Here is a 144179-nt window from a genome sequence, read left to right on the forward strand (position 1 = left end):
ATCTCAGTCAAGAATAGATTTGGGATGAAGTTTGGAGTGAAGGACAGAGATAGATGGACTTCGATGAAAAACAACAATAAACCTGCATGACTTTGGGAGACAATGTCGCCAAAGACAAGGACGCCAAAGATGGCGTCATACACCACTCAAATCAAGATGAGTCTGTTGAAGTGTTCAAAGTGGAATAGCTCAGTATTAACTGGATCCAGACCAATCCATGTCTGGTCTGTTGGTGAGAAGTCCAATTCTCACCTGTGGAAAGCTATCGTAGTGAGCCCCTGTCATCTTAAAATCATCTTAACGATGGCATAGGGATTGTAAGGTCAAGCTCTATTACTACACAAGGTGTTCGTATTCAGTCAACACCAGCGCTGCTATTCATTCACAGTTAGTCTCTCCATAACACATAATCAAAATGGACTGATTGATGTTAACCAATTCAATGTTTCTCACGATGCTGCACCACCTCTCCCATCCCCAGACTCCCACCTCCACTGCAGGATTTTATGGTCGCTCTCTTCTTACCTTTCTCTTCATTTTCTCAAGGTCAGAAGCGCGACGGGTCGTTGGCCAGACATGAGAGTAACTTAATGATGTTGGAATGACATTTAGCCACGGAGAGGCTGTATTTAGCTGCATCTGATCTGACTTGATCCAAAGAGAACCACCATAGTCACTCATATTTGCTGCAGAATGAATTGCAGGGTACAACTATTAATGAAAGAGAAAAAAACATGCACTTCCCACTTAAGAGTATCATGTAGTAGCCTTATTTCTATTACAGCATGTTGGTTGACTGTCATTCATATTCCATTCACCCAGTTCAATGTAACATCGATTGGTTTAGGCTACCACATGATATTCAAATTTTCCCTATGCCCATCGTGAGTTTGCTACAACTTAGCCTATGAATGAAAGTTTACAACGTAGGAGCACACAGATTTCAGATGACTGACAGTGACATATGGACAGACAGCAACACATTCAATATCGCCTTGCACACTCTTGCCTGGATCTAGCTTATCTAGGGTGTAATCATTAGTCCAACAGTTGCAAATTAGAGTTTATATTGGACAAAATCAGGTATTTATATCCCTCTTTCATTTGCTTCCGTTTAAGAAATGTTTTTCAACAGAATCGGCGGAATGAATACACCCTGATCACACAAACACAGTTTACTTTCATAGCAGCCATGTTGTATTCCTTCTCACCTCTATGGACTCTCCTCCTCTCACCTTTTCCCTACGTTTGTGAACTTCAGTGAACAACACATCAACTGTATGTGACCAGGCGGAAAAGAAATCCAAGCCAAACCTTGTCATAACCGCTACACACAGCCTACATTGTTGTAGCCATATTAGCTAAAGTAATGTCCTAGTCAACATAGCGAATAGAACTAATGCGATAGTAAACCCGCTACAATCATGCAGTAATGTTACAGGGTATAGTCAGTAAGCAGTTACACCGGTGGGCCACAGTGGCAATAAATTAATAAAACCAAAAGCTTACCTTCACATGGAAAAGAGTTCCAGTGCTGTGTTGGATTGTCATAGCCAGTTAGCTAACGTAGCAGCCCTCTGTTTGAGCCAGGTGTTTGAATATCTAAACTAACCAGCTGCATTTGCCTCTTAAGTAAGTGAAACTGAAAGTGAAAGAAAATGACAATCTCTCTCTCTCTCTTTCTGCAAGAGCTCTTATAGGTTGGAGGACGTCCTCCAGACATTGCCATAATTACTGTGTAAGTCAATGGAAGGGGGTGAGAAACAAGAGCCTCCTAAGTTTTGTATTGAAGTCATTGTACCAGGAGGAGGACGGAAGCCAGCTGTTCTCCGGTTACACCATGGTGCTACCCTATAAAGTGCTGTTGAGGCTACTGTAGACCTTCATTTTAGTAAATTATTTGGTGATGTGAATATATTTAGTATAGTATCTAAAAATGATAATCTTTCAATGTTTTTTTATTTTTTATTTTTATGAAATTCACTGAGGAGAATGGTCCTCCCCTTCCTTCTCTGAGGAGCCTCCACTGCAGTATATGCCGTTAAAAATGATATGTAATCATACGATATAGCACATTTCAAGCCTAGCCTTGTGTATCTGTAAACATTTTCTCCTTCCTGGGTGTGTGTTTGGGTTCTAACCAACACCTTCCATCCCAAGGCCGATACACATCACTATAAACGCTACACACCACAGTGGGGGAAGAATCAATAGTGTGTTTTGGGGCCACCCAGGAATGACAGACACATTTCAATCGTCCAAGCAGAATCGTTGGTAGAAGAAGAGGTCTGATAGAAATGTTTTCCAAAACCTCTTACTGCTCTCAATCTCCACGGAGGCTCCAGTGAGCAGGAGGAGAAAATGCTTGTTTACCCGGCGAACAGACTGAGGCCCTGATTGCCATCCCAACGGTAATGGACAAGGATGAGGCAGATCAATAGCCATCTGCACCAATTTCTCAAGTAATAACATTCAATAGGAAAATCCATTTACTTTTACTTATCGTGACTTTATTTCATTTGATCATATAGGTGGCCCATCCCAGCTAGTAGCGGTTAGACTATGTGGACAGTTATGGTTGAAGACCAATAGTTACTGTGTTACCATTGGCCTTAAGCCTGCTTGATAATGCTGGGAAAATTGGAGGTGTTCAGAGCAAATAGGTGGAAGGGGTAAGAAATAGTGTTGAGGAGAGTGAGGTGTTTGTGTACAGTTGTATATTGGAATTGTTTGCAAGTTGCTGGGTCTATCCCTCTGCTGCCTAGTATTTCAACCTCACCATTTCAAATTGACCTTGAAGGTTGGTCATTGATATCACCACAGCTCTTTTGGTTCTTGTGTGTGTGTCTGTTCCCGGTGGCTCAAAACAGGAAGTTTAATAACAGTTTGTGTGTTTGGCTGAACTTGCCTTTGGACTCGGTTCAAAAATCCTCTTGCTCAGTATCCCAGGTGGACCACTCTGGTACCATGAAATGTCTTCATTTTCTCTCAGTACGGTTTATTTTGCAGTTGTGAACTGCACTTATGGAACATTTTCCTGTTTACTCACTTAAATTACGAATCTTGCTTCAATTCTTCCCATCTCCCTTTTATTGTATTCTGTCTCAGATTTGTCTTTCATCCCTGTCTCTCTTTAGCTCACCCTTTTCCCTGTTATTTCCTGATGTAAAGAAACAGTATATTGGCCTGTTGCTGTCCATGCTAGTGCCTGTTCCGTGTCTACCAAATTAAACACTGCTTCTGGCTGCCCTCTGGATAACCCTGCTACTAACTCCACTGAATCCGTGGCAAAGCTCCTGGGAATAATATCTCTATTTTGGCTCCTATATTGTTTTCCTTTTCGGATGATGTTATTACATACTGTAATATCCCTGACAAAGATCATTCACTGTCAGAGAGATGCGTTGTATTATACATTTCAGACATTAAATTGTGTATTAGAGTCTCTTATTAACGTTCTCATTTGGTTTTTGAGATTTACCTCACTGTATCATTATCTGTGAACTGTATTTTTTGTACCACGATTTTCTGTTTTGATGCTACTATCCCCAAAATCCCAGCAACTACTAAAAAGACATGTAAGCACGTATGCAAGCACAAACACACACGTACAGAACAAAAAAATTGTTACAAAGTGTAGTGGACAGGTTGTAAAAGTAACATTCAAATTGACGCCCCAACTTATTATACTGTAAATCCTGCCTCAGCGCACCATTGACTTACCTTCTAAACCTTTCATTTAGAACAGTGGTCCTTTGCACTTCAGTGGAATTAGTTTACTTCTTCTCTGTATTTCGCTCTGACTTGGTTGTCTCTTGGAGGTATGATATGCCACCAATATAGCAGCGTACCCTAAGCCTGCATTAGAACACAGTTTTCCTAAATATAAAATATGTATTACACACTAAGGTGTTATCAGATATAAAATAGACATACACCATGGTAGGCATAAAGTCATATGGATTTTAGGTGGACCTCAGTTTCAAGTTTCACAAACCAATCAAGCATGTAAGGTGGTCAATCACTGTACCACGAAAGGTGAGCATTTTGACAATGATGTGTCATATGGACATCAAATTAGCATTGTCAACATGTCTACTCAGTGAAATTACAGATCTTTAATGTAAACTAGCTTGCCATCTCAGGTCAACCATATGATAATACTATTGAATATATGATACTATGATATCATTCACCCAAGCCAGAATTACATCCGCACCATGTACATTGGCAGCACCTGCCTGGAATGATGCCAATCACATTTCTAGCTCACCCAGGGCACAAGAGGAATCCCATCTGTAGTTTTAGGGGATTGAGGGGGCACACATTGCCCACAATATTAAATCCAAATTGGGTGGGCACTGAACACTGCTGGACAACTGAATGAGCACGATGATACAATTGGATTAGATGGCCACACACCATACTATCTATCTACAGTACACTGATATTGACCTTATGAAATGGCCCATATTAAAACTACTGGTCCATTCCTGTAACATTTCTCAATTTCCTTACATCCTTTCACTGAATGTGTGCCTGTGTGTGCATAAAGAGGTTGACCGATTAATCGGAATGGCCGATTGATTGGGGCCGATTTCAAGTTTTCCTAACAATCGGAAATCTGTATTTTTGGACACCAATTATTTAATCGATGCGGTGCGTATCGTTGCTCCAATGTGTACCTAACCATAAACATCAATGCCTTTCTTAAAATCAATACACAGAAGTATATATTTTTAAACCTACATATATAGCTAAAAGAAATTCAGGTTAGCAGGCAATATTAACCAGGTGAAATTGTGTCACTTCTCTTGCGTTCATTGCACGCAGAGTCAGTGTATATGCAACAGTTTGGGTCGCCTAATTTGCCAGAATTTTACATAATTATGACATAACATTGAAGGTTGTGCAATATAACAGGAATATTTAGACTTATGGATGCCACCCGTTAGATAAAACACGTAATGGTTACGTATTTCATTGAAAGAATAAACGTCTTGTTATCGAGATGATAGTTTCCGGATTCTACCATATTAATGACCTAAGGCTCATATTTCTGTGTGTTATCATGTTATAACCGTCTATGATTTGGTAGAACAGTCTGACTGAGTGATGGTAGGCAGCAGCAGGCTCGTAAGCATTCATTCAAAAAGCACTTTTGTGCGTTTGCCAGCAACTGTTTATGATTTCAAGCCTATCAACTCCCGAGATTAGCCTCGTGTAACCAATGCGAAATGGCTAGCTAGTTAGCAGGGTGCACGCTAATAGCATTTCAAACGTCACTCGCTCTGAGACTTGGAGTGGTTGTTCCCCTTGCCCTGCAAGGGCCGCGGCTTTTGTGGAGCGATGGGTAATGCTGCTTCGAGGGTGGCTGTTGTCGTTGTGTTCCTGTTTCGAGCCCAGGTAGGGGCGAGGAGAGGGACGGAAGCTATACTGTTACACTGGCAATACTAAAGTGCCTATAAGAACATCCAATAGTCAAAGGTTAATGAAATACAAATGGTATAGAAAGAAATAGTCCTATAATTCCTATAATAACTACAACCTAAAACGTATTACCTGGGAATATTGAAGACTCATGTTAAAAGGAACCACCAGCTTTCATATGTTCTCATGTTCTGAGCAAGGAACTGAAACGTTAGCTTTCTTACATGGCACATATTGCACTTTTACTCTCTTCACCAACACTTTTTTTTTGCATGATTTAAACCAAATTGAACATTTCATTATTTATTTGAGGCTAAATTGATTTTATTGATGTATTATATTAAGTTAAAATATGTGTTCATTCAGTATTGTTGTAATTGTCATTATTACAAAAAAAAAAAACGTCAGATTAATCGGTATCGGCTTTTTTGGTCCTCCAATAATCGGTATCGGTATCGGCATTGAAAAAATCATAATCGGTCGACCTCTAGTGTGCGTACGTGCATTCATGTGTGTGTCTCTTCCTCATATAAAGCTGGTCCTACGATGCCTATGTGAGTTCACCCTTAACTCTCTTATAACTTCCCTCCAGTGCAGCCCCAGACAGCTGCAGCCCTGCAACCCTCCACCAGAACCCATGGGATAGAGCTCCTCCATAAATCCTCCATTGCATCAGTAAGATGTACGTTTTCTCTCCTCCCTCTCTCCATCTCTCTGGTTCTCTCACACATCTTTTCAACAATCCTCTATTTATCTCCTGATGGCCCCTGGGAGGTTCCCTGTGCATCTGTATACTACAGTAAGTGGGTATAGATGGGGAAGGGTGGGCTGGGGTGGACCAGGGAGTGATGTAGACGCCAAGGTGACCTCTACAGGGAGGGGGGTCTTCTCCAGTGTAATGGACTTACGCCATTCTAAACTGTGTATTGCAGAGAGAATGTTTTCTCACATGCCATGGTTAAGAGAACAGGTTTACTAGTACTATAATGGTACTAGTAATGGGGAGATGCATGGCACCCAGTGCTACTTGAGACAACACATTTCAGGAGGAATTTCAATTCATGAAAATACAACATAGTGCAACCTAACTACATGAGATTGGGTGTAGGAAAATTATGTTAGGGAGAAATGGAAAACACAATCATTTCCTATTATTTCTGGATACTTTGCAATTTTTATATAAAAAACTATTGACTGAGTCTGAAAGAGAAGTAGCCATATATTTCATATTTCCTTACTATTGACCCCACAATCCTTTCCATATTTTTTTGTATCAGGGGAATTCACCACTTGTTTTGCTCCATACGTTGTGTGTCTCACAGAAAGTATTCATACCCCCTCACATTTAGTTGTTTTACAGCCTGAATGACAAATTGATTAAAAAAAACATTCACCCATCTGCACACAATAACCCATAACGACAAAGTGAAAACCTGTTTTTAGAAACGTTTGCACATTTTGGGGAAATTAAATACAGACATATCTCATTTACGTGATCACACCCCTGAGTCATTACATGTTCGAATCACCTTTGGTGGCGATTACAGCTGTGAGTCATTCTGGGTAAAGTCTCTAAGCACTTTACACATCTGTATTGTACATTATTTGACGATTATTCTTTAAGAAGTTCTTCTAGCTCTGTCAAGTTGATTGTTGATCGTTGCTCGTCAGCCCTTTTCAAGTCTTGCCATAGTGTTTCATGCCAATTTAAGTCAAAATTGTAACTAGATCACTCAGGAACATTTCACTGTCATCTTGGTAAACAACTCCAGTGTAGATTTGGCCTTGTGTTTTAAGTTATGATCCTGCAGAAAAGTGAATTCATTTCCCAATCTTCTATTGGTAAGCAGACTGAACCAGGTTTTCCTCTAGGATTTTGCCTGTGCTCATACTGTAGCTAGCTGTATTTAATTTATTTGTATCCTAAAAAACTCCCTAGTGCTAGTCGATAACATGAATCAGCTACCACCATGCTTGAAAATAGGTATTCAGTAATGTGATGCATTGGATTTGCCCCAAACATAACACTTTGTATTGAGGTCAAAAAGCTCCTTTCTTTGCCACACAAGATGCATGCTTTGGAATATTTTTATTCTGTACAGGCTTCCTTCTTTTCACACTATCATTTAGGTTAGTATTGTGGAGTAATTACAATGTTGTTGATCCATTCTCAGTTTTCTCTTATCACAACCATTACACTCTGTAACTGTTTTAAAATCACCATTGGCCTCACAGTGAAATCCCTGAGCAGTTTCCTTCCTATCTGGCAACTGAGTTAGGAAGGAGTTGGCCATTTGTATCTTTGTAGTGACTGGGTGTATTGATACACCATCCAAAGCCTAATTCATAACTTTATGTTGCTCAAAGGGATATGCTTTGAGCATAGGGACTATACAGATAATTGTAGGTGTGGGACACAGAGGTAGGGTAGTCATTCAAAAATCATGTTAACCACGATTATTACACACAGAGTCCACGCCACTTATAATATGACTTGTTAAGCACATTTTTACTCCTGAACTTATTTAGGCTTGCCATAATAAAGGGTTTGAATACTTATTGACTCAAGACATTTCAGCTTAATTTTATTGATTAATTTCTAAAATGTTCTACAAACAAAATTCCACTTTGACATTATGGGGTATTTTGTGTAGATCATTTGAATCTATCTGTAAGACAACAAAATGTAGAAAAAGTAAAGGGAATGTGAATACTTTCTGAAAGCACGGTATATCTAAGTATGGGATCAGAGTCAGAAAACGTAGATATTTACTGGAAGAATTTAGTGTGTTCTGTAACCTCATGTCAAACTTTTATTTGTAAAAATGGAAAGGAAATTATTGTTTTAATCCTTGTTAATAAATGCTGTGATGCAAAAAATAATATAGAGGAAAGAAAAGTGCGGGAAAATTAAATAGTTGTTTTAATATACTTTTAATGTCTGTGTTGAAAATATTGTTAAATAATTTTCAATATAAAAGCTAAAATAATTGAAAGATGCAAACGAAATATATTTCAGAAATATAGTCTTAACGGTGTGTGTGTGTGTGTGTGTGTGTGTGTGTGTGTGTGTGTGTGTGTGTGTGTGTGTGTGTGTGTGTGTGTGTGTGTGTGTGTGTGTGTGTGTGTGTGTCTAATTTTCCAATAATTGGCGCACAAACATCAAACCTTCATGTCTGGCTCTGAATGTCTCTCATTACAGTGTAGGGGGGGCAGATAAAAAATGGAGGGAGGAACAATTAGCATGTCTGAAATGTGGGGCTAGTGAGCTAGCCATTGCAGAGCGAATGCTATGTCAACGCAGAGAGCCCAATCTGAAGAGGCTCACACAATCTGCTCCACACTTTAATTACCTCGCAATGAACCAACTTAAAAAAACATCTTGAACTTTCATATATATTGATCTTAATTATTTCAGCCCTGGAGAACAAACTCTGAAGTGGAAACAGAAGAGTAGTTCTATTTTTTTCTACTGACTGGGATTTTGCTCAATTGGTAGGAAGGTGTTCTGAAAAAGAGGAGTGGAAAAATAGCCTGAGGCGCCTAGCAGAGGATTTGACCTGTTCCGGAGAGAAAGGAAAGAAAGTGTTTTTTCCCACACTAGCCTGGCCCTGGTTTAAGGTCAGGAAATATATCGGTACCCCTGTATGTGTGTGTGTGTGTGTTTGCCCTCCCCTGGATGGTATATAGGTGCCTGAGGTGCCAAACTATTTGTAGATTGTGCTGACCTGCCTCAGCCACTCTCAGCTTATCCAAAATAAAATAAATAATAATACAAGTTTAATCTTTTATATACTTTCTCGGGTTCCTCCGCGTCATCTTCATCTACTTTCAGCGTTATGGCATCACAGCCAGTCACACGATGGTATGTAGACTCCTTGATGATGTATTAAGTTAGGTAAATAATGCTTAGGTCATAGGTGAAAGTTCACCAGTATGAAAAATTCAATGGCCCCTCAAGTTTTGCATGGAAGCCTCCATATAGGCCTTACATCTGCTAGTGTAGATTATATTTTACAATTGTTTTATTAAACAAAGTATTGTATATAAACTAAAATAAAAATGCAGCATAGCATGTTTCTGCTTTTATGTCTTAAACAATATGTTCTGTTTACATTTGCAGTGTAGTGTCAACATGAACACCAGTCATTTTCAACCCAGCACCATCTGAAACCCTTATCATTTTTCTACCTCTTGTGAAATGTCATACGTCAGGCGTCACTTCAATGAAATACACTGAGTTGTCTAGCAACCATGTCCACAATAAATGTGTCTTGCTAGGACACAGCCATACACAGGCGTGAGAACCAGAACAACATCCCAGGCTTTACCACCGAGTAAAAAGACCATATTTCCACACGATGGGAATCGCTGACAGCCTTTTTATTTCTCTGTGCCGTATTTTCATAGTGCAGTTCTGCCCGATGGTGGTTATGATAATTTGATCTGTGAAGACAGAGATTTGAACTGCTGACAGGAAGATGCAAATCCCTCAGTAAGTCCTATGCTATATAGCCCCCAGCTGCATGTGCAGTTTAATATCTACGGGAATGATTCAAATGAAAAGGTGAAACCACCATTGTAGTAATAATAAGGAGGAACGTGCAATAGGGGTTGGTGAGAGAGGGTAATATTTAGTCATGTTAGCCTGACATTTAATGTAAACAGATGTTCCTGAACGCTAACTTGAAGAAAATGGCTAAATTCATTTACATCTTCTTTTTTTTCCACCTCAGAATGTCCTGCAGAACATGGAAATAAATGAGCCGGGGATGATATTCTCGCAGATTGGTAATTCAGTATCAGTTTGCTGGCCTGGGTTTGAATTTATAAGGTCAGTCAGTCAAGATATAATATCCATAACATACAGCACATGTCTCTTAATAATGCATTATAAAGAAGCTGAAAATGATTTTGAGTTGGCATTACAAAACGTTCAGATTCAGAGTATTATTCTGCCACTATTCATTATATTTAAACAATTTTCCATATGATACATTCATGCCTGCTTTTGGATTATCGTCTTAAATTAAATGGCTCTAAAATCTGAGCTCCATTTGCCAAACCTTAGCTGGTACTAGGTACTGGCCCAAAACATAGGTCTACCACAGTGGCCAGGACATTCCATGAGTTCCTGTGGAAACTTTGCTGACCAATCAAATCCAAAGGGAATGACATCACAAGGGGCAAAGCATCCAAAAATGGCTGTCATTGGCCCACATAGACACCATGATGCATGTGTCCTCAATCACTTATGTCGGTCTAACTTGACCACTGTGTTGATGTTTTTAAGAAATGTGCTGTATTTTTTTGCATCCTTTCTAAATGTATTTAGCTGCCATTGGTATTTAGGCCTACAGGTGTAACTGTCTCTCTGTGACCACCTATGCATGACAGTGGGAAGAATAATAACCAATCAGCTCATTCTGAATTAAGAGTAAATGTAAGTATCCCTGAATTACACTTGATTCAATTGTGCTGTGTTGTAATGTGAGTTTTACAGGTTTTTCTGGCTGTAAAAATGTCACTGAATGTTCTGGTTCTGGTGTATTAATACACTTTTATAAGAGGGCATGGCCTTATAAATGCTAACAGTGATCTGGATAGTGATCTGGGAAGTGCCAGGGAGGTGGCTGCCATCTAGTCATTACTGGTCATATGAGAAAGGTCAGGACTCAGGATGCCTCCATCTCTAGCGGAGAAATTAACTTTTACCATGAAATGAACCCTCCTTGGGAATATCTGGCATGAGCTTTGACAGTAAAAATGACTGAAGCAGTACTAGGGTAAAGGCACAAGTGTTTATTTAGTTCTAACTTGTGGTCAAGAGATATCCATTTAAATTCCATGGAAGTCCATACTCATTGCTTGTAATGTCATCAACCATATAACCAACCATGACGGATTGAGGTTTATTTTTTGAGGGACTGTAAGCTAATCATGGAACCTACTCAAAGGTGATCTAACATTGCAAAATTCATACCACTGATCATTTCTTTGTTCAACATCCAACACTGTACATGTTGAAAGTCTACCAAAACTCTAATTCTTTGAAGGCCTCTGTTTTTGAAAGACACCTCTGCTGAGTCAATAACACTGGTTGGTTAACAGAGCTCAAAGAAACAAAATAGATCAATAGTGTCTGAAGAACTCAGGTAAACTATCTAATGGAAACCAAATTGGTTGTCTAGTTTATTGTACAGAACGGGGAGAGGAGGCATAGAGAATGAAGGGCATTGGCCAAGGGCAGGGGTCAGAGTATTTTCAATCATAGGGAATGGTGTCTGATTTAAAATTAGAGTCTATCAGCCATGAACTAGAGACAGACAGACAGACAGGCCAACTCTGGCCAGCTAGGGAAATACTCAGGTATGGCTTTCATTCTAAAAAGCTCACAAGTTACCTAGTTATTATCAGTTAAGGTGAACTAAAATATCCATATTGTGCTGCCTCTCCATTGAAGCTGTGAAAGAGACAGGGGTGTACAGTCCTACATTTGTCATGATCGCTGTCGTCATGGAAATGACCGGACCAAGGTGCAGCATGGTGAGCGTACATTTATTTTATTTGATAAATGTCACCAACAAAACACAGAACAAGGAAACGACCGTGATGCTTACTTAGGCTATACTGCCAATAACAAAGACAACTACCCACAAATACAAAAGGACAAAAGGCTGCCTAAGTATGATCCCCAATCAGAGACAACGATAGACAGCTGTCCCTGATTGAGAACCATAACGGCCAAAACATAGAAACAAAGAACATAGAGTTTCCCACCCGAGTCACACCCTGACCAACCAAACATAGTGAATAAAAAGATCTCTACGGTGTGACAAGGGCGTGACAACATTAACATACCTGGACATTCTTGGAGACAAAATCGTTCAACTTACTGGCTTAATGCTACAGTTCACTCGCACCATATACATTAGAATCATGCAGAAATATCCTGCAGTATCTGCTAGCTAAATCCTTTAATAGAAAGGGAGGTTGGCTGAGATCCATTGAACGATCTCAATTCAACTGGCTTGCAATTCTACTGTCGAGCGACAGAGACACTAGCTTTGTGAACTGTACTATCCACGTTAACTGAAAGATTAGAGACATGGAAAGTATTATGTTGGCTTCACTGTGGACCAAGTACCATCACAGGTACGAAAAATGTAATGAGGCAAGTATGTCCCTCTGTAACCCAAAGAAATGACCGTGTGGAAAGGTAGAGCTAAAATAAGCCCGTAGTGGAGTAGAGCAACTCTTGCATGGAGTGATTAAAACGGTTCTGTCACGTTCTGACCTTTATTCCTTTGTTTTGTCTTTATTTAGTATGATCAGGGCATGAGTTGGGGTGGGCAGTCTGTTAGTATTTCTATATTTTCTATTTCTGTGTTTGGCCTGATATGGTTCTCAATCAGAGGCAGCTGTCTATCGTTGTCCCTGATTGAGAACCATATTTAGGTAGCCTGTTTACCTTTGTGTTTTGTGGGTGTTTATTTTCAGTCTGTGTTTCTGCACCAGATAGAACTGTTTCGGTTGTTGTTTTGTATTTTTGAAGTGTTCAGTTGTTTATTAAAAAGATGAACACTAACCACGCTGCGCTTTGGTCCTCTCCTTCTTCCACTCAAGACAACCGTTACAGGTTATTTATTCAATGAACACAAAACATTTACTTGCAGGCCTCATTTTTATATTTTATTTTATCTTTATTTAACTAGGCGAGTCAGTTAAGAACCAATTCTTATTTTCAATGACGGCCTAGGAACAGTGGGCTAACTGCCAGTGGGTTAACATTTAAATGTCCAATTATTTCTGAAACCCCCCCAAAAGAGTATTGAAAGCATAGTGCCATGGATAGGGGAACATCAATGGGTCAATTGGGTATAGCAACCCAGGCACATGCGCAGACAGGAGTCAACCTGTGCCCAGCACCTGCCCCTTTGCCCTCTCACCTGCCCCGTTGCCATCCTTCCTGCGCCATTGTCATCCCAACTGCCCTGTTGCCCTCCCACCTGCCCCGTTGCCCTCCCAACTTCCCTGTTGTCATCCTTCCTCCCCCATTGCCATCCCAACTGCCCTGTTGCTCTCCCACCTGCCCCGTTGCTCTCCTACCTGCCCCGTTGCCATCCCAGTCACCAAGTGGTGGGACCGGTCGAATGTGTGTAGCTAGCTACCTAGTTTAAATATGAACAGTACTGCCACAGCAGCACAACATTTGATTAACACTTGATAACACTTGATTTACATCATCAAAATTCGGTCTGGTTGGCTGATAAGAGGAGCAGAGAGAGGCAAAAAGACAGAGGAGCGGCTGCATCAACGACCCTCACTCCGACCCAACTCCATCCCTTCTTCAGTCAGCAGCAGCGACACAGGTAGTCTCGACTCTATCTAACCACCATATACTAAAATATCTACACAAGCCACTAGCCAGCCAGCCAGTCATTTAGCTTTAGTTTGAAGATTATATTATGAAGATTATTTAAGAGCATTTAGGATGAATCCAAAATAAATCAAGCTAGCTAGCGAGCAGATTTTCAACAATCATCAACATGAATGATCAGCTGATAGCCCACCCTCTTTTCCAGATGTCAATCACGTCTTTAGGAGGCACTGTAACTCATTTGCTTACAATTTGTGATAATGAGTGTGTTGTTGCAGAAATAAATAGTCCACAAAATATATATTGTTTTGCTACAGAGGCAGTTGGCATGTTTTGAAGATTGAGATTGAATAATGAAAGTGGCAATTTTTTAGCTGGGGGTGGGGTTGCAGGGGGTTGGGTGAGGGGTCAGTTTGAGCACCTGCCGTCTGAAAGTTCTGTGCACGGCCCTGCAGTTGCAATACCCCAGCTCAACTCCAACAGTTTCAAATAGGCTACTAAAATCATTCCAATCCTGATTAAAAAGCAAATCAGGATTAACAAGCTGGCTTTTAGGAACATGCGTACGGCTCAGAGCTGACAGGCAGGCTATTTGACCAGCTTTCTGAGAGCACTGACTGAGATGTGGCTGAGAGTGCATCCATGCAACTGCAGAGAACAGCGCAACGTTTCTCTCAAAACAGTGCAGAGGCAAAGATGGCTGTAGTCGATGGCATGGCTAGGTACACTATATATACAAAAGTGTGTGGACACCACTTCAAATGAATGGATTTGGCTTTTTCAGCCACACCCGTTGCTGACAGCTGTATGAAATCAAGCACACAGCCATGCAATCTCCACAGACAAACATTGGCAGTAGAATGGCCTTACTGAAGAGCTCAGGGACTTTCAACGTGGCACCGTTATGGAATGCCACCTTTCCAACAAGTTAGTTCTTCACGTTTCTGCCCTGCTAGAGTTGCCCCAGTCAACTGTAAGTGGTGTTATTGTAAAGTGGAAACATCTAAGAGCAACAACGGCTCAGCCATGAAGTGGTAGGCCCCACAAGCTCACAGATTGGGACCGCCGAGTGCTGAAGTGCGTAGAGTGTAAAAATGTTCTGTTCTCGGTTTCAACACTCACTACCGAGTTCCAAACTGCCTCTGGAAGCAATGTCAGCACAAGTTCTGTTCGTCGGGAACTTCACAAAATGCCACACACAAGCCTAAGATCACCATGCGCAATGCCAAGCGTCGGCTGGAGTGGTGTAAGTGGAAACACATTCTGGAGTGATGAATTTCGGTTTGGCAGATGCCAGGAGAACGCTACCTGCCCCAAAGCATACTGCCATATGTAAAGTTTGATGGTGGTGGAATAATGGTCTGGGGCTGTTTTTCATGGTTTGGGCTAGGCCACTTAGTTCCAGTGAAGGGAAATCTTAACGCTACAGCATTAACGCTACATTCTAGATGATTCTGTGATACCAACTTAGTGGCAACAGTTTGGGGAAGGCACTTTCCTGTTTCAGCATGACAATGACCCAATGCACAAAGCGAGGTCCATACAGAAATGGTTTGCCATATTAATGCCCATGATTTTGGAAAGAGATGTTCAACGAGCAGGTGTCCACATACTTTTGGTCATGTGGTTTAACTGCTGTTTGACTTGACATGAAACTAAACTAGAGTTTTAATCCCATTGCTGAGCTAGTGGGTAGCAGCTATTTGCTGTACGACATGTTTGTAGACTGTTAAATCCCCTAACGACTGATGTGAATGAAGCTACAGCAGCCAATGTGATAATGGCTGGAGTCAATTTTGCTTGATTTGCTGTTCTCCAAATAGCATTTGAATGTTTTTTTAATTGTGTAGAAATGCGGTAACCCCCCCCCCATCACTTTGCCATTCACAAAGTTTAGCTGAAATTACACCCCAGGGATAGGGCCATGGTTTCAATAGCGAAATCTCTGCCTTTGCAGCATGCTGGGCGAGCTAAATCAAGTGCAACAAAAATAATCTCCGGACTATACTCTATTAGTCTAGTAGAGTGTCTTTTGTGAAGCATTATCCAACACAATAATGCTTGTGCAGCCGTCAGTCATCCTTTCCTCCACCTCTACATCAGTCAGTCATTGGCTGTTATTGTCTGTTGGCCACAGTCACACACGGGTGTACCCACAACTCTTTTGTCATCATTTCATCAGCAACCAGAGGCTGTGTTGCTGCTTACCCACTAAACATTAGCAGAGTCAATAAAAAATTCCGCCATGGCCCCTTTCCCCAGTGCAAACACGGAGAAATACAGTATGTAAACACTACCATGCTACGCCACTGATGCCAGAACCCGGGAAGAAAAACTAGAGCTATCTTCGACCGACCGTACAGTATCAATAACTGAGACGTCCAGTGGAGAAACCACACTGTTCATTAGGTGTGTAGCCTCTGGCAGATATGAAGGTCGGCTGTCCTTTTCCGCTCTCCTCTCTGCCGAGCGTCACCGGTAACTGCTAAATGTCAATGTGAAATATCAACTAATCTCAACTGAGTTCCCCGCGTACGGTTGGCCCGCTCATGGAGTCAGCGGTGCAGGAGTCTTATGATGACCACGACTGTCTTAACACGTGCCTATCTAGGAGGAGCGCGCATCAACCAAGTACACATCTGGAGGACGCCTTCAGGTGTCTACTGTTGTCTTCGAGTGCCTTCAGGTGTCTTCGGAAAAATAAGTATTGAGAAATATAGTCAAAGCAAGCTATCTATACTTTTGTGACGTCTGTTGAGGGTCTTTAATACCTAAATCGTGCCCAATGTGAAAATGCAATTCCTCTTTTTTTTTACATTTAGGCTACTCCCATATTACAGTTTACTTCTGGATTCACAATTTTGATATATTTACGTATATATGTCCAACCGTAAGGGTTACATATGATCGAGAATCTGCCCTAGTCGGACTTTAAGTTCATATAGGCTTGGACATATATAGCCTATATGAACTTAAAGTCAGACTAGGGCAGATTCTCGATCATATGTAACCCTTACGGTCCCTCCCACCAGTCCTATTCACCCTGCTGGGTGTCAAAGAAATGTGACACAGGTTAATCAATGCAGCACCCACAGGTAATGGGTGTTGACTAACAACTCCCAGGCAGTTTTGAACTAGTGTTATGCTTGCAATTACAAGCTTCTGCAATTACATCCTTTGGGGAGCTATTGTATGTTTCAAAGTAAAGCTGCCTTGCAAAAGACCCCATGTGTTGCAAGGGGCAAGGAATTCACTTAGAAAAACAACAGCTTTTCCTGACATAATTCTTCTTTATTTGGGGCAATTCTCATACTCTGTGACCTGTTGTTTATGAAATGACTTTCTCCTGTCTGGCTAAGTTAAGATTTCCCTACAGCAAAATATGGCTTTTTATATTTATTTTTGTGTACAGTATGGGTGGCAGGTAGCCTTGTGGTTAAGAGTGATGGGACAAAAACTGAAAGGTCGCTGGTTCGAGTCCCCAAGCCTACTAGGTGAGAAGTCTTTCAATATTTCTTTGAGCAAGGCACTTAGCCCTAATTGATCCTGTATGTCACTCTGGATAAGTTGACTAAAATGTAAAACTAGTGAATGTTCCCAACTGTTTAATGGGTTTATTGAAAGAGCAATACCAATAATTGATAGTTATAATATAACTGTAGTAACACAGCTGTATTAGTGAGTGATATTGCAGTGATATTCGATCCCCAGAGGAGGCAGTAAGAAACTCAGAAGTAAGGCTATAAAGAGCCTAATGACTGCTGAGGGGAGTTATCTGGTTACCGGTCTGCTGCCCCCACACTGTGACTGGGAGAATAATCTAGTGGGCGCACTGCACTCTGGGGCCTCCTTGACCGCAAAAATACCTTCTGCTTCACTAAAGACAAAACTCAGTGGACAATCCAGGATCGTTGCAGTTGGGAAATAGAAAAAGACTTACAGTAGATCAAGCTGTTAGTAGATGTTAGCGGAGAGATGAGTCTTGTTTCAACATTTTACCAAACAGGTCACAATTTCTGTGTGAATTTTCCGTGATGATAGACGTCCTTTGTAAGACTGAACATTGGTGCTGCATTTCAGAGGTTGTGTAAACTGACAGATGAAACTATCCTCCGGTATTGCACTTGTATAAGTCAGTTGCTGTCATCATTCATGGAGAGCTGCTTTTCTTCGGTCAGCTGTATACTTGATAGTAGGGAGGCCCAGGGAGAGATATGAGACGCTTCTCAACTAGCTTCAGTTGCAGGTCATGCAATGTTTTTCCAAATGATAAAAAGGTCACGGTGAAACTCCCAGTGACGCTGTAAGGTTTCAATATGCAATTTTAAAGAGGGTTGGATGTACATGCTTTCGTGACTAACAAGGTCACAAATGGAAGCCAGGGAAAAATAAGTTGATTTCATTCTTACAGTACTTTGTCTCTGTAAGGTAATGATTTTACAGTATCTAATCTATTTCATCGCAGTGAACAAATCCAGTTTATATATCTTAGATTGCTGTTAAGTTAAGAGGTACATTATGTGTGAAAAGTAAGTATTAAGAATGCCGTAAATGCAAGCACATCAGACATTTTTAAATTGGAACTGCACCCTCTCACAAACAACTTATCCTCGTTGTGAATTTCTCAGAAGGGCTGAATTATCACAGCAGTTGCAAATCCATTGTCTGGAAGGTGAGGCAAAATAGACAATATTTATTTCCTCCACCAAAACATAAATTAAAGTATTTCAGGGGCATATTCACCAAAGGAAAGCTTTGATTTGTCCAGGCCGTCACTTATACTGATCACTGCAGACAAGAGCTAAGAAATAAGGCAAATATTTAACCTCGACTTGAACTTTCACTGAATATCCAACCCCGAATGGAATTATCTTCAAGAGGTCTAAAATTGAATGAAAAAAGTCCTTTGTGTGCCCGATGATACAGAAAAAGTAAACATTATTTCAGTTTATCAGTTCAGAATCTTGATTTGAGTTTGATCTTATCCCAAATGTAATTTGGAGGCACTTAATCGAATTTGAAACACAGGAAACACCCTATATAGGCAATGATGATCAGTGAACCACAAGTATGATATTCTATGAAATTCAACAACACTATTGTGGAAATAACATTCCTCTTTCTTTAATCTTTTTCTGAGGACTGATGTTTGCGTTGACTTTGTTGCATAGGCTAGATCCAGACAGAACACTGTCTACTCCACTGCACAACACAAACACAAACCCAGACGTGACAGCTGTCAATCAAACGGTTCCCCCAGCTGGCTCCTCCTGTCAGCCGTCACTCTCGCCACACTCTCCCAAGGTTCCGCTGGGCTCGGGCATCTCTCCCCTTGTTTTCGCACAAACAGATCCTATTCCTCCGCAAACAGGCCGATGCCGTCGCTTTTGATAACAATGTAATAATTCAAAACAATTGATTCAGCTCTTTGATGAGCACACTTTTATGGGTCATGAAGACTACCCTCCAACCGACATCTGTTTGATTTGAACTACTTGAACTTTATCCTCCTCTGGATGATTTACCGAGCCAGATCGGTCCAGCCTGTTAAAGTCTTACTAAAATAAGGGTAACAGGGGCAGGATGACATGAATGCAGTGCCAAACCTTTCCAATTCAACATTTTACTAAAGCTATGGGAATAGTGTTCTGATATCTTAGGAAAGTAGGTTAGAGGTGTTGGCATCGTCATAAAAATGAATGATGTTACAATGTCTAGTCCTGATTTATAAGATGAGGACTAGATGTTTAGATGTTTGAATGTAACTTAAACATTTTACACAAATGTCCTGTTGATATGCATGAGTTCTGCAAAAGTTAATTTTTTTTAAAGCAATTTTTCTCAATTTAGGATTTGACCCATTAATTAATGGAAACAGTGAAGTAATATATATATAGTAATACGTGCATTATGTGCCTCATTATCCTTTGTTCAACTTAACATATCTTCAATCACAGAACATCGTAACAGTATGCTCTGTATATCTCCACCCTACTAGGGGAATGATTCAACCAGTGTCTAGTTTCCCTCACAGACAATTTGCTTGGACAGAGACATAAGGCGTTTTTACTTGGACAGAAATTAAAGTCTAATATTTCTTAGTTTCTCCCTTCCTTTTCCTTGGCTTGCTTTATTTCTCCAAATTATTAGGGCGCTGGGGACTTCGTCTGTTTCTGCTGCTGCCCTGCTCGTAGTTGGAGCTGTTTGCTAAAGCCATGGTAAGGCCCCTGAGATTCACCATCTCCTAGATGCCTATAACTCATCCCTAGCCCTGTCTCTGAAGGGAGCTTTTCCCTCAATCCCAGGCCTGAAATATCCTTTCAAAGGCCGCAGACTGGAGACAGTATGTAGGTGTTTTAGATAAGGTAGGAATTGCATTAAGGGATTTTCCGTTTGAAAGTTGGGTTTGGAGTTTTTTCCTTTCTTCCTCAGAGGCTTGAGAAGGACACTGGAAAAGGATGAGAAAAGAAGTGGAGGTACAACAACGCTAAGAACGGTGGCTTAGGTTTGTGGTCAGTTCACAGCTCATAAAGGAAAGAAAAGAGTATGTAGTGGATGTGAGTCATGCAGAAGGGCAATATGCAGTTGGAATAGAGCAGAGTTGTGTTCAGGAAGAATACTACTGAGTTATTGGACCACAGAGATATGAACAAAATATTCCAAGAACATTGATCTCTTCATATCCATAATTACAAGGAACTCGATTGAGACTGAATGTGGGAGAAAAAGTTGCCTAGAGAATTATGGATTTCAGAGCATGGAGTCCTTGATGCCAAATGTGAAAGCGTTCAATTAAAATCTCCAACCCTCAACCTCAGAACGAGCGATTTGTTTATTAGAGCTGAGAACTGGCCAACAGAGACTCTTTTTAAAAAAAGACAGTGGCGTGTGAAAGCGAAAGTCATTTTAAACAGTGAGCCTGTTAAGGCCTCAGTATGCCGGTATGGGCGTAGCATTTCCAGACCCTTTTCTACTCCATGCTCTCTGTTTTATAAGAGCTTACTGTCCGCAGTGGCGTTTACTTTAAAACGTTATAATTAAGCGGTCCCCGTTTTTTTGCGAGGCTGATCGTGTTTACTTTTGCCAGCTTAACAAGCATAGGACCCGCTTCGACACACAGTCACACTGACTCCCCGCTCCACATCGTATTAGCAGTTCAGTTTGTGGGCTCAGGTTACAGTGAGATTAGCCCTCTGGCATTCCCTTCGGTGCCGCGCCGTAGCGCACTTTCACCCAAAGGGCTCGACCACTCATTTTCCCTATGAAATCCCACCCCCCCTTTGATATAACCCCTTATTTTCCTTAGTAACCCTTCCTGCTAGAAACAGGAGCAGTGAACTCATACATGACATAATATATAAGAACATTTGTATTTTATGTGAGTTAATGCTCAAATAAAACATACTTTTGGGTGATAAACTACATTTTTCTTCACAACACTGTACCGGCATTCACATTGGCTGACTTGCTATACTGTAAAAAACGTAGGCTAACCCTGAAGTTTTATTTGACAAATTATGAGTGAAAGATACTAATTTCTTATGGCATCCCCTCCAATGAATCTTTGAACATGTTTGTCTGGGGGATGTTTGGATGACTCTAACTTGAAAGATGAAGGATATTTCAAATGCAATAAGAACAATATTAGCATTTGCACCAACAAAATGCTGGAGAACACAGCACCACTTATAACCATTAGAATAGTTACATGCTGTCTAAATTGGAACAACATTGACATTTTAGTAGATGCTCTTATCCAGAGCGACTTAAGGTACTGAGTACATACATTTTCATACTGGTCCCCCATGGGAATCGAACCCACAACCCTGGCATTGCAAACGCCATGCTCTACCATCTGAACCACATGGGAACCTAAATCAAAATTATAATGATTAATGAAAAAAAGTAATACAAGAGAAGGTAACAGTATTGCATAGTATTGCGAGCTAATACTCTTTTAAAATGTGAGATGAAAACAGTGTGTACCGAAGTGCTAACTGGTACCTGCCTATGATTTAAAGTCTCCTTAGTGGCGCAGCGGTCTAAGGCACTGCATCTCAGTGCTAGAGGCGTCACTACAGACCCTGGTTTCATCCTGGGCTATATCACAACCAGCCGGCATCATTGTAAATAAGAATGTGTTCTAAAACTAACTTGCCTAGTTAAATAAAGGTTAAATAAATAAAAATAACTACATGGTAATTGAAAAAGCCTATTCTGGCCTATATGCAACATTGAGTCAGACCATACATGGTTGTTGATAAAGCACCATGTCATTTATTTTAAACTTTTATTAAAGAGTATCAAGGAATGTTCTTTGTATGAGGTCAGCTTAGCAATTACAGAGTGAATCAATGACACACTAAAAACAAATGGTTCTATGTAGTGCCAAATAAGGGTTATTTGGCTTGTAACCATAGCAGATCACTTTTTGGTGCTATATAAAACTTTTTTGTGAAGGTTCTATAAAGAACCCTTACCTAAGGTTCTATAAAGAACGATTGAAAAATATGTTCTTTATAGCACCAAAACAGGTTTCTGCTATGGTTGTAACCCTTTGCAGATAATTTTGAAGAACCATACAGGTTTGTTTTATTCTGTTAAGCCATTTTATAGTGTAAACATTCCAATAGGTGTTATTGTTGTGTTAATTGACAAGTTGAATCAGGTGTGCTAGCTCTGGAACAGCTGGGGGTCCCTGAGGAGAGAGTTGAGAGCCACTGACTTATTCAACCATTCTCAATTGACACAAGGCCATATGCTATGGTCACTGGCCCTAGACATATATAACATGTACAGTAATGTCAACAGATTAGATCAACTGGAATGATACTCTCACTCACAGTTGCACAAAAAAAGCAGTGAACAAACCACGCCCCAAAATATTGTAACAACCCAAATTCCTTATACCAGACGACACAATTTAGATTTTATTGCCGGATATCCAGGGGCACACTCCAGTACTCAGACATAATTTACAAACAAAGCATTTGTGTTTAGTGAGTCTGCCAGATCAGAGCCAATAGGGATGACCAGGGATGTTCTCTCCATGATGTGTGAATTGGACCATTTTCCTGTCAACATGTAATGAGTACTTTTGCGTGTTAGTTAAAATGTATGGCGTAAAAAGTACATTGTTTTCTTTAGGAATGTAGTGGAAAAAAATGAAAAGTTGGCAAAAATATAAATAGTAAAGTACAGATACCCAAAAAATGACTTAAGTAGTACTTTAAAGTATTTTTACTTAAGTACTTTACACCACTGATTACAGGCAAGGCTGTCTTCAAGGGAGGGTTCCCTACCAGTCACTGACTAGCACCCACAGAAGAGCAGAACCCAGCATTCTGAAATGGAATACCGGAAAAAGGAGCAAGACAAGGGGAAAGTTGTTCTAAACAGTCTGGCAAGAAGTTAACTGGGAGGAAGGAGATTCTTCAAGTCAAATCAGATGACAATTGGATAGCTAACAGAAGCATAACTTGTGATTGGACAAGAGCCTTGTCAGATATTCTGTCATGTGAGTATCAGGACCGTTAGGATGAGTCGGAAGATATAGCCAGCAGCGGTAATAAAAATAAAGTTCAAGTCGACACCCCGTCTGTCTACAGAATATCTTCTCTCAACTCCAAGTTTGCTAACTAGAACAATTCATCCAACTTTTCCAAGGTAAAAGAGGATTTCCTATTTCTCTGCATGTACCTGGTGTATACATTTGTACTATAGATCAGCAGGGAGTTTTGTACAGCCTAGGCAGAGATTAAGGCAAATTCTGATAAGGACTCAGAGTTGACTCTGCGCATTAAGGAGGATTAATGTTTAGCTGTGTGTGGCAGGGGCCTTCTCAGCATCGGTGTTGAGGCAGTGTTGCAGACCCCGCATTAATCCTAAATTAGTATAAAAGATCAGCTGTGGCAACCGAGGCAAGCCTTCTTAGGACTTAAGCTGGTAATCAAAACTCACTTTGGGACAATGAGGCACTGGGAAGGCCCTGATTTGAAGGAGGGAGAGGGGGTATTGAGGAGGAAGAATTGGGCTGGGGTGGTGGTGGTAGGGGATGGGGGTGTAACGAAGGCCTCTTGAAATAATGGAGGGGTAGGTGCCATCCACAGTGGTTTTGAACCCTCCTCTAGTGGTGTTGATGTTGGTTCGGGTTAACACAGTGCTGAACAGTGGTTGGAGTTGTCCATTAAACACCGTTGTTAGGTTAGAGCCTTGGTTCTCAGCATTTGCATCTAAGAGTGTAGTCTAACATATGCTTAATGCAATTATAATTTTTATGATTAACCCTTCACTGTGCATTTAATTGTTTTAAACTTGGATGATATAAAACAATAGGTGACAATGTGACCTGCATGCACACAAGATGCACACAATATCCAGGATGTCTATTTAGATTTGATTTGATTTTGAATTTATTTGGATCTCTTTTAGTCCCCATTTGGACTAATCTTCCAATAATCCAGGATAGAGGATAGTAGATATAGAGGATGTCTATATTCAGGATTTCTATATTAAGGATGTCTATTTCCAGGATGTGTAAATACAGGATATATATACAGTTGAAGTCGGAAGTTTACATACACTTAGGTTGGAGGCATTAAAACTAGTTTTTCAACAACTCCACAAATTTCTTGTTACCAAACTATAGTTTTGGCAAGTCGGTTAGGACATCTACTTTGTGCACGACACAAGTCATTTTTCCAACAATTGTTTACAGACAGATTATTTCACTTATAATTCACTGTACCACAATTCCAGTGAGTCAGAAGTTTACATACACTAGGTTGACTGTGCCTTAAACAGCTTGGAAAATTACAGAAAATGATGTCATGGCTTTAGAAGCTTCTGATAGGCTAACTGATATCATTTGAGTCAATTGGAGGTGTACCCGTGGATGTATTTCAAGGCCTACCTTCAAACTCAGTGCCTCTTTGCATGACATTATGGGAAAATCCAAATAAATTAACCAAGACTTCAGAAAAAAATATTGTAGACCTCCACAAGCCTGGTTCTGTCTATATACAGGATGTGTATATACAGGATGTGTATATACAGTACAGTAGAACTTTGTGCACACATTAAAACTTAAAGGAGAGGCTTTTCCCAAATCACTCCCCGCATGGTGATTGGGATATTTACGGGAGATTTCTCTGCACTGCAGGACCATCTTTAAATGCTGGCTTTGATACCAACATACAACTGTGTCAAACATCCACTGTATAACAGCAGTAAACATCTGTTATTGTCACGCCCTGGTCGAAGTATTTTGTATTTATCTTCATGTATTGGGTCAGGCCAGGGTGTGGCATGGGGTTTTTGTATTGTGGTGTGTTTGTCTTGGGGTTTTGGTGTTGGTATTGGGATTGTAGCTTAGTGGGGTATCTAGCAAAGTCTATGGCTGTCTGGAGTGGTTCTCAATCAGAGGCAGGTGTTTATCGTTGTCTCTGATTGGGAACCATATTTAGGCAGCCATATTCTTTGAGTTTGTCGTGGGTGATTGTCCTTAGTGTCTTTGTTCCTGTCGCTGTGTTAGTTGACACAAGTATAGGCTATTTCGGTTTTCGTTTCGTTATTTACGTTCTTTGTTTTGTAGTGTTTGTGTTTATTCGTGTTTACGTTGTTCATTAAACATGGATCGCAATCTACACGCTGCATTTTGGTTCGACTCTCCTTCACACCTAGAAAACCGTTACAGTTATATAACATCACCAGTAAACATCCGCTATATAACATCAGCAGTAAACATCAGCTGTATAACATCAGCAGTAAACATCAGCTGTATAACATCAGCAGTAAACATCAGCTGTAACGGCGTTCTTCGTTTGTCGAAAGAGAGTCGGACCGAAATGCAGCGTGGTTGTTACTCATGTTCTTTAATGAATGAATCGCAATACATGAAATAACTTATACAAATACAAAACAACAAACGGAACGTGAAAACTAATTACAGCCTATCTGGTGAACACTACACAGAGACAGGAACAATCACCCACGAAATACACAGTGAACCCCGGCTACCTAAATACGGTTCCCAATCAGAGACAACGAGAATCACCTGACTCTGATTGAGAACCGCCTCAGGCAGCCAAGCCTATGCAACACCCCTACTCAGCCGCAATCCCAATAACTACAAAACCCCAATACGAAATACCACAAAATAAACCCATATCACACCCTGGCCTGACCAAATATATAACGAAACACAAAACACTATGACCAAGGCGTGACATCAGCAGTATAACATCAGCAGTAAACATCAGCTGTTTAACATTAGCAGTAAACATTTGCTTTATAACATCAGCTGTATGACATCAGCAGTATAACATCAGCTGTATAACATCAGCAGTAAACATCAGCAGTATAACATCAGCAGTAAACATCAGCTGTTTAACATTAGCAGTAAATATTTGCTTTATAACATCAGCTGTATGACATCAGCAGTATAACATCAGCTGTATAACATCAGCTGTATAACATCAGCTGTATAACATCAGCTGCATAATATCAGCTGTATAATGTTAGCTGTATAACATCAGCAGTATAACATCAGCTGTATAACATCAGCAGTATAACATCAGCTGTATAACATCAGCTGTATAACATCAGTTGTATAACATCAGCTGTATAACATCAGCAGTATAACATCAGCTGTATAACATCAGCTGTAAACATCCACAGTAAACATCCGCTGTATAACATTAACAGTAAACATCAGCAGTAAACATCAGCAGTAAACATTTTCTGTATAACATCAGCTATATAACATCAGCAGTAAACATCAGCAGTAAACATCAGCAGTAAACAGCAGTAAACAGCAGTAAACAACAGCAGTAAACAGCAGTAAACAGCAGTAAACAACAGCAGTAAACAGCAGTAAACAACAGCAGTAAACAGCAGTAATCAACAGCAGTAAACAGCAGTAAACAGCAGTAAACAACAGCAGTAAACAGCAGTAAACAGCAGTAAACAACAGCAGTAAACAGCAGTAAACATCAGCAGTAAACAGCAGTAAACATCAGCAGTAAACAGCAGTAAACATCAGCAGTAAACATCACCTGTAAACATCAGCTGTTTAACATGAGCAGTAAACATTTGCTGTATAACATCAGCTGTATAAAATCAGCAGTAAACATTTGCTGTATAACATCAGCAGTATAACATCAGCTGTATAACATAAGCAGTAAACATCAGCTGTATAACATCAGCAGTAAACATCAGCAGTAAACAGCAGTAAACATCAGCTGTAAACAGCAGTAAAAATCAGCAGTAAACATCAGCAGTTTAACATTAGCAGTAAACATCAGCAGTAAACAGCAGTAAACATCAGCAGTAAACATCAGCAGTAAACATCAGCTGTTTAACATTAGCAGTAAACATCAGCAGTAAACAGCAGTAAACATCAGCAGTAAACATCAGCTGTTTAACATTAGCAGTAAACATCAGCAGTAAACAGCAGTAAACATCAGCAGTAAACATCAGCAGTAAACATCAGCTGTTTAACATTAGCAGTAAACATCAGCAGTAAACATCAGCAGTAAACATCAGCACATCAGCTGTTTAACATTAGTAAACATCAGCTGTAAACATCAGCAGTAAACAGCAGTAAACATCAGCAGTAAACATCAGCAGTAAACAGCAGTAAACATCAGCAGTAAACAGCAGTAAACATCAGCAGTAAACAGCAGTAAACATCAGCAGTAAACATCAGCAGTAAACAGCAGTAAACATCAGCAGTAAACATCAGCAGTAAACATCAGCTGTTTAACATTAGCAGTAAACATCAGCAGTAAACAGCAGTAAACATCAGCAGTAAACATCAGCAGTAAACATCAGCTGTTTAACATTAGCAGTAAACATCAGCAGTAAACAGCAGTAAACATCAGCAGTAAACATCAGCTGTATAACATCAGCAGTAAACATCAGCAGTAAACAGCAGTAAACATCAGCAGTAAACAGCAGTAAACATCAGCAGTAAACATCAGCAGTAAACATCAGCAGTAAACAGCAGTAAACATCAGCAGTAAACATCAGCAGTAAACAGCAGTAAACATCAGCTGTTTAACATTAGCAGTAAACATCAGCAGTAAACAGCAGTAAACATCAGCAGTAAACATTTGCTGTATAACATCAGCTGTATAAAATCAGCAGTATTACATCAGCTGTATAACATCAGCAGTATAACATCAGCTGTATAACATCAGCAGTATAACATCAGCTGTATAACATCAGCCATAAGCATTGCCCTGCCAAACTGGTTCTGGATAGTGATACCGAAGTTCAGACACCACTCTATTCTTTTGGGACATAAAACTGAGGAAATGTATAAACTTAAAACAGAAGCTGTATATGATGAACACTTGCAAATTTCTCAATGTGTAAATTGTTGTTTAAACTGCCCCCACATGCGATGTGATGTAAGAAATTAAAACTACTGTTAATAAATGGCTACATTTATTAACAACGTACAGTAGATATGTTACATCTTATAAGCTGTACACTAATAAGGAAAAATATTAAATTGAAGTCATTGAAGATTTATGCTGTGCGCAATACAAAAGTGGAGACATATACACGTGAAAATAGTTCCGAACTACATGAACAAGTTCTTCAATTATTTATTTCTAGAGATTTTTTAGTGCTGTAGAAAACTACAGTGGCCTTGAAAAAGAAATCATCTCCTCAATCAGCTCCTTTTGGCTTGAGCCAAGTGGCAGCAGCCTTTTAACTGAGCACTAACTTTCCAAAGAGCTTTTCCATGTCCACAGCATTCACAAAGTATGCGAACAACAGACCAAATACAAATGAAAGGGGACAACACGCAGAAAAAACAACAACACAGCCAGCCAACCATTTAGGGCATTTGTACCGCACTGTGGCAAAACCCAATCTCTTCAAGTGCCAGCAGGGTACCAGCCTAACCAAGCAGAGGCACCCCTCACCACCCCCCTCGCTCAACCACCCACTGCTCCAGCTAAGATTAGACAAATTAAACATCATTATTCACGTCACTCCCACAGCTGGCCTTTTAAGTGGTTTTATGTTAACTATCATAATGGTTTGCTTTGAAAGCCCCAGTCTTCTCCCTAATTTATAATATGAAAAAGTACTTTTGGCCCAGTCTCGGTGGGATTTTTTCATCTCTCGCACTGCAGTGGAAAAATAGTGGGGTTTGGGGCCTGTTTGGTTAAAAGTCAGACAGACAGAACTGAAGCCAGCTCAATTGAAATTCTGCCAATCTACCATGTAGTATTTTATCAATTATGAAACATTGTTGAGTGTAGAGAGCAGTCTTTTGATGCTGTCTTATTTGGGCAGGATAGTACAGTATGTGTGGAAGGTCGTCTAACTCTCACATCTCTCCATACGTTTCTAATGTAGGCTCCTGTGGGGGGAAAAAAGCCTGGTCGTTTTATCCGTTTTTTTCCCAGCGACCTGAAAATGGATGTGGTATTGGCAGGAGGCCAGTGGACTTAGCAAGGCCGGTGATGGATAACATAGTTTCAAACCCATCATCACCCAGAAACATGTGCAATGTGTCTGCAGTGTGATGACCCCCACCCAGGCTGAGTTTGGTCTAGACACGGACACAGGAAGTGACAGTTTGTCAACTTCCTGTTCTCTGCCCCATATCTGAAAAACATAATGATATGACTGCTAACAGGCTCTGACGCATGCTCAGAGTGCTACTGTGGAATACTTAAAAGCTAATGATCAAAATAGACATCCAAATATCTCCCAGGCTGCTTCACAGCTTTGGTGGTAACATTCTTAACCAGTTATATAAGAGTTAATAACATTACCTGTCAGATCATTCAGTAGTGATTAAAAGTCGTTTCTGTTTGTTTCTGAATCGTTTGACTATTTAAAACAATTAAACAATTTTCAATGTAGGATGGTGATAGTCCATGGCTAGAATGTCATCTTGATTAGGTTAGGGGAGAACTAACCTGACAAAATCCTGATATCCTAACTGACAGTATCACTTTATGGGCCATGAAAATTCAAAACGTGCCAACTATAAAAGCAAATTCCACTTCACTGCATCTGCTCAGAACATTATTTTCTTTGATGAGTCGCGAGTATCAACATCAAGTCTAGCAGCAGGGAGCGTGTAACTTTCCAAGAAGAAGAAAAAAGACTTTCACAGCAGGTTAGGATTCTGTGTCTCTACATATAGAGCTACTCAAGCCTTGGTGAAACATGATATGTAACTCTGTGAGCTCCGGGTTTTAGATCCTGTATTAAAAACCATTGACAATCTTTTTTTTCTCCTTCTACTTCACTCAGCATTCCACGTTAGCACTCAGCGTCATATTTCAAACTCTTGGAAATTAGGAGGAGCTCGCCGACACTTTCAGAGGAGTTAAAATGACACATATATGTTTTATTGATTATAAACACCTGGGATGGCAATGATACTATGCCGGGTTAGTTATCACTGGAAAATGAAAGACAAAAGACTGTGGAGTCAAATCAGTGTCTGTGTGTGTTTTGAGGCTCTGTGGGGCGCTGCTTCTCATCCCACAACACAGCACTGATTTATGCGTGACACATCTTAGTAAGTGGAGTCAGCACATAAGAAAAGTGTAGCTGGAACCGCACTCTCTTTCACATTCATATGTTTCACATTTCTACTCCCTCTCTCTCTCTCTCTGGAGAGGATGACATTTCATTTCTTACTGCAAGTCATCTCATAAAGGACTAATTCAATTTAGACCAAAGCCTGTCCATAATACTTACTCCATTTATTTTTCTTCATTTGGACTTCATCTCGTGCATAAGTGAGAGAAAATGTGGTACATATTCAAATGTTTTCTCTTGGCAACAGTCAACGTATTTTGACACAGCAGTTGTTAAAGGATGCGCCAGTAAGACAGAATATGTTGAATTTATCCTTAGCTCCCCTAATTGCATTCATTGGTATCATAATCCATCCAGAAGACATTGACTTTTCAGCATCAAAGTGAGCCTTGGCAGGTTTAGCGGTGCACATCTTTCTTTGGTTAGACCAGACAGCTCACTGAATGAACCTTATGATTTATGCTGGTGGTGGTGATGGGGGGGTTATTGAGTAAGACTATGGGTAGCGTCAGCGGGCCTTACCACTGGGTTGCATTGCCTTTTAGCCTACTCATTCCACCTATGCCTTTTTTTTCTCAACTGTGCCCTCACTGTAATTTGGTGGTGGGGGGTTTGGACTGCCATGTGTAAGATAAACGGATCAAGGGGGTATAATTGCAGTATTTGAAAATTGCATTAATAATAAATGAACGAGAGCATTCATTAATGGTTAGAAATCCATTACCCAGTCATATGACCAGGTCAGACTCATGTGTCTGGGGTCACGCTACAGCTGAGGGTATTCAATTGCTTATTGAAAATGCCTTTTCTGATAGGTATCCCTGTTATAGTTTGATTTGATGGCAAAAATCTGTGTTTAGGACAGTTGTGGATATGAAAAGCATCTATATCGCATCCTAGTGTCAATTGTTCATCTGCACAGGTGTGAAGTTTGTTTATAGTAAAACACCATAACAGTAAATCACTAAATTAAAGTATTTTATAGAGAAAACGGATTGATATGCTTTGTCATAGTTTTTCATGGTACTGTAGGCCTAATTTTTAAAACAGTTCAAATTATAATGTCCAAGACTAATTAAGTAGATGACCACTCAACAAAAACATGTGATTTAATTGAAGAATAACAAGTAGCACTCTGCTTTGGAAGGCCCATCAGCCCATTGTCCTCATCCACCAGAATAGCAGTTTACTATATTTAAGTGTTGGGGTCAAGAATGATCCCCTGTGGGATTACAGTGGCACCCATCATACCAGTCGACAGTATCAAACATCCAGCCTTCTCTGTTGCCATCAGAGACACTTGCCCACACTGACACTGCACCCTGCACCCGCCACCACTGACAGCTAACGAAAGGTAACCCACCTCCGCTTGTTTCCGATAACTAATCTGATCTAATCTGGGGTCTTTCAGGGTGTTAGGGGTTCTGTAAAGTGACATGGGACCAACATTCTAATAATGTGAGGACAAAGGCTGGGGTTGGAAGACTAGGTCTACTGTACACCAAACAGAGTCGATGTTACAATAGACGTAGATCCTCATACCTTATCGCTAACTCTGCCATCTGGTGCCATATTTTCATTGCGTGAAAATAGTGGCATAGTGTAAGTGGTGGACAGGGTTTTACACCATCAACAACAAAAAGTTGAAAGGAAAACTCAAATGAATCAAGTCATGTAAATTCAACGGAAAGTTCCCAATATGTGACTGACTTATTGTAAATGTGTAGGCCTTGTCTGCTAGTCCTGTGACATAACTGCTGGTAACACCATGTACCGAGCTGTGAAGAACACCCATAAGATGGCTAGTAGGATTGTAGCAAGGTTAAGGACGGAGGTTTGACTGCACCAGCAGTTTAAGGGGCTCGGGGGGAGTTGCTCTTTAACAGTCCGGCACTCAATGTTCCTGCGCTGCATTTTCATCCATTAACACATCCACCGTGTAGGTTTTCTATTTGGGAAGTGTAATGGGAGGCAGATGAGTGTCTGACATGGATCCCCTTGCAGTAAAGAGGCCCCAGTAGGAGGAGAAATTTGTTCAAGTAAAATCACCCCGACAGGGGGGAAACTCTTAGGTCAGAAACCCCAAAGTTGAGGCAAGCAGAGCCCGATGGGTTTCTGATGAAAACAGTGTGATCTATCATCGCCACAGTGCCCCTATACGTTAAGGGACGAGACACCCTGTTCGCTTCCTCTTGATCAAGGTTAAGCGGAGCCAAGTGGGTTGCGCATGGCATCATTGGTTAAATAGAGGCAGGAATGATTTGAAATGTTTTTTTGTGTGTGTATGTACATAGGCCTATATACAGCAACTGATCACAATGTCGAGGAGAGATATTTTTATGTCTAAGAGTGGTTTACTTGTTGCTAATGCTACATCTGAGATAGCATCTATATGCTGACGAAAATCATTTTTCATAGATCATTGCTACGTTTCTGTCCACTAATATCACTGTATACTTTGGCCATGAGCACAGTCTATTGTAAGTTTGGTATTCATTCTGTGATTAAATAAATTCTCTCAAATAAACCCCTTTTAGCGTATAGCTTCCCAATCTGTCGTCCTACTGGCCCTAGAAGTAGCCTATGAAGCTAGCTAGTTCCCAGTACTCAGGGACCTAGACAGTCTGGGATATATTACCACGGGAGCTACAGAGTCGCTCTGAGAAGAATGCCGGCGGTTTAAAACAAATGTTATTGTTTGTCACAGGAAACCGATGTGATTACTGTTTTCTCTCACACACTCACGTTGAGCACCGCGCCGTATTTGTGCATGTGGTTTGCATTCTCAACCAGCACCTTATAGTCTTCATCTTTATTAAGTCACACCTAGGATAGGTTCAACAAAGCACCACACTGTTTAAACAAAGTATTTGACAATCTCTAGAAGGAAATCTGTCTGTTCACTTCAAACAATAGATTGGGTTTCCTTAACATGGCAGCAGTTCAAAAGGGGGATCAACAGGAGGAAAGACACTATACGGGACAGGAGGAAAGACAGGAGGAAAAGACAGGAGGAGGGCAAGAGGACAAGAGGGGAGGAAAGACGGGAGGAATAGACAGGAGAAAAAGACAGGAGGAAAAGACAGGAGAAAAACGTTGAGTGGTGCCGTCGACGTCTGTGTTGTCGCGACTTGTCAGCAAAAGTGAGGACTCACGTATTGAGGGGTGAAAAGGGGGAGTTATTGTGTCTCTTTATGATGCGGTTGTAATGGGGAGTTAGCTGTGCTCGCTATTGTAAAGGTGAGCTGTTGAGAGTGCACTACTCTCTGTGTGTGTGTGTGTGTGTGTGTGTGTGTGTGTGTGTGTGTGTGTGTGTGTGTGTGTGTGTGTGTGTGTGTGTGTGTGTGTGTGTGTGTGTGTGTGTGTGTGTGTGTGTGTGTGTGTGTGTGTGTGTGTGTGTGTGTGTGTGTGTGTGTGATTTCCTACATTATAAGGACCCCAAAGTCACTTTTTCAGGTCCAGATTTTATTAAAATTCTATTGTAAGCTTAAGGGTTAGATATAGGGTTTTGGGGTTAAGGTTAGGGATAGGGATAGATTTAGAGCTAGGGTTTATGTTAGGTTTAGGGTTAGGGTTATGTTTTGGGTTAAGTTTACGGTTAGGTTTGGGGTTTTGGGGGTTAACATTAGGGTTAGGTTAGGTTAAAGTGGAACTGACGGCAATTTGGCAACATGAAATCTTATTAAAATCATCTGTTCATATACACCCCCAGGAGAATATGACACTTTAAAAAAAAGTATATATATGGTCAGTTTCACGTTTTCATAAATTCTTAGAACGTTTCGGGATTACATATACTAAAGCATTTGTAAAAATTCTCTCTCTCTATATATATATATATATATATATATATATATATATATATATATATATATATATATATATATATAGAGCGGGAAAGCAGCCGTGCGTTTGGACAATTAATAGACACTTAATTAAATAAAACCTAATAAAAACATCTGTCTCGTCCAAAACCGAAGTCTATGCAGACCGATGTGCCATAGCCAATCAGAGTTACAGTAGGCCTTTATACAAACAAGCCATTTGGCCTGCCAACATTCACTTTGAACTTGACTGTGTGTTTACAGGAAGTTGCAACATTCGCCAAAAGTGACAAAATATTCCTGAACGGATTTCTGCAAATATGTAAATACTACAGGAGTCCTTTAACATTTGGGAACTTTACAGTCCTATCGATCAGACAACCATGAAAGGGTAGGCTCTCTCTCCCTCAGTGATGCACAACAACAAGATCAAAAACTAACGCTAGCCAGAGCAAGAGATGAGCTAATATTTAACGAAGGAACATTACATAAAACCTCTCAAACCTTTTCAGCCAGTTGCCCATCAAGATTGCACTGATAAACAATGGGGAACTGAAGCCTACTTGTCCTTCTGCAGCTTGCCTGCCAATGCATTAATTCTTGTCCCAACCAAGCACCCAGTTAACTGCTAAAGTTGGCTAGCTAGCTACTTCCAGACACAAATGAGAGCACACCTTACTCTGACCATTTTACTCCCAGTAGCAGAGTTGGTTAGGCTGTTTACTTGTTATCTAGAGTGGTCGTGACTAACTATTACCTTTTTTGACTATGTTTACTGACACTGTCATATCGAGTGAGTGTTGCAAATGTATCAGTTATTCTGCCCCCAGGCACACTCAGATGAGAGCGCTCTGAAATCCGAGTAGACATCCTAACTGGATAACAGTCATTCAAGTTCTTGCTAGCACCTGCATCTCTAGCTGTGTATAGCCACTGAAAAACGATGTGAGGGGGAAAAGTCAGTCACTCACCCAGTCCTGCAATGACATGACATCCTCCCAGCAGCTACCTATCTAGCGAACAGTAGCCTCCTTGTTTTTTGCTTTAGTGTACGTCATGGAATGTTGAGTCAAACAGAACCTATTTTTAAGACCTCTTATAAAGCTGGTGTTGTAGCATCAACGGGGAATTTGATATTTTTGATTGATATTATTATTGTCTGTTTGTTTCATATCCGCAAAGTTGTTAAAACGCTGTCAGTTCCACTTTAAGGGTTAGTATTAGAGTTAGGGAAACCAGCGTTTTTAATGGTCAAACATTTTTACACTCCTTAAAGTCCTGCCATTTCAGGAAAACAAAGTGTGTGTTTGTGTGTGTGTGTGTGTTTGTGTGTGTGTGTCAGTGTGTTAAATTGTGCCAATTATTTACCAAAAAATATGAGGCCTACTAAATTAATTGCAATCTCTCTCTCTTTCGCTCTCTTTCTCTCCACCCGGCATGAGAAACTGAGGTCCCGGTCACCCGGCATATCAAAACTGAGAAACTGAGGTCCCAGTCACCCGGCATGAGAAACTGAGGTCCCAGTCACCCGGCATGACAAAGCTGAGAAACCGAGGTCCCAGTCACTCGGCATGAGAAACTGAGGTCCCAGTCACCCGGCATGTCAAAGCTGAGAAACTGAGGTCCCAGTCACCCGGGCATGACAAAGCTGAGAAACTGAGGTCCCAGTCACCCGGGCATGACAAAGCTGAGAAACTGAGGTCCCAGTCACTCGGCATGAGAAACTGAGGTCCCAGTCACCCGGCATGCCAAAGCTGACAAACTGAGGTCCCAGTCACCCGGCATGACAAGGCGGAGAAACTGAGGTCCCAGTCACTCGGCATGAGAAACTGAGGTCCCAGTCACCCGGCATATCAAAGCTGAGAAACTGAGGTCCCAGTCACCCGGCATGTCAAAGCTGACAAACTGAGGTCCCAGTCACCCGGGCATGACAAAGCTGAGAAACTGAGGTCCCAGTCACTCGGCATGAGAAACTGAGGTCCCAGTCACCCGGCATGACAAAGCTGAGAAACCGAGGTCCCAGTCACTCGGCATGAGAAACTGAGGTCCCAGTCACCCGGCATGACAAAGCTGAGAAACCGAGGTCCCAGTCACTCGGCATGAGAAACTGAGGTCCCAGTCACCCGGGCATGACAAAGCTGAGAAACTGAGGTCCCAGTCACCCGGGCATGACAAAGCTGAGAAACTGAGGTCCCAGTCACCTGGCATGACAAGGCTGAGAAACTGAGGTCCCAGTCACTCGGCATGAGAAACTGAGGTCCCAGTCACCCGGCATGCCAAAGCTGACAAACTGAGGTCCCAGTCACCCGGCATGACAAGGCTGAGAAACTGAGGTCCCAGTCACTCGGCATGAGAAACTGAGGTCCCAGTCACCCGGCATATCAAAGCTGAGAAACTGAGGTCCCAGTCACCCGGCATGTCAAAGCTGAGAAACTGAGGTCCCAGTCACCCGGGCATGACAAAGCTGAGAAACTGAGGTCCCAGTCACTCGGCATGAGAAACTGAGGTCCCAGTCACCCGGCATGACAAAGCTGAGAAACCGAGGTCCCAGTTACCCGGCATGACAAAGTTGAGAAACTGAGGTCCCAGTCACTCGGCATGACAAAGCTGAGAAACTGAGGTCCCAGTCACCCGGCATGTCAAAGCTTAGAAGTCAGACTGTTTGTTTTGCCTCGTATGTCAACACGGTCTCTGTTCTCCTAGAGAGGCTTTTATCTTCAGCAGCTTTCCAACATGCACTGTGTGTGTGTGTGTGTGTGTGTGTGTGTGTGTGTGTGTGTGTGTGTGTGTGTGTGTGTGTGTGTGTGTGTGTGTGTGTGTGTGTGTGTGTGTGTGTGTGTGTGTGTGTGTGTGTGTGTGTGTGTGTATGTGTGTGTGTGTGTGTGTTTGTGTCTTTGTACCACCCACCGATCACCTCAGTCTCAAGACACCACAGCCAATCAACCTCCTCAATCTAACTCGATATGCAAATGTTGTGACAGGAGCTAATTAGAGAATTGATCTGGTTTGAAAGTTTTAATTCCAAAAATAGGTTTTCAGAGTCCTCCCTCCCAGTAAAGGTTCTCATGTGAAGCTGTGGCTTTTTCCAGAGGGAACTTGAACGTGCTTGGTGGTAAACATTTGTTTATGTTTTCCTCAGGCTGGCACATCATTTCAAAGGGAAGCATGTCACAAAACAGACCCTCGTATCTCCTTCACATTGAAAACACATTGAGGTGCTCGCTGTTATAATGTCAAACCAACCGACAGGCATGCTTGTTGATGCTGTCAAGTATTTATTTTTTCTGTGCCAGGCGTAAAAAGATTGAAATGAGTATGAGAAACAGTTAGGGTAATTGAACCATTTAATCAGCAACCCAATGGTTGGATTAGTCAAACTTGGATTCACACTCTGAAGCCCCCCGACATGCAGGGCTGTGTTGGTCAAGTGCTTTGGCGGAATGGTGTGTGCGTGTGTGTGCATGCGTGTGCGTGCGTGTGCGTGTGATGTGGAAGCCTTAATCCGTTGGAATGATCTCTACTATATAGAGATGTAAAGTGAGTGTGTGTGGTGTGTGTATTCACTTGGCCGCCTGTATGGTGTTTAGAGAAGGCCATAAAGCACATGACTGGGCACTATTCTGTAACTTTATTTTCCACTGTGTTAAGCCACAGCACATGGTTAACAAGGCCTCCTGTTTTAATTGCTCCCACCGCACAGCTCAGACACACTACTTGAGCGATGACAACCAATGTCATTGGCAGGACCACCAAGTTAAAGCTAGTATATGCCTGCACCGGGGAATAGAACGTCATTTTTCATTTTAATACTCAGTTCAATATTCGAAGTGCTCCGCTCTGCCATATTTTGATTGAATTTAGAAAAATTAATAAATCTTCTGACATTTCATTTATGTTTCATCACATTGATACAATCAGGAGAAATGTGTCCTCTCCCCCCTTTTGAAGGCGTTGCTGTCGAGTTTAACAGCTTTTAAATTAAATTAGGATTCTTATGAAGTCCCATTTCCACTAGATGACATTTACCAGAGTCCTAAAAAGTCTGGTTGACAAGGTTTTCATTAAATACTAGGCAAGCCATTTGCTGCTTGAAAAGGAGAAAAATTCTACTAAAATCATTGGTCTTTTTTATTGCTTTCCCTGCATGGCCTTTACCCAACAAACAAGAGACTGCAAATCCACATGTAAGTAGCCATCACCTCAAACCTTAAGTCCTTGCAATATGTTAAAATAACAATTCCTTATGTTTGAGAGTCATTAACTAAAGGACACACACACCTTTATAACAACTAAATCAAACATGACACTGAATGATATTTGGTCAGCGTCGATTACATTTGATCCGGTAAGGGTGCTCGAGTACAGCTGAGATCCGTTATTCCGTTAATACGTACGAAACCTTTTCTTTCATTGCCTTTATGTCGAACATTCAGGTGTGTGTGAATGCAGAATCTAAGTGTTGTGTGTATGTAAATTCTATGGGTCAGAGATTAGATCACACCTATTACAATGCCAGTGGAGGGTGGACATGCAGTAGGACAGCAGTACCATAGTGTCATCTCAGACAGCCCTGACAGCACAGTGCTGTTCGGAATGGTCCTGGTCAGCCTAAGACGGAGATGGAAGCAGAGATGGCCTTATCTGGGCTTTAATTTCTCTCCCGAGGTGAGCTGTGAGAAGATCAGTGACACTAAACCCCAGGAATTACCCTAGATATTGCCCCCCTGTGCTCTGCAAATGAAATCCGGCCGCCGGGTAGGAAGAACATCATGGTTAACGCTCCAAAAATCTGTTTTTGTGCTAGACCACAGCTGGCGTGATAGGGAGGGAGACGGACGGAGGGGGGAGGAAGAAAGAGAGAGGAGGAGGAAGGGAGTAGGGGAGGTGGGGACCGGAAAAGTCAGGGAGAATAGGAGAGAGTGAGAGCCTGTTGACGGACAGATGGTTCAGCCTCTCGCAGGTCCAGACTCGAGAAGAGTTCTTGCAGGAAGTCCCTGGGTTTTGTGCGTGCCCTTCCTCTAGCGGAGTGAGTTTATATTGAATAAAGGTGGTGGTGAAACCAGAACCATGGCCCACCTGTCTAGGGGGGTCTGAGAGGGCCATGGGGTGTGTGTGTGTGTGTGTGTGTGTGTGTGTGTGTGTGTGTGTGTGTGTGTGTGTGTGTGTGTGTGTGTGTGTGTGTGTGTGTGTGTGTGTGTGTGTGTGTGTGTGTGTGTGTGTGTGTGTGTGTACAGAATGTCCATGTATGTGTGTATGGTGGGGCGGGAGGGGAGCACTGTGATCATAACCTTCAGAGTCCTGAGCCCCACCAGCTGTCTGTCCCATATGCTGCCCTGTGAATGTCTAAACAGAGTCTACAGCCAAGGAGCTGCAACCTCTCTTACAGAGTCTACAGCCAAGGAGCTGGGACCTCTCTTACAGAGTCTACAGCCAAGGAGCTGGGACCTCTCTTACAGAGTCTACAGCCAAGGAGCTGGGACATCTCTTATAGAGTCTACAGCCAAGGAGCTGGGACCTCTATTACAGAATCTACAGCCAAGGAGCTGGGACATCTCTTATAGAGTCTCCTGCCAAGGAGCTGGGACCTCTCTTACAGAGTCTACAGCCAAGGAGCTGGGACCTCTCTTACAGAGTCTACAGCCAAGGAGCTGGGACCTCTCTTATAGAGTCTACAGCCAAGGACCTGGGAGCTCTCTTACAGTCTACACTCACACACACAGTTTCACTTGCTGACAATACTCTCTCTCACACACACACACACACACACACACACACACACACACACACACACACACACACACACACACACACACACACACACACACACACACACACTATCCCTACAAACATGCAGACACCCACTCACACACACAAAGACCCCTGGGGACCATTATTAATAAGTCCTGATCAACATGCTGTACTCTTTAGAAGCCCATTGCCTCTATTCTCCAGAAATAGAAGGTGCACATCCAGTTCGAAGACGGAGAGGACTTAAAGCTTCTAAATAAAAGGATGGATGTTCACCCATTGCCAAATCTACTTGTACTCTGTTCCAAGAAGGAAAATGTGCTAATCTCCAGTCAAGTCCAGAATAGCAGGTAGTTAGCAAGGAGATCTAAAGATAGATGGGACGGGAACAGATTCCACTTGAGATGGAACTTTGGTCTAACTATATGCTGGCTTCTTGAGCAGCGAGAATAATGACAATTTTTGTATGGTTATTTGGTTAACATATAGGGTGGTATATGATAAACCTGTACCATTTGGCAGTAGTTCAATGGGACGTAAAATGTGGTGCTATGGAAATGTTTTGAAATGTAATGGAAAAACTGTGGTGGCCAGTTTGTTAAAGGATTCCTCAAGGAGCCTCAACTGGAATGAATAGAATTCGACATATCAAAAAATGAAAATAAATCTTGACGCTGTGGTTTCTTAGCATTCCATACACCAGAATCAAGTAGGATGAAAAGGGGGACTCATTTGAAATATAAACACCCCAAAAATACATGTATTTATTTTGTCATTTGTATTGCCACTATATGGGCATAACGTTGTCTTGTAATTACACCAGACCTAAAGTCTGGGGTGGGGGCGGCAGGTAGCCTAGTGTTTAGAGTGTTGTAATCGAAAGGTTGCAAGAGCGAATCCTCGAGCTGACAAGGTAAAAATCTGTGGTTCTGCCCCTGAACAAGGCAGTTAACCCACTGTTCCTAGGCTGTCATTGAGAATAAGAATTTGTTCTTAACCGACTTGCCTAGTTAAATAAAGGTCAAATAAAAAAATAAGAAGTCAAGTAGTAAGAGGCCTAAGGTAGGTTTGGAGATGCTTAGTTCCCTGGTCATTTGGACTTTCCCCAACTTGGGAGTAGAAACGCACAAGTGTTATTTTCCAAGTGGTTTGGATGGGGCTTTACCTGGCTTTGGCTGTTCATTTAAGCGTTCAGTACCTTCTGCCTTTTGGCTGCCTGCACGTGTCTTGAGGCCATGGCGTAACGTACCAACCCTTTAGCTGACAAATACTGCAGCTACCACTTACTAGGCTTCTCCATTTTATTCTCCCCTTGCTTCAGCAATCCTACGGTTTGCATTAATAAGGGAACTTGAGTACGATTCAACACAGTTGTCGGAACTCAAGCATACCTCAGTTAAATGATACAGTACTGTCTACCGCAACGGTTTTAAAGGAGAGATTTTGTTCATTCTGAGAATACTGGTCTATATCGTTTTACTGCATGTGAGTAATGATGACATGATAATTTTTCGTCTTTCATCAACTTCTCTGTCTGTGATGTCTGGTTTCTGTCACTTTCACCGTCATGAATCATTACTTTGACCAGATTCCTACTTGCTGAAACCAATTTTACATCCAAGCCTTGCAAAAGCAATTTCAAAATCAGCTCTAATTTAGGCCCAGTAGACTTTGAAGATTGACTCAGGGCTTTATGTAGAAAATGCCATGTTATGACAGAGCCTTCTCACATATTTGTCCAATTATCAATTATTATTAGGCTACTGAGTTTGTCTATGCTTTTTAGGTCGAACAGTGGTTGTTGAGTTAAGAACCGAGAACTGACGAGAGCTTGCTCTTTTCCAAACAAGGTGGCGTGGCTGGTGTTTGGCTGACCACACTGGATCACAGATTTTAAAAAAAAGTAGATATCTATTTTTCTGTTTTTCTGTTATGCCTCACACTTTATTCAAACCAATAGCTTTTCTCTGTTCCCTAATAAATGCCCAACCACGTCACGTCACAATGACCAGAACCACAAACTTAACAGTTCAGGTATACAGTTCCCCCAAGTTCGCCTCCATTAGCCTCCTCTTTACAGCTGGCATTTCTGACGTCTCATGTTGCGTTCCCCAAATGTTACAGACGGAAAGGGCAGACATCGTAAAGAAAAGAAAAAGCACTCGCCCACCTGTCGTTCCGGCGTGGGGCTAGGACGGCCATTTGAGACCCACCTGTGATGCTTTGGTCTGGTAGGGTTGGAGTGGAGGCAGTGGTATTATGGAAACCCTATCAAGCACACTATGGACAGAGAACCCTACCACCCCCATTATCTGCCTAAACAGGTGGGGTTCCCCACTGTAGCCTGCATAGATATTGGGTTTCCCCCTTTGATACCCTGTTACAGAGTTAATTAATTTCCCAGACCGCCACACACCCCTTTCGACTGACAAACAAAACGGGGAATGTCGATATGAGAACACCTCTTGAGAATGTGTGTCGATTTTACAAGCGGCCGTCAACATGTGTGATTTAACCCTTTGGCCCTTTGTTGGGAAACAATGATAAAAACAAGAGGGGAAGTGGCAATGTGACCATGTCAACAACAATACATTGTGATAGTACTCATGGACACAGCTTAAGTACCTGTGTACCATAAACAACACAAACATTTGTTTGCACATCACATTTCTAAAATAAAATTTGGACAAACTTCAACATTGATTGAGAGAGAGAGAGAGAGAGAGAGAGAGAGAGAGAGAAACACTTGAAAATACTGCCTTGTATCCAGATCACGTCGAGGGATTCTCTGTCACTCAAAGGGGAAACAACAGCCGAGGAAATTGGGAAATGCTGACAAATTGTATTGTGTAGCCACATTAATAAGTCTCAGGAGCTTAAACAACCATGTACAAGTTGTTATCCACCACTTCCAAAGCCAACAAACTGAACATCCCCCTGCTGTGCTAGTCTCAGTTGTGCTCTGTTTCTTGACATTGATTGGTTATTGTTGAGCTGAAGAGACACCCGAAACCATGACCCCTGACCCCTGCGATTCCAGTTGTTTGGTGATTCTTCATTTCTGGTCGTTGACACAATGGCACGAGGCGAACTTGGACTGCACTTGACTCCCAGCGTCCTCCCCTCTATATTCTAGCCGTCCTATATCCAGTGACGTGTCTGACATAGCTCCCCACTAACAGAACAATGCAAAGGATTACAACAAGGAGCTAAATATCAAGACCATAAGCATCCCTATGAAAATACTTGGGTCAGTTCAAACAACCAGGAACTTTCATGATGTAAGCCATCTCACCCCACACATGCTGCTTGATTACTTTCCTCCATTATGTAGGTAATGCCCCTTCTGCAAATTAGCTAGGTCCTAAAAAAAGAAAAACCTGTTTTCAGAAATAAATGTATTTGTTGTGATGTGTATGTTGGAACGGTGCTGAAATCAGAGACGTACATACATTTGTAGCAAAAATAACTCTGGCACATATTCAAATGAAGGCCTCCTTTATTTATTGTGACGCACATATGGATTGATCCATTAGAAAAGCTATAAGTTAGTTCTGTCAGGGCATGTTTTAATGCCCTGGGAACGTCTCTGTCATAGTTCCATGACAAGATTTGTTGGAGAAATGAAACCTTGCCCAATCAACAAGCAAATAAGAGCCACTTGTGCAACATTGCTTCAGGGATATCAATGGCACACATTTTTTGTGAGCTATACGGACAATTCAAAAAGGTCCCCCATGAGGCAAATGGTCACTATTGGCATTTTAGTTTTTTCCTTGTGTCTCAAGAGGGGTGCTGGCATCTGTTGTGACCTTTGACTCTTTTGTCATTGGGATGTGTAAGGGATAAACGCAGACACTCTGCATATTATCTTTGAAATAATGGACGACATGGGTGTCCACAGAGTTCAAATGGTGGTCCGCGGGGTTCAATAGTTCCAAGATAATGTAGAGAACAGGGGTGTTTATCCCACGGTTGCTGAAGAAAAAATGTTCAAAGATATTTTCATTTTGATAAATTAATCCATAGTTTTTAAAACGGTAAAAAGTAATTTACTGCTGGAACTACAACAGAGGTGTCCTATATTGTTTCCAACTGTCCAGTATATATGAATGTAATGTCCACCCTAAAATACCCTTCTAGCCAATCAGGAATGAGTATTCAACAATGCTGTATTATGTGTCATATGATCTGGTGTCAGAGAGAGAAGCTCTATTATTCTTTATAGTATTCCCCTCTGTCCTGATAGTTTTGTCCGATGCGCTTGGTGATTTAACAAGTGAAAAGACTTCCTGGAAGGGCAGGGGTATTTTTGACTGTGACAATATTTATAGAACCTGGGCACGCTTTATTTCAGTGAGATTGTCTATGCAATAGCATCCATAAATTCATCCAGTGTTGAAAGGATGCACACATACCATGAGGGCATTGAATAGCGTAAGTGAGAAGTTCCAAAAGCTTAACAATCCAAACTCATCTAGAAATACATTATTCTTGTTGTCTTTTAATTTCACCTCTTTTCATTGGGTATTGATCTTTGCTGTCTCTGCGCATCACTGTGGAAATTATTCAACTGTCCATGAGCAAACCTCATCTAGCCCCGGTGCTAATTTACTATTGCAGAGGAGGAAAACACCAAGGCAATATGAGAACGGAAAGGGGGAAATCCTCCCCGAAATGTGTTTTCGTGTTTGCTCACCAAACAAAGGACAGGAGTTAATGACATGTTGCTCGATTTAAAATCATATTGATTGTTTTTTGCATTTTTTTCTCTCGGAAACCAAATGCTCCCACACAGAGTTTTGCCTTGGAAAGATCATTTTTAGCAAGTTTAAAGATGCCACTCTAACACCCATTACATTTTGCTGGAGAATATTACCTCAAAGTCCATATTCATTCCACGTATATAAATGAAACACTATGTGGGTGTTGAGTGGCGCAGTCGGAGTGGGTTTGAGAAATTGCCCTGCTTTATGAGATATCAGTTTCAGTTGCTCAAAGAGAAACATCTGGTTGTTGGGCCGCTCTCCAAAGAACACAAACCCAGCTGACAACAAAATACCCCAGGAGGAGTGCAGACCTCCTTTCAAAACAGCATGCCACACTCTTTGTTGCAGTAGCTTCCAATTTAGACTCAATATGCACTTTGTTTTTATTTTTCTACTTAGTTGTGTTCCGCCACAGATGGTGCGGTTAATGAATAGTGAAATAGTCATCTACATAATGGAATTTCAGGAAGTGCATCACCCATATGTTTTGAGTTGTACTTTGTGGATGCGTTGGTTGGGTTATGCTGGAGTATTTCTCCAAGTTTGTCAAACTTAGGTCCAGTGATCTGTCGACTTTGTTGTGTCTGTTGTCCATTTTGTCAAATCTTTACTATACTGGATCAAAATATAAATGGAACACGCAACAATTTCAAAGGTGTTACTGAGTGACAGTTCATATGAGGAAATCCGTCAATTGAAATACATTTATTAGGCCCTAATCTATGGATTTCACATGACTGGGAATGCAGAAATGCATCTGTTGGTCACAGATATCTTTAAAAATGAAAAAAAAGGTTGTTGCGTGGATCAGAAAACAAGTCAGTATCTGGTGTGACCACCATTTGCCTCATAAAGCGCGACACATCTTGATCAGGCTGTTGATTGTGGCTTGTGGAACGTTGTTCCACTCCTCTCCAATGGCTGTGAAAAGTTGCTGGACTTTGGCGGGAACTGGAACACGCTGTCGTACACATCAATCCAGAGCATCCCAAAAATGCTCAATGGGTGACATGTCTGGTGAGTATGGAAACCAGGGAAGAACTGGGAAATGTTCAGCTTTCAGGAATTGTGTACAGATCCTTGCGACATGGGGCTGTTTATCATACTGAAACATGAGGTGATGGAGGTGGATGAATAGCATGACAATGGGCCTCAGGATCTCACCACGGTATCTCTGTGCATTCAAATTGTCATCGACACAATGCAATTGTGTTTGTTGTCCGTAGTTTATGTGTGCCAATATCATAATCCCACCGCCACCATGGGGCACTCTGTTCACAATGTTGACATCAGCAAACCAACCGCTCGCCCACACAACGCCATACAAGTGGCGTTGTGGATGTGAGGCAGAATATTTTTATAGTGAGCATTTTGTTTTTGTTTTGTCTAGTTTGTGACGTCCTGTAGTAAAACAACAACAAAAAGAAATTGTCACAACATCAAAAAAAACTGGTCTATTGTAACATGGTAAATCAAGTCTATTGTAACATGCTAAATCAAGTCTATTGTAACATGCTAAATCAAGTCTATTGTAACATGCTAAATCATGGTACTTTCAAATGCAGTTTCCTCACAAGACAATAAATGCTGAATGAATGCATATGTCATAATGTGTTGTTGCCATAGTGTTACCCCACTGGACATTGTACATTGTTTCACTTTGTAGTAATCCACCCACCCCTGGTGAAAAATAGCCTTCTATATTTAGTTTCTACCTCTCTGGGCCGCTATCTCCCTGGGCTAGGAGGTAGCTGAAGAGACAGCCCTCTCCATCAGTCACCAACGTTGGCCCACGGCCCATCTTTCTCGTCACCAAAAGGTTTAAATGAAAATGATCTTCTCCCTAATTCCTAGTCTGCATTCGGTTACCACAGCATCAGCCTTTTCCTTCCAAATGACATCTGAAGGCAATCCCTTCCCCTTCTGCACCCTTACAGAATCACTGGAGCCTTCCCCAAAGCCATGCCCTTCTCTTTTACTGCAGAAGAAATGTAAAAGTACCCCCTCAATTGAAGTTTATTGACTTTTATCATTAAAGTTATTCAGCCTTTATATGTATAATGAAACCTTTCAGAGAGTAAAGTAAGAGAGCGAGAGAGCTGAGGGATAACTTCATGGAGTGGAAAGCTCTGTTCGTAGATCGGATGTTTCTTATATGTGGTTTCGGTGACCACAAAAGACAGCTAATGAATTGGACTATTCTGTGCTGCAGTGGAGAGAAAATGCAAATGTTGCCCTTTTCCTTGCATGTCTAGAATTTTCTGGGTTGATTTGTATTCCAGCAAAACTGGGTTGGTGACTTTCTCAATGAAACTTCGTAAAATAACAATGATCTTTTATAGTTTCGGGTCTTGCTCCTGCAGCAAACTGACTGGGTCCCATGGGCCACATCACTGTGAAAGTCTCTTTGTAAATTTCTGCTCATGTGATGTCATATGATGTGGTACTTATGACACCCTTCTACCTGTGTAATGTGCAGTGGGTAAAGTACTTAAGTAAAAATACTTTAAAGTACTACTTAAGTAGTTTTGTGGGGTATTTGTACATTACTATTTATATTTTTTGCCAACTTTTAATTTTACTTCACTACATTCCTATAGAAAAGAATGTACTTTTTTACTCCATACATTTTCCCTGACACCCAAAAGTACTCGTTACATTTTGACATTCACACACTTATCAAGAGAACATCTCTGGTCATCCCTACTGCCACTGATCTGGCAGACTCAGTAAACACACGTGCTTAGTTTGTAAATGATTTCTGAACAAGAAAATGGTACCGTCTGGTTTGCTTAATATAAAGAATTTGAAATGGTTTCTACGTTTACTTTTCATACTTCAGTATATTTAAAACCAAATACCTTTAGACTTTTACTAAAAGTAGTATTTTACTGGGTGACTTTCACTTTTACTTGAGTCGTTTCTATTAAGGTATCTTTACTTTTACTCAAGTATGGCAAATGTGTACATTTTCCACCACTAGTAATGTGTTTCTGTTCAATCCTCAACTTGATCTTTTTGTGATTTTGGTTGAATGAACTATATGGTTGACAATGTATTTGCTGGGACAGTGATGCTTGAAGTACACAATAATGAATTACATCTCATTGACTAAAGAGAGGCATCAATTAGAAACAAACATTTATTGTCTGTTATTTATTGTCTGTTTACTGTTATTGTCTTTTGTACCTGTGTCTCTGTGCATGTGTATTTTCCTTCTTTCTGTTTCTTGGCTATAATCATGCAGTATCGCTTTTTATTTTTTTTAACCTTTATTTAACTAGGCAAGTCAGTTAAAAACAAATTCTTATTTACAATGACGGCTTACCCCGACCAAACCCAGACGACGGTGGGCCAATTGTGCGCCGCCCTATGGGACTCCTAATCACGGCCGGATGTGATTCAGCCTGGATTCAAACCAGGGACTGTAGTGTTGCCTCTTACACTGAGATGCAGTGCCTAAGGCCGCTGCCCAATTGTAAATGAATGTTACTGATTGAGCTCTTGCTGACAGTTTTTTCTTCAGTGTCAAACGGTTGCTCTTTTTGTTGTTAGCCACTATCTTACAGGCTGCAAAAGCTACAGGATCATTTTTGTTCTGTCTGAAATGTTTACATGTCAGTGTTCTACCAGTTTACTTTGGCAGCTTTCGGCTGCGGGAAAAGAATGCACAAAGCATTTCACGTCTGCATTTCACGTCTGCATTTCACGTCTGCATTTCACGTCTGCATTTCACGTCTGCATTTCACGTCTGCATTTCACGTCTGCATTTCACGTCTGCATTTCACGTCTGCATTTCACGTCTGCATTTCACGTCTGCATTTCACGTCTGCATTGAATCTGCATTGAAGGTTATACATTGCACCTTTTTTTCTTACACAAGCATGAAATGTAACTTAGAGATATAGTTGTATATAAACTCAACAAATAAAAAAGAAACATCCCTTTGTCAGAACCCTGTCTTTCAAAGATAATTAGTAGAAATCCAAATAACTTCACAGATCTTCATTGTAAAGGGTTTAAACACAGTTTCCCATGCCTGTTCAATGAACCATAAACAATTGATGAACATGCACCTGTGGAACGGTCATTAAGACACTAACAGCTTATAGGAGGGTAGGTAGTTAAGGTCACAGTTATGAAAACTTAGGCCTTTCTACTAACTCTGAAAAACACCAAAAGAAAGATGCCCAGGGTCCCTGCTCATCTGCGTAAACGTGCCTTAGGCATGCTGCAAGGAGGCATGAGGACTGCAGATGTGGCCAGTGCAATAAATTGCAATGTCCGTACTGTGAGAAGCCTAAGACAGCGCTACAGGGAGACAGAACAGACAGCTGATCTTCCTCTCAGTGGCAGACCACGTGTAACAAGACCTACACAGGATCGGTACATCCAAACATCACAACTGCGGGACAGATACAGAATGGCAACAACAACTGCCCTAGTTACACCAGGAACGCACAATCCCTCCATCAGTGCTCAGACTGTCCGCAATTGGCTGAGAGAGGCTGGACTGAGGGCTTATAGGCCTGTTGTAAGGCAAAGACACCAGACATCACCGGCAACAACGTCGCCTATCGGCACAAACCTACCATTGCTGGACCAGACAGGACTGGCAAAAAGTGCTCTTCACTGACGAGTCGCGGTTTTGTCTCACCGGGAGTGATGGTCGGATTCGCGTTTATCGTCAAAGGAATGAGCGTTACACCGAGGCCTGTACTCTGGAGCAGGATCGATTTGGAGGTGGAGGGTCCGTATATTATATTAATTAAAATTGTAATGTTCTACTCTTCAGTATCAAAATGGGTTTTAGGCTGAAGGAATAGTCATTTCTGAAGAGGTTGCAAAAAATATAAACAGTACGTATGAGTGATGCTGTACTTTTCTGCAACAGTATGCTGTGTATACGATTGCAGTCCTAGTGGAATGATGCATTTTGTCACAACTACCAAGGAACAATTACTGCTGATAAACAAACCAAAATGAACATAGCTTGGATACATTTGTTCTGAGGGTGTAGTAAGTATATCTCCCATGGTTGCCGTTTTGTAACACTTAAATGTCTTATCAGCATTATATCACGCTTCCATAACACTACTGGCAGAGGCCTGCCTATAGCATTAAGATAGTATTACTATTCCTCATACCCTGGTTAAGTTCTCAGTCTGTCACATTGGCCAAGGGAGTAGTGGAATGAAGTCATCACTGGAGTAAAAAGCTACCGTGTCACTGATAGCAATGTTAGAGGAGGGAAGTAAAAGTTGGCAGAGTCTGTGAGTGTCTCTTGAGAACTGGAGAATTGGAGGAGTTGAGGAGGAGAAGAGGGACTTGAAAGCAGAGGCTGGAAAAAAACACAGAGGGAAGGAGGAGACAAAATAGCAGAGGAGAGTAGAGAGGCAGTTTGGGGGAGGTACGACAGGAGCAGGGGATACGGGAGGTGAGACAGGAGCAGGGGATACGGGAGGTGAGACAGGAGCAGGGGATACGGGAGGTGAGACAGGAGCATGGGATAGGGTAGGTGATACAGGAACAGGGGATAGGGTAAGTGATACAGGAACAGGGGATAGGGTAGGTGATACAGGAACAGGGGATAGGGTAGGTGATACAGAAACAGGGGATACGGGAGGTGAGACAGGAGCAGGGGATACGGGAGGTGAGACAGGAGCAGGGGATACGGGAGGTGAGACAGGAGCAGGGGATACGGGAGGTGAGACAGGAGCAGGGGATAGGGTAGGTGATACAGGAACAGGGGATAGGGTAAGTGATACAGGAACAGGGGATAGGGTAGGTGATACAGGAACAGGGGATAGGGTGAGACAGGAGCAGGGGATACGGGAGGTGAGACAGGAGCAGGGGATACGGGAGGTGAGACAGGAGCAGGGGATACGGGAGGTGAGACAGGAGCAGGGGATACGGGAGGTGAGACAGGAGCAGGGGATAGGGTAAGTGATACAGGAGCAGGGGTAGGGGAGACGGGAAGTGATACAGGAGCAGGGGATAGGGTAGGTGAGACAGGAGCAGGGGATAGGGTAGGTGATACAGGAGCAGGGGATAGGGTAGGTGATACAGGAGCAGGGGATACGGGAGGTGAGACAGGAGCAGGGGATAGGGTAGGTGATACAGGAACAGGGGATAGGGTAGGTGATACAGGAACAGGGGATAGGGTAGGTGATACAGGAGCAGGGGATAGGGTAGGTGATACAGGAACAGGGGATAGGGTAAGTGATACAGGAGCAGGGGATAGGGTAGGTGATACAGGAGCAGGGGATAGGGTAGGTGATACAGGAACAGGGGATAGGGTAGGTGATACAGGAACAGGGGATAGGGTAGGTGATACAGGAACAGGGGATAGGGTAGGTGATACAGGAACAGGGGATAGGGTAGGTGATACAGGAACAGGGGATAGGGTAGGTGATACAGGAACAGGGGATAGGGTAGGTGATACAGGAACAGGGGATAGGGTAGGTGAGACAGGAGCAGGGGATAGGGTAGGTGAGACAGGAGCAGGGGATAGGGTAGGTGAGACAGGGGATAGGGTAGGTGATACAGGGGGGGATAGGGTAGATACAGGAGAGGGGATAGGGTAACCAATAGATACAGGAACAGGGGATAAGGAAGGAGGAAGGAGGGAGGGTAGAGGGAGGGGAGAATAACAGGAACAGGGGAGAGGAAGACAGACAGTTCCTTGTTCCTCTGGCTAGGGTAGGTGATACAGGAACAGGGGATAGGGTAGGTGATACCCAGCTAGGTGTGATACTGTAGCTCTATACTGTTGCTGGTGTCAGGATAGGGTAGGTGATACTTTATTCCACCCTGGAGGGGACAGCTGGAGGTGTCAACACAGGAGCAGGGGATAGGGTAAGTGATACAGGAGCAGGGGATAGGGTAGGTGATACAGCTTTGAGTTACAGGAGCTCCCCAGAAAAACTAGCCCTGTGTTTGAGACAGGAGCAGGGGATGCACACAGCCATCCCCCAGGGGATGTCACAATAGGGACACATCCCATGTTGACAGGGGATAGGGTGCCTCCTGGGTGACTGTTCAGGAACAGGGGAAAGACTAGGGTACCTCTAGGGTTTTTAGGTGTGACAGGGGATAGCAAACAAATAGAAATTGACAGGAACAGGGAGAGAAGACAGCCTCCTCTGACTGTCATACCAGTGATACAATTGGAAGTGCAGGGATAGGGAGGTGAGACAGGGTAAAGCAGGAACCAGGGGATAGGTAAGGAAAGGAGGAAGGAGGGATAGGGTAGGTGATACAGGAACAGGGGAGAAGACAGACAGTTCCTTGTTCCTCTGATTATATTTTTCCTGGTGATTGTGATACACTACATGGCCAAATGTATGTGGACACCCCTTCAAATGAGTGGATTCGCCTATTTCAGCCACACCCATTTGCTGACAGGTGTATTAAATTGAGCACACAGCCATGTAATCGCCATAGAAAAACATTGGCAGTAGATTGGCCCGTACTGAAGAGCCCAGTGACTTTCAATGTGGCACTGTCATAGGATGCCACCTTTCCAACTGGTAATTTTGTCAAATTTCTGCCCTGTTAGAGCTTCCCCAGTCAACTGTAAGTGCTGTTATTGTGAAGGGAAATCCAGTGAAGGGAAATCTTATCGCTACAACATACAATGACATTCTAGACAATTCTGTGCTGTCCAACTTTGGGGAAGGCTCTTTCCTGCTTCAGCATGACAATGCCCCTGTGCACAAAGCGAGGTCCATAGAGAAATGGTTTGCCGAGATCGGTGTGGAAGAACTTGACTGGCTTGCACAGAGCCCTGACCTCAACACCATCAAACACCTTTGCGATGAATTGGAACATCGACTGTGAAGTAGGACTAATCGCCCAACATCAGTGCCCGACCTCACTAATGCTCTTGTGGCTGAATGGAAACAAGTCCCCTCAGCAATGTTCCTAGTGAAAAGCCTTTTCAATAAGAGTGGAGGCTGTTATAGCAGCAAAGGGGGGACCAACTCCATGAATGCCCATGATTTTGGAATGAGATGTTCGACAAGCAAGTGTCCACAAACTTTTGGTCATGTAGCGTATGTTTTGTTTGACTGCCTTAATAGAACATAGGGTGCTGCAAGTCACAAGGAGCAACCTACAACGAGGGAAAAGCGTCTCTGGAGAATTGTAATCAAGCATGACAAGACCAAAAACTAAAGTTAAAGAAGAACTTTCATGCCCCATTTACAATGAAACAATCACTCACTTCTGGGGTTTCAAATTCACAAGGATCTCCAGACCGACATTCGGGGGGTTAATATACTTCTTAATGGATTCCAGGAGAGAAGATGGTCTGGCCATTAAATGTGCCTCTCTGAAACTCATTCCGTGTACCTTTTACAACTTGACAACTATAAGAGGAGGGACAAGAGTACACATTAAAAAAGATTAGAGGAATCCATTTCCATTTGATTCGTTTATTAATTTCCCCCTGAACGCTTTATAAAGAGATAGCTAGCACTCCGTGCCCTGCCAGCAAGTGATAGCAGAGTGGGAGAACTAAAGGAAATGGGTAGGAACTTAAACACATTCCTTGATAACGAGGTTAGTAATGGTACAGGGGGCGAGTGGGAGTGGTACAACGGCAGACCCCAGCACTCATCCAACAGACATCATCATCCCCCGAACTAGAAGGGTACGGATGACACTCAAAATAAGCTCCACATTGGAGCTACTCATGTAGGGAAACTACTGCAATCTTAGAGACTACACAGGCCATAACAAAGGCACTGAAAAGTTGGTACAGTCATTCAATTAATATGTGGGCGTATTATAGGCCGTTTCATTGTTTATGTTCATACATGTTACAGATAAATCTTTCATATACTGTCAGCCTTTCCTTGAGCCTTCCTGGAGTGCCAGGACAATGGGCGTTGACTATCAGGGCTATTCCATTGATTCCACTGTGCCAGGCAAGCCCAATCAAGCCCAGCTTTGTATTAAAATGATTGAAAATGTAATTTGACGCCAGGTCTGGTCTACACATTCCTAGCACAAGCAAACCATTTTAAAACTCTGGAGCTTCATTCACCTGGGAGTATATGTGCCCCAGCTTGGAATTTTACCATGCAAATGTGTTTATGCTAAATCGGATGATGCCTAATAAATCATAAGCATAATGGTATTGAATTAGTAGGGACTTAGTAGGAGCAGATACCATATTCAATCCTGTCTTTTCCAGTTCACTGGTCTCGATAGTGATATATCAAAGTCCCAGGTGATATACTCACATCTCCTCCATCTCCTTCGGCTTTCATCACCTGGTAGCGAAGCATCTGCATAGGGACACAATAAATAATCAATTGGTGTGGATTTTCTGATGTTATTCCCATTTGTGCGTCATTGCAATTGTCAGGAAAGAGGCTTAACCATTCATTCCAAACCGTGCCCCCTTTCAACAGTCGCTGTTTGTTGCTCAGATTAATGCTTGGGTCTCCATGGTTATATGGCGTGAGATGATATGTGCTGCCTATACTTTACAGGATGCACATTCATCCCAAGTGCACATTCAGATTTAGCTCTCGTAGGCTCAACTAGAATTAGAGCGACACTCCTGAGAATATGACCTGGTAATCCTTGAAACATCCAAAATACACAAAAATGGGGGAACTTAATAAGGTGATTTTGCAAAGCACATCATAATTGTGCCTTGTGCTAACCAATACGGAGGATGTGTCTCCACTCCATCATGTCCCTACTTGGGCGGAAATGTTTATCCAAACCGAGCAGGAAGATGGCACTTCACTCATTAAGTGATGCGATCACACTGTCATGTAACTGGGTGAGGATTCCAATGGCATTGGAATACGCCATGCAAAGTAGGGAGCGTTATGATTCAGGGATATGCTTCCATTACTCTAATCACAGATCTAAACAGGTACAGCCCAGTCTGTCGCCATCCATTTCAGGGGTAGGCAGCTTCATATTTTGGATTTAAACGACCTAGAAGACCAGCTGTGTTGAATTTAGGCAATCCCTGATCAATTAGCTCAGGAATAAAATCCTGCAGTACCTGTGGCTCTCCAGGAACAGGGTTGCCTACCCCTGATCTATTTGAATGGTGGTTCATAACTTTGTAGAACACTTTGAGGAAACTTGGGTGTGAGCAATGGAGGAAAGGACAATGGGAGGGAGGACAACGAAGGTTTTGATGTTTGGCTGAGGTGAACAGGTGCAAGCCTCAGCCATCTCCACTTCTGTACACTGTTCTGCCCCACTGTGAGTTGCATGGCTGCAGCCTCTGGAGCTCTGGAGCCGTGACGGAGTGGGTCAGCAGGAAGCTGTTGGCCCTGGGCTGCAGAGCTGACAGGCGACCCAGAGTGCTCCACTCCATTCACACCATGTCGAGAGTCGAGGGGGGAAAAAATGCCCAATTGTGACCTTCTGAAGCGTTGGGCGGTGGGTTCCACCTTCGGTGCCAACTCCTGCCTGCTTGCTGATGCACTGCAGTGTTCCTGCAATGTTTCTACATTCCCCCACATCAACACAGGGGGAACTGTACTTATGACCCCCATTCAGTTTGTCTTGTTGAACGATGTGCCTGCTCAGATTTCCAGATGTAATTTTCTTTAGATCCTTGGGTTGAAAAACTTGGGGGATCTGTGTGTTGTGTGTGTGTGTTGTGTGCTGCTGTAATTGGATGAAAACTTAATTGGGTGTCAGGAGATACGGCTGCCATTTTCTATTTGGTTAACTGGGTAATTGTTCAGAGAGCATCTTAATCTAGCTTGTTCCTCCCTTTGTCTTTAATGTTAGAAATAGTCCTCCTTGTTGTTGGTTTTGTTTAAATTTAGTAAGTGATGGTAACTAAGTGGAACTATAAACTGTCTCGGCTCTCAATTGTCACGGTACCGTCATGGAGTCATATAGAAATTGATGGATTTCCTTCCCCTAAAGACTCTTGAAGTTGAGTGAACTGGCGGTATTTGAACTTGAGGCCCGGTGTTGTACCCATAAGCACCATAAAGGAGGTTAAGACTGTGGTGCTCTGCAGGACTTGAACTCACTAGAGGATAGTCACTTCTTTCTGCTAGGATCATGGTCCTGCCCCTATAGCACCCTTCTGTAAGCACACTATGGAACTCACCTCACACATGGAGTTTGAATGGCTACAGACAAGGCCATTTATGGTGCCACAATAACTGTTAATAGAGATGATTCACTCTATTCCATGACCAGTACTCATTTTTCACTGTATTAGGGTCATCTGCAACAATGCCCCCCCAAGGTGTGATAATGTATCTTAGGCACACATTGGCCGTGTCCTAAATCTACAGTATCTTGCCTACTGCTTACTAAAACAAAATACTGTTTACTAATTATACTATTTAGAGCGTACTGTTTAGTAAAAATGTCTGCAGTAAGGAACAAATATCAACATACTTGGCTCCCCCATGTGATTACCAGTTGTTGTCAAGGGTCTGAAAGGACAATTCTCATTCTGCATAGCATGCAGTGAATTCTACTAGATTATACTAACCAAAACAAGTATAACATCCTGGCATTTAAAGCATACACAATTTTCTAAATTTCACAGGGCCTCTGACCAGTGGTGTAAAGTACTTAAGTAAAAATACTTTAAAGTACTACTTAAGTGTCACACCCTGGCCATAGAGAGGTTTTTATTCTCTATTTTGGTTAGACCAGGGTGTGACTAGGGTGGGCATTCTAGTTTCTTTATTTCTACGTTTTCTGTTTCTATGTTTTGGCCAGGTATGGTTCTCAATCAGGGACAGCTGTCTATCATTGTCTCTGATTGGTAATCATACTTAGGCAGCCTGTTCTACCACCTTAGTTGTGGGTAGTTGTCTTTGCTAGTGGCCTGTATAGCCCTAGTAAGCTTCATGGTCGTTGGGTTGGGTTGGGTTGGGTTGGGTTGGGTTGGGTTGGGTTGGGTTGGGTTGGGTTGGGTTGGGTTGGGTTGGGTTACATTACATTTAAGTCATTTAGCAGACGCTCTTATCCAGAGCGACTTACAAATTGGTGCATACACCTTATGACATCCAGTGGAACAGCCACTTTACAATAGTGCATCTAAATCTTTTTAGGGGGGGGGGGTGAGAAGGATTACTTACCCTATCCTAGGTATTCCTTGAAGAGGTGGCGACATTTATGGTTTTGGTTTTGTTGGCGACATTTATAACATTAAAGGAACATGTACGCTCACGCCGCTGCACCTTGGTCCGGTCATTTCCCTGACAATGTTCGTGACATTAAGTTGTTTTTTGGGGGAATCTGTACTTTACTTTGCTAATTACATTTTTGCCTACTTTTACTTCACTACATTCCTACAGAAAAGTATGTAATTTTTTACTCCATACATTTAACCTGACACCCAAAAGTACTCGTTACATTTTGACAGGAAAATGGTCCAATTCATACACTTATCAAGAGAACATCACTGGCATCCCCTGCCTCTGATCTGGCGGATTCACTAAACACAAATGCTTCATTTGTAAATTGGAGCGTTGGACTGTGCCCCTGGCTATTCGTCAACAAAAATTTAAAAAAGACAATAGTGCCGTCTGGATTACTTAATATAACTCATTTTACATGGTTCATACTTTTGGTACTTAAGTATATTTTAGCAATTCCATTTACTTTTAGACTTTTGCTCAAGTAGTATTTACTGGGTGACTTTCACTTTTACTTGAGTCATTTTCTATTAAGGCATCTTTACTTTTACTCAAGTATGACAATTGAGTACTTTTTCCACCACTGCCTCTGACCTGGACCACCCACTCCACCACTGCCTCTGACCTGGACCACCCACTCCACCACTGTCTCTGACCTGGACCACCCACTCCACCACTGTCTCTGACCTGGACCACCCACTCCACCACTGCCTCTGACCTGGACCACCCACTCCACCACTGTCTCTGACCTGGACCACCCACTCCACCACTGTCTCTGACCTGGACCACCCACTCCACCACTGTCTCTGACCTGGACCACCCACTCCACCACTGTCTCTGACCTGGACCACCCACTCCACCACTGTCTCTGACCTGGACCACCCACTCCACCACTGCCTCTGACCTGGACCACCCACTCCACCACTGCCTCTGACCTGGACCACCCACTCCACCACTGCCTCTGACCTGGACCACCCACTCCACCACTGTCTCTGACCTGGACCACCCACTCCACCACTGTCTCTGACCTGGACCACCCACTCCACCACTGCCTCTGACCTGGACCACCCACTCCACCACTGTCTCTGACCTGGACCACCCACTCCACCACTGTCTCTGACCTGGACCACCCACTCCACCACTGTCTCTGACCTGGACCACCCACTCCACCACTGTCTCTGACCTGGACCACCCACTCCACCACTGTCTCTGACCTGGACCACCCACTCCACCACTGCCTCTGACCTGAACCACCCACTCCACCACTGTCTCTGACCTGGACCACCCACTCCACCACTGTCTCTGACCTGGACCACCCACTCCACCACTGCCTCTGACCTGGACCACCCACTCCACCACTGTCTCTGACCTGGACCACCCACTCCACCACTGTCTCTGACCTGGACCACCCACTCCACCACTGTCTCTGACCTGGACCACCCACTCCACCACTGTCTCTGACCTGGACCACCCACTCCACCACTGTCTCTGACCTGGACCACCCACTCCACCACTGTCTCTGACCTGGACCACCCACTCCACCACTGTCTCTGACCTGGACCACCCACTCCACCACTGTCTCTGACCTGGACCACCCACTCCACCACTGCCTCTGACCTGGACCACCCACTCCACCACTGTCTCTGACCTGGACCACCCACTCCACCACTGTCTCTGACCTGGACCACCCACTCCACCACTGTCTCTGACCTGGACCACCCACTCCACCACTGCCTCTGACCTGGACCACCCACTCCACCACTGTCTCTGACCTGGACCACCCACTCCACCACTGTCTCTGACCTGGACCACCCACTCCACCACTGTCTCTGACCTGGACCACCCACTCCACCACTGTCTCTGACCTGGACCACCCACTCCACCACTGCCTCTGACCTGGACCACCCACTCCACCACTGTCTCTGACCTGGACCACCCACTCCACCACTGTCTCTGACCTGGACCACCCACTCCACCACTGCCTCTGACCTGGACCACCCACTCCACCACTGTCTCTGACCTGGACCACCCACTCCACCACTGTCTCTGACCTGGACCACCCACTCCACCACTGTCTCTGACCTGGACCACCCACTCCACCACTGTCTCTGACCTGGACCACCCACTCCACCACTGTCTCTGACCTGGACCACCCACTCCACCACTGCCTCTGACCTGGACCACCCACTCCACCACTGTCTCTGACCTGGACCACCCACTCCACCACTGTCTCTGACCTGGACCACCCACTCCACCACTGTCTCTGACCTGGACCACCCACTCCACCACTGCCTCTGACCTGGACCACCCACTCCACCACTGTCTCTGACCTGGACCACCCACTCCACCACTGTCTCTGACCTGGACCACCCACTCCACCACTGTCTCTGACCTGGACCACCCACTCCACCACTGCCTCTGACCTGGACCACCCACTCCACCACTGCCTCGGACCTGACTAAATGTTATGTACGAGCATGTGGAAATTAATTTCCTCCTGGGAGGAAAATCTAATCTAATACTATACACTTTATACATACCCAAATGCCTATTTAGAATGCAAGTACAGGTATTTGGACATGGCCACCGAAATGCACACCTGCAAGCTTAATAATCACGCTTGGACATCATGCAGACTTTTGTTAGATTTAGTCAACTTTATTAGCAGCGTCGTCAAATTAACCCCTAGCTTATACCTTGCTCCAGTGCTAAGCCTAACGTCATTGAAATTCATCACAGTCAAGCATCACATAGCCCCCTTTGTTCAACAAATGTGGTCACACCACAGCGTGCACTAATGCAAGTGATTCTAGGGGCACATTATCATAGATTGGCATTTATTGTCATTAATATTGCACTGGAGGCAGCTCTGCAGAGTGGCTCACCCATACTGACCACAGACACAAAGTCATAAAATCTGATTTTAAACCTAACCTTGACCTTACCTGTAACCACACTGCTAACCCTAATGCTTAACCGTAACTTTAAATTTAGACCAAAAATAATGTTTTTGTTTTCATACATTTTTACGATATTGCCAATTTTGACTTTTCAGCTGGCAGATCTATCAGAAAAAGTCAACCTGATGTCACGCCTTGGTCATAGTATTTTGTGTTTTCCTTAATTATTTGTTCAGGCCAGGGTGTGACATGGGTTTATTGTGTTGTCGTATTGGGGCTTTTGTAGGCATTGGGTTTGTGGTTGATTAGGGGTGTGTCTAGCATAGGCTTGGCTGCCTGAGGCGGTTCTCAATCAGAGTCAGGTGATTCTCGTCATCTCTGATTGGGAACCATATTTAGGTAGCCGGGGTTTCACTGTGTATTTCGTGGGTGATTGTTCCTGTCTCTGTGTAGTTTCACCAGATAGGCTGTAATTAGGTTTCACGTTCCGTTTGTTGTTTTTGTATCTATTAATTCATGTATCGTCATTTGTTTCATTAAAGACATGAGTAACCACCACGCTGCATTTCGGTCCGACTCTCTTTCGACAAACGAACGCCGTTACACCTGACACATTATCAACAAATGGCAGTTGCATCTACACTGTGCATATATTAGCATCCAACATCACTCATGTTCCCATGACAGTAAATCTTGTGCAACAATGTGAAGGTGTTGCAACGTGCACCTTTAGTAAGGAATAACCACATGTATGTGCATTGTATTGTTGTATAGCCCAACATGGTAACACTTTATATTAAGGCACCCCAGGTTCAAAAGGGTTTATAGGCTATTAATTATTAGTTTATAAACAGGTATAACTCATAAACATAACTACAGGATTAATAATGAACCTAATATGAGCTACTTACAAAAGATGTATAAACCCCTTATGAAGGGTACTTTACTGTAAACCATTACACTTCAGTAGAAGCTTTCTCCATGTAACTCCATCCTCACATGGATGAGAAAAGCACCTCGCTCTTGATGGTAGAAGAGGATAGTGAGCATCACTAGGTCATTTCAAGTCCTTCATTAGTCATGATTCATGTATACTTTAGGTTAATTTAAGGCAGTCCCTTGAGTCAGTTTGTCTCTGCATTGTCTGGCTTTCAGATAGATTTCCCTAAAAGAAACCACTTGAGCCCTATTTATCAGAAATATAACCTTTCCGCATTCTGGCCCACAACATCAGTGTAGAGACTTTCATATATTCCTCACCCTGAACTTCAGATAACACCTTGTCAAGGTGCTTTCAAAAAGGTTTGTCTGCAGTTGAGACTTGTCAAAATGGCAATGTGGCGTAATAATATGTTGTATTTATTTGATTTAACCTTTATTTAACTAAGCATGTCAACAAATTCTTATTTACAATGATTCACAACATGACAACAATATGGTAGCAATATGAAAGTGCAGCAGCACAACATGGTAGCAGCACAAAACATGGCACAAACATTATTGGGGACAGAAAACAGCACAAAGGGCAAAAAGGTAGAGACAACAATACAGCACGCAAAGCAGCCACAACTGTCAGTAAGAGTGTCCATGATTGAGTCATTGAATGAAGATAAAACTGTCCGTGAAGATAAAACTGTCCAGTTTGAGTGTTTGTTGCAGCTCGTTCCAGTCGCTCGCTGCAGCGAACTGAAAAGACGAGTGACCCAGGGATGTGTGTGCTTTGGGGATGTTTGACAGATCGTGATTGGCAGAAAGGGTGTTGTATGTGGATGATGAGGGCTGCAGTAGATATCTCAGATAGGAGGGAGTGAGGCCTAAGAGGGTTTTATAAATAAGCATCATCCAGTTGGTCTTGCGACGGGTGTACAGAGACGACCAGTTTACAGAGGAGTATAGAGTGCAGTGATGTGTCCTATAAGGAGCATTGGTGGCAAATCTGATGGCCGAATGGTAAAGAACATCTAGGAGCTCAAGAGAACCCTCACCCGCCGATCTATAAATTACATCTCTGTAATCTAGCATGGGTAGGATGGTCATCTAAATCAGGGTAAGTTTGGCAGCTGGGGTGAAAGTGGAATGATAATTACGATAATCAAATGTATTTTGTGTCATGTTTCCTATTAATTGCACTTAGATGGGTGAGAATGCATAAAGGAGTTACTCAACGGGCCAAAAGTTGTCAAGCCAGAAACGTCAGCCCTCTCAGACATGCAAAATAAAATAAAAAAGTAATATGCATAGGGAGATAAATGATCTATCAAAGCAGCTAATATCAATTATAGAAAAAAGGCTTCAGCCACCACTTTTTGCTCTACGGCTTTTTTCTCGACTCAGTAAACACTTCTTCAGTTATTAACAATTCCCTCCCTCCCTAAATTCTTTCCTTCCTTCCTTCCCTCCCTCAATCTCTCCCTCCCTTCCTTCCCTCTCTCTCCTCACAAGTCACCCTGCTCTTTGGATTATATTCATAGGTGTCTGATTCCAAGGTATAAGATTTGATATTACAAATGATAATAAATATCATTATATTTTTATTGATGAGTCATTTGGCATCTGTATGTGTACCCATTTGAAGGTTGAAGGAACTTCAGAGTGTCCCGTGGAATCACACAACCCTGATGTCCTCAGAAATGACTCTGTTGTTGTGTCCCTTATGAAACATACTGTACAGTACATTGTGGCGGGGGAGTGAAACAACCTGGAACAAGATTTAACACTTCTAATGACATCTATCAACAATCTGGGACTTTGTGTCAAGGCCCAATGTCTTTCCTGTTAGCTAAACATTGTTTGTGACAGCCCTGCAATTAATTGTAACGCTAGATGGGTGGAATGTGCGCAGAGTTCAAATGGCCTTGGCTGACATTGAATAGGACACATAGACTTGTAGACACGGAGAGCAGCAAGACATCAAGCGGCAGCTTAGCTCAAGTCAATGGGCGAGCTTTCCCTCCAACCAGGGGGGCCAGATGTAACTTAGTACTCAGCCTTCTCTGTATTAGCAGTCGCATCATATAGAGACCGTGGCCACAGAAATGTCCCCATTCGTTACAAAGTTATTGCTTTGGTGTGGCTTATTTTCGAGGAAACTGTGGGACACCATTTCATGATTTATTGACGTGTTGAAGCATTACCAGGAAGGAAGCCAAAGGATGAGAAACATGGAGAGACGAGACGATGTAAATGCAGTCCCCTCCACATGACACTAAACCATGTCACTGTGTAACGTAACAATCTATTAGTGACACACTCTATCTTATAATAATTAGTCTATACAAAGTTGTATTGGTGTTTGTTGTGGGAATCCCATAGCATAACTTGTCGGTGTGTTTTTGCGTACGTAACCGACCTTGAATGGAGATGATGAAGGTGACAGTCATCAAGGGTAGCGAAGAATCAAGTGGCCAATGTTCTAGCTGTGTTAACCCCTGTGGTAATTCAATAGCAAGTATATAGACAGGAAAACATCTATGGTGGCCATCTTTACAGACACCACCATTTCCTTCAGGCCTTACAGTCCTAACAGGAAGACAAAATGGTGGGGTGGGGGGGGGGGGGGTGAGACTCTAGTGTTGTCCCGTAGCTTCCAGGGCATGCTGGGTTCACCAACCCTGCGGCAAACCGAGGTGTCAGTCTAACGGTGTCCTCTGAAATACTTTATTTTAAGCAGTATTTACGAGATAGACATCTGCCATAAAGTAAATGACGATAATGCCTAAGCTTACCCTATTACACATTTATTTGTCACAATGTGGCACCTCACATATCAAAGCTGTCCAGTTGGTATTTACTATGCCATTTCATAGTCCCATGCCTAAATGTAATAACACATCCAAACTGTAACAATGCATTGCACAACATTGAATGCAAATACATGCAAGGCACAGCAATGGGTGTGCATAACATTAGATGTTAACCCAGGGCACAGCAATGGGTGTGCATAACATTAGATGTTAACCCAGGGCACAGCAATGGGTGTGCATAACATTAGATGTTAACCCAGGGCACAGCAATGGGTGTGCATAACATTAGATGTTAACCCAGGGCACAGCAATGGGTGTGCATAACATTAGATGTTAACACAGGGCACAGCAATGGGTGTGCATAACATTAGATGTTAACACAGGGCACAGCAATGGGTGTGCATAACATTAGATGTTAACCCAAGGAACAGCAATGGGTGTGCATAACATTAGATGTTAACCCAGGGCACAGCAATGGGTGTGCATAACATTAGATGTTAACACAGGGCACAGCAATGGGTGTGCATAACATTAGATGTTAACCCAGGGCACAGCAATGGGTGTGCATAACATTAGATGTTAACACAGGGCACAGCAATGGGTGTGCATAACATTAGATGTTAACCCAAGGAACAGCAATGGGTGTGCATAACATTAGATGTTAACCCAGGGCACAGCAATGGGTGTGCATAACATTAGATGTTAACACAGGGCACAGCAATGGGTGTGCATAACATTAGATGTTAACCCAAGGAACAGCAATGGGTGTGCATAACATTAGATGTTAACCCAGGGCACAGCAATGGGTGTGCATAACATTAGATGTTAACCCAGGGCACAGCAATGGGTGTGCATAACTTTGGATGTTAATCCAAGGAACAGCAATGGGTGTGCATAACATTAGATGTTAACCCAGGGCACAGCAATGGGTGTGCATAACTTTGGATGTTAACCCAAGGAACAGCAATGGGTGTGCATAACATTAGATGTTAACCCAGGGCACAGCAATGGGTGTGCATAACATTGGATGTTAACCCACGGCACAGAAATGGGCAGTGGGTTGTTTCCACTCCCTGATCTGGTTTGATAACTTGGAGAAGGACTGTTTGCAGGAATGCCTAGTGTGAAGTTTTGTATAACCAACTTGGCACTCACTGTGTTTAATTTTCACTTATATAAAAATATTATTAAGGACAGTAGATGGTAAATTGTAATGGATCGCTGTTAGATACCACTTAAAATGTATTGGAAGCTTATGAGCTGTTTCCTAATAGGAGCATTGTTGCAAGGTCACAATTTCAATATTCTTTGTTAAATATAGATTTGATTTATCTCAGCATAGGAATTAATTCAAAGCCAAACTTCCATATCTTCTGTCATTTTCATTTTTGAACATGAGCAAACACTGGATCAGCTGGCTTGTTTTGAAAGGCGAGGTGGTGTTATTTTTATTGCGAGTCATCAGTGAGGGGCAAGTTGTGCAATCAAGCTCCATTTAGAATGACATGAGCAAACAGGATTACTGATATGTGGTTAGACAGGAACATGTTCAAAACGAGATGCATTCCAGTGGCAAGTTTGTGTCTTTTGTGTGAAGTCTGTTGATGTGCCAAGGAAAACTGACCTCTCTGGCATTTATAGAAGCTTGAAAGCTGCCAGGACTAGGCCCAACCTACCTTTCATTTCTCAACGTGTTCTCCACAGCCAATTAGCAAGACCTCCTGCGCAAGGTATATTTAAAGGTAATGTTTCAATGAAAAACATTTGCATGGAAATGATAAACAATAATAGTTCATACATGTATCGTGACATTTTACACTTGACACTTTTGAATTCCGCTGGTTTACCCTCCAAATCCGCTACGGTAATACTTTGCTGCTCTTGTAATTGTAGACATTGACAATCCTCAAGCTGTTTATAAACATCAAAGGCGTACTGGAGCCCCTGTCAAGCGTACAGTATTCACTTTGTTAAAGCTTGCCCTGTCAGATTTATGCCATTGGGTGCTTAACCCTTGTCCCTTTTAAAAAGTAGTCCATACCTATTTGATAGAGGGAAAGAACGTTAATCTACTCCTCATTCCACTCTATATATGACAGGAATCTGAGGTGTCTAATGGATACTGTGTGGGATTCCCATGGTATATTGTCATACAGTTCATCTTAGTTACTAAGAGAAATAAATAAAAATAAAAAAGAAAGAAGGAAATAAAGAAGGAAATAACATATAGGTATGGAATAGACATCAATAGACAGTAATTAATTAGTTAATATACAATCAATAATGTGATACAATATTTGAACAATCAATTATGTGATACAGTAGTTGAACAATATTATGATACAAATCCAATCACATTCAAGGGATTGAATCTTGAACAAAAAGAAGAGCAATCTTGAAAGAAGGAATAAAAGAAAGAAAGAAGACAGAGAAGAAGAAGACTGGAGCGAAGAAGAAGCACATCAGATACTATAACAGCAGTGTCTCTAACTCTTCAGATGGCCATTCCTCCGGGAAAAGGTTTAGGAAAACATCAAAGCCTCTGTTCTTCTTTTTCTCTCTTTATCTCCTCTCTTTGACTAGAATTATTCCATTAGGGCCGAATGTGACAGTTACTAAAGATGGTGGTTGTGGAGAGTCTCCTCAGGATTACCGACCTCTCCCCTTTGATACCCACGGTCATCCAAATGAGACAGCAGCCGCAACACAAAGCAACGCCCTCAATAAGCAACCAGTGCAGATGGACCACCAGCCAGCCAGTTCACCAGCACCACAAGGCTATAGTTGGAGAACAAATGACTTTACCTCAAACCAACCGCATCCAAACAACCCAGCTATGACAACATGTCTCAATAAACCATATGAAGTGATTGCAGATACTGAAGTCTGAGGTGATTCCCCATTACATACTCATCATGCTCATCCTAAGGGCAATAGGCAGCTATACGGCACATGTATATCCCATTATGTTGATATAAAGCAATGCCGGCGGTGGAGAGATTGTGAACACGTTGAATGCTAATCCCCCTTATCCTGCTGTTAGGGCAGGGTGTGCCTCAGTCCTCTGTAATAGTCAGCAATGAGAAGCTTGAGTAAACACAATCAATGGAAGTCACCGGGATATGCACCGCCGAGACTTCCGAAGTCTCTCGCTCTTTATTTTCCCCTTTCCAGTTCCCGGCAAATTAAATCCCAAACAATGTTATTGATCGGAGATTGGATATTACAAGTGGACAACGATCATTGGGAATGTTATCAGTGAGTCAACTATTCAGGAAATTGTTGGGGGAAAAACTGTGACTCCCTCTACCGCTCTCTCCTCTCTGCTAGTGTCTTGCCACTCCTGCTCCCTTGCTTGAGGATTACAACCTATTCATCCATTATTAATGAAGTTAAACTACTAGTGGCATGCTGAATGTGCTGCATGGGAGATTTGTAGCTAATCCAACGCAAAACAGCCTCAGTCACATAATGATGGGGGAAAAAGCACAAATGTCAACAGTTTCACACAGGGACTGGATTAGGCGCCTCCTTGCTAGCTAACACACAACACACACACCTTTCCCCGACGGTTCCTCACCCATGGATTAGTGTTTCTTTAAATTGCTTGAGGAGAGGTTGACATGGCTACATACTGTTGATATGTGTTGTTCATCCCATGTTAATATTAACTGTTTTACCATTGTATTTATATCGCATTGACTGTCATTGGAATACAATACTGAGGAAAATGGGAGGACATAGTTTATCTACATTTATAAACTGGGTGGTTCGAGCCCTGAATGCTGATTGGCTGACATCCGTGGGATATCAGACCGTATACCACAGGTATGACAAAATATTTATTTTTACTGCTCTAATTATGTTGGTAACCAGTTTATAATAGCAATAAGGCACCTCAGGGGTTTATGGTATATCGCCAATATACCACGGCTTAGGGCTGTACCCAGGCACTCTGCGTTGCGTTGTACATAAGTAGAAGCCCTTAGCCGTGGTATATTGGCCATATACCACACCTCCTTAGGCCTTGTTGCTTAACTATACACTGAACAGTCCTTAGCCATGGTATATTGGCCATATACCACATCTCCTCAGGCCTTATAGCTTAAATAAACTCTGAGAGTAAGAGTGAAGAACATCGGCAAAAAGATGCTTGGTCAACACAAGGGATAGCATGTTTCAGTGGGAGGCAATGGGGGGTCTGGTAATTGCAGGGTTGGTGGTTCTACTGTAGTAGTCTGTGTACAAAGCAATTCAGGGAAGTAGTACCATGCAGCAGAGACCAATTTTGCCTCAATTGGAACAAACTGACAATGATAAATAAGATATGTTTCAGGTCTAGATAGCAGGACCAGCGTTCTATCGCCAAAAGTGACAAGAGCTTCATGTTTATGATACAGTACTACACAGTCTGATTTCAGGGCCCGGATGTATAAAACATCTTAAGTTTTTCTCTTAAGGGTTTACCTTAAGGAATCATTTTAATTTGACCTTACCTAAGGGAATTTCAAAGCATGTATGAAAGAAACAGTATCTCATTACCATGGAGACAGCCTGATTCATTGACTAAACAAAGAGATCACATTTATTTTGTGAGATCCCAAGAGAGAACTTTTACAATCAAGACCGGAGAAACAAATTGCTTCATAAAATAATAAAACAAGTTTCTTCAGGTTCCCTTTTCTCAACTGGTTTCTAGTGCTTTCTAGCATGTCAAGCTAGCTTACAGAATAGCTAGCTAACTAGCCAGCTAGCTCTGTAGCCATGGATTGTACACCTTCCATTGTTTAGCTACCTAGCTAGCTAGCTGGTGTATGTTTTCCTTTTGAAACCAGGGAAGAGGAAAGCAACATTCACCTCCACAAATGCTGTTTACAATGATATCTATACTAAATGAAGCACTTAAGGGACATCATGGTCAAACCTGAACTTTTCCACTTAATTTAAGGAGGAAATTCAGGAAACTTCAAGGGAAAAGCTAAGGGGAATATTACTTAAAGGGTGTTCTGCAACCAGGCCCTGGGCCATATGTAAAAATGTATGCATGCATGACTGTAAGTTGCTTTGGATAAAAGTGTCTGCTGAATGGCATATGCAGTGCATTCGGAAAGTATTCAGACCCATTGCCTTTTTAAAAAATTTTGGCAGGGCAATTAGAAATGCCAGACAGGCTCATTTTTCTGACTTGATCGCTATTAATCAGAATAATTCAAGACTGCTCTTCTCGACCAATGATTGCCTGATAAGTCTTCTCCCCCTCAAACCTACAGTTGAAGTCGGAAGTTTACATACACCTTAGCCAAATACATTTAAACTCAGTTTCTCACAATTCCTAACATTTAATCCTAGTAAAATTTCCCTCTCTTAGGTCAGTTAGGTTCACCGCTTTATTTTAAGAATGTGAAATGTCAGAATAGTAGTTGAGAGAGGGATTTATTTCAGCTTTTTTTATTTCATCACATTCCCAGTGGGTCAGAAGTTTACATACACTAAATTAGTATTTGTAGCATTGCCTTTAAAATGTTTAACTTGTGTCAACCGTTTTGGGTAGCCTTCCACAAGCTTCCCACAATAAATTGGGTGAATTTTGGCCCATTCCTCCTGACAGAGCTGGTGTAACTGAGTCAGGTTTGTAGGCCTCCTTTCTCGCACACGCTTTTTCAGTTCTGCCCACAAATGTTCTATAGGATTGAGGTCAGGGCTTTGTGATGGCCACTCCAATACCTTGACTTTGTTGTCCTTAAGCCATTTTGCCACAACTTTGGAAGTATGCTTGGGGTCATTGTCCATTTGGTAGACCCATTTGTGACCAAGCTTTAACTTATGTCTTGAGATGTTGCTTCAATATATCCACATAATTTTCTATCCTCATGATGCTATCTATTTTGTGAAGTGCACCGGTCCCTCCTGCAGCAAAGCACCCCCACAACATGATGCTGCCACCCGCGTGCTTCATGATTGGGATGGTGTTCTTCGGCTTGCAAGCCTCCCCCATTTTCCCCCAAACATAACGATGGTCATTATGGCCAAACAGTTCTATTTTTGTTTCATCAGATCAGAGGACATTTCTCCAAAAAGTACGATATTTGTCCCCATGTGCAGTTGTAAACCGCAGTCTGGCTTTTTTATGGCGGTTTTGGAGCAGTGGCTTCTTCCTTGCTGTGCGGCCTTTCAGGTTATGTCGATAGAGGACTCGTTTTACTGTGGATATAGATACTTTTGTACCTGTGTCCTCCAGCATCTTCACAAGGTCCTTTGCTGTTGTTCTGGGATTGATTTGCACTTTTCGCACCAAAGTACGTTGATCTCTAGGAGACAGAACGCATCTCCTTCCTGAGCAGTATGGCGGCTGCATGGTCCCATGGTGTTGATAGTTGTGTATTATTGTTTGTACAGATGAACGTGGTACCTTCTGTCACGTGGGACTAGGTGGGTGAGGAAGGAATCAGGCGCAGATAGTTCCACTGGGAAAAGGTGCACTTTAATGTGGACCACCTAAAACACGGACAATAATGTGGACCTCAGGGTGCCAGGTCCAGAAACATCTCTAGATTTATTTTTTACCTTTATTTAACTAGGCAAGCCAGTTAAGAATTCTTATTTTCAATGATGGCCTAGGAACAGTGGGTTAACTACCTGTTCAGGGGCAGAACGACAGATTTGTACCTTGTCAGCTCAGGGGTTTGAACTTGCAACCTTCCGGTTAATAGTCCAACGCTCTAACCCCTAGGCTACCCTGCCGCACTGTGTGTACATAACGCACACACGTAACATAAATACAATCCTGCACAAAACAAGGGCGGGTACACATACTTTAAATAAGGAAGCCCATTAAGCACATACAACAGGACCCAGGTGAAACTAATAAGACAAAACAAACAGACAACGAAAAAGGGATCGGTGGCGGCTAGTAGGCCGGTGACGACGACCGCCGAGTGCCGCCCGAACATTACATTTACATTTACATTTAAGTCATTTAGCAGACGCTCTTATCCAGAGCGACTTACAAATTGGTGCATTCACCTTATGACATCCAGTGGAACAGCCACTTTACAATAGTGCATCTAAATCTTTTAAGGGGGGATTACTTTATCCTATCCTAGGTATTCCTTAAAGAGGTGGGGTTTCAGGTGTCTCCGGAAGGTGGTGATTGACTCCGCTGTCCTGGCGTCGTGAGGGAGTGTGTTCCACCATTGGGGAGCCAGAGCAGCGAACAGTTTTGACTGGGCTGAGCGGGAACTGTACTTCCTCAGTGGTAGGGAGGCGAGCAGGCCAGAGGTGGATGAACGCAGTGCCCTTGTTTGGGTGTAGGGACTGATCAGAGCCTGAAGGTACTGAGGTGCCGTTCCCCTCACAGCTCCGTAGGCAAGCACCATGGTCTTGTAGCGGATGCGAGCTTCAACTGGAAGCCAGTGGAGAGAGCGGAGGAGCGGGGTGACGTGAGAGAACTTGGGAAGGTTGAACACCAGACGGGCTGCGGCGTTCTGGATGAGTGGTAGAGGTTTAATGGCACAGGCAGGGAGCCCAGCCAACAGCGAGTTGCAGTAATCCAGACGGGAGATGACAAGTGCCTGGATTAGGACCTGCGCCGCTTCCTGTGTGAGGCAGGGTCATACTCTGCGGATGTTGTAGAGCATGAACCTACAGGAACGGGCTACCGCCTTGATGTTAGTTGAGAACGACAGGGTGTTGTCCAGGATCACGCCAAGGTTCTTAGCGCTCTGGGAGGAGGACACAATGGAGTTGTCAACCGTGATGGCGAGATCATGGAACGGGCAGTCCTTCCCGGGAGGAAGAGCAGCTCCGTCTTGCCGAGGTTCAGCTTGAGGTGGTGATCCGTCATCCACACTGATATGTCTGCCAGACATGCAGAGATGCGATTCACCACCTGGTCATCAGAAGGAGGAAAGGAGAAGATTAATTGTGTGTCGTCTGCATAGCAATGATAGGAGAGACCATGTGAGGTTATGACAGAGCCAAGTGACTTGGTGTATAGCGAGAATAGGAGAGGGCCTAGAACAGAGCCCTGGGGGACACCAGTGGTGAGAGCGCGTGGTGAGGAGACAGATTCTCGCCACGCCACCTGGTAGGAGCGACCTGTCAGGTAGGACGCAATCCAAGCGTGGGCCGCACCGGAGATGCCCAACTCGGAGAGGGTGGAGAGGAGGATCTGATGGTTCACAGTATCGAAGGCAGCCGATAGGTCTAGAAGGATGAGAGCAGAGGAGAGAGAGTTAGCTTTAGCGGTGCGGAGCGCCTCCGTGATACAGAGAAGAGCAGTCTCAGTTGAATGACTAGTCTCGAACAGGCAGGGGAGCCAACTTCGGCGGATGTCGTGACACCTTCAGGCATTTGTAAATTGCTCCCAAGGATGAACCAGACTTGTGGAGGTCTTCAATTGTTTTCTGAGGTCTTGGCTGATTTCTTTTGATTTTTCCATGATGTCAAGCAAAGAGGCACTGAGTTTGAAGGTAGGCCTTTAAATACATCCACAGGTACATCTCCAATTGACTCAGATTATGTCAATTAGCCTATCAGAAGCTTCTAAAGCCATGACATAATTTTCTGGAATTTTTCAAGCTGCATAAAGGCACAGTCAACCAAGTCTATGTGAACTCCTGACCCACTGGAATTGTAATACAGTGAATTATAAGTGAAATAATCTGTCTGTAAACAATTGTTGGAAAAAGTACTTGTGTCATTCACAAAGTAGATGTCCTAACCGACTTGCCAAAACTATAGTTTGTTAATAAGAAATTTGTGGAGTGGTTGAAAAATTAGTTTTAATATCTCTAACCTAAGTGTATGTAAACTTCCGACTTCAACTGTATGTGAAGTTTCCTCGATATATGAATGTGATAAGTTTGTGGCGTATTTCAGAGATAATACAACGAACATTAGGCTGGGTATCAGTCAAGCAAGACTTAATGAGAAGTTTGATGATTTGTGCCACCTTCTTCAAAACAGTTTTTAAATGCATATCTAAAGAAGCGCAAGCAGTTGTTAATCATGCCCTGTCCACAGGCACTTTCCACACTTCATTAAAAACTGCAATGGTGAAACCCCTTCTGAAGAAAGGTAAGATAGATTCTTCAGCTCTTAGCAATTTGTGGCCAATTTCCAACCTTCCATTCTTAAGCAAAATTCTTGAGAAATTGTTTTTCAAATAGCTAAATTGTTTTTTAAGTGGCAACTGTATTTTTGAAAAATTCCAGTCTGGTTTTCGTGCCCACCACAGCACAGCCTTAGTTAAAGTGGTCAATTATCTTAGAGCCAACATAGATGCCAAACAGCTCTCTGTCCTTTAAGATTTAAGTGCTGCATTCAATACTTGACCATTATGCCCTTCTGGGTAAACTGGAGGGGTGGGTTGGCCTCTCCGGCCTCTCCGGCCTCTCCGGTCCAGTTCTAAATTGGTTTAGGACCTATTTAACCGGTCAAGAGTTTTTTGGCAACCATGGAGAAACATCACTCAGAGAAAACACATATCACATGTGGCGTTCCACAAGGTTTGGTTTTGGATCCCGTACAGTTTATATATGTTACCCTTTGGCAACGTTTTCAGAAAGAACAACTTTACATTTCTGTTTCACCAGAGGATTTTAGCTCCACGGATAAATCATTGGACTGTATTAGTGATTTAAATACTTGTATTGCTCATAACTTCCTCCAGCTAAATCAAGACATTATTAAAACATATTATTAAAATGTATTGCTTGAGCCAAAGCACAGAGAGAGAATCTGGCTGCACATTTTAATTCACGGACACTAAAATACAGGTAAATAAAACCTAGGTGTTATTTTAGATTCTGAACTGATTTTCTAATCGTGTGACCAAAATAGCTTTTTACAACCTGAGGAACAATGCCAAGGAACATCAGTTTCTCTCTCAGGCTGATACAGAGAGACTCATCCATGCTTTTATTACAAGCAGGCTTGACTACTGTAATGCTCTCCTGTCTGGTCCACCCAAGAAAGCCATTGGTCAACTGCAAAACATACAGGTCCTCTGGCCCTGGAATTGTAACTATCACAAAGTCTAGGGCCAAGTGGCAATGATGCAGCCTTTAGTTATTATGCCTCCAGCCTCTGGAATAGCCTGCCAGAGAGGGGGTGAAACTGTGGACACAGCTAAAAAAAAAAGATCTTAACACACTTCGTTTTAGCTTTGCTTCTCCTTCGGATGCTTTTTAGTCATTACATTTTTGTCATTTTTTGTTTATTATCTTACGTTTGTGTAGTAAATATTTCAACTTTAATTTTCATCGTTTTTTTTTTTTTTCCTGTGAAGCACATTGTGTTGCATTTCATGTCTGATAAATAAATAAGGCTTGATTTGATTTGATTTGGCATATAAATATACACTGAGTGAACAAAACACTAGGATTACCTGCTCTTTCCATGACATGGACTGACCAGGTGAAATCAGGTGAAAGCTATGATCCCTTATTGATGTAACCTGTTAAATTGACTTAAATCAGTGTAGATGAAGGGGAGGAGACGGGTTAAAGAAGGATCTTTAAGCTTTGAGACAATTGAGACATGGATTGTGTATGTATACCATTCAGAGGGTGAATGGGCAAGACAAAATATTAAGTGCCTTTGAACAGGGTATGGTAGTAGGTCCCAGGCGCACCAGTTTGAGTGAGTCAAGAACTGCAATGTTGCTGGGTTTTTCACGCTCAACAGTTTCCCGTGTGTGTCAACCCAAAGGACATCAAACCAACTCGACACAACTGAGGGAAGCATTGGAGTCAACATGGGCCAGCATCCCTGTGGAATGCTTGTGACACCTTGTAGAGTCCATACCCCCAACAAATTGAGGATGTTCTGAGGGCAAAAGCATCTCAATATTAGGAAGGTGTTCCTAATGTTTTGTACACTCAGTGTATACTGTATGTACTGAAGATGATGGTGTATATAGACATTATGGACAGTATATGGACAGAAAAGGTGTAGAAGTTATTTAGGATGAGCCTTAACTAGAATACATATGAAGTGAGTAAAACATGATGTAGACATTGTCCTGTTTTCAATGACTACAGTGCCTTCTGAAAGTACTCACCCCCCTTGACTTTTTCCACATTTTGTTCTGTTAAAGCATGAATTTAATATGGATTAAATTGAGATTTGTTGTCAATGGCCTTCACACAATATCCCATAATGTCAAATTGGATTTTTTTTTTAAATGAATTCATAAAAAATGAATAAGTATTCAATAATTATTCAACCCCTTTGTTATGGCACGCCTAAATAAGTTAAGGAGTAAAAATTTGCAGAACAAGTCACATAATAAGTAGCATGGACTCACTCTGTGTGCAATAATAGTATTTAAGATGATTTTTGAATGACTACCTCCTCTCTGTACCCCACACATACAGTATGTAAGGTCCCTCGACACCTATTAGTAGATGGGTAAAATAAAAAAATACAGACATTGAATATCACTTGGAGCATGGTGTAGTTATTAATTACACTTTAGATGGTGTATCAATATGCCCAATCACTACAACGATACAGGTGTCCTTCCTAACTTAGTTGCCGAAGAGGTAGAAAACAACTAATGGATTTCACAATGAGACCAATGGTGACTTTGAAGCAGTTACAGAGTTTAATGGCTGTGATGGGAGAAAACTGAGGCTTGGTCAACAACCTTGCAATTACTCCACAATACTAACCTAATTGACAGAGTGAAAAGACGGAAGCCTGTACAGAATAAGAAATATTCCAAAACTTGAATCCTGTTTGCGATAAGGCACTTAAGTAAAACAGCAAATAATGCAGCAAAGAAATGCACGTTATGTCTTGAATGCAAAGCTTTATGTTTAGAATCACTGAGTACCACCCTTCATATTTTCAAGCATGGTGGTGGACGCATCATGTTATGGGTATGCTTGTCATCGGCAAGGACTAGGGAGTGTTTTAGGATAAAAAGAAATGTAATAGAGCTAAGCACAGGCTAAAACCTAGAGGACAACCTGGTATAGGTTGCTTTCCAACAGACACTGGGAGACAAATCCATCTTTTAACAGGACAATAACCTAGAACACAAGGCCAAATATACACTGGAGTTGCTTACCAAGATGACATTGAATATTCCTGAGTGGCCTAGTTACAGTTAAATCTGCTTGAATATCTATGGCAAGACTTGAAAATGTCTATCTAGCAATTATCAACATGCAATTTGACAAAGCTTCAAGAATGTTTTAATTCATGTGCAAATACTGTACAATCTAGGTGTGCAAAGCTCTTAGAGAGTTACCCAAAAGAATGACAGCTGTCATCGCTGCCAAAGGTGATTTTCACCATCAAAATTACATATTTTTTTTATAGAACAATCTGATTGGGTGTGCCTGTCAGGGCATGGCTCCCCAGTGGGTGTGCCTCAGTCCACCCAGGCCCATCCATGTCTACACCCCTGATGCAAACAGTGCATGATGACAATTGCGGATCAGAAATAGCTCACTAACCAACACTTGCTGGACTAAACTTTTTCAATACCTGGTTTGCATACCCATTGTTGCCTTAGTTAGCATTTACTGTTAGATATCATACGTCGAAATGTCTTTCCTATCCAGCGGGCTACCGATGACATTCTTCTGTGAGCTGCTCCATGCCAAAACCAGTCGAGAGCTGCGCACTCTTGCTGCCTGCAGATGATATTCCGCTGAAACTAGGCTATGTGTGCGGCGTGCATGTGAATATATTTCACATGCTTTGCAATTGTGTAGGCTGCTTTGTGCATGATATCATTATTGTACTACATAATGAATAAGTCGTATACCTCCACTACACTACTTTGATATGCATCAGTAGGGATTAAGAAGTGAGTATAGGCAATGCCCACTGAAGAATACGTGTGTAGACGGTTTATACCTGCATATAGCTTCCACTACACCACTGGCCATTTGTGTTTTACATAAAGTGCTCTCTCCTACACAATGGTATTACGGTTGCTGTCCTTTCAGAATCATGAACCTGTCACACACTGAAGGCCTATAGGTTCACCACTGTACTAACCTGTCACACATTGAAGGCCTATAGATTCACCACTGTGCAAACATATCTATAGTAGATATAAAGGCTGTTAAGAAACTGTATTAAGGTTTCATTCAATATTTGACCTGGCAAAGGGGTTTTATGCACTGACTGAATGGAAGCTAATTTGAGTTTTTTACTCCGCTGGTCTCGGCTGGCCTTGGGAAGAAATTAGGAGTCCTCGCTGTCCGAGACTGAGTACAAATGTATCTGACACGGAGACAAGACCAAGACACTCAACATGGGGTCCGTGACCGGTCTAGAGTACTACAACACTGATAGAAGCTGTTTTTCAGTCTCTCTGTCCCAACTTTGATTTACCTGTACTGTCGCCTTCTAGATGGTAGAGGGTTGAACAAGCCGTGGCTCAGGTGGCTGAGGTCCTTGATATATTTTAACATCATTGTTTTTTAACACAAATAAACATTTGATTAATAAAATATTTAGTCAGTCGTCTTCCTCAAATGAAGGGGATGATGACACCAATCTTTGTAAGAGGCAGGGAAACTGATTTAATTTTTCCTCAACTCGTGGCTCAGTCATTTCATTCAGGGTAAGTGGAGTTAGCCGTGAGTTAGCCTCTGAGTAGTTTAAATCTGAAGGATTCGTTGACATAGAAATTTACCTGGCTAAAAAGTGAGCCACATTCACATGACCAAAGATACCTCGCTACAGTGCATTCAGGAAGTATTCAGACCACTTCCCTTTTTCCACAATTTGTTACGTTAGACTTATTCGAAAATGTATTAAATTAAACATTTTGGTCATCAATCTACACACAATACCCCATAATGACAAAGTGACAACATATATTTTTTTAAATGTATGCAAATGTATTAAAAATAAAAATCAGAAATACCTTGTTTACATAAGTATTCAGACCCTTTGTTATAAGACTCGAAATTGAGCTCAGATGCATCGTGTTTCCATTGATCATCTTTAAGATGTTTCTACAACTTGATTGGAGTCCACCTGTGGTAAATTCAATTGATTGGACATGATTTTGAAAGACACACACCTATTTATATAAGGTCCCACATTTGACAGTGCATGTCAGAGCAAAAACCAAGCCATGAGCTGGGCTCCCAAGTGGCACAGTGGTCTATGTCATTGCATCTCATGCTTGAGATGTCACTACAGACACCCTGGTTCGAATCCAGGAGTCCCAGAGGGCGGTGCACAATTGGCCCAGGGTTGTTTGGGTTTGGCTGGTGTAGTCCATCATTGTAAATAAGAATTTGTTCTTAACTGACTTGCCTAGGTAAATACATTTTAAAACATTCTAAGATTGAAGGAATTGTCTGAAGAGCTCAGAGACAGGATTGTGTCGATCTGGGGAAGGGTACCAAGGAATGTCTGCAGCATTGAAGGCCCCCAAAAACACAGTGGCCTCTATCATTCTTAAATGGAAGAAGTTTGGAACCACCAAGACTCTTCCTAGAGCTGGCCGCTGGGCCAAACAGAGCAATCGGGGGAGAAGGGCCTTGATCAGGGAGGTGACCAAGAACCTGATGGTCACTCTGACAGAGCTCCAGATTCCCTCTGTGGAGAACCTTCCAGAAGGACAACTATCACTGCAGCACTCCATCAATCAGGCCTTTATCGTAAAACATCAACCAGCTAGCTAGGTGTATAGATAGCTAGCTACTTAGCTAAACAATGGAAGGTACACAATCCATGGCTACACAGCTAACCTTAGCTTGCTCTTTAAGATATTTTGACGTGCTAGAAAGTAATAGAAACAAGTTGAGAAGAAGTCACTAAACAAAGCGCGTTTTATTATTTTCTGAATTTATTTGTTTCTCCTGTCTTGAATGCAGAAGTTCTATTTTGCGATCCCCCAAAATGCCGCCTGTATGATAAGATGTTCAGTCAATCTACATGATAACCAGAGACTCTTTCTGCCATACATAGATGTGGTGAAGGAATCAATGGAATGCAGACATGTAGAAGTTATTAGTTTTCAAGTTTAGAAGATGTGACTACATGTAGGCTAATTCTGCTGCTGGGGGGCAATGACAAGACTTGGGATCTTTCCCCCATGGCCCTTTCCTCCACGTGTTTCCATGGCAACCCCATTGTTTTGGTTGAGATCGATTGACCTCTTTACCACATCTACAGTATGCATTCAAACTACCCTAAAACCCCTTAAATTATGCACTTACCTAAGGAAAATGTTTGAGGGGCTCTATGCAGCACCCTTAAATTTCCTTAGGTAAGGGGAAATTATTTATTCTGGGAAATCTTTAAAGGAAACACTTAAGATGTTTTATACAAACGGGCCCAGGTCCTTAGCACAATCGCTCTCCCTCTTCCTCATGCTCTTAATTAATCCCTCATTCTTTTTATCTTTATCTACCACCTTTATCTCAGCATCTCTTCCCCTCTCCTCTTCTACTATAAACATCTATCTCTCCATCTCTTCTACCCTTCTACTATTTACATCTATCTCTATCTCTCTCACTCTTTCCCTTCCAGTCATACTCTCTCTCTGCCTCAGTAGACCAATTATGGCTAAGCTGATTCCGATTGCGACCTGCGATACACCTGAGGTACATGGTCAGGGGAGTTAGCGTGTAGCCGATCTGTTTTACATGTTATTGACAAGATGGAAGTATCATGGTCTTTTTATTACACCAATTTCATTCTTGGCCAATTTCCCCTTCGGCAGGTTAGTGGCAGTTCGCAATAGATTTTTTTGTTGTGTGGAATTGATCAGCGAACTGCTTGAGCAATTTATTGGTCCCCTTGCATCTGTGATTAAGATCCGCATGCTACGTGCCCTTATCTATGTGTCCGGCAATATTTTGCAAGACTGATTGTGGGATCTTGGCACTCGTATTAAAAAAAAAGGTTGCATTGTGTTCTATATGAGCGTGGGTTGGCTTCCCTGGGGGATTCTTTGTTGTTCTCTGGAACATTTTAAATCACCTCTGACCATAGCAATGTCATGTCTTAAGTCAATAAGAATACAGACATGCCTGTTAAATCTGACCAGAAATGACAACAGAATATTTGTTCACGTGTCAACATGGGCCCAAGTTTAATTCAAACTAATCCTTTCTCATTGGAAGCCGTTGTAATGTATGAGATTCATATTAGAGCAGAGTCAAAGGCCAAAACCACCATGACATCAGCGGTGCATTTTCTTTGGGAACTCAAGGCTAGGATAATTACAAAGAAGATAGTATAGGCAAACATCTGAGTACTTTTTAAATATACACTGCATTCGTTGGTAGGCAAGGGGGAGTGCAAGCAACCATGTAAGTCATTATATGTGCCAGCTCTATTCAATTCAAACCACAGACTCATGTTTAGCTGGACTGTACTAATAGCCTAGCCTACTGTCATGCTGCATCTTTCCCACTGGGTGTTGAGACACAGCTTGGATATAATAAGGATCAGGCGGAAAGCCATTCAACAAGCTCAAGAGCTATCCAGGAGTCACCCTTTTAATTTAGTTCATTTGCAGCTTCTTCTTATTAATTTGACTTAATGCTTAATGCTGGGCCAGTTGAAATACATGTTTTTTTCCATTGAAGACGTTTGTAGTAGTGAATTTCTAATCTTTCTCTCTCCCTGTTTCTCTCTCTCCCTACCTCTATCTCTTTCTCTCTCTTACTCTCTCTTTCTATTTCTCTCTCTCTCTTCTCCCTCCCTTTCCTCCTCACTCAAATGTAGCGATGGTAAATTAAGCTGATTTCCAAGCCATTACTTTCTAACATATTAGCAGTACATAAACTGATTTGTTTCAAGATTTGTGGCCTTGGAAACATCATTTGACTCCAAATTTTATTACATGGCCACAGAGTGCTGGCCAGACATTACGTTAGGCGACAATCACATGTGGGTTTGAGGGCTGATGCAGAAAACGAGGCAGACCAGTGTCTCAGGCAGACGTACACTCCTGAGAAATCGACTTCACGTCCACATTACCAAAGCCTGCCACTGAAAGAGAGATTTTATGCTGAAAGACAGATTGATAGTGGACCATATGATGTCATCATGCATAGTCCAGTGTTTTGGGGTGGGAGATGGTATGAAAAATGTACAAGTTCATGTCAACCTGGAATGGAATGTATTGATAATAGTGATGTAGAGATTTGACTGGTGGAGGTGAGAAACATTTGCACAACGTTCTGCTTTGGGGTATTTTTAGTCTAATTTAACTATACTTTAATTGGTTCCTCAAGGTCTACGCTGGATTCGACTTTAATGACTAGAAACTGGGATACGAAAAATAATTGGATGTGCCAAACTATTTATCCTACATGTCAGAAGAAATAAAGTGTTCTCGAAATAGACTTACAACACACTGTGTCAGGGGCTTAATATTAATGACACTATGGAGCTGAATAGAGGGAGATGTGTGATACAATGCCAAATAGTTCAATATCTCAACTCTTCTGATTTTGGTGCATGAGTATCAGTGGAGGCTGCGGAGGGGAGGACGGATCATAATAGTGGCTGGAATGGAGTCAATGGAGTGGTATCAAACACATGGAAACCTTTGTTGTTGATGGGGTTGATACCACTCCATTGACTCCATTGTAGACATTATTATGAGTCGTCCTGCCCTCAGCAGCCTCCACTGATGTAGAACAGGTGAGTGATAATTGAACCAGTGATAAATGGTCTATAACAAATGTGTGCTATACACAGTGATCACTCACCCCCTATACCCCCCACCGCACATAACAATCTAGTTATTGAGCTCACAGCAACAAGGCCTATAGAGAGAGAGAGAGAGAGAGAGAGAGAGAGAGAGAGAGAGAGAGAGAGAGAGAGAGAGAGAGAGAGAGAGAGAGAGAGAGAGAGAGAGAGAGAGAGAGAGAGAGAGAGAGAGAGAGAGAGAGAGAGAGAGAGAGAGAGGACTGTCCTGCTCTGGCACAACACAGTCAATGAAGCATTTACTAATGTAACATACATCAAACCATAAATAATTTAGGAAGAAAAAGGTAGATGTAGGCTATATCAAAATCCAACCAAGAAAACACTCACATGCATGTGACACAGGTTTTTACAAATTCCATTTACAATGCAATGTTTATTATACCATATTCACAATGAATATACTATGGAGTTGATTGATTAGTTCAGCAACTGATAGTCAATCCCATATTATTTGCCCTCTCTTTGGTTATATGGTGGCTGCATTAGGCTACACTTTCATATCGTGGAATAACAAATACATCCATAAACATGAAAGGGATAGGGTCATGTCTAAAAGTTAGAGTATGCACAAGTAAAAAGTTGAAAAGTCTAACTGTACTGCTGTCGACAGCTGAATGGGTGCCAAGTAGATGATGTGCTCGTTAAGAATCAGGAGAGCGCACTTGGTCAGGTCACCTCCTTTCCCACATCACAGCCCCATCAGAAATTCTTTCAAGTGTCCTTCTGCGTCGCCAAAGATGACAACAGCAAATCGATAAGTGCTTGAAATGAAAAGAAGCCGTCGGTTTGCCCCCGAGGCAAAAGATTTCATAGCACCAGCAGCAAGCAGTCTTGACTGAACTTCATGCATTCTTTTGCACCTTTCTTCGTGAAAAAGAGAAGGCAGGCTCTCGTTTTTATTCTCCAGATGAAGGTAAGCGCGGTTATAGAACAACGTGACTCTCAAGACGCAGACTTTTCCCCCTTCTGATATGACAGGCGGGGTTGAGCGTGATGTACCAAAGGGATGCATGCCAGGTTGATATATTTGATAACAGAGTTGGGGGATTTAGGAATTCTGCGGCCCACACGGAGATCAAATATAATGGGTGTATATAGGTCATCTTCAGAACATTTTGTGACCTGATATTAAAATAAGGCGTCGCAGAACAGAAAATATAGTGCTATATCTGCATTACAGGCTACCTTGCGCGTGTATTAATTCATAATAGCCTACGAATGTGCTTGTTATTTAAACTAGGCTATAGACATGTGTTATGCCTATGATCGGACGCAGAGAAAATCAGGGATGCAACTCTCATAAATAAGGGTAATTGATTTCCTGTGTCCATAGATCTAATCCGATTGCCTTACACGCAAATGATAGCACCAGTATAAATCATATCTTTACAATAGTTCATTAGACATGCACGTCGAATGCATAATTTACCCACAAGACTATAAGGCCTACATGTTAGGAAGGTGTTTTAAATAGTATGCGTAATGGTATTCTGCGCGCATCATTCAATTAAAGGGGCAATGTGGGGAAAAACACAAGATATACAAGTCCTCTGTCGTGTGCATGTTTTGCTTCAGTGCCCCTTTGCCGCGAAATTCCCATGTGGTTGTGTGCATTAATTCCTTGTTTAATGAGAGTATGACTAAAAATGTGAAAGAAGGATTAGGCACGGTAAATGTACATCCGGTCTGCTTGGCTCATTTAAGATGTGAAAGGAATATCAGTTGTATTTTAAGGATCTATAAAATGCATTTGCAACCCAGCCAGCTGTTCGCTTCTGGAGAAAATATTCGATAAGTCTAACAAAAAACGTGTCAATTAAAATGTAGGCCTACTAACTAGATTTATATAAATGTTTATCTCTGTTACACCAAAAATCTCACACAAAAATGTTTCACTTTAAACTGCCAAAACATTATATAAATGTTTTCAATTAACATTTAAGACATGGTCATTTACACTGACACTGTAAATCTGTATCAAATGGCAGATATTTGTTTTATCATGATATGAACATTCACAATTCTCATATTTGCACCTGCCAACTAAATTCTAGTCTACTTTTATGATTTATTGTTGTGATGCTGGTTAGTAAATGTAATCAAATCATGAATATATAGCTTTAGCGACTGGTTTCTGGTAAATTTCAACATATATAAGACTCTCTTCCAGCAAATGTATTGTAGCCTATGTGAGCTGCAAAGAAATTATTGACTTGGAAATAACAGTGATGAAAATGAACATAGGCTTCAAATGCCCTAATCTTACTGAGATATATAAATAGTATAGGCTATTTAATACCGGAATTATAGAGTGAAAAATATGTAGTCATTGCCAATTTGCTTATGCAAACATACACTGTGAATTAATTCCATGTTTGATATATTATCTTCATTAATGAAGGCCTAAAAACAAGAAAATACAAAGGGTAACCTATTTGTTTTAATTAGGTTTTATGCAATACTGTTACATTTCGTTTATTTTATTTTTTATTGTGGTTGTGAATTGAGCGTTTCTAAGTTTATACTGTCTTTAACTACACATGCACGCTGGCGCAGATAAAGACACCCACTGAGGAACACACACTCACACAGACACACACCCACGAGCTCTGTCTCAAAACTCAAGAGTGAGAGAGAAAAATGCGCCACTCTTTCAGTGACTGTCTGGGAAAAAAAGTTGTTAAGGCTGAGGACGATCCAAGAAGAGAATTATCTACTGAAGTGACAGCGCCTGCTTCACCATTTTTAATCGCACTGTTAGCTAGATGGTTATAAAATCGTATGTGGCTTCAGTTTTTATCCAATAAGCGGGGAAGAAAATAAATCTAAGTAGCTCTGAGACTTTTTCCTTCGGGAGGCAGACAGCAAATTTCATATTTTGGACCTGGAACTTCGCTGTCTCCGGTTCTTATCTGAAAGGTGAGAAGCGGACCCATCGGTGTGGAATTTACCTCTTAACCAGACAAGAATAAAACAGGAAAGGACGACAAGCGCTGGCGTCTTCGACCACTGGTAAGTGCTGAGGCTACACTTTGCGGAGATGTGAGTTAATGCAAGTGAAATAATTCGTTCCACCTCGGGTTAGCCTTTTCGGCGTAATCTGGGAAAGTCTGATGTGAATTTCATCAGCACCGCAGTAACATGAAGGGACATGATAAGTGAGTTCGTGGCAGGTTTCACCTTACAAGTCCGCAAGATGATAATGATGTATCGTTAGCACTGAATTGAACATGGAATGGACTGGACTTCATGGTCTTGCGCCTCTAATTAGCCTAATGCAAAAACACATGGGTTTTTTTTTCTTCTTAATGCAGACAGGCTGGACTGGGGTTGTTCGTGTTTTGGAGGAAATTGTGCAAACCAAAGAAATAAAGAAGCATACATCGAACCTTCAAATATCGCTTTCTGATTCAACAATTGGTTGTGGGCTAATGGACTGATTGCGCATCAGTTGCGTTGCGTATATTGCTGTGATTGCATTCTTAATCTCAAACTGGCCATGTATCCGATTGAAATAAATATAATATAGGCTATTTATATTATATGTCGATTATAGTAACACCCTCAAAATATTTTACACCAGTAAAAGGCACATTAATGATGATATAGATCAATACGGATCATTTAGGCGTATGACGAGGCTATCAACGAATATAGACCGAATGTTATGATTTAGGACAAACATAATTAGACATTCATGGTGTCACAATACACACATTTAAATGGACCTAATTATTATTATTATTATTATCAATATTTTTTACAAGTGGTAATAATACAGTAGGCCTAGTAACAGTAGCAGTCGTAGTAACAGTATAAGTAGTATTAGTACCAGTAGTAGCAGTAGTAGTAGTAGTAGTAGTAGTAGAACTAGTAGTAGTAGGCCTTGTAGTAGACCTAGTATTAGTAGTAGTAGTAGTTGTTGTTGTTGTTGTTGTTGTTGTAGTAGCAGTAGTAGTAATAGTAGTAGTAGTAGTAGTAGTAGTAGTAGAACTAGTAGTAGTAGTCGTAGTAGTAGTAGTTGTTGTTGTTGTTGTTGTAGTAGTAGCAATAGTAGTAGTAGTAGTAGTAGTAGCAGTAGTAGTAGTAGTAGGAGTAGGAGTAGTAGTAGTAATAGTAGGATCAGTGGTAATAGTAGCAGCAGTAGTAGTAGTATCAGTAGTAATCATAGTTGTAGTTGCAGCAAAAGTAGTAGCAGAAGTAGCAGTAGTAGTATTAGTAGTAGTAGTAGTAGTAGTAGTAGTAGTAGGCCTAGTAGTACTAGTAGACCTATTAGTAGTAGTAGTAGTAGTAGTAGTAGACCTAGTAGTAGTAGTAGTAGTATTAGGCCTAGTAGTAGTATAGTAGTAGTAGTAGTAGTAGTAGACCTAGTAGTAGACCTAGTAGTAGTAGTAGTAGTAGTAGGCCTAGTAGTAGTAGTACAATGGTTATAATGAGAGACTTGCAAAGTAATGTATAGTATGTATTAACTATGCTTGCAAGTTAAATTGGAGTTAAAGTAAACTTCTATAAACAGGTACATTTACCTCCTAATCGTGCATTATTAATTGAATTATTACTTCTTCTTTTTTTAAGTAACATGAATCCAATTAATATGATCAATTGAACTTCTAACATTTCTCACGCAGGCCTATGTGCATACAAGGCTACTGCTCCTTTTTGTGGCCATGTAATTTTATTCGCCCAAAACTTAAACAGGAACTTTCAAATTCAAGTGAATATTTTCGATATTTCTATGTGGCTTCTTTGAAACGGCTATTCCCCGTCAATGTCATTTCCAAACCAGTTGTAAAGAGAAGGGGTTAAGGGGAGCCTGCTGAAATATGAATGAAATCGTATTTCTGCGGCTGATTAGATAACACGAGGGATTTGCAATAACCTTGCACCTTGCAACCTGACACCCCATCTTTCATTTTACGGCGGAATACACGAGAACCTGCTCCACTCAAACCAGGGTTAGCAGGTACACGCCATGGGAAAACTAACCTCCAATTTCTCACCCTTTTGAATAAAATCACAGATGTATGCTATAAAGCAGGTGAGGCGAGTAGGAGATCCGTGCCGCGCAGGCGGGTCCAGAGAGAAAAATAATGAAGGGGGAAAACGGTTAACAGCATGATTGCATGCAAATTTCCCATCTTAAATTATCATAAGCAAACAGTCGGAGGTCTGGTCTAATAAAATCCCATCTGTGTTACTTCATATCGAGTTAGTATGGAGCTGCGATAATGAATTTTGTAATATCCCACCGACAGACATCTCAATCAGCCATTAATCCCGTGATTTTACTGCGGATTCACTCAACTTCCAGCGCCCCAAACTGCTTCATGCTGCCTGGCACAATTTACGCCAACCCCGTCACAGAGTACAGTTGCACTGCTTTTCTGTGGGACTGCATGGGCCTCACATTTGAAGAGCAGTTTAAGTAATGGGGCCTATTCAAACGTTGGATATGTGAGGAAACTTGAGGAAAATTGTGTATAGCGTCATATATTAACAATTATGAAAACATATAGGTGAGAATTGTGTTCGGTCCTGTACTACAATGTATTGACTGTAAATTAATAATGATTGTGTGATTTCTTTGGAGCACAGAAGGTAGTGTGTAATCGATGCAACATTTTCAGCATTCTCATAATACATCCAGTCCCTCTCTTTTCCAGAAACCGTTCTTCTAATTGCAACAATGGACTCCCACTGCCGCAAACTTGCATCAACTTGTGCACAAATAGGTGAGTATCTATGTGTAACTCTTGACGCACCATCACCACACTTCAACGTGACATTCTTTTCGCACACTGCGGTAAACAGATGCTGAGTTTATAGCAGCATAATTTCGCGTTTTGTTTCCGTTGCATAGCAGGAAATACGATGCATTTCTCTTCTTTAATTGTCACTTTTTGTCACAAAGGCCTACTTCTTCGTTCCCAAAATGTCAGAAACCTGTCTAGGCCTAAATGCGCTTTAGTCTAGTTAATATGGAAAAAGTGGTCTTATACTGTCTTAGAGTGGCACCTGGTGGCTGGGTATGGATGTGCAGTAGCGGGCGACTGGAAAAGGCCTAAGCATAAATTCTATCTTCAAACACCCAGCTTTTGTTAAACATGCCAGAGGTTACAAATGACTCGCAACACTATATATGGACTACTTTTCTTTGTTGTCATGTTGTCTGTTTTCTTCATTTGACGTATTAAGTAGTCTAATAGCCGATCCTTGGCCTATGAATGACAGGCTATCTAATTGTATTTATTAAATTAGCCTATAAGGAACTCTTATTTTTATGAGACTCCCATTGAAACTTACAGTAGCTGTAATTGATATTGCACTCGTGTGTATATCCATGCTGAATTAATGTATCTTACACCAAGTTGTGGCCCATATCAGTTAGCCTATGCCAGAATATGATGACGCATTTTAAATGCTTACACAGAAATATGCACATAAACAAAAACTGCTATTGTCCGTATGAGTATAAGATACATTAACGAAAAATACCGTTTATTTCGTCTGGGCCATGTCAATAATGTTGGAGTGGATTTAATTGATGTTGTTTTCAGGGAATGACATAAAACGAATATTGTTTAAGTGCTAAACGAATTACCAGTTTGTCAACTCTTAATTTAGCTCATTTTATTTTCGTTCATGCTATATTGGATCTAATCAAGTGACAAAGCACGCATCATCCCGTGAGCCTACTTTGCTCCATAGCAGCAACTTGAGCAAGGACGGCGTTATGATCACTCATTGATTAACAGTAATAAGATAAATAGAAAACATAATTATTTGAGGTAATGCAATGATGAGCCAACGAGGCTTGCAAATGTAGGCACCGGAGTGAAGAGACACTCGAGCGACCTGATTATTGGGATCCCCTTTCAACTGTTTTACACCAGCCTTAATATATGCAGGTCTTGATAGATTGACTCCAGGGAAAACTAAATGTATAATGAAAGCTTATTCGTGAGGAGGAATATACTAATGGGGGAATCTGATGTCCCCTTAATCTTATGTAAAAAGCCTTGTCGTCTCCCTTATATTGACTGAATTACTAATTAATGGCCCTCTATGGCGTATCGCGCGCGGTAATCCGCGGAAGAGAGATAAATTCTGAAGGTAAAAACAGAAGAGGAAACGATAATCCACTGCAAGTCTAGTATTACTTTCAGAAAATAATTGAGCAATCACTTGCTTGCATAGCCTACATAAAACATTTGGACTGTTATGCCATTTACATGTTTTTCTTTTGAAATGATTAGTATTATTTGTTTTGCCTATTAAAAGACATAAATCAGTCAACATAAATCAATTCTCAGAATCCTCGCCAACACGCAGACTGCAGGTGAATGCTTTAGGCCTATGTCATGTTCAAATAAAATGAGTCACCATTTAGATCATGAAGCATTAGACCCCACATTAATCGCATATCAGGGAGATTTAAATAAATAAAATCCACTTGATATGCCTGACAAGGGTGCATGGATCGGCATTCCAGAGAATCCTCAAATAAACTGAAGAAATAAATGATGAACGGAAGACATGCAGGCTAAATTCACATCTTCAGTCAAGGATTGCATATATTATCGGCCAGCTACATATGTACCTACAGTGGGGTGGCTAAACACACAACACGAAATTATTTTTTATAAGGAGGGAGGATGGAGGAATAATCGTACTCTTGGTTTCAACAGCTCTCGCTACCTTCCTCCATGATCCGCGGACAGCTCTCCCACAAGAGTGCAAATAACGTGTATATCAAGGGCTTTCACGGGATTAGCTCAATAACGTATTAGTATCCCATATCCTGATATCTACGATAATGGGGTAAAAAGACGCGTGATGGCTAAATATTCAGCAGTTTACATGCCGGCCTATATAGCCTTATCAAGAAATCACAACAATTTTTTATTTTTTTTAATCAACTCAAATTATTCATAATTTAGTGATATTATAATTATTTATATTATTAATAATTAATAATATCAATGCATTCATAAATAATAATATATTATCAATTAATATATTATCTGACTTGTGGGGACTGACAACGTTTTCTTCCAAATGTTTGTGTATAGTGTTGCATGAATGAAGATTGTAATGTTGTTTGCATTTACAATGTTAACACAAAGGCCTAAGGGGAAGTATAGTGGTCACATGTAACTGCTGTCAAAAGCCTGATTAGAGAATATCCTCCAAGTATAGGCCATTTATCTGCTATAATACTGGACATATGTTTACTTTATTTTTACGCGTCATGATCTTGAGGGAATTAGCGAAAATGCAATGGGAAATCAGCTCTAAGTCATTAAAAGTCCTTATACCAAATTCTTAGGCAAATGAGAGTCTTATCAGATTAAAAACCACTACAAGTCGACTCCCTGAGAACCGCTGAGAGGTCCAAACGTACAGGATATCGGCTAAGGACCGAGATAAACTGCGTCATTTTGACGAGCTAGAATGAAATGGTTACTTATTGCCTAAACCAAGGCCATTTAACTTTTTTCCAATTGGTGACAAATTAGGATATATGTGTGACTAGATTGTGTCACTTTACTTCTTATGTGGTTGATTTATCTGGTCATCATTTATCTGGTAGTCCAGATGGGCGACAACTTGAAAGTGACAACATCAGTTCTGTGAACTGGGCCCTGCGTGGGGTCAGCGCATCACCATATCCCCATCTTAGTAGACATACTGTAGCGTTGCTCGTGTGCGCCTTGCTTAGAGGTAGCTGACTGTTAATGGTCAGTTCATCAGGTCATCTTTATTGCTTCGTTTCTTCAATGGGAAGAAGATAAGATTAGCAAGAACACAATGAATAGGCCAAATTTGACTAAATAAATGCATCATGCTGTTCGTTTGACTTGATTTTTAGATATGATTGCCTTAGTTGGGTTAGTGTTCAATTCTGCAAAATGGGCATTCGGTTCGTCTTGGGTAGGCTACACTACACGGTGCCTCCTGTCTCTCTTTACATGCTTTTTAAAAAATAAAAAAAAGCACCGTACTCTACCCGGCATAAACAGATTGGCAGACGTCTCTTATTTCTCCGCGCACCGGTTGGCTGGGCATACCGTCATGTCCACGTTGACGGCCTGTATAACAAATGGGAGGGCTCTCGGTGACGTCAAAGGTGTAGGAGAGAGTCACAGTGGGACAGCCAGAGCGCAGCGAACAGCTGAAATGAAGAGTGAGCGGCGTAGTGTGCCTAGCCTCTGGATATAATATCACCTACCTGCCCTTGTCACTCTGGTACTCCGCACAGCTAACAGTATCAGCCCGAGATACATATTTGCTCTTCCTTCAATCAAAACGACGTTGCATTTTCATCCAACGCGAATAATGCTGGGTTTCTTCTAAAGACATTTTAAGCCGTTTAAACAACTTAAAAAAAAAATAATTTGCCAGAGGAGACGTGTTGCTGTGAATCTTAACACCACTGATTCCCCCTTTTCCCTATCCGTCGGACGTCTCTTTTTTTGCTTGCACTGAGGGAACGTAATCCACCTCTGACAGCGAGTTTTGCGCGCTATCCTATTCATATGAACTCTATGAAGGATCCATTGAATTTGGACCATCATCACCACCACCACCTAACCGGGACTAAACTCTCCTCCACGCACCACACGGCACTAGCAATGGCCTCTAGTCTGCAGCCGTTGCAGCGGTCTGTGGACTCCAAACACCGGTTAGAGGTGCACACAGTATCAGACACCTCCAGTCCGGAGTCCGTAGGTAAGAATCATCCCGTGGCGCAGACTACTGTCAGCACATGGCTTTTTGAGGATGGATGGCCGCTTTTCTGATGATAGGAAACAAGATGCCTCTCTACAGCCTCTCTCAACAAAAGCTGTTTGAGACCGAGGACATTATTAGTTTATGTATATCAGACAGAGGATCACTCTCTTTTTGAATATGCAGATATTGCGATTGCGCCAGTAATTGATTTATTTGTGTCCATAAGTACCAGGGAACGTGACGCTGTCGTTACTTTCATAACCACCTTTGACTCCGGTGAAGTTATATTTTTCTCGAAATGTTTCATGTCTTCACGCATATTTTTGTAAGTGTAATAATTGTAATAAAACGTTTACATTTTTTAAATGTAAACCTATATTCGATGAATTACAAAATCTAGAAACGTTTTTATATACCATTTGTGTCCTATTACCATTGTGCATACTGACATTGTTTTGGAGTCACGTTGTAGGCTTTTTAACTCATTTTCATGTAGCCTACATGCTTTAAATAAGGAATCGTTACGTTATTAGCAGTTTAACTATGAGAGTAACATTTGAACCAAAGGTTTTAAAATGGGTTCCAATTTTATGAGGATACCTCTTATAATTACCACCCAGGATAGGCTACTTCACGCATGTGACCGACCCGACAATGACTCATTTAGTATTTTGTTCACTGTTTCAACAGAGAAAGACTCAAAGGGCCAGAGCAAAACTGACGACTCTTCAGATGATCCTTCTAAAAAGAAGCGACAGCGGCGACAGAGGACTCACTTCACAAGCCAGCAGCTACAGGAACTGGAGGCCACGTTCCAGAGGAATCGCTATCCGGACATGTCTACAAGAGAGGAGATAGCCGTGTGGACCAACCTCACAGAGGCCCGCGTCAGGGTAAGGCCCTTGAGAACGAACACCATTCATGTGTATAATTTCGGGTTATTTGTGCCACTCATATATGGAGTCGAGGCAAGGATGTCAATTATTACGCAGGGAATTTGGGCACACATAATTACTCACCTCCAGAACATGTTGTCTTAGGGAAATAACATTGCATGACTGGTTATTCTTTGCAATGATATGACTCAGTTATAATGTCACAAAATAGTAAAATACCATACATTAGATGCCTACGCCTATAATGCATTGTTATTTAGAAAATATATAATGATAAGCGTTCTACCTACTTTACTCATATATTTTTCCCCGTACAACAGTACGATTTTACTGTCAATATCTCTGCAGTGGATAAAATGGAAATGTATTAAATATAGCAATTTCACACATTTACTATATTTAGGCTATAATATCACAGTTTTGTTAGATATCTGACATTGCTGATAACTAGATAATTAGGCTGTTACTAGTTGTTTTAGAAAAACAAAGCATAATTACAGGCTAATTAACTTGTTAGCTGTTAGAACTATTGACATTAATGGCTGACAGATACCAATCTTGTTACTATGTTCGTTTGAATGAGGTGCAACGCTTGTATTTTGCGTTTGTCATTCTCATGTTGTATAACTAAAGCTACTAACGTGTTTGTCTCCGCCTATGGAGGAATACACATCTTCAGACACCACATTAAGATGGTCCAACGACAGTTAGGAACGATGGATGTGTATTGGGATTCTATTGGAATCAACCCAGATTGCTCTGCACGAGAGAAAGAGACTCAATTAGGCCTGGTAGAGTTGCAATCCAACATACTATTGTTATCACAAATAGCGTTGCGCTTTTACAATCGTTTTTTGGGGGGATTATGTAAATTATTTAAACGTTTGAGAATAACTAGAATTTTGGGATAGCCTGTGTTAACAATAATAATAATTTAGTTGTATATTTATATTATTTTGCAAAGCCTGTGTTAACAACAATAACAATTGAGTTGTATATTTATATTATTTTGCAAATTGGTAAGGTCGACATTTGTCATTTGTGAGAAATTCATTTAATTGATTTACAGTTGTATGTCTGATTTTGACTTAAGACACACCTGAAGGCCACACATGAATACCACATCTGGTTCCTTGCAGACCAATTAGGATACCCATCAATTACATTTTTGTGAATTGCACAGGATAGCCAACCAATCCTAATATTCGTATGTTGGCCTGTTGGCTATAAAATAAAGCACATGGGGCCGCATTCATATTGCATTAATAGACTATTATTACATTCTGAACTCATATTTGTCTTTGTCATAGGTGTGGTTCAAGAACCGGCGAGCAAAATGGAGGAAAAGGGAAAGAAACCAGCAAGCCGAGCTATGCAAGAACGGCTTCGGTCCTCAGTTCAATGGACTTATGCAGCCCTATGAAGACATGTACCCCAGCTACACATACAACAACTGGGCCGCCAAAGGGCTAACTTCGGCCTCCTTGTCCACCAAAAGCTTCCCTTTTTTCAATTCCATGAACGTCAACCCTTTGTCATCGCAGACGATGTTCTCCCCGCCCAACTCCATCTCTTCAATGAGCATGACTTCCAGTATGGTGCCGTCCTCGGTTACTGGCGTGCCCGGTTCGAGCCTCAACAGCCTCAATAATTTAAACAACCTTAGCAACCCCTCTCTGAATTCGGGAGTTCCCACGCCAACCTGCCCGTACGCTCCGCCGACCCCTCCTTATGTGTACAGGGACACTTGTAACTCCAGTCTGGCAAGCCTGAGACTGAAAGCCAAGCAGCACTCGAGTTTTGGATACACCAGTGTTCAGAATCCAGGCTCAAATCTGAGCGCGTGCCAGTACGCCGTGGATAGACCAGTGTAATACCTGAGAATTTCACGAGCCCCAGTCAGAGGAACGAGAGACTACTTTTTTTTTTTCAGAAGGGCACTAGAATACTAAACCACCGAAACCCGCGATGGAGTTTCAAACTTAAACGGAAGTAATTAGGCTTTTATTTTATTTTATCCTAATTAGTATTTTGTTCTACACCGGCGAGTGGAGAATGTATGATACTTTACTTTCCACGCTTGTTTATTTTGAGGTTTCTAATTTTGGACGTTAATTGACTGAAGGGTTGTATATATATCGAAATATCATCTCCAGTTTATTTGAGGCGAATGCTGTTGCTCTCCAGTTTTCTCAAGGTTAAATTTAACAAAGCATGTGAAAACCCTAAAGGAATAATGTTTTGCTTGCAAACAAGGGAATGTACATACTAAACGCACCAGTTGTGTGTTTCTAACATATTATAAATTTATTATTAAATGTCTGTGTGAATATCGATTTAGAGTAGCAATCTTGCGTGTAAAAAGACGCATCAAATGTTCCTGCGAAATTAAATTGGTTTTGCTCTGTGTATACTATTTAGTACGGAATTTTGTTTCGTTTTTTTTCAACAAAAAAATAAATAAACTATTGTGTTTTATTTAATGGAAGTAAATATATTGTTCAAAACGTTTTGTTGAGGATTTTTGTGCTGATCAAAGTGTTAGTGTGAGTTTTGTCGAGTCTATAGTGCAGGGAATGACAGTGTGTCTATCGGGGTTCGATTATGCGAGCTACCAGGCCTACTAATCTAAAGAGAAAACAATGGCCCTCTCCAATACACATATGAATCGAGACGCAGGGAGATGCACGGGTGGAGAGGGCGAGATGCCCAGCCAGATTAACTGCTGAATACATGTCTGCTTTTTAGCCAAGGGCCCGGAGTGATCACTGGTGCTTGAAATAACACTGGAATCAACAAACTGGAATTGGACCACACAACAAAGGCCCGAGCTCATTACCTTCTGACACATAATAATCACGAGTGCTATATATATATAGCCAAACAATGAGCTTCACTGGACGTTTAAGATGCGCCACTTGATGCAGTGGAAAGTGATTATAGACTTACATAACATTCTATATCACAAAATAATCAATAATACCAATACAATGTTAGCATCTTGTTTTTATTTTGATTTGTGCAATGTTCTACAAATCTCTCATAAACACAGCGATTAACTATTGCAAAACTATTCTCTAGCCTATTGACATATAGGCTATATGAAAGGCTTATGGCGTCGTGTTCTGGGCGTAGATGTTCATATTGTAAATATTTTCACTTTTGCTATATTTGTTGTGCAGATCTACAACAATCTGTCTTTTCAATAAGATAACAACACCAATCATAATATCAATAACAATTGGCTAACTATGACTACGATAATAACAATGTTATACTTGGCTGAATAGTACATTAAACATTTTTAAATGTGGCCTACTATTTTTTCCAGAGAGCCCATGCACCTTCTTTTACGCAACGCATTGTGTTGACATGTTCGTTCCGGCATTGTAGTTTTGTCTATACAGTCCTGTTTACAATGTGCTGTGGTCCGTTATCAAATGCACCAGTGCGTTTATAGACAATCAAAACAACTACAAGGCACCGAGAAAATATAATTCACAAGTTTGAACAAACAATGAAAGGTATGTAGCTCGGGGACGGGGGAGACTGAGACTTGTGATCTAATGTCAGCGCAGAGCTCGAGATCATTGTAGAGCGCTGATGAAAAATGAAAGAGTTACCACTGTTGGCCACATTGGCTAACAAGGAAAATGCAACCTTCAGCAGATGTCGAGGGAAATAGCCTTCCATTCGAAATCAAATGCACTGTGCAGGGGGGTTTATTTGGCCTAGAGGAATTATTTCATAATTGCAGGTGACCCCTTGTTCATTTGATAATGTGTTATTCATTATGCTCATACAATGTTTGAAACAATAATTGACCTAATTTAGTTGTGCTGTAGCGAAAGTCAATCACTATTTTATTAGCACATATTAATGCGCGTTGAGGCTCATCAAATATAACATAACATGAAAGAAATACTGGTCGGATTTTTTTTTTGCCCTTATAGCAGCATCTACCAGCTGGAGCACCTAGGCTACACCAAACAAACCTTTTCCATAAAAAGAGCCCCCCTAAAAATGTTTCTTAAAGACCTGGAGGCAGTACATTTTGAATTTCAGATCCGCTCGAGTTTGATGGAGTCGGTAACATAGCAATATTAGGCTGACTAGGATAAGTCTTGCAGCCTGGCGAATATGCAGTCTGCGTCTCAATACACATCCCAATCAACATTTGGGCACAGAGGGCCTGAAGAGACAAGTCTTCAGGGAGACATCTCACTCGCCCAGAAACCGCCCAAGACTCCAGACCTCTCCTTCTGTTAAACATGGACTACCCGGTAAGAAATATATTTCAATGTTTTCAATAAATTACAAAAATATAACAGGGTTGACAGGCTTATTTTTTTGGTAATTGACCACAAGTGGTTTGCTCAAACATTTTTATTTGTGACCAAATTATTTCACGTTTTTGAATTTAAAATGATGCAAAATGCTTTTAGCTTTTAAAAATGTAGGAAGGCAATCTATTTGATCAGGTTTATTTGGTTGCAGCTCAATTTTACCTCCTGCAAAACGAACGTCCTTAATAATATTAAAAACGCTTCGGTTTGATATCTGTCATTATTGAGATTCATTTTAAAGAGATGTAAACAACCATTCAAAAGTAAACTCAACTCCTTGTTTCATGAAGTCAATGTTATTTCAAGAGCTTATCCTCCACTAAGCTGGGCCTTCTTCGCTAATAGCATAATCATTTTTTATTAATTTAACCTTTAGTTAACCAGGTATGCTAGTTGATAACAAGTTCTCATTTACAAATACGACCTGGCCAAGATAAAGCAAGAACAACAACACAGAGTTACACATGGAATAAACAAGCGTACAGTCATACCTCAGTTTATTAGGCTACCACAAACAACACCAATAAGACTAATAACTACTTCGACTTTAGAGAATAAACAACGCTTTGTTACCTTTTTGAAGATCTTACCCTTTTGCAGTTTTTTTCTCTCGCTTGGTTGTTTTATTTCCACTGTGATTGTAGCTTACTCTTTACAGAAATAGAAATATCCCGAAACATAATGTGAATGCTGATTCAATTCGTTGTCTAATTTTGTCACCTCATGTTGGGGTTCTTATGATAAGGAAAAGTTACAGAAAATGCAGAGACCCTATCACCTCTATCCCACCCCGGGAATTCAAATTAAGCAAGTGAGAGCACACATCCGTGCATGACTCGTTACTTCTAATCTAAATAATTAACAAGCTCTCAATATTCATGTCATGGTGTGCCAAACATGTGAGACATTTTGCCAATATGGTGTCTATTTGTTGTCCAATTACACACACCAATTACATGCAACTCCGATCTTCTGAAAGCTATTTTCCAAGGACTTTGTTATGCACGTCAACTTGTTTAGGTCTTTCTGTTCTGTGCAAAATGTGCTCGACATGCCCTTGCAATTTTTCATTTCAGATACACGGTGCACAAGTTGATAAAAATGCATGAGGAATTTCCTATTCAAATAATTTTGTAGTCAAATATCAACCAAATCAGGCATAGGTTTGGTCATCTTAGTGGGTTATTATATATAATACATTAACAATCTTAAGCAAATGGAAAATTAATGTTTTCAAAATAGAAATGCATTTTTTCATGTGGGCGCCAAGCGGTTATGGCGGGCGATTATTCAATAGAATCATGGAGTTTTCTTCTCGTTTGAACTGGGAACGGGGTGAATTAGGTCTTTTAACTATCGAAACAACTATTTATATTTTCATCCTTTGTTTTACCAATGTGTCAAGTTGAATTATAGTATTTCAAAAGCTACCAATTTATTAACACTTTCAACACTGTTGCATTGTAGGCTGGCTTGTCAATGGCGGAATTGACGACATTATTTGAGAAGAATATGCCTACTTTTTTGTCAGATTCAACATTCTCATGCGTTAAATTGGCTAGCCATAAACAAATAATTATTGAGCAGGCCTACATTAGAGGCGTTGCCTAAACGCAAATCCCATTCAGCCTGGGAAATGTACACCTCTTCCTTTTGATGATTTGATTGCATTATGCTGTATAAGGCAAATTGGTATTGTCATAATCAGTGAAATATCAAAGAGAATGGCAAGCCCTCTTGCACTGGCTGGATAGTAGGAATACACATTGAATAATCTCAGACAAACTCGTTCATGCTTATCAATTCCAATTATTCGCCTCTCACACACACAAGCACAATAATCCACACACATACACATTGGCCATACCACTCTGGGTCAGTGGGGGGCTTCTGACCAATCATAGCATAGGGGTCGCTGCTAGAGGTCAGATGAGCTGACCTCACACATTCTCTTCTCACCCCCCCACACACACACACACACACAAGGAGGCCCTCCATAGCAAGATGAAATACAATTATTCCCTCTCAGACAAAGGTGTCTTCCATAGCTAAGTGTACACATCACCTTGTCTTTGTTTGTATGAAGAAAGAAAGAAAAATCCCTATAGATGTTACATGGTAGTTGCATAGACAGTGTAATTACAGTGTGGGAACTCATTTTGGCATAAAACATCTGTTAAACCTGTTTGTGGTAAATAATTGTACATTACATAAGTAAGAACCTTACAATAAAGGGGTTCTAAAGTCACTTGTTGTGTGTGGGTGTGTATATATATGTTTGCATGTGTGCACACCTATGTGTGTGTGTGCACCTGTGTATGCCTGTGTGTGTATATGCTTCTGCTTGTGCTGTGAAGCCTGGGAGTATGCAAGTGTGTGTGACTCGGACAGCTCTAGCTCCTCTCGTCCTGTTTCCGTGGGCTGCTGGCTGGCCGGTCGGCTGGAGCGTGTGAAAGCAGATAACCAGGGCAAATTTCATGACTCACACACTTCCTGCTCTGTGAAGTTATATTAAAGGATGCAGAAAAAAACTATCTGATGTTTTGTCTCCAAATCGATTGCTACACATTGAGCATGTTGGCTTCACCCTTGAGTGTGTTCAAAGGATCGGTACCATGGCCCTAATGTGTCTTGAATAGAAAAATAATATGATCCGAGGATGGATTCAGTAGATAAATAAACAGTCTTGTGTTTTCTAACAGTCTTGCCTTTAACCATGTGGTGTTAAATTTACTATTCAGTTTTCTAGTAGTCTTCTAGAAATGTATTGGAATGGGAGGTAATAGCCTATTAGGAATGTGCACTATGTGTCTTTTGGGTGACATGGGACCATGTATCAAGCGTCTCAGAGCAGGAGTACCTTATGACCACAATGAATACAATTACATGGACAGGGGGAACTGATCCTAGATCAGCTCTCCTACTTGAGACCAGCCAGTTCACCTGTGATACAAGTCAGTAATCAATGTCCATCCATGTTTGAGGATGTCGGGAGATGATGTGGAATCAGGCCACTAGGGGTAACAGTGAGCACTCTTACCTTCAAGTAGGTTTCAGTTTTGCGAGTGTGTTGTAGGCGGGAATGGTGGATGGGCAGATGAAGCCTATCCCCTACCTTAACCATTCTAAGTGAATGCCTAACCTTATACATTTGGAGTTAAAGCCTGAAGTTAACCCCAACCTTGTGTTTTTCTTCTGTCAGTGTGATGTTCTGTAGTTGCTGTATTTAATTTTACCTTTATTTAACCAGGCAAGTCATTTAAGAACAAATTCTTATTTTCAATAACGGCCTAGGAACAGTGGGTTAACTGCCGGTTCAGGGGCAGAACGACAGATTTGTCCCTTGTCGGCTCGGGGGTTTGAACTTGCAACCTTCCGGTTACTAGTCCAACGCTCTAACCACTAGGCTACCCTGCATGTATGATCTGTGATCCATTTCACTGGGGGGAAAACAGAGTCAGAAAGCCTTATCTAACATGTCATAGGAATGTTTTAACATGGTAAGACCAAACCAATAGGAATCATACCATATTTAAGCAACTCAGATGAGTAGAAAAAGGATAACATTCGTTTATTGGTGGTGGATGGGACAAGTTATGCCTTTACAGCACAGGAGGTTGGTGGCACCTTAATTGGGGAGAACTGGCTCGTGATATTAACTGCCATTCCATTTGCTCCGTTCCGGCCATTATTATGAGCCGTCCTTCCCTAAGCAGCCTTCTGTGCTTCACAGCGTGAGGGGTTTTTAAACCCAAAATACACTAATTCATTATCATTTACTGAATATGCCATACGTCTGTTGTGTCTCTGTTGGCCCTATATAGAGACATTATAAGCACATTCATAGTGCCTTTTGAGGTATGCCTAAAAAAAAAACGATCTCAAACACAGAGCCATATTATCCACTCATCACCCCACCTACTGCAACTACCAATATCTTCCTCTTCATGTCCCTTCATGTTAACCTGAGTCTCCCCCTCATGTGAGTCATCATGTTCAGACACCTTTAGTTTACACTGTAAGTCTGCTGTCTGGCCAAACGGCGTCAATCTCTTCTCAATGTTTTCCTTTCTGCCGTCACCTCCTATAACATTCTAAATGGCTATTACCTCTACCCCCTACTGTCAGCCACCCAGAGTCTCTGACAACTATTCTGATACAGAACATACTTTCATGCTGGTTAAAGTTTGACCTCATGTAGGAGGATACATTTCCTAAAAGGCAAATGTTTTAGCAAAAAATACATAAAATAAATATATACAATGGCAAGAAAAAGTATGTGAACCCTTTGGAAATACCTGGATTTCTGCATAACATTTGATCTGATATTCTTGGGATGTCTGGTGTGAACTGCCCTCGAAGTCATGCCACAGCATCTCATTCGGGTTGAGGTCAGGACTCTTGACTGGGCCACTCCAGAAGGCATATTTTCTTCTGTTGAAGCCATTCTGTTGTTGGTTTACTTCTGTGTTTTGGGTCGTTGTCCTGTTGCATCACCAAACTTCTGATGAGCTTCAATTGTCAGACAGATGGCCTAAAATTCTCCTACAAAATGTCATGATAAACTTGGGAATTAATTTTTCCGTCGATGATAGAAAGCTGTCCAGGCCCTGAAGGAGCAAAGCAGCCCCAAACCATGATGCTCCCTCCACCATACTTTATAGTTGGGATGAGGTTTTGATGTTGGCGTGATGTGCCTTTTTTCTCCACACATAGAGTTGTATGTTCCTTCCAAACAACTCAACTGTAGTTTCGTCTGTCCACAGCGCCAGTAGCGCTGTGGAAGATTCAGGTGCACTTTTGCAAACTTCACATGTGCAGCAATATTTTTGTTGGACAGCAGTGGATTCTTCCGCGGTGTCCTCCCATGAACACCATTCTTGTTTAGTCTTTTAAATATCGTAGACTCGTCAACAGAGACGTTAGCTTGTTCCAGAGATTTCTGTAAGTCTTTAGCTGACACGCTAGGATTCTTCTTAACCTCATTGAGCATTCTGCGCTGTGCTCTTGCAGTCCTCTTTGCAGAACAGCCACTCCTAGGGAGAGTAGCAACAGTGCTGAACTTTCTCCATTTATAGACAATTTGTCTTACTGTGGACTGAAGAACATTAAGGCTTTTAGAGATACTTTTCTAACCCTTGTCAGGTTTATGCAAGTCAACAATTCTTAATCTTAGGTCTTCCGAGATCTCTTTTCTTCGAGGCATGGTTCACATCAGGCAATGCTTCTTGTGAAAAGCAAACTCAAATTTTGTGAGTGTTTTTTTATAAGGCAAGGCAGCTCTAACCAACATCTCCAATCTCTTCTCATTGATTGGACTCCATGTGAGCCGACTCCTGACTCCAATTAGCTTTTGGAGAAGTCTTTAGCCTAGGGGTTTCCAACCTACACTGGGAATGTTTAAATTATATATTCAATATAGACAAGAAAAATACAATCATTTGTGTGTTATTAGTTTAAGCACACTATGTTTGTCTATTGTTGTGACTTAGATGGAGATCAGATCCAATTCGATGACCAATTTATGCAGAAATCCAGGTAATTCCTGCCGGGCGCAGTGCATGCTAACCGGGTCGCCAGGTGCACGGTGTTTCCTCCGACACATTGGTGCGGCTGGCTTCCGTGTTGGATGCGTGCTATGTTAAGAAGCAGTGCGGCTTGGTTGGGTTGTGTTTCGGAGGACGCATGGCTTTCGACCTTCGTCTCTCCCGAGCCTGTACAGGAGTTGTAGCGATGAGACAAGATAGTAACTACTAACAATTGGATACCACTAAATTAGGGAGCAAAGGGGGTAAAAAAAGAAAACTCTTTTGCAATTATGTTAGCAAAGCTGAAAACTGTTGTGCTGATTAAAGAAGCAAGAAAACTGGCCCTCTTTAGACTAGTTGAGTATCTGGAGCATCAGCATTTGTGGGTTTGATTACAGGCTCAAAATGACCAGAAACAAAGAACTTTCTTCTGAAACAAGAGGGGTTTACCAAAACAGCTGATATAACCTAGAGGATTTAGGGAGAAGGGGGAGAGGGATGAAGTGAAGGAGAGTGACTGTTATTGTGTGTGTGTGCTCACCTGGTGTCCACACTAAGTGGCTACGGAGTACTTTATGCTGAAAAACAGACACATGAGGACAAACACCTATCGTGGTGTACCTGAAACATTTAAATATAGAGGGCTATGTGTTTCACCACTTGGTTATTGCAAGGCTAACCACCAGGGAAATCATGACTTGGCAGCAACAGATAAACACAGCCATTTCACTGGACTATGTGGTGTAAATCTGAAAATTAGCAGTTGACATCTTAAGGGTTAAAGTGTATATATATAATATATATAATTACTTGTTTTAAGCAACTGTAAAAAATAAAATAAGAACATTATATATATATATAATGTTTTTATTTTTTTTATTTTTACAGTTGCTTAAAACAAGTAATTATTGGCAATGCTTGAGTTTGCCTAAAATTTTATTCCTGTTAATTAAATGGTGAGAGAAATGACAAGACAACCCAAATACGGACCTCATTTCAGCTGAGACACAATCACTTCACTGTCTTGAGGCCCCCAGAAGCCAACCTAGGTACTACAGTGCATTCTAATGGTACGCAATATGACATTTTTTGCAATCTTGAGGTTAGCAGGTATTGAGTGTCTATATGGCCCAATTCCAAACCAAAAACTTGTTTCCTTGCAGATCTGAAAATAACTAAATCATTTTCATCATCAGAAACTAGACCATGTCAACGAAAATACCTACCCATATCTTTACGATCAGTAGATCGGGTAATCAACAAGGAGCGAGGGTAGAGACCAATGGATAGCACTGGTACCCAGAAGCGACTTATTGGCTCAAGCTATATGCCACAGATGGTAGAATCTCAGGAAGTTTATCTAGGAAACACACTGAGGAATATTGATCTGTGGTAACATTATCTATGCCTGATCTCCACAGGATGTCCACTTCCACTGGGGGCTGCAGTGAGACAAAGCTACTGGGATCTCCTATAGGACCTACGGTCTTCTGACAGACACCTGCTACAGTACCAGGGAGAACCATGGCACTACGGTCCTCTACCTCTATTCATCTAGATTCTACACTACAGTGTGGTTCATGCTCATACTGCAGTGGAACATGATGCCCAGTAATACTGAATGACTAATCTAATCATATCTACTGTACCAGTGTTCATTATATGCAGTTGCTAAAATGTATATGGTTTGTCTTGACAAGATGCAAGCATTGATTATTACATTGTTATTCACAAAGATGATTATTGTCTCAATAAATAAAATGTCCATAAAACATGTTGGCATTAAAAAGGTTTAAACAGTTCCTATAAGTGACAGGGTGTTTATATTGCTTTTCACCACTCTGTAATTCAGATAATATCCAACACCACCAAATAACTGTTCAGATGAAGTAAATATTGAAGCGACTTTAAAATACTTTATAAAGTATTTAAGATATGCTTCATTTATTTTGGAGATTGCACTTTTGGGACTATATATTCCATTAGTTCCATTGTAAACATAATCAAGTGCATCTCAAGTATTTGATGTATGACTTGACCCAGGTCTGGAGCACTGTCTGTGACAACCAACCCATGTCTCAGTTACCTTACTTTATTACAGAGCTTTAACAACAGTAGGAAGACAAGACAAGACATGCCTCATTTGGTGAGCATTAAAAAGAGTTCAACTTCTGACAAACATTAAAGGGATAGTTGACCTTCTCACAAACATTAAAGGCATAGTTAATCTTCTCACAAACAAAACACAGTTCAACCTTCTTCACATTATCACATAGGCCTGGACTACTTTGCAGGTTAGAGCATGTACGTACATTGGCTTGAGGCGGCTGAAAGGTAATTTTTGTGGTGCAACAAGGTATATTGAATTGACACCCTATAGTAATACTGAACCATGAATACCAGGCTCTCCTAAACTGGCCAGTTTGACATGACTCCCTTCAATTGTTTGCTGTGAAATTGCACTCCGGTGAAAGGGCCACGCACGGGTATATGTGCCGGGCAGGTTGAGATAACAAGCGTATAAATGTACATTGCATTACTTTTTATGTCCATACAACCAAACAACCATTAGCAGTTACCTGGCCATCTCCAACCTCCCTCCTTTTGCCAATTATAATATTTAATAAGGAAGGCACGTCCGAACCCGCTCTCACTCTAATACACTCTGGTGAAAAGCAATCTGCTGCATGCTCCCATAATGGGAGTCCCATTCCAACATCGCTGCTCATTACCGGGCGCAGTGGGAAATCCACTGTGTGCGACGCGGTAATCCCGGCTGGAAGGCGCCGCGATCATTAATGGAATGGACAGAACGGTAAGGCAAGACACACAAGGGATTGGATGGATGGAAGATGGATGTGACTCCCAACACATAACCCCAGATCAAATATGTTGGTGTTCTCTGCGGGAGAATATGACGTGGTGCCTCTGAAACTGCCTAACAAATATGTTTTCTCTTGACGTCTAGGCAGGCTGTCCCTGAGGTCTACTATTTTCTTTAACATGAACATGTTCCTTCCTGAATCAAGTGTGTTGCTGACCTTTTGCTGGACTTGACTTCCTTTCAGCTCCTATGGTGGAGTAAAAGGCCTCAGCGGTTGCATCTTCAGCTAACTCTGGTCTGACCGGTTTTCTCCTGCCTTCATCTTTTCCGCGTTCATCCTTCTCCAAGACTTCACCAACCTTACTTTTTCTGGACCGGTGAATACATTTTGGGACAAATGTCCATTCTTTATAGGACTGTATGCTTAAAAACGGGTAAAAAAAAAAAAAAAAGAGTAGCTCCACACAACCCCAGTCCTCGAGGAGCATGCTCAGTGTGTTGATGCACACATCTAGCCAGAAGAGGGCAGCAAATTTAGTCAAACCAATTAAAATGGTGGAAACCGTCATTTGAGAAGTTTGTATGGTCATCACAAGTTTAATGAGTTTTAGTGTTAGAGTCATTGGAAAACATTTTAGTTAACTGTGCTTGAAATGAATTAAACCACTATTATCCTCATCAATACTTTGCATTATACACTCCTTGTAAACATTGTAACATGACAACTTCTATGTGTTCATGTTCAAACTACTTTATCTACAATTAGTGACAATAGTGTGCTGCCTATGGTCACAGAAAAGGTTGCTTCACTTGGTTGGACCTGCATTTTGGCAATTTATCTGCTATCCTTCAGGTTACTGAAGCAGAAAGGTCAGGCAAAATATATTTTATCCTCACTAAACCGATTGTATAGCCACTTTCCCACAGCACAACCCTGTGACAGCAACTGATATAGTTTGGTTGAAGCGCTCACGCTAGAACTGAACACTGTTGTTTACCTTGTTCAATCACACATCAGATCATCCATTCTCATTGAAAATGTCCCCCTTATTTCTAAAATGTTACTTGGAGTAGAGTTATTGTGAGGTACAGAGCTGGTTGTATATAGAGAATAGAAGGGGAGGCCATGTCATGAATCCTGATTGTCGAGGTGAGTGAATGGTTCTGTTCTGCTCCTTGGAAGTTCACTGCTAATATATCACCAGCAGACGGCACTCTACTGGAACAAACCAATGACTGTACGGAACATGCAGACAAACTGTATACCTCTCATTCATTGCCTTGAAGACACAGACTTGTCTACTCCTAAACAACAGTGCGATTGTGCTTGTATAATGTTGCCATCATGCAATTGAACAAACCCTACTGTTGTGGGCCCTCAATGTGTTGTCTGGATCAAATACGTTTACTAAACTTAATTCAATAGGCTAGGCACACATAGAAAATGAACACTGCTCACCACTCAAAGCATTCTGAAACTCCTGTTACATATGCCTCTTGGAGGAAGGAACGCAACAAACACCCTGCTACATCAACTCTCCATGAAGTGAAAAGATATGTGACCGTAGGGGCGGGGAAGGACAACAGAAATATACAGTTTACAGGGAATTTATTTATTCCTTAACATGGTAAAGTGGGGAAAAGGGGCTGGACAGATCCAAAACAAAGAAAGTAAAAATTAAAGAGTCCCCTCTCCTACCTTACCTGCCTTCCCACTACTAACCTAACCTTTAGCACCACCTGGCACACTAACCAAAATACAGGGGGTGGTCCATCCCAGGTTTTACCTAGTGTGCATAGACAGAATAATTACTACGAGTTATGTATGCCCGCAGGCCTCTTGCCTAAACATGCCAAGGGTGCGTTCCCCTTCCCCCCCTGGGAACCAATGAAACAAAATAATTACTAACACTTTAAGTGAACAATTTCAATAACACTAAGTCCTATTGGCATACACATACCTCTGAAGGAGCGGCTACAAACTAACATCAACAAACCTTTCACTGACCAACAACCAACACAGGACATAAAAATACACTCTTCCCTGGGGCAGGAACACTAGCTTTTATCAAGCTGGAGAAGGAGTTGGTAATTGCAGAGACAGCTGTATCCCCTGATGAGTGGGAGGGGTCAGAGCTCCAATCTGTGATGGGGCTGACCAATCAGCTGCTTAGAATCCAGGAAGACATTTCCTGAAATGCACACATACAAACCCACAACAACACAGAAACTGGGGAACATAACAGCTTTCTATGGAGATCCGGATGGAATTCACACTGGGTTGGGAACTGCTTAGCTTTGCAGGGCTTCTACAATTGCGGGGTCTAATCAAAAAGTACACATAGTTCATGTAAAGCCTAAAGCCTATCAACTGTCCTGCAGGATTTCCAAAAGCAACCCCACTGAGCTAGCTAAGAGCTATCCCATCAAACCTTCCAGGCCTAGTTAATGTGAACAGCATAGTTACTTTCTGCTAAATGGTTAATGTTATGAGCAGAGGGGGAAAGCAATACATGAAGTTTTATTTAACTTCACATTATTCATTTTCTCCTTCCCTCTCTTTTTCTGAGAAGGCAAGGGGGCTTTCTGTTTCTCTCTACCCTCTCTCTCTCCACATCCACTCATCTCTCTCTGTTTCTAGCACTCTCTTGCCCTTTCTTGATATCAGAAAATAACTGAATACATTCATGTGAGCTGATGTTAGCTGATGTCTCCCTGTACATCCTCTCTCGCTCTGTCTCTCACACCCAGATTAATTTCCTATCCCCCAGAGTACCTTTGAGGGTTCTCCTATCCCAGCTGTGCAGAATAAGGCCAAGATGCCTGGCATGACTGACCAGAGAAGCTGGATACTCCCTCGAGGCAAAGGCCACAAAAACAAGTGGACACACACACACACCAAACCAAACCAGTTCATCCTCCCCTGGACAATGAACACAACTTCATTCCTTTTTGATCCTCCTGTTGAGTTGTACCTGAACCTTGGTCCGCAGGTAGCCTAGTGGTTAGAGCATTGGGCTAGTAACCAAAAGGTTGCTAGATCAAATCCCTGAGCTGACATCTGTTGTTCTGCCCCTGAACAACCCACTGAACAACCCACTGTTCCTAGACTGTCATTGTAAATAAGAATTTGTTCTTAACTGACTTGCCTAGTTTAATAAAGGTTACATTTAAGGTCTGTGGGGTATCCTTAATGTAATGAGCTCAGGCACTGACAGGCAGAGGGTCATATAGCGTTGTGGGGGGGTCCTTCATGTAATGGTACACATTATACACTGAAACAGTCATCACTTTTATGCAGCCATGCAGTCATTACTGCTTTGATTTAGTTTCTTTTCACAGTTACAGGAAGGTGCATCAGTACACCACCCTGAATCCAGGACTCCTTACGAGTCACAGAACTGTGTTAGACCACAGAGTTAAAGCATTGGGACTAGCTCAGGGAGCTAATGCAAGTCTTCAGGTCTCAGGCGAGGTTACTCATCAGGCAAGCTTGGTTTACAGTACCTCCTCCGTTACACAGACACGATTGGTAACTCTCAAAATGCATACTACCATGAATGCATACTACCGTGCTTCGAGCACGCAAATTGGAGCACAGGAGGGTCGGAGTATGAGTCCAAATAAAAGTATGGGAAACAGAGCACGGAGGGCACTTCTTAAATGCGTACTCCATTTGTATATATTTAGAAGCATGTATCGATACAAGATTCAATTGAAAGTATGTTAAGAAATATGATGCTACCACGCAAAAAAACTACGCAAAATGTTTTCAAATCAATGGCGGACACTATTTAAGTTAAATCTAGAGAAAATACACTCCGACTTCAGAATGAAATGTTGCCTATATTATCTTGAAGCGTTAATAAATACATGCTGTGTTAATTTTGGAACGCTTACCTGCCTACGACTGTAGATCGAAAGCCCATAATAAGTCAATAGGGCTAACTGGCTCGCTACTACTAATAGCTAGCCCACATTTTCTTTTACGTTTACCTTGCATAACATTACTTTAAGGTCATTTTTTTGTCTGTTTAACTAACTGGCTAGGTAGATCATTATGATTCACATATCTAGCTGATAATTATGAACTAAAACATTTGCTTTGCGTAAATCTGGTTGTCATTGTCTTGGCTGGGAGAAGGTTCAGTGAATGGGGAGGTAAAGCGTGAGGTAATACAGTAGGAAGAGTGTGAGTGCTTCTCAAATGTAATGTTTTATGCGTTCTCCACACTCTCGACCTTAGAAGAACATACTCAAGAGAAAGTAATCGGAGAATGCACTCAGAGCATGAGTGTGTGGAGCATGGTAGTATGCATATTGAGAAACACCTGATGACTCAATATGTGCAGACAGAAATATTACCACATTATCACACACTGAGGATGACAGTATTTCTACATCAGGTGATATAACCTACCCCTTTCAAATCTAGGGCAAGGTTGTGGGAGTCCACTCCATATTGGATAACAGAATGTGTGTGTGTGGCGATCTGCCACCTGCTGGCTTGGGAAACACCGCTCTTTGATTGCAATAGTTGAGATAAGTTCAGATAAGAACAGCCTACTTACTGTAAACGTATTCAGGTGCAAACTGATGGAGCAATTCACAATGATACTCCAGCAAGCAACCTTCCACACCCTACCACCCAGATAATAAGCCCTAACTCTTAAGTTTGCGAATTTGGGGGACATCCAGGAGCAGAATAGAACCAGCACCTCATGAATTAGTGTTAAAATGCCCTGTATGAGATGATCCACATAATGACTTGGGAATCCACGCAGGAGTTCCGTATTCAGGTTTTGGCTCTTAAGGCAGTTACGTGTGTAAGGTGGAATGACATTATATCACTTAATGAGCATTAGTGGTGTAAAGTGCTTATGTAAAAATACTACTTAAGTAGTTTTTATGGGTGTCTGTACTTTACTTTACTATTTATATTTTTGACAACTTTTACTTTTACTTCACTTCATTCCTAAGGAAAATAATGTGCTTTTTATTCCATACATTTCCCTGACAGCCAAAAGTAATTGTTACATTTTAAATGCTTAGCAGGAAGAGAAAATTCACAAACTTATCAAGAAAACATCCCTGGTCATCCCTACTGCCACTGATCGAGCGGATTCACTAAACACACATGCTTCGTTGGTAAATGTGTGCCACTGGCTATCCTTAAATAAATAGAAAAACAAGAAAAGTGTGCCACATGGTTTGCTTAATAAAAGGAATTTGAAATGATTTATACTTTTACTTTTGACACTTAAGTATATTTTGAAAATTACATTTACTTTTGATACTTAAGAATATTTCAAACCAAATACTTTTAGACTTTTACTGAAGTAGTATTTTACTGGGTCACAATCACTTTTACTTGAGTCATTTTCAATTAAGGTATCTTTACCTTTATTCAAGTATGACAATTAGGTACTTTTTCCACCACTGACAAGCATGTGCATTTAATGTAACTCCTTAAATATGCAACTCCTGCATGGTCTCTGAAGTCGTTACACCCCTGTAAAGCATTTAATTCAGGGCATTATAATACTGCTTCATAAGGTATAACAAGTTGAAAACCTTGCAAACCTGAATACGGAACTCCTGCATGGATTCTGATGTCATTACCCACCTGTGGAGCATTTCATGTAGTGCATTATAACATCCACAGAGCATTATGGCCAGACTGAATAACACCTTAGGAAGCAGTGTTATAATTTACTGTCTGTAATGCTCTGTGGATATTGCAATGTATATATGTTTATGTGCAGTGTTATCAGCACATGTTATACATAGCTTATAAGGCATTAGGAATGTGCTCTAATGCAGTATGAAGATGGTATTCATATGGAGTATTACCAAATGATTATGCACTACTATAAGTAAAGGAAACTTATTTTTGCTGCATATTTCTCAATAGGCTGTATGTAGTAAGCATTTGCAGTGTCAGTGATGACATAAGTCTTATGCCCCGTACACACCGTGACATATTTCATTACACCTTATATCATCTTCACAGAGTCTTGCCCGCTACTGAATGGTGTAGTGATTCTAACACAAGTTGGAGGAGAGTCTTTCATCAGAGATAGCATTTATTTTGGGAGATTGTAAAATATGACCTTTTCATTCAAGACAGGGGAAAAATATTGTTTCAGGTGATAATAAAACATGTTTTGTTTAGTTACTTTTTCTTCAACTTGTTTCTCTAACTTTGTAGCAAGTCAAGCTAGCTAGCTAAACGTTAGGCAAGCTTGAAGATACCACTCTAGCTAGCGACCTCCACCCCACCTAATAATTATCATAAACAAACTTAATTACCAACACTGACTTAAATGGGTTGCAACAGTCATATAATTTAATAGGATTAACAGCCAATGTGTATTATTTAACATTACTATTAAAATAGTAATAACTTAGGGTACTAGGGAGTAACTAGCCCCCCCTAAGAGCAACGTTTAATTCCTGACAAAAGAAAGCAAAGTTTGGAAAAAATGTGGCATCTGGATGAAGGTCATGCTTAGGTGAACACTTTTTTAAAAATTACATAACCAGGCAAGTCAGTTAAGAACAAATTCTTATTTACAATGACGGCCTCCCGGGAACAGTGCCCTATTCAGGGGTAGAACAGATTTTTACCTTGTCAGCTCGGGAATTGGATCCAGCAACCTTTCGGTTACTGGCCCAATGCATGGGGGTGCCAGTTACCCAGGTAGAAGATTATGGCATAGGGTTTCACACAAGTGTGTTAAAATCCATTTAATCACTTTTATTTAGAATTATTTGTAAGTAATACTTAAAAGCTAAGTGTAATTGTCTTATTTTTGATTATTTAAATAAAATATGGGAGGGAAAGGGTGCTGCACATGTCACCTTTAATATCTGCATTATGAGGAGATTTGATGTAAAGTCTTTTTACTTACCTGCTGTCACGTTCGTCATATACATAATGAGCGGACCAAGGCGCAGCATGAGTAGAGTTCCACATATTCATGAAAGTGAACCTTCAAAAAACAACAAATAATAAACAAACGTGCAGTTCATAGCGCACATAGCACTAAACCAAAACGAAACAATATCCCACAAATGCAGGTGGGAAAATGACCACACTAAGTATGATCCCCAATTAGAGGCAACGATCATCAGCTGCCTCCAATTGGGAACCATACTCACACCAACATAGAAATTCAAGACTAGAACACACCCTAGTCAAGCTCTGACCTATTGCACCATAGAGAACCCCAAGGGCTCTCTATGGTCAGTGTGTGATACCTCCAAAATGCCCCCCCCCCCCCCTCACACACACACAGAAAAGGTGTGGACTCTGACCGCAAAATCTGAAGGGTTCGGGTGGGCAACTAGCGTCGGTGGTGGCTCCGGTGCGGGACGTAGCCCCCGTTCAGACAGCGGATCTGACCCTGAAGCCGAGGCTGAACGCCGTGCCCGGACTGGGCACTGGCGCAGAGGAAGTCTCCGGCCATGGAGTGGGACTGGATGCCGTGCCTGGACTGTGCACTGGCACAGAAGGCTCCGGCCATGGAGTGGGACTGGACGCCGTGCCTGGACTGGGCACCGGCGCAGGAAGCTCCGGGCCGTGGACCGTCGCTGGAGGTTCCGGACTGTGAACCGTCGCTGGAAGCTCCGGACTGTAAACTGTTGCTGGAGGTTCCGGACTGTGAACCGTCGCTGGAGGTTCCGGGCTGTAGACCGTCAATGGAGTCTCCGGACCGTGCCCACGCACTGGTGGACGAGTGCGGGGAGCCGGCACAGGACGTACCGGGCTGGGGCACTAGAGGCCTGGTGCGTGGAGCCAGCACAGGTGGTACCGGACTGATGACACACTCTTCAAGGCGAGTGCAGGGAGCCGGCACAGGACGTACCGGGCTGGGGAGGCGCACTGGAGGCCTGGTGCGTGGAGCCTACACAGGTGGCATCGGACTAATGACACTCTCTTCAGGGCGAGTGCGAGGAACCGGCAGAGGACGTACCGGGCTAGGAAGGCGCTTTTCAGGGCGAATGCGCTGCAGAATTCACCTAACCAACATCTCTCTCCGTACTCCCTCCTCAAACAGCTCCATCGACTCCCAGACGGTCTCTGGCTCTCTCCTCGGCTCGACCGACAGCCCCTTGTGCCCCCCCCAAAAAATGTTTTTCTGTGGCCGCGGACCCCAGTGTCGTCACTGTCCTCCTATACTCCTTGGCGACTCCCGCCAAGGAAGGGTCTCGCATCCGCCCATATCCGTAGCGCACATAGCACCAAATGAAACAATATCACACAAACGCAGATGGGAAAAGGACCATACTAAGTATGATCCCCAATTAGAGGCAACGATCATCAGCTGCCTCCAATTGGGAACCATACTCACACCAACATAGACATTAACGACTAGAACACCCCCTAGTCACGCACTGACCTATTGCACCATAGAGAACTCCAATGGCTCTCTATGGTCAGGGCGTGACATCTGCACATTTTTTTGTACTTTCTTTGCTGTTCCTTTTCCATACAATCCATTATGTACAATTCCACTAAATATTATTTGAATAATGCAACATGTTCAATCCCAGCAGTCATTAAAATGACATTCAGGAGCAAAAGGTTTTCAATAGATGTTTTTCATTAATTAAAAAACATATATTATTTGGAATATAATATTGGAATGGAATATAACTAATAACATTAAATAACTTTGGAATATAACATTTAATAACAATAACTTAACTCATTAATTCAGTGTGACATTGATGTGGAAACTCTCTTATGCTCTGCTATTGCATGATTCTAATTTGTACATAGGTCACAAATAAAGCTATCCCCAGTAAAATTGGAGCACAACTCATGAGCCCACCTCCTGCAATGCTCAAACCTAATCCAGTCCCCACCTGTGACTGAAAATGGGGAGATATGCCAATTTAAAAGCTCTCTCTTAAAAACATAGCTAGCTATCTAGCTATATGACATAACATGCTGTGTAAAATAACTAAAATTCAATAAAGTAAGATTAACGGCAAAAGTATCAGTCATTTACAACTGAAATTAAGTTACGTTATCTTTTTAATGTATTTTACCTCAGACGATCTGGAAGTAAGGTTGCTAGCTAGCACTCCTAGCAGCTTTTGCTAACTAGTTAGCTGGCTAGCATTTACTGCTATTGAAGTTGCTAGCTAGCAAGTTAGCGTAAAGTAGCGCTAACTGTGCTAGTCATTGTCTAAATGACAGGTAGAAACATTCATAACTGTAAAAGGGTAACTAGCCCCCAAAACACTCATCCAACATTATTTAAAAGTTATTTAAATATTTATCTGTAAACAACAGGATTATTTATCTTAAGGCTTGTACATTTAAAAACAATTATAGATCCAACTTCATTGGAGTAACGTTATATCAACTTTTTTTTAAAAATGGATACATTTACCACAAAATAGTTTTGTTGAAATATGTCCAAAAGTTGTGAAGACACAGAGGATTTTTGTTGTTGATGAGCAAGAGCAGTGACAGTCAGAGAACGTATTTGGTAACTACCCAAACGGGCTACCCAACGGGCTAGTTATCCCCTAACGTTAGTACCCTATACGAATGGGTAATTGCTTACAAGTTGCTAGCTATCCCATAAAGCCATCACGAAAAAACACACATTTTCATATTTTTCTGTGGTTGGTCACTTCCTGTTCTTCCACGGACTCTGGCTGGACTGAAGATGATGCAAAGTTTGGAAAAATTAAGTGTGCGGCGTCCTTCTCGCAGCAGAGCCTTCAACCGCACGGGGGCGTTGCGATTCCACTTTGTTGTGGACGTCCCCATTTAAATGAACGACATTCTGCGCAATTTAACGGGGTTCCTATGGTTAACGTGAACGAGGCATCACAGTGACGATCTACTTGCAAAATAAACTCGGCGATTCAGGCTTTAGGACCGTGAATCCACCTCCTTGGTGGAGAGGGCCTATGCCGGATCGAGCTGTCATATAGTCGGACGTTCGCGTTCAGTTTGATAGTTTTTGGCAGTGGCAAGAGCGATGCAAGACAAGGAGTGTAGATGAGATAGAGAGATAAAGAGGAAACCAGTTAAATATAACACCTAATCAGAATATAACTTTGTATCCGTTTACAGGAAAGCGCACAGTGAACATGTCGGTGTTGGCGCTACAAGAGTACGAATTTGAGAGACAGTTCAACGAGGACGAAGCCATACGATGGATGCAAGAAAACTGGTAGATATAGTCTATGAAATATCATATTGATGTGGGGAGGATTGTTTGTGTATATGAGACACAATTTCCTCATACTCGTATTAATAGAAACAGGAAATGAATGAATAAGAATAGCATATTCTGGATGCTGCTAACGTTAAGCTTGCAAATAGCTTATGTTGTGGTCTGCTTAGGCTTTCCTATAATAACATCTTTCTCATAAAGCAGCTAGAGGATCATCCGCACACAGACAGTAGACTACCCTATTCACAACATATGCAGGCCTGGCTGTGAATTAGTTACAATGAATCAAGAAGGTGCCCATTGGTGAATAGCCTACCAACTGAACCTATCACTCTATTATTAGGTTACATCTCGTTACAATTTCCTTGCCTTCTGATGTGACTTTCAGTGATTTGCGTATGTAGAATGTTTATTTTTAGGCATCAGATTCCAGGTATTCAAGGTGATGCGGCGCTACTGTTATCTGTCTGCTGACCAGATAATTCCGTCCTCTTACATTTACCGCTGCCCAATAGCCCTTTATTACAACCGGTACGCTATGAATGAAATAAATCCCACATGCCGAGAGTTGACAGAGGTAGACCTTTCGTTTATCAGCATACTATTTTGTCTAGTCCGTTGCGCTCCAAAAACTGATTACATTTAGACCTACAATACGCACAATACCGGTTTGGAGTCTGTAGTCTCGTTTCTTTGGCCAAACAGACAGAATAACTCAACCTTCCTAGCCTATACATTTAAGGTGCTAACCATTACAAACACATTCCTAAAGAAAAGATGACCAAATTATAGGCAAACACTCAAAATAACATCACTGCCTGGATAGGCTATATGTTCATGTTCTGGCCAAACCCTTAACATAGACATATGCTCACCAAAGACAGGGTAAGACCATTATATATCCACCATAGACTGAATAAATAGAAAACTAACAAAACTTGTCTTGGTAATGCCTATTGATGCCGGATGATGCAGGTGATGAGCACGGCCATAACCAGGTTATGCTCCATCTGAAATCACACCCTACTAATACCTGTAAGTGTCTAGGAAATAAATCACCATTATGGTTTTTTAAAATCATTTTTATAATTGACTGTTATCCATGACCATCAGTGTCTAATTAGTCTCCTGTGTTTACCATTGTAATAGCCTATGGGAGGTTACCACTTATGCATTGGTTATTAACTGACTTAAATAATGATTAAAGTATTTATACCTGTTGAAAAACCTTCAATAGACAGGTAAAAATCTAATTTGTAATGCAACAGCAGCCTACACTAATGCCACATGCTGGTTTATTGGTAGGCTACAGAACTAGGAAATAGCAAAAAGAAGTGTGTTAATTTGTAATAGTAGAAACATTTATGTTGCAATTAAACATTCTTTAAAAAGGAACCATTTACAGAAGTCCAATGTGTTCCTTTTCAGAATCAAGCGTGTGGAAACATTGTGCAGGAGCTGCCCATAAGTTGGTGCTACCAACGGACCAATAGAAATTATCTTATGATGTCTGCTGACAGAGTGCTAGCCAATCACATCGCAGCTCATGATCTGTGCCCACTCTTCTGGGCAGCGTTTGCACTGCAGCAGGGATGTCTGCTCTAACAAGACCATACCGCATGGTTCTGAGAGGAAATAACCACTGCACAAATTCACGAGTGGTTAGTCATATTCACCCAAATTGATATTACACAATAGGTGTATGAACATGTTACATGTTTTGAGAGATATGTTATAGAGTAGTCAACTTAGTTGTAAATAGGTGCAGCCCTTCAGCCTAAACTCCTAAAGAGAAAAATCATAATTGAATGCTAACCAACCTGTTTCTTTCTCTGCCGTACAGATACAATAACAATGCATTGCTTCATGGGTGATTTTCTGGCACATTTCAACTGCCTTTAACCGTTGGGGCCCTATTCAATGAAACAAAATACCATAATGGCACTTTCTGATGCATGTACTAATCAAAACAACACTTTCAAACTCTACAGCATTGTAATTGAAGCATGTGTTCTCACTATGCAGGTGACCTCCCTCTCTCTCTCATCACATTTCTTGAATGGGCTACTTACTGTATGTTGAGGCCTACCAAATACCAATGGGAAATAGAGGAAAGTTTTAATGGTAGGCTGCTGCAGTCTATTGACTACTGTGTGATGAAATAGTTGCAGGGACGGCCTCTGTAGCTGCCAGTACTAACAAACTCAGAGGAAGTGCACCTTAGTCCAGCGAGGACAAAACCCCTGGGGAAAGTGAGGACAGATGATAAGCTCTTTTGGGAACGACTGCAAAGAATCAAGCTTACGCAAACCTTGCCTCGTTGTTATAACAAGGCTTGCTCTTTGCTATTGGGGTGTTCAATCCAAACGGGAGAAAAATGTCATGGTTGACTCAGCATGTCTGGAAATGGCATTTGATCTTCAAATCACTGTTTCGGCTTCAGGGGGCAGTGTGCAGTGTGCTTAACTTGAAAAACAGCATATAGCTACCCTCACATAATTGCTAATTAAACTACCCTCACTTGCCATTAGCTCCTGCAAATACCCTCCCCCTCAGGACAAATGTTTTTGGTTGAATCTCCGTGAATTTATAAAATCTCCCACTGTGCACACCATGTCATTTCAAGGTTGATAATTGGGTAATATATGGTTGCGATGTTTATTCAATGAGATTACAATCACTCAAATGGGAATACAATTTCAGATATTTTGTTTATTTACACAACAAATTGTGATATCACTGTTCATCTAATAGCACAACCACATGACCTGTGTTGCAGTTGAGATTACATTAAAAGTACATGGTGCAAGTGATCAATAGCGTTCAAGATTCTGCACAGATCATTACAGCAATTGTGAAGATTTTCACAGACCTGCGACAACCTATGCACACTAGCTTGAACATATGATTACATAAGAATACCTTTATAGTTACAGTAACCTCAATGTGACCATGGATGTGTTTCTCATTTTACGGTTGAATGTTACTTTAATTTGTAAGAGCCTTCATTTAAGGCTATTTTCTGTATTACAAAAGTAGCATTTAATTGTATTTGTCGACAATGCAACCAAATATCAACATTTAAAGGAGATGTATCTACTGCTTGCATAGTTTCACCTGATCCACTGGCTTCATCCCATTCTTTAACTTGTATTTGTGGTTGAGTTATAATTTATTTTCTTCTATTTTGTTTTTATTTGGGTGGGTGGGGTGGGGGGGGGTGTAGATCAGCTTTAATATTGTAAATAGATTGTAGCTTCTATCAATGTTATTGGTTGAGAGAATGCCAAGAGTGTGCAAAGTTGTCATTAAGGCAAAGGGTGGCTACTTTGAAGAATCTCAAATCTCAAATATAATTGGATTGATTTAACACTTTTGTGGTTACTACATCATTCCATATGTGTTATGTCATAGTTGTGATGTCTTCACTATTATTCTACAATGTAGAAAATAGTAAAAATGAAGAAAAACCCTTGAATGAGTAGGTGTCCAAACTATTGACTGGTACTGTACATTTAAAAACATATATATTCCTTCTTTATTATTTTCCCCTAACCCGACCACCCCTCCCGTAATTGGAGTAAACTAATGGGACAACAATACTTATGCTTTCACTTCCAGCTTATACATACTACACACATTTCACAGACAGTATATTTTACAGTAGTTATATTTTGTTTGTTTTAGTCCCACCCGTCAGCTAAGCTCAACCCCTCCCATCTATCTCTGAAGACCATAAAGTCTAGCTGCCATATATTTTTCCACTCAACATATCATTTGTTAAAGGGATTCTTTTGAATTTTGGTAATGAGGCCATTTACAGTGCATTCGGAAAGTATTCAGACCCCTTGACTTTCCACATTTTGTTACATTACAGCCTTATTTTAAAATTGATTGAATTGTGTTTTCCCTCATCAATCTACACGCAATTCCCCATAATGACAAAGCAAAAACAGTGATTTAGATTTTTTTGCAAATTTATAAAAAATATAAAACTGAAATATCACATTTATGTAAGTATTCAGACCCTTTACTCAGTACTTTGTTGAAGCATCTTTGGCAGCAAATACAGATTCGAGTCTTCTTCTACATCTGCATTTCTTGCTGTTTGGGGTTTTAGGTTTCTAGGTTTCTGCACAGCACCTTGTGACATCGGCTGATGTAAACAGGGCTTTATAAATACATTTGATTGATTCTTGGGTATGACGTTACAAGCTTGACACACCTGTATTTGGGGATTCTTATCTGCAGATCCTCTCAAGCTCTGTCAGGTTGGATGGGGAGGGTCACTGCACAGCTATTTTCAGGTCTGTCCAGTAATGTTTGATCGCATTCAAGTCCAGGCTCTGGCTGGGCCACTCAAGGACATTCTGAAACTTGTCCCGAAGCCACTCCTTTGTTGTCTTGGCTGTGTACTTAAGGTCGTTGTCCTGCTGGAAGGTGAACATTCCACCCAATCTGAGGTCCTGAACACTCTGGAGCAAGTTTTCATCAAGGATCTCTCTGTACTTTGCTCCGTTCATCTTTCCCTGGATCCTGACTAGTCTCCCAGTCCCTGCCGCTGAAAAACATCCCAACAGCAGGATGCTGCCACCTCCATGCTTCAACGTAGAAATGGTGCCAGGTTTCCTCCAGATGTGACACTTGGCTATTCAGGCCAAAGAGTTCAATCTTGGTTTCATCAGACCAGAGAATCTTGTTTCTCATTATCTGAGAGTCCTTTAGGTGCCTTTTAGCAAACTCCAAGCGATCTGTCATTTGCCTTTTACTGAGGAGTGGCTTCCATCTGGCCACGCTAACATAAACGCCTGATTGGTGGAGTGCTGCTGAGATGGTTGTTCTCCTGGAAGGTTCTGTGCCTTTCCAAATCATGTCCAATCAATTGAATTTACCACAGGTGGACTCTAATCAAGTTGTAAAAACACTCCAAGGATGATCAATAGAAACAGGATGCACCTGAGCTCAATTTCAAGTCTCATAGCAAAGGGTACTTATGTAAATAAGGTATTACTGTTTTTAATGTTTAATACATTTGAAAACATTTCAAAAACCTGTTTTAGCTTCACCATTAGGGGGTATTGTGCTAGATTGATGTCAATGTTTTATTTAATCCATTTTAGAATAAGGCTGTAACATAACAAAATGTAGAAAAGGGGAAGGGGTCTGAATACTTTCCCGAAGGCACTGTATGTATATACTTCCCCAGAGTCAGATGAACTAAAGGATACCATTTTTTATGTCTGTGTCCATTATGAAGGAGGTTAGAGGTAGTTTTGCACATCAATGCTAACTAGCATTAGGAAGTCTGTGGATATTTACTAGGATGCTAGAGACAAAAATGATATCCACAAGTTCATCTGACTCTGGGGAAGTAGATAAGGACCCTCATTGTCAAAGTCCCAAAGTATTCCTTTAACTTGTGGACAAGTTAATAGGCTATTGATTGTATTTCAGAAGTGATTTCAAAAGTAATATTGAATTATGTTTGGTTGTCAACACAACCAAATATAATCATTTTAAAGGGGATTTATTTTCTGCTTGGATAGTTCCATCTGTGCCACTGACTTAGTCTGTCTTTAATTCCAGTTTTTCTACAAATTAATAATTGATATGTTGGATTCACGTCTCCATCTCAACCAACAATCAAAGTTAAACAATAGGATCAAATCAAAAGTTAAATGCACTTTAAATCAAATTTGATTTGATTTAGTCCGATTCTTTAACTTAGATTTTTGATTGAGACGGAGACGTGAATCCAACGTATCAATGTTATACTGTAAATAACAGTAAGTAACATTCAACCTTAAAATGAGTAACACATTCATGGCCACATTTTGAGGTTTGACGCCAACCAGAGCTTAAATCCTTAGACCTATTGTAGTGTCTATTTTAGTTGAATTCTGGGTTGAATTGGAACAATAGCTGTTGATGACCTAAAATAGTATAATTTATGATATATGAGTGATAAAGTATTGTCCCATTTCATTTGCTCTGATAAACCTACCCTTTGGGATGACTTGGATAACAACAGTGAAACTATTTCGTTTTTAAGAGGAGATCTCTCAACAAACATTCTTATAATAGCGCATTGTAATAGTGACAAATATCATAACTAAGCAGGACAGGGCTTGGTTAAAACCTTGGATGAGTGACTATAGTTTTTTTTCTGATAGTGGATATAATGATCTGATGTGGTTTTAATGAAGGTACACATTTTACGTATTGTCTATGTTGAAATTTGGTTACCATGATGACATAATTCTGTGGTTAAAATTTCAACCTTAAAACAACAGTTTACTTTGACTTACATTGACAAATGATGTTGAAACAAACAAAGAATCTCAGTCCTGGGCACATACAGCATTTTGGCAGCAGACACTTGTTCTTTTGGAGTTAGTCAACAAAGTGGCACTGTGACATTATGATGATGGTTTGACATTAAATAGATTCATTCACAAGATCACTTTGAGGTCACCGTTCAGTGGCAATAGAATGCATGATGTGGCTATAACTGAAAATAATTTTACATTCAAATGTCTCGATATTTTTACGTTTATAAAGAGGACGCTGTTTGTTCTCTGTGTGGTCTTAAGTATAAACCTGATGAGACATTGCCCAGTGAGAGAAAAAAAAACAAGGGACTGTTTTTGCTCAGCATAGCTTATTAACTATCACGTTCCCAATTTTTAAAGGAACAGAATCAGAACTGGGAATGAAAGTGATCTACAGTATACTGTTCTGGAACAGAAACATTATTTTAAACCCGTTAATAACATTATTTTAGTTCTGGGCATTTTTTTCCCAGTCCCACAAAAGATGAAAAAAGTGCCTATGCAAAGCCCTCTCTCTGTCAATCAGGAACTTCTTCCAGTGTCTTCCTGCCAGTTGAAAATCTTTGCCAGTGTGTGTGTGTCTAGGCAACCTGCCTTTCCCCTCCCGAAGCATAGCAGTAGCCTACTGATGTTACAAGCGTGATTCAGAAGATAGGGAGAGAGATTTTTTTATTATAGAAGAATCGATTAACTTTTTCAATGATAGTTAGGGACAGTGGTGTGTATTCATGGTTGCCAAGGGAAGCCAGGCTTCCCTAAAAAATGGGTTAGGGTTAGAAATAGAAAAAAACATATAATCATTTATATTTCGTGTCTCTGTGTTTCATAATTTGTCTTCAATTTGCAAGAGGCTGAATGTATCTCACCAGAGAAAGCATCTGAGTGAGCGAAATAGCTCCCCTCTGTCTCTGTATGTGTAGGCCATCTATCTGATGCTGTCTGGTCAAAAAGAGTATGACATTGTTGCATTAAATGCAAGGGAAGCCAGTGAGCCTCCCTTGATCATTGTTTAAATAAAATAATAGCCAATCAGCATTGCGCTTAAATTAGTGAGCTCAACTGTGAATTGTCCTGGCACACATAAAAAAGTGTCAAGGGAAGCCAGTTTGGATTTGGCTTCACTCCTATCACATCACATTGCGAGAAATATGTCAGAAACAACTTGATTTTTTGCATCTCGATGTATTGTCCTCCGGTGGCTAGCTAGCTAGCTTGAATTATCCCTTTCCTAAATTAGCCATGGATGGAGATAGGGATTTGGACTTTTACTTAATTCTCCGTTCTGGCCAGTGATTATAACGGTGATTCTGATCCAACCATAAATTCATACATTGTGCCTCTGGACTGAGAGGATGGAAGTTCAAATCAAATCAAATTACATTTAATTTATCACAAATGCCTAATACAACAAGTGTAGACCTTACTGTGAAAATCTGAAATAAATCATTCTCTACTATTATTCTGACATTTCACATTCTTAAAATAAATTGGTGATACTAACTGATCTTAGACAGGGAATTTTTACTCTGATTAAATGTCAGGAATTGTGAAAAACTGAGGTTAAATGTATTTCGCTATGGTGTATGTAAACGTACGACTTCAACTGTACGTATAGGTAGGGGTAAAGTGACTATGCATCAATAATTAGCAGCGAGTCGCAGCAGCGTAAGAAATTAATAAATAGGAGGGTCAATGCAAATAGTCCAAGTAGCTATTTGATTAGCATTCTTATGTCTTAGGGTAGAAACTGTTAAGAAGCCATTTGGACCTAGACTTGGCTCTACGGTACCGCTTGCCGTGCGGTAGCAGAGAGAACAGTCTATGACTTGGGTGGCATGAGTCTTTTTTAATTTTTAAGGGCTTCCTCTGATGACACTAGTCAGGATGCTCTCGATGGTGCAGCTGTAGAACTTTTTGAAGATCTGAGGACCCATGCAATCTTTTCAGTCTCCTGAGGAGAAATAGGCGTTGTCCTGTCTGCTTCACAACTGTCTTGGTGTGTTTGGACCATGATAGTTTGTTGGTGATGTGGACAGCTCTAAACCTGCTCCATCACAGACCCGGCGATGAGAATGGGGGCGTGCTCGGCCCTCCTTTTCCTTTATTCCACAATCATCTCCTTTGTTTTGATCACGTTGAGGGAGAGGTTGTTGTCCTGGCACCACACTGCCAGGTCTCATCGTTGTCGGTGATCAGGCCTACCACCGTTGTGTCGTCTGCAAGCTTAATGTTGGTGTTTAAGTCATGCTTGGCCACACAGTCGTGGGTGAACAGGGAGTACAGGAGGGCCTAACCACGCACCCCTAAGGGGCTCCCATGTTGTGTTGTTGCCTACCCTTACCACCTGGGGGCGTTCTGTCAGGAAGTCCAGGATCTAGTTGCAGTGGGAGGCGTTTAATCCCAGGGTCCTTAGCTTAGTGGTGAGCATTGAGGGCACTATGGTGTTGAATACTGAGCTGTAGTCAATGAACAGCATTCTCACGTAGGTGTTCCTATTTCCCAGGTGGGAAAGGGCAGTGTGGAGTGCAATAGAGATTGTGTCATCCGTGGATCTGTTGGGGTGGTATGCAAATTGGAGTGGGTCTAGGGTTTCTGGGATAATGGTGTTGATGTGAGCCATGAACAGCCTTTCAATATGTAACTAGCTAACGCATTTTATCCAGGTAGCCTTGGACAACAAAAAATAAAAATGTGTACTGTATGACAGCCATAGACCTTTTAAGCAACACGAAAGAGAGAAGGATGGCATTGGCGTTTCTCTACCTGTAGGGTGAGACAACATGTTTTTTTCTATTTGCACGAACGAACACACACACACACACACACACACACACACACACACACACACACACACACACACACACACACACACACACACACACACACACACACACACACACACACACACACACAAATCAGAACAATGGACAGCCACATCATAGTTAGCTTATGTTGATTGGACTAAATAGTTTTTGGTATATTTTAGTTGTCACTGTATTAGACTAAGCATAGGTGATTTGATGATGTTGAAATGTGGAAATGGTGCTGGAATAGGGGAGGCAGCTCCTGTTTTCTTTGCAACTTGCTGTAACTCTCCGTGGTTCTATTTTAAAAGCTATTTAGTGGTCCGAAAATGTCAGATACATTAGCTTGCTTGCCCATGCTATAGGTCATGTAACTGTTTGTTACATGCAATATGTTTTGCGGACTTCACTGGACAGCGGTTGCTCTCCAGTATTGTGAACAAAGGTGTGGTTTAATTTGTTCTGCCACGGTGTCTTCTTATTGTCCCTGCCTTCGTCCTATATATCACAGTAGCAAGTCATATGAACTAACAGGTTATAGAGCAAACAACACAATTATCACAACACAGGTTTTAATATGGCTTTTTTTGGGGCTTGCCTCCCCCCGTGATTTTAACCATGCACTGCTACTGGTTAGGGATACATAGTTATCACAGTTGACATTGGATTTATTGACTACAAAATTGTAAGACAGGTTTTTAATTTCGGTGCTGCTCTGACCACACAAGCTTGTTTGTTAGCTAGCTATCTCTGGTCCAACGTTAAGTCAACTCTTAAGTTGAAAGACATTCAAAGTTCCTCCATAGAAGCCGCTCCTCCGTAGGTATAAATCTGTGGGCCTAATTCAAATGATGCATGTCATAACAAGATGCCCAGTGCTTCAAGCCAAGCCTCCTCCTCCACCCTCACTCACCCTCTCCCTACCCGCAAAATTTCAGCTGCCTCTTGTCTTTCTGTCATGCATGTAAACATCTCACTGATCTATAGCTTGCCTTCTCCATCGCAAGCTGCTGTATCCGCACTGCATGATTGGTGAAGTAATTTAATGTTGAGTTAAATGTAAAAAAAATGTGCTAACTTGTTAAAACTTCTTAGGGCTGCAATCCCGTTAACGGGATCGATATGACAACAGCCAGTGAAAGTGCAGGGCGCCAAAATTCAAAACAACAGAAATCTCACAATTAAAATTCCTCAAACATACATGTATCTTATACCACTTTAAAGGCATTCTTGTTGTTAATCCCACCACAGTGTCCGATTTCAAATAGGCTTTACAGCAAAAGCACCACAAACGATTATGTTAGGTCACCACCAACTCAGCCATTTTTCCAACCAAAGAGAGGAGTCACAAAAAGCACAAATAGAGATTAAATGAATCACTAACCTTTGATGATCTTCATCAGATGACACTCATAGGACTTCATGTTACACAATACATGTATGTTTTGTTTGATAAAGTTCATATTTTAAAAAATCTCAGTATACATTGGCGTGTTACGTTCACTAGTTCCAAAAACATCCGGTGATATTGCAGAGAGCCACATCATTTTACAGAAATACTCATACTATTTATGTTGATAAAAATCAAATCCTTAGACATGGAAATAGAGATATACCTCTCCTTAATGCAACCGCTGTGTCAGATTTCCAAAAAAACTTTACAGAAAAAGCAAACCATGCAATAATCTGAGACAGCGCTCAGAAATAAAATAAAATTATCCGCCATGCTGTAGTCAACAGAAATCAGAAATAACATTATACATATTCCCTTACCTTTGATGATCTTTATCAGAATGCACTCACAGGAATTGCAGTTCCACAATAAATGCTTGATTTGTTCGATAATGTCCATTATTTATGTCCAAGTAGCTACTTTTGTTAGCGCATTTAGTACACAAATCAAAATGCTCGTGCAGGTCCATCCGAACGTCGGACGAAAACTTCAAAAAGTTATATTACAGGTCGAAGAAACTTGTAGAATCAATATAATCAATCTTTAGGATGTTGTTATCATAAATCTTCAATAACGTTCCAACCAGAGAATTCTGATGTCTGTAGAGAAGCCATGGAATGCAGGTCGCTATATCAAGTGAAATTCACGTGACCAGGACCTGGCTCTCTGCCAGACAACTGACTCAAACAGCTTCCATCCGGCTCCACAACACAGTAGAAGAATCATTCAAGTTTCTAAAGACGGTGGACATCTAGTGGAAGCCCTAGGAAGTGCAACTTGATCCATATCCCACTGTGTATTCAATAGGGGCTGGGTTGAAAATCGACCAACCTCAGATTTTCCACTTGCTGTTTGGATTTCTTCTCAGGTTTTTGCCTGCCATATGAGTTCTGTTATACTCACAGATATAATTCAAACCGTTTTAGAAACTTCCGAGTGTTTTCTATCCAATGCTAATAATAATATGCATATATTAGCAACTGGGACTGAGGAGCAGGCGGTTTACTCTGGGCACCTTTCATCCAAGCTACCCAATACTGCCCCTGCAGATTAGTACATGGGGCCCTGACTGCAAGTTTGGGAACCACTGTAATAAACTCTCTCTCTCTCTCTCTCTCTCTCTCTCTCTCTCTCTCTACTTGCTTCCTCTCGCTCTTTGTCTCCTCTGCTTCCTCCTGAATGCATTGCAGCCTGCCTCAGCCTCGCCAGGTATTATGAGAACTTAGTAGCCTCTTTTTTTACTCCTGTTGAGGTAGACTCCATTTAATGTTAGCTTCTTACTTCATCCTAGCTGGCTAATACATAGCCGGAGCCCTTCAACGTTACTGCAATATAAGAAGCTAGCCACCTGACTGACTGCCACATCTATAAGCAACTATTTACCAGTTGTGCACTTGTTATCCGAGAGCCGGTTTTTGTTTGTTTGGAGGATGTCTATAGACACGGGCGGAGGCGCAGGATGGTTTTAAAATAGCATTTTGTCCGGCATCTCGCAAATACACTGTCAGAAACTTCTCTGCTTGCTTGCTTGAACCGACTCCGTGCTAGGGTAGTTAATTTCATGTCTATGGCCCTCGGCCTGTGCCACGAGAGGGTGGAGTTAGCCATTTGAGAGAGTGGTGAATGTGCTGCTAAAGATAAATCCAGGGGAAGCAGGCGAACATAACAAACATACCACTATCCACTCATTCGCAAAGAGGCAGGCGCAACTCGAACTTAGTCAGATCAAGAATATAAGCTTTCTGAGCTGATTGACCCTGGGAGCAATATTTAGATGTTGATCTATATATTTTTTATGATTGTGTACAAAATATATATTTGTATTATTTAAAACAAAAAAAATAGAAAAAATTACAGAGGTCCGGTCCTCGTTGTCCTCATATGTAGTTACGGCCTTGGCGACTGTGTGTGTAGGCCCCTGTGTGTATGCCCTTGTGTGTGTGCATGTATGTGCTTGTGTAAGCAAGAGTATAAGTATGAGTGTATGGCTCTGTGCCAGCAAGTGACCAAACAACACACAGATCAGTCCATAATGTTGTCTACTTACAGTACAGCTGGCTGGTCTTAATGTCGGACACACTGTGGCTGCCTGACACTGAAGTACACATATATTCCATTTACCTGCTGAGTCATTCCCAGTCAATCCCCCCACAAACTTCACCATTGCTCAGAGTCAGTGATGGTTGCTCAGGTTGTGTAGTGTATTCAGTCATTGAAACCCTCAGTGGACTTCCAAGCAATCGGACACCATCCTCTTGAGCGACTGCATGTCATTGTAGGATCAGTTGTTTCATGCAATTCTGAAGGAAGAGCAGTAGACCTCTACAAAACGTGATGAGATAGATACCATGTTAGGTTACTGCATGGACATACAATGAGAATTAAAACATTAAGAACACCTGCTCTTTCCATGACATTGACAGACCAGGTGAATCCAGGTGAAAGCTATGATCCCTTATAGATGTCACTTGTTAAATTCACTTCAATCAATGTAGATGAAGGGGAGGAGACGGGTTAAAGAAGGATTTTTAGGCCTTGAGACAATTGAGACATGGATTGTGTATGTGTGCCATTCAGAGGGTGAATGGGCAAGACAAAATATTTAAGTGCCTTTGAACCGGGTGTGGAAGTAGGTACCAGGCCCACCGGTTTCTGTCAAGAACTGCAACGCACATTGCTTATCTATCCAATTGTTTCAGACCTACAGCAGTTCCTAGGGTTAGTCTTTGGACAATGAGTTATGGTATCGACTACTGGGAGGGATGTTTTACATACTGCTTTTCCCAGAAGGATAGGATGCGATGATGGTGATTGCTGCTGACTGCATCGACCCAGAGCCTACCTCTGGCTTGATGTTGTCACCCAGCAGTACACCTGGATGGAGGATACAGAGAGGGAGATGCGGGGTGACTTTGCCATCTTGTCAAAGTGTCAGCTGAGAGTCAGGATGCAGACAGAGGAAAGAGCAGTCATTCCATTGTATTTCATCAAACAGCTTTTGCAGAGGCAGATATTCATTTTCAACCTGCCAGTGTATCAAATGAAATGTGTTTTTGCATTTGCTCAAGTGGCCATGAGGTCAAATATACATCTAATTTGCACTGCTCACCTTGCATCTTTTTATTCGCTAATGATCTACACTTGGCAAAATGCAATAAGTCTCATTCAAACCTTCTAAAGCTTTCATTCTCTTCCTACTATAAATAAACCAGCCACTCACCATTACACTTTAATCCCTTAACAAGCTGAAACGATTATCTGCCAGAGCCAAACAAAATAATTTGCCTAGTTGTACAGTTATTATCAGCTCAACTGAAATAGGCAGTGTAACTAACAGTGCACATTTTAATGTATCCTTATCAAACTCATTCTTCCCATTGAATACACTGGTGTAAATGTTTTAAACTGTATCATAACACTAGCACCAGAGGTAACACTTTTTTGTGTTAGGCTTTGTAGGATGTAACAATTATGTTTCTTGCTGTATGTCCAGTTCTAGATGTATAGTATAGTTAGTTCTCTGTTCACCACTAAATTCGACTCCTGCCTCAAGGCCACCAGATGCATCAAACTCTTTGCATTCCCGGCGGAAGTCATTAATTGTCAACGGAGCCGTCTGCAGCTCTACATTGGGGGTGCCGTACTAGGCGGCGGTGAGTTCTGTATACCGCATGTGTTCAATATTTTCAACTCGTGCGTTGCATTACCGTGCAGTGGTACAAATGGAGGTACACACAGACTCCAACTAGCTAGCTTTTAGCGAGTTGAAAAGAGAAGCACGTGTGCATCAAACACGGAAAATGCGGGATAGACATCCAGCAAAACAAAACGCATATGCATCTGGTGGACATCGGGCATCAGGGTGGTTCTTACCGGACTGTCTAATCTGTTATATCCAGGGCCTATTTATATCTTGGCCTTATGTAGCACTTTGTTACAGAACCAAAGGTTTGGTGTACTTCAAGGGTATGCCTTGACGGCACAACTGATTCCACTGCTACTGTGCAACCTACAAACAACTAAAACAAGCCAAAGGACAAGGCCATTCACCCTGAACTGAGTTGCTTTACTGTGAAGGCAGCTCTCAGACCGAACACACACACACTCATCCTTATAGTCAGTGTTACGTAAGGGGTGAAATCTCCAGCTAATACAGATCCAAGTTACACATCAGGTTAGCCAGCAGCTTTGACCAAAACAGCTAGGGGAAGGGAAAGGGCCACAAGTGTGACTAGCCTAGTTATTGTGAACTGCTAACACTAGGTTAGCCCAACCATTAGAAGGTGCATGCAGATCTAGCCATCAATATTGAAAGACTCCTTTTGCATTAGAGAAGTTGAGTCAAATAGTTCCTGCCATGGTCCAATTTCATGATCAGGTGTGATTTATGCCTTCAGGTAAGATTTGTTTAGAGATCTGTCCACACATTCCCTATCTAATCTCTCTCTGAAATAGGCCACTTAGACTGTTAAATATTTACAGAGCGAGATACCTATTGCAATGATTTTTTAAACAAGCCCTAAACCAGGGGACATATTATTCCAAAAGTAAATGCACACAGGTACAATATTGTGCAATCCTAAATTATGATTATAACCAGGCTCAGTCATTAGTTCTGTGACCTCCATATTAAATATAATGTTTATAGTTCAAGCCACTAGCTAGCTCTGTTTGGCAGGATGACCTGATACATTGTGCAGACATAGGAGGGAATGGGATCCCCCGGAAGGCCGCCACTGCTTTGCTCGCTCTATCAGAAAGCATTAGATCAGCCCCTAATGTTTGCTTAGCTCCAGCAAAGGCTCTGGTACAGACTCGGCCACCGCCCAGCAAGTCTCACTCAGTGATAAGGGAATGCATGGGAGGTGGCTTGCTCTCCACGAATGCTGATGATGACTGGCAAAATGGAGCAGTCTGCAGCTGTGTTGGATAGCTCTCAGGGATGTGAGAGGTACACTATAATAATGAAGAAAAAGAGACACAACTCCATTTTAAAGCATAGGAAAATGTCAGTAAATATGTCCCAAATATGTCCCCACTCAATGTTCGACCTTTGCTGTATGTGACGTTTACTATTTTCACAGTTATTATTCATTTGGAATCACTGTTAGGCTGTGCTTTAAACTGCCTTTGAAGCTGAGTTGAATTCTAAAGGTATTTTGAACAAAACTCAGCTGGAAGAATAAAGTAAGGTTTCAGAACGTGCAGAGTGTGAGAAGTCTCTTCTGATTGCTCTACTGTACTTGCAACAGTAGTACTCCATCCACTGATACATTGTGCAATCGTCATTAGTCATGAACAGCATTCATAGTGTAGAGTTTCCAGTTAGGGTTTTCCAAATAGTATTGCATTTACATTTTAGCAGACACTCAGTGCTGGGGTTTCTGACTCCAAACGGAGTTTTCATCTAAATATATCCTGTCTCAGGTCGCTTTGTGGTTCATTATTGTTGGATGGGAGTAAAGAACAAATAAATCAGATGTGAAGAAATGAGTCCAGTGCCAAGAGTCTAATGTCTTGGAGTTGATTGAAGTGCTGTGTATAAATCTTGTTTCAGGTGAAGATGAATCTCTTGGATTAGTCCACCATCCCTGATGCCGTCACTCAGAGATGATTGCATATCTCTGACTATAACCCTCCCTGACAGAGCTTCTCTTTTAAAAGTCGCTTAGAGGCACAGATCTAGGATTCATTTATACTCCGCCAATCATGACCTTAACTATTAAAGAGCCACTGAACTCGTTGATTCGCTCGTTTGTCTTTCTGTTTCGACACTAGAATAACTGTTTCTGACTCATATTGATGCCACATAGGCCGTTTTCAAAGGGTTTCATTGCTTTTTAAAGGCAGTCAATCTTTAATATGCAAAACTGACCATAGATCAGCATCTAGGTGATGACCTCTGACCCCTAGACCTACGTATAGAGAGGCAGCAAGAGACACTTTCAGCCCCCAGCCCCTAACCAAAGCTCCGACGTGAATGCTCTTGCCACATGCAGGTACTATGAGGCACGGAGGCATGATGTGAATTCACACTGACGTCTCAAATTAATTCCCATTCCTGGAGGCATTGCTTAGCTACAGCTGGCCCAATTGAGCAAGGAGAGAGACAGCCCTCGAACCTATTTGTCAACTTTGACCATGCCCCAGGTTTTCTCTGACCTTAGTGGGTTTTGGTCCATGTTATTGTACCTCATTCAGACTGTACTCTGTAGGGCTTTACACACTACTGAGACAAACCAAGCTGAACAAAACCAAGTTTTACTGTGCTGACCTGGTTGAGCATTCACCATAGTTGCTGGGAACTGTGCTGAATAGGACCGCGTGAAAAGATCACAACCAGCACAGTTTGGTTTGGGTTCGATGGTGTGAACAGGGTACTTGGTCCTCTACCTCCTAGTATCTACATCTCTGAAGCTTTAACTGTACTGTTCTGAGGAATCTGTTTATCATTGTGACCTTTAACCCTTTTGGCTGTGAAGACTGTCTGAGGAATGTGGGCTTGTTTCTCGTCTGGAATTCGCTCTGCCTCACTATAAGGTGCTTACTCTGACTCTCTCCATTCTTCACCCTTGTTTATTTTCTTTGGAACAAAGATGTCATTCTGAACTGTGCTATCATTGTGTGACAGCAGCTTCTTTGGATTTTCACTGCACTGCTTTGTCCTTTGTTCAATCAGTTATCAAGCCTGCAAGCAAACACACTAGCTGTTTGATTATTTGCATTTTGCACAAAGGGGATACACGTTGTCAACAACAGTAATGTTCTTTCAGGATATTGTTCTTGGTGAGGTTGTTCAGAAGTGTTAGTTCTGGTCAACACAAGCTAGTGAGTTTCACTATAGGAAGTTAGGATATATTACTTTTCTATATGGTTAGATTTACTTTGTTTGCAGACCCTTTTTTGAAAATTTCCGTTTCTTCAAGGAAAATATTCTGAGCAAAAATATAAATGCAACATGTAAAGTGTTGGTCACATGTCTAATGAGCTGAAATAAAATATCCCAGAAATGTTCCATACCCACAAAAAGCTTATTTCTCGCAAATTCTGTGCACAAATTTCATTACGTCCATATTAGCATTTCTCCTTTGCCAAGATAATCCATCTACCTCAAAGGTCAAGAAGCTGATTAAACAGCATGACCATTACACCTTGTGCTGGGGACAGTTAAAGGCCATGCTAAAATGTGCAGTTTTGTCACACAACACAATGCCACAGATGTCTCAAGTTTTGAGGGAGCGTGCAATTGCCATACTCACCACAGGAATGTCTACCAGAGCTGTTACGTAATATTTGAATGTTAATTTCTCTACCATAAGCCGCCTCCGATGTCATTTTAGAGAATTTGGAAATACATCCAACCGGCCTCATAAACGCAGACCACGTGTAACCACGTCAGCCCAGGACCTCCACATCCGGCTTCTTCACCTGCGGGATTGTCTGAGACCAGCCACCTGGACAGATGATGAAACTGAACGGTGTTTCTGTCTGTAATAATGCTCTTTTGTTGGGAAAAACATTTTCTGATTGGCTGGGCCTGGCTCCCCAGTGGGTGGGCCTGGCTCCCCAGAGGTTGGGTCTATGCCCTCCCAGGCCAACCCAGGGCTACGTCCCTGCCCAGTCATGTGAAATCCATAGATTAGGGCCTAATTTATTTATTTCAATTGACTGATTTCCTTATATGAACTGTAACTGAGTTAAATCGTTGATATTGTTGCATGTTGCGTTTTTTTTTCAGTAGAACTAACCAGAATCAAATATAGTACCCAAATGTAAACTTCCCTACTTCCAATATGCTAGGTACCTCTGGTTCAGGGAAAGATGATAGGGGCTATGTGGGGTGAAGTGCCTTGACAAGAAATGGGGCATGATCTTGCTTATCCCTATATTGCTTCTGAGAATTAGGTCTTAAACAGTTTTATAAGGATGGCCAGGACAAAGTAGGTAGAGGTATGAATGGGATTTTAGGTAATATTGCTGCATTGCAATGACAAATGAAAAGACAACTCCAATCTGGCCAATGGGAATGGCAGAGAGGCTGAGAGGCAAAGTCTATGCTATCATAGAGTTATAAAACTCAAGCATAATGACAAGCCACATTTTCTTCCTCAATATATCATCATTATCCTAAATAAGCTCTCTTTTTGCCTCTCTTCATTTTTCACAGGGAAGCAACGTAAAAAAAAAGCACCTCTTGGTTTTAAGTTCTTGTAGACCCACCTAGTCAGCTGAAAAGAGCAAGAAATAGTGCCGTTGTCACCATATGAAGCTGAGGTTGCAGAATGGAAAAGGGGAGTTATCTTTAGGGTTTTGGTTATAACATATGGGAGCCCAAATTCTGGTTACCTCTTGGTTTATAGTTAACATCACTTTGTTATATATAGTAATTTATTGCATAAGCTGCATCATCAGTCACCCAAATTTGATTGATTAGACCTCAAGTCTCGTTCTGAGCCCACTGGGACCAAACAAAAACTTTGAAACGTCACTTCATACTGAGCACTTCAGTATGTTGCTCAACTGGCCAGGCGGTGTATCAGCTGGCGATCAGTGTGGAAGTAATGGAGTAGTCTGCTCCAAAATCAAAGTTTGTCAGAAGATTTCGTATTACCCCAAAAGTGATCTAATGTTGCGCTGCTGTATATTTTATACTGTGTACTTTATACTGTATATTTTAGGCCATCTGTTCTTACACTATTTTACACTTGTAAGTGCTGATTATGTTCACCAAACTCCATCCTTCCTTTACAGGAAGAAGTCCTTCCTCTTCTCAGCCCTCTATGCTGCCTGCATTCTAGGCGGCCGCCATGTAATGAAACAGAGGGAGAAATTTAATCTGAGGAAACCGCTGGTGTTATGGTCCCTCACCCTCGCAGTGTTCAGGTAAGAGGGCAGACATTTACAACACTGGTCCAGTCAATGCACATTATGTAAGCATCTTGTGGCCTTAGGTTCCTCTTAAAGGAACAGTCAGGATAGTTTGGAATAAAGAAGTCATGCTGCCACTTTTCAGAATTACACACTCAAACAACAGTGCTGCACAAACATTGCTGTGGCAGGAGAGACTGGAGAGAGACTTTATACCTGAGTCCTGGGGCTTGACTGTATACCAGAGTCCTGGGGCTTCACTTATACCATTCTCTCTCTCTCGCTCTCTCTCTCTTTCCTTCTCTTTCTCTTTCTTTCTTGTCCAGTATATTTGGTGCTGTTCGCACTGGAAGCTACATGACATACATTCTGATGACTAAAGGGCTCAAGCAGTCAGTGTGTGATCAGAGCTTCTACAACGGGCCTGTCAGCAAGTTTTGGGCCTACGCCTTTGTGCTCAGTAAAGCACCAGAATTGGGTAAGTTCACTGTTATTATTTCTACTACTGCTACTGCTGATGCTACTACTACTACTACTGCTGCTGCTACTACTATTACTAATGCTACTGCTGCTACTGCTACTACTACAACTGCTGCTGCTGCTACTACTACTACTGCTACTACTACTACTACTACTACTACTACTACTACTACTACTACTACTACTACTACTACTACTACTACTGCTACTACTACTACTACTACTACTACTGCTACTACTGCTACTACTACTATTACGACTATTATTACTACTACTACTACTACTACTGCTACTACTACTATTACGACTATTATTACTACTACTACTGCTGCTACTACTACTATCCTTATCTATAATATATCAATATGTTTTACATGCGCTTTTTTCTGTCGATAGTGTCCATTGTGGTTAGAAAGATTTATGAGACTGTGGCATTGGCCATATAGTATGTTGAGATAATACCCATTAAATATCTCTGCTCCTGTTGGCTGAAAGGATCGGCACATGAATCTTTTCTGTCCTCCAATGACCTCAGAGACATGCGTGTCATCTCACCCCAACCGGTCCTAGTTTTAGTGACCTTTCCCTCGTACCCAGAGTCCGGCCTTTTTGTGTCTGGGAATCCATTTTCTGCCTGTTTGGCCCTTTTGTTATTGCCCAGTCCTGCCGTCACTGGGGCTCCACACCCTGTCAGTTCTGAGTACGATGCCCAGAGCAGGAGCCCCCTCTCAGGGGCACAGGGAGGGGGATAGAAGCCCCTACCCTTTGCCTGGCTCTGGCTCTCTTGTTGGAGGGTGGAGTACAGACCTGCTGGCCCAGACACTGATCACTGTCACAGAGGCATATGGGAGAGAGATTTTAGAGAGAGATAGAGAGAGAGAGTTAGAGAGAAAGACTGAGAGAGAGAATGGTGCTGTACAAACACACTCCCACACACAGACTGAATTCTCTGGTTGTGTTCCACTGTCGAGCAGTGGATTCACCAATTAGTCAGGTATGTTATGGTAAGAGGTAAGGTCACCTTGAATGCATTGCATTTATATGTTAGGTGGTTTTCCTGTATAACCTGTAGCTGAGACGTCAGATGTAAGTGTACTCTGTGGGCCCCATTTCACAGAGCAAAGCTGAAAATTTTTCCCAAAGCTTTTAAACAGATACACCCTGGAGACTGCTCTGCTTTACAACGAAACAAATATATTTCACCTTTATTTAACCAGGTAGGCCAGTTGAGAACAAGTTCTCATTTACAACTGCACACTTTTAAACAGAAACACCCTGGAGACTTCTCTGCTTTAAAACAGATACACCCTGGAGACTGCTCTGCTTTAAAACAGATACACCCTGGAGACTGCTCTGCTTCAAAACAGATACACCCTGGAGACTGCTCTGCTTTAAAACAGATACACCCTGGAGACTGCTCTGCTTTAAAACAGATACACCCTGGAGACTTCTCTGCTTCAAAACAGATACACCCTGGAGACTGCTCTGCTTTAAAACAGATACACCCTGGAGACTGCTCTGCTTTAAAACAGATACACCCTGGAGACTGCTCTGCTTTAAAACAGATACACCCTGGAGACGGCTCTGCTTTAAAACAGATACACCCTGGAGACTGCTCTGCTTTACAACGAAACAAATATATTTCACCTTTATTTAACCAGGTAGGCCAGTTGAGAACAAGTTCTCATTTACAACTGCACACTTTTAAACAGAAACACCCTGGAGACTTCTCTGCTTTAAAACAGATACACCCTGGAGACTGCTCTGCTTTAAAACAGATACACCCTGGAGACTGCTCTGCTTCAAAACAGATACACCCTGGAGACTGCTCTGCTTTAAAACAGATACACCCTGGAGACTGCTCTGCTTTAAAACAGATACACCCTGGAGACTTCTCTGCTTCAAAACAGATACACCCTGGAGACTGCTCTGCTTTAAAACAGATACACCCTGGAGACTGCTCTGCTTTAAAACAGATACACCCTGGAGACTGCTCTGCTTTAAAACAGATACACCCTGGAGACTGCTCTGCTTTAAAACAGATACACCCTGGAGACTGCTCTGCTTTAAAACAGATACACCCTGGAGACTCCTCTGCTTTAAAACAGATACACCCTGGAGACTGCTCTGCTTTTAAACAGATACACCCTGGAGACTGCTCTGCTTTTAAACATATACACCCTGGAGACTGCTCTGCTTTTAAACAGATACACCCTGGAGACTGCTCTGCTTTAAAACAGATACACCCTGGAGACTGCTCTGCTTTACAACGAAACAAATATATTTCACCTTTATTTTACCAGGTAGGCCAGTTGAGAACAAGTTCTCATTTACAACTGCACACTTTTAAACAGAAACACCCTGGAGACTGCTCTGCTTTAAAACAGATACACCCTGGAGACTTCTCTGCTTCAAAACAGATACACCCTGGAGACTGCTCTGCTTTAAAACAGATACACCCTGGAGACTGCTCTGCTTTAAAACAGATACACCCTGGAGACTGCTCTGCTTTAAAACAGATACACCCTGGAGACTGCTCTGCTTTAAAACAGATACACCCTGGAGACTGCTCTGCTTTAAAACAGATACACCCTGGAGACTGCTCTGCTTTAAAACAGATACACCCTGGAGACTGCTCTGCTTTAAAACAGATACACCCTGGAGACTGCTCTGCTTTAAAACAGATACACCCTGGAGACTGCTCTGCTTTTAAACAGATACACCCTGGAGACTGCTCTGCTTTAAAACAGATACACCCTGGAGACTGCTCTGCTTTAAAACAGATACACCCTGGAGACTGCTCTGCTTTACAACGAAACAAATATATTTCACCTTTATTTAACCAGGTAGGCCAGTTGAGAACAAGTTCTCATTTACAACTGCACACTTTTAAACAGAAACACCCTGGAGACTTCTCTGCTTTAAAACAGATACACCCTGGAGACTGCTCTGCTTTAAAACAGATACACCCTGGAGACTGCTCTGCTTCAAAACAGATACACCCTGGAGACTGCTCTGCTTTAAAACAGATACACCCTGGAGACTGCTCTGCTTTAAAACAGATACACCCTGGAGACTTCTCTGCTTCAAAACAGATACACCCTGGAGACTGCTCTGCTTTAAAACAGATACACCCTGGAGACTGCTCTGCTTTAAAACAGATACACCCTGGAGACTGCTCTGCTTTAAAACAGATACACCCTGGAGACTGCTCTGCTTTAAAACAGATACACCCTGGAGACTGCTCTGCTTTAAAACAGATACACCCTGGAGACTCCTCTGCTTTAAAACAGATACACCCTGGAGACTGCTCTGCTTTTAAACAGATACACCCTGGAGACTGCTCTGCTTTAAAACAGATACACCCTGGAGACTGCTCTGCTTTTAAACAGATACACCCTGGAGACTGCTCTGCTTTAAAACAGATACACCCTGGAGACTGCTCTGCTTTACAACGAAACAAATATATTTCACCTTTATTTTACCAGGTAGGCCAGTTGAGAACAAGTTCTCATTTACAACTGCACACTTTTAAACAGAAACACCCTGGAGACTGCTCTGCTTTAAAACAGATACACCCTGGAGACTTCTCTGCTTCAAAACAGATACACCCTGGAGACTTCTCTGCTTCAAAACAGATACACCCTGGAGACTGCTCTGCTTTAAAACAGATACACCCTGGAGACTGCTCTGCTTTAAAACAGATACACCCTGGAGACTGCTCTGCTTTAAAACAGATACACCCTGGAGACTGCTCTGCTTTAAAACAGATACACCCTGGAGACTGCTCTGCTTTAAAACAGATACACCCTGGAGACTGCTCTGCTTTAAAACAGATACACCCTGGAGACTGCTCTGCTTTAAAACAGATACACCCTGGAGACTGCTCTGCTTTTAAACAGATACACCCTGGAGACTGCTCTGCTTTAAAACAGATACACCCTGGAGACTGCTCTGCTTTAAAACAGATACACCCTGGAGACTGCTCTGCTTTAAAACATATACACCCTGGAGACTGCTCTGCTTTTAAACAGATACACCCTGGAGACTGCTCTGCTTTAAAACAGATACACCCTGGAGACTGCTCTGCTTTTAAACAGATACACCCTGGAGACTGCTCTGCTTTAAAACAGATACACCCTGGAGACTGCTCTGCTTTAAAACAGATACACCCTGGAGACTGCTCTGCTTTAAAACAGATACACCCTGGAGACTGCTCTGCTTTAAAACAGATACACCCTGGAGACTGCTCTGCTATAAAACAGATACACCCTGGAGACTGCTCTGCTTTAAAACAGATACACCCTGGAGACTGCTCTGCTTTAAAACAGATACACCCTGGAGACTGCTCTGCTTTAAAACAGATACACCCTGGAGACTGCTCTGCTATAAAACAGATACACCCTGGAGACTGCTCTGCTTTTAAACAGATACACCCTGGAGACTGCTCTGCTTTTAAACAGATACACCCTGGAGACTGCTCTGCTTTAAAACAGATACACCCTGGAGACTGCTCTGCTTTAAAACAGATACACCCTGGAGACTGCTCTGCTTTAAAACAGATACACCCTGGAGACTGCTCTGCTTTAAAACAGATACACCCTGGAGACTGCTCTGCTTTAAAACAGATACACCCTGGAGACTCCTCTGCTTTAAAACAGATACACCCTGGAGACTCCTCTGCTTTAAAACAGATACACCCTGGAGACTGCTCTGCTTTAAAACAGATACACCCTGGAGACTGCTCTGCTATAAAACAGATACACCCTGGAGACTTCTCTGCTATAAAACAGATACACCCTGGAGACTTCTCTGCTATAAAACAGATACACCCTGGAGACTGCTCTGCTTTTAAACAGATACACCCTGGAGACTGCTCTGCTTTTAAACAGATACACCCTGGAGACTCCTCTGCTTTAAAACAGATACACCCTGGAGACTCCTCTGCTTTAAAACAGATACACCCTGGAGACTCCTCTGCTTTAAAACAGATACACCCTGGAGACTGCTCTGCTTTAAAACAGATACACCCTGGAGACTGCTCTGCTTTAAAACAGATACACCCTGGAGACTGCTCTGCTTTTAAACAGATACACCCTGGAGACTGCTCTGCTTTAAAACAGATACACCCTGGAGACTGCTCTGCTTTTAAACAGATACACCCTGGAGACTGCTCTGCTTTTAAACAGATACACCCTGGAGACTGCTCTGCTTTAAAACAGATACACCCTGGAGACTGCTCTGCTTTTAAACAGATACACCCTGGAGACTGCTCTGCTTTAAAACAGATACACCCTGGAGACTGCTCTGCTTTAAAACAGATACACCCTGGAGACTGCTCTGCTTTAAAACAGATACACCCTGGAGACTGCTCTGCTTTTAAACAGATACACCCTGGAGACTCCTCTGCTCACACATATTGTTATTGTATGTTGACACCTACAGCATAACAATGCTGGGGACCCACAGTGCATTTATCTGTGATTAAAATTGATTAAACATGAGCACTGAAAATATTTATTTGGGTCCTTGCTTTGTCTTATCGCTCCTAAATGTTGCCATCATAATCTTTTAACATTGATTGACCAAGAACATGAGGGTATTAGAAGATGAAGCTTAAATAGCACTTAATGCTAGAAATAAGTGTTACCTGAAATTGATGACTTGCTATGTAAAGGTGTGCGCTTTGGTTCCTTTCCATTTGTAACTGACATTCTCTCTCTCTCTCTCTTGCTCTCTCTCTCCACACCCACCATGCAGGTGACACCCTGTTCATCGTGCTGCGGAAGCAGAAGCTCATCTTCCTCCACTGGTACCATCACATTACTGTTCTGCTCTACTCCTGGTACTCTTACAAGGACATGGTGGCTGGCGGCGGCTGGTTCATGACCATGAACTACCTCGTCCACTCCGTCATGTACTCTTACTACGCCCTGAGGGCGGCCGGCTTCAAGGTCTCAAGGAAATTCGCCATGTTCATCACACTCACGCAGATCACCCAGATGCTGGTTGGCTGCGTGGTGAACTACCTGGTGTACTCGTGGATGCAGCAGGGTCAGGAGTGCCCGTCTCACGTGCAGAACATTGTGTGGTCCTCGCTTATGTACCTCAGCTACTTTGTGCTCTTCTGCCAGTTCTTCCACGAGGCCTACATTGACAAGACCAAGAAGGCCGCCGCAGCTAGAGCAGAAGCCGCTGCCGCAGCCGCCAGGAAGGCCCAGTAGACGCGTTTTGAGAGGGAAAGATAGAAGGGAGACTGATGGACACGAAACGCGAGGACCAAGGACTGAGGAGATGGGGAGAATTATCGGCAAATGGATGGATGAATGATTTGAAGGATGGGTGGAGGAATGAAAGAGGGAGGTTGGGGAGGGGGGGTAGAACACGAGGGAACAAAAGGTGGGACTGCTGTCTATTTGTGCTTGAGCATACTACTAACGCGCAGATGTAAAATCCTTCACTTTGACGGAGGTGCCATCTCAAGAGAGCTGCACTGATGAAGGAAGCAGTACCTACCAAGGCGATAAACAGTCAGTGTGTCCTTTATCTGATGTTTCTTTGGCTCCCACTTGATTCTCCATATTAATGGGACAGTTAATTTTTTACCTGATAAAGGAAGTACATCTACTTGAAAAGGTGTTACTTGATAAATAGGAAATCTATTGGTACTTATGAAGAATGCGGGGACTTAAATGTACGATTGAAACCATCTAGGTGTTTTTTTGTCATTTCTTCATTGTCATTTGCTTTTCTGGTTTTTGTTGAATCATTTTAGACACTGGGAGTGTGTGAGAGGTAGACTTTTGTGTGACTTTTGTGTGCTGATGGAGTGAATGACACTGTAACTTCTGTACCCATCATTGCAACACAATATTTTCTCAGGTTTTAGGTTTCCCTCAATTTTTTCATATTATATGCATATCATCTTGATAAAGATCTTGATAAAGGTCAGATATGGGCTTAAACAATGCCAAAGGGCAACAAATGGGAAGGTTGCTTAGTTACATACAAACATCTGAAGGCCCATTGGAGAAAATGAATCTTGTGACCACACTGATTCAATGTGTGGCATGATGGGAAACGGAGTCTGACAGTGATCTGTTCACCTGCCAGTAATGACCTCACAAAGTCGCAGACCACATTTGAAAGCGAGACGCTATACATTTCCAAAGACTTTAATGAAAGAAACAGTAACGGAAAAATGCCTCAAGACCAGTGGACATCGAAGTGTATTGAATTTAAAACATATTTATGTTAAAAAAAAAAAAACATGCAATTGTCAAAATTCTATGTTATAACTTTATGTAACCTGTATCTTTTAATGGTGTCTGTCATGTTATTGTGCATTCACACTGTATCAATGTAAATCATTGTCGCTAAAGAACCAAGAGTGCAAACAAGGAGCGTCATTATGCCTACAGTGTCATGTCTGCTTATTTTAATCTCAGCAACGACTGTCTTGGCATTGGCATCACATATACCATTTACTTCATACCAATTAGTCATTGTGGTTTAGTTGTATGTCAGTAAAAGTCAAGAGTACAAATCAAGGGGAAATCATGCCCCAGCCCTGAGCAGCTTGAATTTCATTGGAGTTTATTCACAGTATGCAGAGAAGGTGTGTGTGTGTGTGCATGCACATGTGTGTGAGAGCTGCATGTGTATGAGAGTGTGAGAAAGAGAGCTTTTGCACCTCATCTATTTTGCATAACATCTTAAAGGTCCATTGCAGCCGTTTTTATCCTCATATCGCATCATTTCTGGATAACAATTAAGTACCTTACTGTGATTGCTTTCAATTTAAAGGGTCAAATGAAATTAAAATAGCTTCTTAGCAAAGCACAATTTCTCAAACAATAATTTTGCTAGGACTGTCTGAAAACTAGCTGTTATTGGCAGAGAGGTTTGGTACTCTCTTATTAGTCTATTAACAAATTGCATTATCATAATTTTCTCAATTTCACAGTATTATTCCAACCTCATTGTGTGGCAATATATATAGAACAAAGGAAAATCATGTTTTTGACTAAACTGGGCCTTTAACCAAGAGCTAAACTGGTTAAGTTGCATACCTGGAGCATGGTCTGACCAAAAAATTGCAGAGATTCCATCAGCTAGTTTAGGCTGAGAATCCAAAGCCGCAACATCATAATAGATTATGGTTCTAGTGTTTGTTGGATACTGAAAACAGCTTCACACATAGAACATACCTTGAAACATGCATCATAGGTACAAAACAAATGAGGTTATTTAAAGTTTAGACGGAACTAAATGACCTACGGTTAAGGAAACATTGTTAATCACATCCGGAAGTAACTGCATCTCTCACAAATGTCAATGGAAGTAATTGGAAACATGCATTATTCTATAACAAAATAAACATGTAATTATAAAGTGAGAACATTTCATTGCTCATTACAGCTGAAGAGAATGAAAACACTCGATGGCAACAAGCATATCTGTCTGCACTGGTGTCACAAGCAACAATCAGGTACTGTATAGGTGCCATAACACTGGAACCTTTGGCCATCACATGTATGAACCCTGCTATTGGTTTAATTATAGTCACATATGTATCAACCCTGCTATTGGTTCAATTATAGTCACATGTGTATCAACCCTGCTATTGGTTCAATTATAGTCACATGTGAATCAACCTGCAATTATGGTCAGTAGCTGTAGGTGGGTGATAAGCAGTCATACCATACATGTGGAATTAGGCTGCTATCATCATAGAGATTAAGATAAGCAAATTCATGTCAGATAAGCTCAATATCCTTTCTATTCCGCCATATCTCTGGTGTTATCATAAACACTGCATTTTAGAGAGTTGGTCAATGTTGAGATAAGGGTATTGTGTGTGTGTTTGTGTGTGTGTGTGTGTCGTTGTGTGTACAGGTGTGCATTTCTGGCACTCCTACAGTATCATACAGTGCAGCCTTTTCATATATAGGCCTACTCTGCATAAGACTACTCCACATTGGCTAATTTGATTGGGGAGAAGGCTCAAGTAAGGTGAGGAAGATGAAGCCATAACAATTCAATCAAGTCAATGTATGTTCAGCCAGACTGCTCAATGTATACTTACGCTTGTCTAACAAGTGGTTAAACATTGCATTCAAGCTCATACACATCATGAAACCGATGAACCATTTTGAGCCCTTTCACACTACCCTCATTAAATATTCACAATGAGGCTCTGGGGGGGTTGCATCTTCAACATAGCAGTAACTGGATCAACATATTACTTAAATATGTAGGACTATGGACAATTATGGAAGATATAAAGACTGGATATAAGACAACATTTCATCAAATGAAATGCAGGAGATGAGTACTTGTCGAGCATGTTACCGCGCTACTGGCACTATCAATTCCATTAAAAATAGGAAATCTAAAGGAAAATATTTAGGCTAAAAGACCGGCATAGGAGAAAGAAATGGGACTTGACAAAGTTATGAACTGA

The 144179-nt window shown here is 41.6% G+C and overlaps 2 protein-coding genes across 5 annotated transcripts; both read left to right on the top strand.

The window, feature by feature from the left end:
• The first annotated feature begins 23237 nt into the window (after positions 1-23237).
• On the top strand, positions 23238-103550 carry pitx2 (paired-like homeodomain 2). Of its 4 annotated transcripts, none has more exons than XM_035766430.2 (5): positions 23238-23476; positions 86906-86974; positions 91668-91870; positions 93184-96156; positions 103169-103550. In XM_035766430.2, exons 2-4 carry the CDS (start codon positions 86929-86931, stop codon positions 93745-93747), a joined length of 813 nt encoding a protein of 270 aa, XP_035622323.1. In that variant the 5' UTR covers positions 23238-23476; positions 86906-86928; the 3' UTR covers positions 93748-96156; positions 103169-103550. The 4 variants fall into 4 exon arrangements, with proteins under 4 accessions (XP_035622323.1, XP_052367196.1, XP_035622317.1 ...); XM_052511236.1 differs by lacking the exon at positions 23238-23476 and adding an exon at positions 81818-82155; XM_035766424.2 differs by lacking the exon at positions 23238-23476 and adding an exon at positions 83706-84254.
• Positions 103551-114454: 10904 nt separating this feature from the next.
• Positions 114455-142129, top strand: elovl6 (ELOVL fatty acid elongase 6). The gene is made up of 4 exons (XM_035766440.2): positions 114455-114773; positions 134117-134248; positions 134560-134711; positions 140474-142129. Exons 1-4 carry the CDS (start codon positions 114691-114693, stop codon positions 140935-140937), a joined length of 831 nt encoding a protein of 276 aa, XP_035622333.1. The 5' UTR covers positions 114455-114690; the 3' UTR covers positions 140938-142129.
• The last annotated feature ends 2050 nt before the right edge of the window (positions 142130-144179 follow it).

The sequence above is a fragment of the Oncorhynchus keta genome, chromosome 4, assembly GCF_023373465.1.
Source record: "Oncorhynchus keta strain PuntledgeMale-10-30-2019 chromosome 4, Oket_V2, whole genome shotgun sequence".
NCBI lineage: Eukaryota > Metazoa > Chordata > Actinopteri > Salmoniformes > Salmonidae > Oncorhynchus > Oncorhynchus keta.

What these genes read in the sequence shown, in the direction of transcription:
- elovl6 (XM_035766440.2), top strand. Translation starts at nt 114,691, where the DNA reads ATGTCGGTGTTGGCGCTACAAGAGTACGAATTTGAGAGACAGTTCAAC. An exon ending in CGATGGATGCAAGAAAACTG is followed by an intron (nt 114,774 to 134,116) that starts GTAGATATAGTC and finishes CTTCCTTTACAG; the next exon opens with GAAGAAGTCCTTCCTCTTCT. An exon ending in CAGTAAAGCACCAGAATTGG is followed by an intron (nt 134,712 to 140,473) that starts GTAAGTTCACTG and finishes CCCACCATGCAG; the next exon opens with GTGACACCCTGTTCATCGTG.
- pitx2 (XM_035766419.2), top strand. Translation starts at nt 90,782, where the DNA reads ATGAACTCTATGAAGGATCCATTGAATTTGGACCATCATCACCACCAC. An exon ending in CTCCAGTCCGGAGTCCGTAG is followed by an intron (nt 90,975 to 91,667) that starts GTAAGAATCATC and finishes CTGTTTCAACAG; the next exon opens with AGAAAGACTCAAAGGGCCAG. An exon ending in TCACAGAGGCCCGCGTCAGG is followed by an intron (nt 91,871 to 93,183) that starts GTAAGGCCCTTG and finishes TCTTTGTCATAG; the next exon opens with GTGTGGTTCAAGAACCGGCG.